This window comes from Pinus tabuliformis, chromosome 9 (genome assembly GCF_031772625.1).
Source record: "Pinus tabuliformis cultivar Carrire ecotype Pingquan chromosome 9, CPIR1, whole genome shotgun sequence".
NCBI lineage: Eukaryota > Viridiplantae > Streptophyta > Pinopsida > Pinales > Pinaceae > Pinus > Pinus tabuliformis.
In genome coordinates, this window is record NC_142307.1 from 1055441288 (window position 1) to 1055585466 (window position 144179).

Genomic DNA, 144179 nt, shown 5'->3' on the forward strand with positions numbered 1-144179 from the left:
AAAGGCTCTATGAACCAATTCGGGTCCAGATCCTTAATAATTTCAACTAAAACCTAAGAATCTTCTCAATCCTATAAATCATGAACTAATTCCTAATTCAAGATCTACAATTAATTTCCAAAGCTATCAATCCCTATGAACTCTTAACTATCCTGATTATCGCATGTTCCCCTTCATTCAAGAACATTTACAATATACCTCACAATACTTAATTAATTCCTATTCTCATTAAAATCACTCAAAATCCTAAATAATTACATTAATTTAACACTTAGGAAACCAACTTCCCTAAAATACAAGGCCGAGTATGTCTACTAAGTATAATGATAATTCTAAGCTGAATGCTCCTGCATCATGGAGCCATGGCGGAGCTCCATTTCCAGATACCAGTTCATTGGAATTGTATCCAAATTATGGCAAAATAAGTGTACCCACTCCGGCTGTGGCTTCGTTCCATAAGCTTTAGTCCATTTCGCTAAGTGATCATGCAGATCATTCTTCCCACTATATTTCTCATCGAATCTAGTTTTATGCCACCCAAACCATAACCACATCATTCTTCTATAATCCTGCCATCCATCAAAGCTATCCTTGTGGGTACCCTACCATCGTGCAAGCATAGCGCGTAGTTCCAAATCTAATGATTGGAAGTTGTGATGTTTAGGGACTTCACACTCAAATGCATCCAAAATTTATCCACGTTAGTTAAACCATGATAATAAGGTAAGTTTATTACGTTTGACGAAACATAGCATAATTATTTTGTCATCATATTGCATTGCAGTGTGGATACTTCATGCAAACGATTTTGCTAATGTTCCAACTCTTCATCTAAATTAGAGGTGTAGGAACTCTCCCGATCCCATGCAACCCGTCGATCTGTCGTCGGGTTGATCTAGTCCTAATATCGTGTTGTTATTTTCTAGATATGATCTAGTTCATCATCACTCTCCTCATAATTGTGGACTGGTTCAGTGGAGCGTGCCCCTTCTGTAGGGTCGAACAACACTACAACCTGAAGCGATTTCCTTTCAAATGACATTGTCCTCTTTTTCAAGTTGATGACCCCATTCATGTCAATGGATCATTCAATTCCCAAAAGCACAGGATATGGATTATTGTCATCAATGATCTCTATCACCTTCTATATCAACCGTGACTCCATATAATCATCCCATAGTGATAATATTCTGTTGGTTCGCCATTCTGAGCTAAATTGAAGACCATTGCAGCACAGGTCTCCCCATCCTTTCCCATGTTTTCTTCAGCAATCCGTTTGCATTAGATCCCAGATCCATAATGACTTGATCCATTTCATAGTCTCCTATCTGTGTGGTGAGCATCATCTCATGCCCTATTTGTGCCTTATGTTTGCCAATTTTTCTAACTACATGATGTCCATCATGGACGTTATCTTTGCTAGCACATTTGTTTATTAATTCCTGCAGGCTCTTCACATCTTTGCTATCATGCAGTAGTTTCATGTAGGTCTCCAAGAATGTGGTAAGGACAGAGGGATCCATCTTTGTAGGTGCGCTAGTTTCTTGCACTTTGTTTTGGTTTCTTCAGGTGGAGACCTCAGTGAAGCTCTTAGCTTCCATAAAAGTTTCCTTAGTGCACTCCATATCAAAACCAACTTCCTTTTCTAGGGACTTATGGACCCATTTGTCTTCTTTAAGCTATTTACCCTTATCATCACCAGTCATTATTCCACTCCTTAACAGCATATTCATGCTATGATCCTCTTCACGTGGCTCAACTCTCATCATTTGTAAGTTCTACGTAGGCAACTAAGGTTGCGCTTTCTTTTTCTGCATCTTAGCTATCAACACCTAGCATTCTTCTATAGTATGGTCAAACTGGCTAAAATATTGACATGATGGGTGTGTCTAATTCTGAAACTCCTGCATGTAGTGCCCTGGTGTGTCACAGTTGTAGCAAATAACCTATCCACGACCTCTACCAGGTCCTCCTCCTCTGCGGCCTGGTCCTCTTCCATGATAACCTCTACATGATCCTCCAGCACTCTACTTTGGAGGCTGAGTTTCTGCTTGCATCCAGTATGTAGGTGTTCTTTCCATCATCAACTCATAGCTACGATAGTGGTGCTTATAATGGCCCATAGATTTACAGAAGTCACAGAACAACTGTTGGGGTTTCTGAACAAACTTTTGAATCAAATGACAATTATCCATTTCGTGTTTTCCAACAACCTAAAAATAGTGCACCATAGCACAACCCCCATGCTTGGCCCTGCTAGGGCCTCTGGCTTTAAGGGGATTGGTCCCCCTCCTATGATATAATTCATGAATATGAGATAGTGATCTTTATCGTGCCCATGTCTCTTAGACTTTAGACACTAAACTTCTGCATGCACCTCTGGTTTAGCCTCTCTGTCTGTCTTCAAGCTTTGAAATTCTAAGAAGAGGCTCTGTAATTGAGAGTGGATCTGTTATAACCCTAAGGTCACATCCTATATGGGCGTTGCACGCAACCTCATTGTGATTTCCAGGGCTTCTGCCTAAGTTCCTATCTTCTGTTGTGACAGAGAAATCCTTAGGTGACGCAGAAGTGAGGCTATAAACCATTTGCAATGCTGACCATCTATGAGCTGCATGTTAGCTTCTTGGATCAAACATTTCAACCTTTGATTTAATTCCCAAGGCATCTCATCGACCCTCATTGTGATTTCCTTAAATCCAACTATTGACTGTGAGTCATACTTAGGCTTACTAAACTCTTTGTTTAAATCATCCTTAGTATTTGCTGGTGATGCCAGAGGATTATTAGAATAGTACTTAATATACCAAGTCAGCACTCAATCCTACAGAGCAGTAACCAATTGTGCCTTCTTTATATTATCATCAGTAATCTATTGCGCTATCCACACAACATTTGCAACAAACCAGAAATGCTCTGTATCCTCACTCCTAGTGCCTTTGAAGATTGACGGCTTCATTTTATTCGCCATGACGGATGGTGGTGGTGGAGGCGGAGGTGTGAGAAAAGGTGTATGTGGTCGTGGTGGAGTTAGAGGGGGAGTGGATGGATGATTTATTCGTGGAAAAACCTATGTTATCAGTTGAACAATGCTTCATGGTAGAGTTTGTTCCGCCCCCTCATCATCACTCAAAGGAGGTCCAATCAGAGGACTATACTCCAGTCTCGCTCTCTCTCGATCTCTAAAGAATCGTCCAATTCACGTAGATCCGAACATCAAGGTAATGGAATCACCCATTTTTCACATAATAACATTTTAATCTAGGTATTCAAAGATCTTCAATACTTACCTCACGGTCCCTTGAAAAATCAACTCTTTGCTTTGTTTTAGATGACTGAGGTATTGGCTATGAATTTTGTAAAAAATCCTCCTATAATTCAATCGAGCCAATGATCGAAATCTTGTGCGATTTTGTCTACAGAGGATTCTAATTGTCGTACTAGGTTTGAAGTCCACACTATTAGACTATCAAGCTTCCACCTTCCTTGGTTGGCTATTAACTTTTCTAACCACTTGTACAGTTCAATGGGAAAAGTGCAGAAGAAGGTCTCGTGTATTTCCGTGTACATGTACCTATTCAACAATTGTTCCTTCGACAGGCACAAATTCCTGTTTTCTTGCATTGCGAACTTGTGAATCTTCTGATCCAACCACTTTTCAATTTCTTTCTTCATCAGATTCCAGTGATGCGACATCACACATCTCTTTCAAGAAGATCCCAGTCTCGATAAAGGAACTATTTGTTGGCTTAGGGGGTCTTGACTCAGGTTCAAAGTTAGTTGCACCAACCAACAATACCCTACACTACTAGCCCTTTCGGCAACAACCTGTGTAGTGCAGGCTACAGTATCATCCGAAGCAATATGGGTGGATGTTGGAACCAAGTTTCCGAATCTAGAGATCAGTGTGATTTCTTTTAGCTCCCTGGATTTGCCTCCATGCAGATCTATAAGCCCCTAGGGCTCGGTACTGCAACTCTGCTTAAATAGCCTTTAGACCTTCACGAAGTTCTACGATTGGTCTTTGCAAACTCTTATCAGTCATAGTATCTACTTATGTACATTAGAAAACAGTCCTAGATTAGTGGTCACGCGGATCTACTTAAGTTATTTAGAAAACATAACAGAATTCAGCACACTCTTCGCAAAAGTACTTAACATGCATTGTGTTCATCTATAAGACTTATTCAAGTGAATCTCACATCATTAGATCAATATTTCATAAGAACATTATTCATCACAACATATGTCGTAAATAGAAGTAAAAATAAATAACAAATATACACAGGAATTCTTCAATAATCTTCTTTATTGATCTTCAGTTCAGGTTTATAGACTCAAAAATACCTTGTGCACTCAGTTGTAGGGGTCTGCACACTCAGCTGCAGACTCTACCTAGTCCTCTGCGCACTCAGCTACAGAGCCTTTCTCTCCTATCTAAACCACTTTTATGCTAACTCTTATGTTCTATTGACCCATTACATCTGTCATTTCTTAGATATCTCCCTTATACTCTCTAAGACACACCTATTTATACCCTTTTTCATACAATCCCATGGTCCGCGACCCATGAGTGGGTCTCAAAGCCGACTCAAACTTTACATAAACAAGGAGATAAAACCCCTTTGACTCCTAATCATATATGCACTCCACATCCACAAATCGTAGAGACTTTACATCATTTACAAAAAAATACATCAAAACTTGGGTTATTTTAACCCAAAAACTGACCTAGAGGACCTCGTCCCAACAATAATAGTTAGATGCATGCTTTAATATGATACCATTTTCTAAATTGAACTCATAAAGTTTCAACGACGAAAAATAAGTTTCATTATCAAAGACAAGAGATGTTGGAATTCCAAACTTGGTTATAATGTTCTGCTTTAGGAATTTGATGAGTTCTTGGTCATTGACTTATCTTCAAGAAATTTCTTCTGTCCATTGAGTAAAATAATATGTATCGGTGTTTCTTTGATTAGTGCGAAGAGATTTCTAGAATAACATCTAGTCCCCACTATTGGAAGTGTTTCTGAACTACCACTGGTAGTAGTGGGGCAACTGACTTTTAGTCTTGACCAACACATCTTTGACAAGATGGGCACTTACGAGCATAACCATGAGATTCCTTGAATAAGGTGGGCCAATAATAACCAACCCTCATTACCTTATGTGCAATTGTATCGCCCGCATAATGTCCATCTACTGACTTGCCGTGCAATTATCTTAATACCTTCTCTGTGTCTTGAGGCTCTAGACATCTTATAAATACACCATTATGGAAATTTCTGAAAATAAATCCATGAATGAGCTGATAATATAGAACTTTAAGGCGAATTTCCATCTTTGTTTTATTCAATAAATGTGTGTACACGATGTCGTGCTCTAATAATTTACGTATACCTGAATACCATGGCACTGTCGATTTTATTTTGGGAACTTGTTCAAAATTATACATTTCTGTTACTGCTCCCATCTCGAAAGATCTTGCTTTGCTACATATCTCACTTTGGTTGCAATTTGATAGAGGCCATGACCCTTAATAGTATGAAATGGCTTAAACTCCATGTTGTTGGGAAAAGTATCCAATTCGGAATGCCCCTATCCCACTCTAAGAGGTGATAGTGCCTTAGCAACAAACAAGGAAAACTATCTGAGTATTCTTCTTTATGAGATGCAAATAGAGAAAGAAGGATGTAACTAACCGGTGTCTTCCGCTAGTTTGTCAATCCAACCACTCTCTCTTTTGTTCGCTTCCCGCTGCCTGCTCTTTCACTGGTCCAGCTTCACCCAGTTCCTGCAAGATCACAAGAGAGGAAAACTACACAAAAGATGTAGATTCACATTCATAACTAGTTTAGGATCAGATATAAACTAAATATGCAAATATAACAAAACATCATTGAAATACAAGCATATAGGAGAAACTCAAGTAGCTTTATTGATATGATAACAAGGTTCAAGAGGAGATACAACCAAATGAGTCCCGATCCAGCATCTACCTCCCAGCAAAAGAATCCCTTCCTCTCCTCCAACAAAGCATAAATCACCCAATGTACTAATCTCAATCTCAAACCAACAACAATTCTCTGCAAAGTACAAAATTCCAGCCTCCTGAACCTCTGGGTGAGAGATCCATATATAGATGTAAGCAAAGAGGATGAGTCAGCTTATGTTTTGACTTGTGGCTTCTCTCTTTCAGTTCTTGCTTCCACTTGGAGGTTGAGAACCTCTTACTCATCACTAGTCGAATTCATTGAGGCAAGTGTCATTGAGGAAGATTCTGGAAGCTTCCAGGGTCTTTCCACCTCGTTGAATGAACTTGCCATTTGTCATTTCCCGCTCAGCGCACCCTGGTAGTGCTTCCACCTGCGTTGCAGTGCACCTAGCCAGTGTAATCTCTGCATTTCAGTGTAGACAACTAGTGGAGCCTCTGAATTGATCCTGAATTGACTGTTTCTGAGTTGTTTTTGGTGGAGAACTTCTGGGAGAAGTTGTCATTGGTTGACCTTGTTCCTTTAGGGGTAGGAACAACTCATTTAGGGACTTTGGATCCCTTGGATTATGGACATTTCATGCTCAATGCTGTAAGGCACAAAAATGTCTATAACAGTTGGCCCCCTAAAGTATGAGGCCGTTTATCGGGTGAAATGCTTTATTAGGAGGATCCGAAGTTCTTCCAATGTTGGGAGGAGACCTATAATAAGATACAATACAATACATTATTTTTCATACTGCTTTCATGATCTGGCTGAGGTGGGCATTCCCATGCTCAGCTTTATAAATTCATTTTTCTGTACATAGAATAGACAATCATCTGATGATTTTGATGAAATCATCATCCTTTTGGTAGGATGATTATCTGCTGCAATGTTGTACATGTCAATGTCTTTATTTTTCCTGAATATATATTGCAGCCCGGATGGATGAAACTAGATCCGGGGTCTTCAATCTCGTCCAATCTTCACTCTAGGTACAAGTCGATCCATGCAAGAAATGTTCTGAAGTCGAACATGGAAAGACATCGCTTGATTACCAGTCAATGATGTAAACTATTAGCAAGCGCGAGAGGAATCATTGGTAATGATAATGACCCTCAAGGTACTGCAGTACAATTCACGTGGTGTGAATAAAGGACTTGACGTCGAACACCACGCAAAATCTTTCGGTCGAAGGTCATTGATGTATACCTGTCGCCGGAAGTGAGAAACTTGCCATTGAGGCATGCAAGCTTCAAAGTACTGAAGGGTGTTCCTAGATCAACTTGTTGGATAATGAGCTGATGTCGACAAGAAGCGATCCGTCAAAGGAGGGCCTTAATGCATCCCACATCAGTGACATGGAACGGAGCAAATGATTTTGATGGAGGTGAAAACGATCTGATGACATATGGTTCAGGGTGGCGGTCATGAAAGGATGAAGGATAATGTATGGTAGTGGATGGGACACGGTTGACTTCTCTGGATGACTTCTCTTGAACATATCGGCGACACTTGTGTGATGGATCGGTAGCATTTACCCCAACGGTGGATGGTATGGCGAGACCATGGCGATGTGACCGGTGAATGAAACAACCCAACCCGACTCAGGCACGAAGTGGAAGTGTCATGTTCAAGAGCGACTTGCTACCAATAAAAGTTCTTTGAGTTTCTTCCCAATTTTTCCCCAGTCATTTCTGACCAGTACCTCTCTATTTTTGTCAAGCTTGAGGACGATAACATATGCTTGTTCTATAAGTTTCCCTTCGGGCAAACCCATCGCTATGTTTTAACGAGCCTAGCGATAGTGAAACTCGTTCTCGTCTAAAGACAAGTTTGTCGCTATTAATGTTTTTTAACGAGTCTAACGACAAAGATAACTCGGTCCTTTTCAATTTTAGAGAGACTGAAAAGGTACATAAAGATAACTACAAAGTTCCTTTTTCGTCATCTAATCCCTTAAGTCCGAAAAAGTATAAAACAATACAGAAGGGATGAGTTTTCGATAGTTTTAACGAGCCGAACAAGACAAGCGCTCGATATTTTTGTGCAATAATCCCTCAGGTCCAAAAAGATTAAAATCTAGAGGAGGGATAGCACTTCCGGTCTCTTTAACGAGCTGGAAGGCCAAAACTCGGCAATCTTTTCATATTTTACGAGTCAGATGAAAAGAGCTTAAAGAAGACTCGTATTTTGAGGAACGAGTGATGAAACGGGTTAGCAGCTGATTCCAGGTAAGGTTTGGAATTTCCAAATCACGGCAGTGTCACAAGGATGGCTAGTGAAATCACTCTTCGCAGCTGTTCCTCAAAATGGGTAAACAATCAAATGGAGGTGAATGATCGGCCAATTGAGAAGTGGAGGTGATGGTGCAAACACGACCAAGGCTTTAATGGCTGATGAATCTATACTCGCAGTGGTTATTTACTAGGTAGTTCATTTTTTAACGAGCTTAAACGCGGATTGAAACACTTGCTCGATCTTATGTTTATTTTTTAACGAGCATGAACTACGTGTTAAAACTACTCGATCTTATGTTTATTTTTTAATGAGCATGAACTATGTGCTAAAACTGCTCGATAACATGGTCTAATTTTGATTTTTTACCATAACTAGCTTTGCCCTTTTCAAAGATAGTACTGTACCCTCAATTGCTGCATCAAACTAGTGAGAAATGAATAACATTTGTTTGAAAATGAGATTAAAACCCTAATATTTCGCTTTGAACTACGTAAAAAGCAATTAAAAAGTGTTTTTACCTCTCATTTTACCATTTCATTTGAACTTGGTTTGTTGGAGCTTTGGAGGTGCCTCTTCCCCCTTGATTTTCATCAGCTGATTCCAGGAGATTCTGTGGACGATTCGCGGCGCCGTCTAGACCAGGTATGAGCTAAACTTGAGCTCTTTCATTTCATGGTTTCCTTTCTGCATTCTGTGCTTGATTTCTTATTTTTCTAAGCCCCTGGGGTTTGATGGGGTCGCTCTCCCATCAGCGCACCTAGTGCACTCGAAACCTGCACTGAATGTCAAGCTGTATGAAGGCAATTTGACCTTCAACGCAGGTGGAACACTGGGCAGGTGCGCTGGGCGTAGAAAAAGAGTTTTCTTGCATAGTTTTTGATGAAAATTTTGCCAGTTTCTCATCAAATCCAGGATCTAACTCCTCTCATGTTTGTTTTTCAGAGATATTGGAGCAAAATGACCCTTACATGGCGAGAACGAGAACATGAAGAAGAGGACATGATTGCCCTACATGATCCTGACATGGTGAACGCGTTGCGAAACTGTGGCCTGTTGAAGTTCTTCCATATCTCTAGCATGAGACAGCAGATCTCCTTACTGCAGTATTTGCTCGATGCTTGGGATCCTATCAACCAAGTGTTCCAGATTAGGGGCAAATCTATCCCCTTGACCGCAGTAGACATTTACTTCTTGACTGGCTTGTCAAGGCGGGGTGCCCCCATTTCTTTGTCAGGTTCGGCCTGAGGGAGTGACTCTGTGAGAGATTATGTCCGCCAGTATTGCAGGGAAGGATCTCAGCCGAGTAAAGACGGCAAGATTGTTATCCGTGAGGTTGTTGACAGGTCCCTTAGGTCTATCCTGTGCACTATTGGTCGGATGGCCGGTAGTGCGTCTCTTCATGTAGCCAACAGATCCTATGTGCAGCATGCCTTGGAGTGCCTCCAACCGAAAATATTCAACTGGTGCGATGCAATACTTCTTCAGATGAAAAGTCAGTTGACCAAGGTAAAGGACGAGAAGTTGAAGAACTTTGGGTTTGGTTCTATTTTGACCGCCTTTGCTTTGGAGAAGATACCACTGATGCAGCCACAGTACATTGCACTCGACTTGCCTTCTCCTACTGAACCACGCATGCAGAGATGGGTTGATCACATGTCTAGGCATGCTGGTCAATCTCAGATTTCTTTCTCTGATACCTTTTTCAGGTGGTTCGAGCGTCAGGAGATGGTCTATTCTGAGTATCCATATGTTGGCATGGACTTCCGGGGTGATTCAGATTTGGTACTGCCTGATGGCGAGCAGTGGGGCGCTATTGGTAAAATCTTCGACCATATCACTATTTATTGTTTTTATTCATAATGTCCTTGTGCTTTATTCTATCAAGACTTTAATCAAACTCATGTGTGCATGCAGATGTCGGTCCTGTTCGTCTAGCAGTTCGCCCGAGAGCGCCAGTCGCTGCCCTAGCAGGGGAGACTACCGGGAGGGTTATTCTTCACGACCTTGATGTGGCCGAGACCCTCACAGCTGTGCAAGAGCAGGTTGAGAGCCTTACTCTCGGCATTCCAGATGTGAGGATCGACGAGTTACCTCTACAGCTGCAGCGGCATACTACTGGTGTGCCTAGACGATGGACTCATCTCTTACGCATGATCGCACAGGCCGTGACGTGCTATCATGAGCATCATTAGACTAGGGTGCCCCCTAGCATTTTTGATTTTTTGGGTCATGCGACCAATTTTGTCTTGGTTACAGAACATTATATGTAAACCATAAACAGCTTATATATATATATTTTGATTTTCGGGGTTTTATTCTGGTTGAGTTACATGATCCATATGTACAACATTGATGATGTGTTTCTTTTTATAAATGTCGCAAATGTCTATCTAACACATAGTTTGCTAATGAGTTGGTTAATGTGTTTAAGTTTCTGGAGATATGTTGGTATTGAATTAAATCAAACTGTCTTTCCAAAATCTTAACCCTTAGGAACATGCGATAAATAGCTGGGTTGCGGACGAAATATATACCATTGAGTTGTAGTATTACGAGTTGTGAGTCTAGCCTGACGATTAGTCGGTGTATACCATGGGTGATGGCATCAGAGAGTAGTTCTATCAACGCGCTATATTCAGCGATGTTATTTGTTGATTGACCAATACATACACCTATGAAACTTACTAACTCGCCGCTTGGATCAAAAATGGCCCAGGCTACGGAGGACAGATTCCGCGAACTACGACTCGCTCCGTCGGCATATCCCACACATGTCTCCAAAAGGTTCGACATCTGCAATAAATGTAAAAAGGTGGATTACTCGACCAAAACGACCACTTTAGCGAAAACAAAATACAACAAAAGCATATTGGTTACTATTTAAGCATAGTAACGCTTGAGGTACAACCCATTACGAGGTTGCGCCAGTGGGATTCCATCATAATCCATTAACTCATAGGATCCTTTTGCTAACACTCGTTTAACAATATAGGGGCCCATCCATAAAGAATTAAATTTACCTGCTCCCAATTTATCGGATTCTTGGTCGTAAAGCAAGACCAAGTCACCTTCTGAGAAGACACGGGGTTTGACATTTTTGTCGAACTGCGCCTTGACTCATTTCTTATGGGCTTCGTTAGCCAAAACGACATCACGACGGGTTTCATCCAATTAGATTAATTCCAAGAAACGGGTCTCTTCTTCTGAAGTTCCGGGGAGGAGATCGATTGCGAGTTTAAGAGATGAAATTTCGCACTGGACTGGTAAGACTGCTTCTAGGCCATATACCAGTTGGAAAGGTGTGAAACCGGTCGCATTCCTTACCGATGTTCGGTAAGCCCACAAGGCCGAGTACAGGATTAGATGCCACCTTCTTTTGTGAACTCTGATCATCCGTTGCAACATATGCTTCAGGACCTTGTTGATCGCTTCAACTTGTCCGTTGGCTTGCGGATAATACGGGGTAGAGCTGTCGTGAGGTAGCCCTAGCTTGGCAGCTAATTCAACCATCATGTGATTGCGAAAATGTGATCCATGATCTATAACTATAGCCTGTGGTACGCCGAACCTGGCGACTACATGATTGAAAAAGAAAAGGGCAGCTGTTTCACCAGTGTTATCTAATGTAGGCATCGCCTCGGCCCATTTGGTAAAATAGTCAATGGCGACTATAATATACCCATGCCCCCTGGTCGAGGTGGGGTTACATGTCATGAAATTGATGCCCCATTTGGTGAAAGGCCCAACAACAATTATTGGCTGTAAAGGTGCGGGCAGTCTTCTGGTTTTGCTATCAAAAATTTGACAAGCATGGCAACTTCTGACAGCGGTTATGCAATCTTTGAACATGGCTGGCCAGAAGTATCCTGCTCGTAAGATTTTTTGTGCTGTAGCATATCCAGATTGATTCCCCCCACACGCGCCTGAATGACACTCATTCAGGGCTTTTTCGGCCTCCTCATGGGTGAGGCACCTCCTCAGAACTATATCGATACCACGACGGTAAAGCGTATCACCGACGATCATGTAGTCTTTTGCTTGGTATCATATACGTTTTTGTTCAGAGTGAGAGGTGTTAGGCCTGAACTTTTGGGTTTGGAGATAGATTATTATATCTCCATACCACTCATTGCTTGTAGATATCAGAAACAAATTCTCGTCCACGATTGATTCTTCGGATGTTTCATCGTTGGACGACGATGGGAGATCGCATAATAATTCTGCAAAAACTAGAGCTTTCTTTGATTTGGATTTTACAAATTCCAGATCAAACTCTTGAAGGATTGCTATCCATTTTGAATATTTGCCCCCCAGCAACTGTCGCGACAATATATAAGTCATGGGGTTGCAATCTGACAGAATGGTAGTTTTCCGAAAGAGGACATAATGTTGAAACCTTTGAATCGCTTGAACAGCTGCAAGCGCTAGTTTTTCAACATAAGAATATTTGCTTTCTGTATCATTTAAGTTTCTACTTAAATAATATATAGGGTGTTCAATTCTGTCGACCTCTTGAACTAAAACCATTGCGATGGTTGTATCCGCTGCAGCCAGATACAGGTTAAAATCTCTTTGATAATCGGGGGCGTACATTAATGATGCTTTTATTAAGGAATCCTTTAAAGCATCAAAGGAAGCTTGCGCAACCTGATCCCAAACGAATGGCACCTCCTTTTTCAAAAGACGTGTATAACCTTTAGCAAGTTCTGCGTAATTTGGAATGAACCTCCTCAGAAAGTTTGCTTTCCCTTGGAGTTTCTGAATCTGAAGCAAATTCGAAGGTGGAGGAAAATTGATGATTGCCTGGACCTTGCAACGGTCGAGACGAATCCCATCCTTGGAGACTACAAAACCAAGTAAACAACCAGAACTGACGCAAAATACGCATTTGTGCAGATTGAGTCGTATCTTGTAGTGTCGGCAACGTAGAAATATCGCTCTTAAATGCTGCAGATGATCAGTCCACTTTCGCGAATGAGCCGGAAGGTCGTCGAGGTATGGTTGAACGATGTTCTTGATGTCATGGAAGGCATAATTCATTGCCCTCTGAAACGTCGCCCCTGCGTTCTTTAAACCGAAGGGTAATTTTCGATAAGCGAATGTTCCCCATGGACAAATGAATGCAGTCTTTGACTGGTCCTGTGGGCGGATATTTATTTGATTATACCCGGAAAATCCATCCATGAATGAAAAGATTTCACATCCGGCGCATTCATCAATTATCTAGTCGATGAAGGGTGTAGGGTAGTTGTCTTTTGGACAAGCTTGGTTTACATCCCTATAATCGACACACACTCTACTTGTCCCTTGTTTCTTCATAACAGGGACAATATTCGATACCCAATCGGTTAGAGGAACCGGGTAGATGAAACCAGCATGGAGAAGTTTTTCAACTTCTGCCTTAATGGCAGTGGCTTTCTTGGGGTGCACCTGCCTGAGCCGTTGTCTTACCGGTTTGACATCTGGATACATCTTAATTTCATGTTCAACTATACTCGAGTCAATGCCTGGCATCTCATCATATGACCAAGCAAAGACATCTCTGAACTCACGAAAAAGAGCGTTATATATTTCCATTTCTGAAGGAGAACAACCTTTGCCGACATAAATATTCTCTACAACATTTGTTTTAGTCGAGATATTTATGGCTATAGTCTCTTCAAAATTGGATAAGTTTCGCTCGGAATCCACCGTATTTACAGTATTTGATAGAAATTCAAAGACTAAAGGGTGATAAAGGTCATCTTGAGTATCTTCTTCATATTCCGGAAGAAGGGAACGATGGTGGCAATCATTCCATGGTGCCCCTTCAATCAACATTGATTGTAGAATTCCTTCGTCAGTTCCATGCACTCTCGACCAAGGATCTAAAGGGGTACCATATTCTCTAGACCTATCTACCCAAACTCTTGATGAGTGTTGATTTGGGTTCGCCTCCCATGTTAGAAACATTGATTGCTACAATACTTCTATTGGGCTTGGGGGCAAAACCATTGCATGATCCATATTGATATCGTCTTTTGAGATCTTCGTGGAAGATATCATATTGCAGGTACCTATCGACGCTACTTCCGCCAAATAAATTGGAGGTGGAAGAGCGAAAGTTCCCATTAGTATAGGATCTTTCAGCAGGCCTACTCCAATATTCTGAAGCGAATGGGGGCTTCCATGGATCATGGGAATGCTTCCTGTAACTTGTGAACCATTGGGGAGGAAGTTTTGTTGGTCGACGATCGTAATCCCCCCTTGAAAGGGGAATGCGATCTTTCTAAAATAGGTCGACACAACAGCTGCCATGGCATATATCCATGGTCTTCCTAGTAGGATGTTGTAATCAAGATTCCCATCGATGACTTCAACATCTATCTCTACTGTTTTTCCCCCTAGTTCAACTTTCAAGTTATTTAGGATACCGTATGGGGTATATGTCCTTCCGTCGAATGCTTTTAACGTCGTCGAAGATCGCGACAAGGTTGGAGATCCTAAAGTTTTCCAGCAACTCATCGACATAATACATGTAGATGCCCCCTCATCAATGATTGTTCGGTGAATAGTTTTGTTGAGGGCTTTCACTTGAATAAGGAAAGATAGTTGAGCTGGTAACTGAGGATCGTATCCTTTGTGGTCAAAGGATACAAGATTGGAATCCTTAGGATCAACCCCACCAATGGCCGATAACAAAGCCTGCCTTTGGGATGGACAATTTTGTAGTACTTCAAGAGTCGACATAGCGGATGGCGATTGGGCCAAATCTTCCACTACGTTATAATGCTGCGCCGCTCTAGCGCGAGGATTAAATGTCGACTTGTGTACTACTCCCTTTGGCGGTTTTATTGTTAATTCAGGAATGATGGGTGGTACAACTTCTGTCGAAGTCAAAGCATCATTTTGTTGCTTGGAAATCGACAACATTAGCACTTGCGATGGGGAAGCATTTCCACTATCAACCAGATTTGTGCCTGGATTCAGAAACGGATCAGTTAATACAGCTGAGGTTTGCGAACTCTTAAAGAATCTTTTAAGCTCAACTTTGTATGGACATTTTGAGGTCCAATGATCCTCATCACATATGCGACACCCTGCGGGGGGTTTCCTATCTCCAGGAGGGTTTGAAGAGGTTTTTTCGGGAGACGACTCACCCTGTTTCTTCTTCTTCCCTTTGCTTTGTTTCTTCTTGCTTCCTGGTTGTTTGGTTTCTTTGCATTTATCTACTGATACGACATTTACTTCCGAAGCAAGAATTTCGTCCTTTGCATTTTGATCTGAAATCTTACGCGCTTCCTTGGACGAAGCCCTTGTCGATTTTGCGTTTGTCGTGCCAATCACGGCATCGCCGGCATGAGAGTCATTGTTCGATTTAGGAGGAGGAGGAATTGAGAATTATGGTCTAGGGGCATCAGGTATTTTGTCGTAGAGCGTGCCAGACTGAGTATAGACCAAGTCTAGACATTGCGCACGAGCGATGACTTGCTCTTCCGTTACGACTCCTCCCTTCGCCACATCTACCGTTATGGCAGGAAGTAACGACTTGATAAACCATTCAGCTAATAGCTGATCGGGAACGTACGTTTTCACCATCCTACAACGACGTCGCCACTCATGTATATGATCAGATATGTGAGTGGCCGTTGTCTGTTTGAAGTTGGTTAAGATTTCCGTTCCCATTTGATACCCTATCAGTAATTGAAAATAGGTTAAGAAAGTCGTGGCTAAGGTGTTGAAATTGTCGAACGAAGCTCTAGGTAATTCAATATACCATTTTGCCGCTGGACCCGTTAACTTCCTCTTAAAAAGGCGAAGCCTTATCGAATCGTCGTTTAGGGTGTTTGATGAACACCACAGATGAAATGTCATCACGTTATTCGATGGGTCTTCACCTGGATTTCCATTAAATTTAGGAATGTCCGATGGAAGTTTGTGAGGAATCGCTGGCCACCAAGGGGCGTAAGTAATTGGATCGTTTGTTAACCGGTGTAAATCAGGTAACTCTAAAGTTGCCACGAATGGTAACTGTTGATTCAGGTTAGGTGAAGCATACCCAGGGTACGATGGAATTGCCTGAGCAGTTGGCCTTTGCATACCAGCATAATGTAATTGATGCTGGTATGACTGATACAGTTGGTGGACTTGACCACTGTAAAGTGGTTGATTTTGACCATTTTTAATGTACGGTTGTCCACTGTTCGCAAAGATCTGCTGCTCAGAACCTTGGTACACTTGTTGGAATTGTGGTTGTTGGTATTGCACCAGCCACGGTTGTGAAGCCATGATCTGTTGTGCTATACTACCCGTCGGACCAAGATGTGGGGTAATTGTATCTGTTTGGACCTGTGTCGCCCCACCAGTTGGCGATTGTGGTTGAGTCACAGGGTCAAGGGGCTGTTGCATTACAACCTGAGAAATCTGAGGTTGACATACAACAAGCATCGTTTGAACTTGTGACACTGTTACAATAGCTGGTGTTGTCGGGATGTTCGACATAGGTACACATTGTTGCATAGAATACACAACTCTTGGTTGTTGGGGTAGTATAGGTACCCAACCACTTGTCGTAACTCCAGTATAACCTGAATACTATTGAGAACTCCCGTGTGGATATCCTCTCGAAGGGGGTAATGAAAGGGCATACTGCCCCCCATACGGTGGTAATTCGGAACTCAAGGGGATTGTTTGCCCTTGGGGACTGGATGGCCCAAATTGACCTCCAAATGGATCAATTTGTCGACTCTCAACATAAGAGTTGCCGGATATTATTCCGGAAGAAAAAACAGGAATGGACCACACTGTCGAAATAGTCCCTGGATGGGCTCCTTCTAGCGGTTGTGAGCTAGTTGGGACAGATGGTACGCCGGCAAACATTGTCGGGGTGACGGCAGGGAGTTCTACCGTCGCTGTGTCATTTGACACAGTCCTAGATGTTGACGGTTGTTCAGACATTTTTAGTCTATCCAAAAGATCACCTAGCGATTCTACAGGAACTTCCACTGGTGGTAGACTAACTTCTGATTACGAAGGAAATAGAGTGACCCCGACTCCAAAATGTGTTGGAGTACTTGCTTGCAGATCTTCTACAATTTCCTCTATCACAATCAAACCAGGTGGAAGGGGAAGACCGTCAGGTCCGTAAAATATTTCTGGTGCCAAAGAAGGGGTTGAATCGATAGCGACAGATGTTTGAGGAGCAAGACTCTCTGAACCGGTTGTAGATGGAACTGGTTCAGTAACGCAAGTATTCGCTCTCAGACTAGGATCAATATTACTGCCCCTCTGTGGCTGTTGAACTTCTTCTATAGAGGCAGGGTTTCCAGAAATGTTTGGAGTAACCGAAATCTCGGATGTTGTTGGAACACTTGTTCTAACTTTGATAGGAGATTTCAAACCGGTTAAACGAGTTCGCTTTGTCCGTACTGTTTTCGATTCCGGAGACAAAGACGGTTGACTCGTAAGCCTCCGCGAACGACGGGGTTTCAATTGACTTTCTTCCACGATTGCGGATTACTCGATCAACCAAAATACAAAAGGGGAAAGTGTGTTTCCGAATTAAATGAATTTTTTAGATGCTTTAGACACAACTTGCTTTTTCAATTTTAAAGAGTCGAGAAAAAGCTAAAGATGACTCTAGTCTCCTTCGATGTTTTAACGAGCCCGAAGTGACAAATGCTCGGATGGACTTTTTCTGTTATAGAGTCTGAAAAAGGCCAAAAGGAACTGCTCTGGAGTTCTAGGTAGAGGGTGTGCCAAACTTTTCGCAAAACCGCAGAATACTTTTTAGGGTACGGGCGGTCAATCTTCCTGAATGCTGTGTTCAGTGCATTGCGATCAGTAGGGCGGCTGACACGGCTTCCTATGGATAAAGGTTATATTCCTATAGGGGTCTCCCAATATATACGTGACGGTACGTGGGAGCACAATCCGTACTGGCACTTATCGTCTCTCAGGAGGAATCACCCAACCATCAGTGAGGCGACCAGTGACCAGGTTTTACGACGCCGGAACACGTCTCTAGCCTAGACCTCTATGTTGTGCGTTATGTTACAAAGCATTGTTAAGTTCATTCAATTTATTTTAGGTTGATCTTTCTTAGAAGTTTTCCTTTTTGGATCACCACGAGATGTATGATACAATTAATAAATGCAGTCTAAAGATGATAAGCAAGCTTTTATATCTTTTCAACAATGAAAATCCTAGCTACAAGGGGAAAAGAAAGACACCTTTTTTTGTCAAAGAGCATAGAGCACACAGTAATGCACTTTTCCCTAAATCAACATACAAACTGTCAAAATGCAAATGCACATATGCATGTATTTGTTTTCTCTTTCTTAATATTGATGCCTAAAAAGAAAGCTGTTGTACAAATTTGAATTCGATTTCAAGTGAAAAACACAAACAAGTTCCTTTTTCGAAATCAAAAAGACGATTACGACACTTTATGATTTACTTGTTTCGATACTTGAAATGCATAAATTCAAACCAAAAGACAAAAGTAAAAGCTAAATCAACTGTGAAAAACAAACAAACACACTCCTAAGATCAAAATGACACTTATGACAGGTCTAGATCTAAGGGCGACAGTATGACTAGTTTACTTTTGTAATGGGAAACTGCAAATGATGTAACAAATACACAAAGAACAAATACAATTTATTTATACAACCGAGGCGGAATTGAGGCAAAGAAAATGGGTTTCAGATAGGTACACTGACTCATAACAGGCTGCAAAAAACAGAGAGAAAACTGAGCAAAAGGAAGCAGGGAACCACAGCTGCACAAGGCAAAGACTGATCAGCGCACCCCCAACACAGAGGATCTGACCTTCAGCGCAGGTAGCCTTCACGGGACCTGCGTTGAAATGCATAACCTCTTCACAGAGTCTGCGCTGAAGCAGAAACGAGAGTTGTTTCTGGGTTCTGGGTTACAGTTTGCAGTTTGATCTACAGTTTTTGGCCGGATAAAAGCTATTAATTAGGTACAATTAGGAGGATGATTTATAGGAGGACTAAGATCTATCACAAAGGGTTGTTAGAGCACTTGTGGATCAACTGTTCAGATCATAAACAGGCCCAGTGAGTGGACTAGAGTAGCTGATCTCTACTTTGCATTTTTAAATGGCAAATGTAGTTCGATTCGGCACTCTTGAGTTTATGAAATTAATAGCAATAGAAACACAAATAAACTAACAAGATACTTTCCCCAGCGGAGTCGCCATTTTGTTGTTGGGAAAAGTATCCAATTCGGAATGCCCCTATCCCACTCTAAGAGGTGATAGTTCCTTAGCAACAAACAAGGAAAACTATCTGAGTATTCTTCTTTATGAGATGCAAATAGAGAAAGAAGGATGTAACTAACCGGTGTCTTCCGCTAGTTTGTCGATCCAACCACTCTCTCTTTCGTTCGCTTCCCGTTGCCTGCTCTTTCACTGGTCCAGCTTCACCCAGTTCCTGCAAGATCACAAGAGAGGAAAACTACACAAAAGATGTAGATTCACATTCATAACTAGTTTAGGATCAGATATAAACTAAATATGCAAATATAACAAAACATCATTGAAATACAAGCATATAGGAGAAACTCAAGTAGCTTTATTGATATGATAACAAGGTTCAAGAGGAGATACAACCAAATGAGTCCTGATCCAGCATCTACCTCCCAGCAAAAGAATCCCTTCCTCTCCTCCAACAAAGCATAAATCACCCAATGTACTAATCTCAATCTCAAACCAACAACAATTCTTTGCAAAGTACAAAATTCCAGCCTCCTGAACCTCTGGGTGAGAGATCCATATATAGATGTAAGCAGAGAGGATGAGTCAGCTTATGTTTTGACTTGTGGCTTCTCTCTGTCGGTTCTTGCTTCCACTTGGAGGTTGAGAACCTCTTACTCATCACTAGTAGAATTCATTGAGGCAAGTGTCATTGAGGAAGATTCTGGAAGCTTCCAGGGTCTTTCCACCTCGTTGAATGACTTGCCATTTGTCATTTCCCGCTCAGCTCACCCTGGTAGTGCTTCCACCTGCGTTGTAGTGCACCTAGCCAGTGTAATCTCTGCATTTCAGCGCAGACAGCTAGTGGAGCCTCTGAATTGATCCTGAATTGACTGTTTCTGAGTTGTTTTTGGTGGAGAACTTCTGGGAGAAGCTGTCATTGGTTGACCTTGTTCCTTTAGGGGCAGGAACAACTCATTTAGGGACTTTGGATCCCTTGGATTATGGAAATTTCATGCTCAATGCTGTAAGGCACAAAAATGTCTATAACACTCCATATCATATTCTTGCAAACATGTCATCTATCTTTCCCTCTTCTCACCTATCTCTTGTTTCAGAAAGAGCATTCTGACTATTGGATGAGACACATATATGATCATGTGGGCCTTTAGGGGATAGGGACTGAAGTGATTGATTACCTTATATACAACATAAATAAGTTGTTCGTTTCCTTCATCATCCTTCTATATCAATACGACTGCACATATGAATACGAGGTGAAAGTATAAAGCAAGAAATCCTTGCCGTAATCAGGAATAAAAAAGGCATATGCATCAACAATAACTTGTTTAATATGAGCAAAAACATACTTTTCCCTTTCATCCCACTTATAGTCTGCATCTTTCTTTATCATATCTTGCAATGGTTTAACTATTTGAGTGTAGCCAGAGATGAACTTGCACAAGAGATTAATCTTCCCTATGAAAGGTTGCATAGCCTTCTTGTTTACAGGGAACAAGATCTAAGTTATAAATTTGGCTCTTTATGGATCAAATTTTATTCTGCTCTTGGAAATAATGTTTCTTAAGAGAGTACCCTCTAACACATCGAAGATGCTTTTCTTCGGATTGAGAGAAATCCCATATTTACAACATCACTCAAATATTTTTTTGAGATGATGCACATGGTCTGATATTATTTTAGAGAATAAAATTACATCATCCATATAAACTACAACACATTGGCCAATTAGGCCATGGAAAGAAATGTCCATTGCTCTTTGAAATGCCACACCAACATTGATAAGTTTGAATGGCATGCACTTAAAGGAGAAAGTTCCCCACTTGGTTCTAAAAGTGGTTTTGAGGTGGTCTGGTTTTGCCACTACCACTTGATTGTAGCCAAAAAAACCATTTAGTAGTGAGAATATTTTAGAACCAAATACTGTATGGAGGATCTGTTCCATGGATGGCACCAGATAATTATCGTTGTTTGATGCCTGATTGAGATTGTGAAATTCAACACATAACCTTATCTCACCAGAATTCTTTCTAAAATGGATCAAATTTGAAACCCAAGTAGAATGTCTGACCTTAAAAATGATTTGAGCATCTAGTAGCTTCTGTAATTCCTTTTGGATTAGGGGTTCTATCGTTGGATGAACTTTCCTTAGGTTTTACCGAAAATGTTTCACCACTTCTGTAATTGGAATGACATGCTAGATAATACGAGTGTCATATGTCTTCAAATCATCATAGGTCCATGAAAATACATCTTGGTATTGTTTAAAAAATGAATGAATGCTTTTCATTCTTATGGAGAACAACATGTACTGAGGTTTACATATTTTAGATCATCTCGAGTTTCTAAATTAAAATTTTCAAATGATAGCTTTGAGCTCTAAGTATTAGTATTAATTGGTCCTTTGAACTGATTTTGTAGGTCATATGATTTTTCCAGGGACACTACAACTTTCAGCATAGTATTTCCTTTCATTTCATCAACTACTTCCTTTAAATCCTTGTCATTCTCATCTTCTTTGATGACCACATTTTTGAACAAGTATGCATTAGCCATAAAATGTAGTATGTGTTGGTTGTCATTGAAGACATGAAAATTAGTTACATTATCAGGCATAAATTGTTTATACATAATTTCTATAGAAAAACCAATTTTCAAAGGTAACATTCTAGCAACTGCATTAGCTAATGTATCAAATGAAAAATTTCTAATTCTAGGAACATAAATAATATTAAAATATTTAAAATAAGTAATAAGTCACCATACCTTTTGTTGGTACTTTTTTAAACTTGGTGAAATAGTGGATAGTGTTATGTACTTAGCGAGTAACCACTTTTGAGTCACCAATTACCTTGAGGAGTTCTACCTTCAGGTTGATGGCTTTATATAACCTAATAATGAGTGCCTCGTATTAGACAAAATTATTTGTGCACTCGAAATCCAAACGACATTACAATATGTACTTCTTGTTATGTAGGTCTATGAGAATGCAACCAACTCTAGAGCCATCCTGCATTTTTGAAAAGTACAAAGTCCAAATATTGTCAGCTACTAAACTAATTCCTATATTATTATTACTATATATTGTAGGTTTTAACCCTATATAGAAATTACCTGAAAATGAATTTTTAAAAGGTATAAAATATACAATGGAAAGAATATAAAACAAATACATAGAGATTCCCCCTAGATCCCAAAACCGAGACTACCAGATTTATTTTTCATTATATTCTCTTCAATTTTACAGGATATATATATATATATATATATACATACATGTTGAAGCATTCATAAACCCCAATCCATTAACCATAGATTAGAATATAACCGTAGTTCCCTTGACTGGACCTATAAAATACCATGGGTAGAAAACCATCATGCCCAAAACCATGTGTAAAACCCATGCACAAAAACATAGGTTGGTTTTCCCACCTAATATAGGGTCCAATTTTTTTTTCCTTGGGCACTGCCTCAAACCTCATAGAGGGGGGCTATCTGCCCCCTTAAACCCCCGATAGGGGGGGCTTCCACCCCCGCTGTGCCAAGCATAACAAAGGGGGGTTTGATGATCCCTTGCTTTGCGCATGGGGTTAGTCATCGAAAGAATATAACACACACCGAAAATATACATCTATGTTACAATATTCATTAACACTAGTTAGACTACAAGGAAGGAGATCCAATCGTGTATCTGATGGGATAGTGATGACTATGATTAATAACACCCATGATCAATTTGCATGAAACAATTTCCAAAGATTATGTCTCCAAAGCCAATAGGATCATTATGACCCTCAAGTGGTGTCACAATATATTTCATGTAGGGTTCACTCTCGATTCAAATATGGTTTTTTTTTCCTTTATATGGAAGCCATAAGTGTGACCAATCTGTAGAAAAATACCCTTGTAATTTACTAGATCAGTCTCTACTCAGGAGTACGCCATAGGCTTTTGGGAGGTCCATAAATACAATTTTTATGCATTGGCGCACCTGATATTCATATGACAAGATAATAACAAAATTATTGAGTTCACTAATGTTATGGAAAATAGATCTATCTATCTTAATTATTTTTGCATCAATTCTATCCTATTGAGCATTAATTTTCTTAGCAATATATAATGACATTACGTTCACAGATGTACTTGAAGCAATCAAACAATTATGGACATTGTAATTAAAGATTTCAAATATTTGCAAAAACAGGGGAGGTTATTGTTAGAATCTAAAGTTACGACATTAACCACAGATTTGAGAGTTCCAGGATACTTACCGGACGCCTTTCGAGAAGTAGAAGCTTTGTCACCTGATGAAGGCTCTGAGAAGGCTTCGAAAAGCACCTCTCGTTGGCCTTCTATTTCTGTGAGTTCAAAGATGAAAATATTGACTCAAGCTCTTTTCAAGTCTTCGACTATATTATAGTCAATAGTTTCATTTTTAGTAGGCAACGCTATCGTGTCTGGAGTATCGCACGGAATGAGTCGATCTTGCAGACAAGATAAACCTTCCTAGAATCTAAATAAGACCTAACGACAAGCAAACCAACCAGACACTATATTTCTCTAAATATGCTTTAATAAACAATAGAAAACAAGTGTTTTTAAGGCCTACCTTTGGTCCAATGCAAGCTTGTGGATGCCCTCACTCCTTTGATCCAAATGAGTTCCTTTTCACGAATCTGCAAACACAAACAAGGCAAACAAATTAAATAGCACCTGAAAAGCCAATTGCATAAAACATATTTAACATGAAATTCAAGGAGTCCATGAAACAAATAACATAAGATACTTGTTAAGAAAAATGAGTTTGATTGTATTAATTCAAAAGAAGAAGAACTTTACAACCTTTGCCTTGATGCTATACAAGCTCCTCCCAGGGTCCGACAAGATGTCTCCTCTACTTTGACAAGTTTCACTCACTCTCCAATGGAACCAAGAGGTATGTGATCTCTCCTCTCAAGCTCAACCAAAGAGTCTTAATTTCACCAGCATTTACCCTCAAAATGTTCAGCTTCTAACCTCCCTAGTCCTCACCCCAATGCCTGTATTTATAGTGCAATGGAGGGAAGTTACTAGGTCCTCCTTCAAAGGGATAAAGCCCTCCTTCAAATGGATAGCTCCTTTAGTCAAGGGATTAGCTCCTTCTCTTTTGGGATGCATGAACCACCTCAGAGCGAACAATCCACATCAAAATTCCTTCTAGAAAACTCTAGAATTAACCCAAAGTGAGTTTTTTAAGATAAAACTTGCGCCTTTTGACTTTCACAGGGGTCCGCACCTACACCGTTAGGGACAGAGCGGGTAGGTACGCAGATTTTGTACACAGAAGGTGCAGGACCGCAGGTGACGATGAGAGAAAGTGCAGAACCAAAGTTACATTGATTTTTAATGTCTTTCTCCCACTTCCAAAGCTTGATTTGAAGAGCTGAGGTCTTATACTTGCTTAGGAGGACAGTACAAGTGATGATAGACCCATATTGACTGTAAATAATCATAGTGACGATATTTTTGTGTAACAGATTTCCCCCTAAAGTGTGAAGTCTGTAGTAGATGAGGATTTCGTTTATCCTATAGGAAGAGTGAAGTACTTTATCATTTCGAAGATCATCTTGTGGAGAGCCCGGTCGGAACCTGTAAAAACATTCAATGCAAGATATATATATGAGATCGTATCATCACTGAGGTAGGCATTCCCATACTCAGATCAAAACTAACTAGAAAACTATCTACTGCTCTGATATAGGAATGATCTTGTAAAACATCACAAGTATAGACTCATGTGAACATAGTATGGACGCAGCCATCTGTTTATGAATATTCCACAATATAATGAATACAAAATTCCTCGCAGCCTGGATGGTGGAAACTAGATCCAGGGTCTTCATTTCTACTTCCCGAAATTGTATGATTCTATCAATGCGAATAAATGTGTTGATGTCGAACATGGTAGAAACCACTTGATTACCAGTCAATGATGTAAACTGTTAACAAGTGTGAGAGAAACCACCAGTGATGTCAATGGTTCTCAAAGTACCCAGTACAATCCATGAGATGTGAATAAATGTGTTGATGTCGAACATGTCACATAATCCTTTGATCGAAAGTCAATGATGTAAACTGTCATCAAAGGCGAGAAACCTGCCATTGAGGCATGCAGATCTCAAGGTACTGACGATTCCTAGATCATCTTTCTAGATAATGAGCTGATGTCGATACAAAGCGATCCGTCGTAGGCAAGCCCACAACACGAAATCATAGATAAAGCTGAAGAAATTTAGTTGCAAGGACTGACTCAGGGATGGTCAAGATGGATGACAGATATTTTACATATGAATGGCTTATTGGCAGTGACCTCTTGAACACATAACGACACGACAGATGGCTTGGTGACAATTGACCAAAAGTTAATAACCAGAAACCGGCTGAAGACTTTCAATGTGGTTTGATCAACTGTTAGGCAAAGGATTTCCCAACCCAGGTGAATAAAAGTGTCGTTTTCAAGAGTGGTTACAAAGTATGACAAACAGATTCATTTTTCTCCCTTTCCCCCCACCATTTCTAGCAAGTACCTCTTTATTTTTGACAAGCTTGAGGAGGATAACATTTGCTTGATTATAAGCTCATCCTTCGGATGAGTCCAACTTAGTTTAAATTCGAACCCTAAGAAGGAGTGGTTCATTCCTGTTTGTAATTGAACAGATCCTTTACTGTGAAATTTTAACGAGTCCAGTATAGGAGAAACTCGACATTTTTCAATTTTAGAGAGTCTGAAAAATTTAAGAAGACTCCAGGGTTGACCTTTTTCGTAAATTTGTGTCTCCCAAGCCCAAAAAAGTATAAAATAATACTTGAGAGAACCGCTTGATCTTTTACGACCAAGGAGTACTTTTCGTTATTAGTGTCACTGATTCGAAAAAGTAAAAAAGCGATCAACGACACGTCGTTTTATAACCAATATCGAATTTGAAACGACAAAAATCTGGCAATCTTTTCGTATTTTTACGGTCGGAAAAGAGCTGTAAGTGGACCATCTTTTAATTCCGTTTTAACGAGTGTAAAAGAAACGCTCGACAATCTTTTCATGTTTTAGGAGTCAGAAAAGGTCTTAAAGATGACTCTACTTGTTTTTTCGTTGAAAATGATAGATTTCACCTAAATAATCCTTTATTCTGCACAAAAACACAAACGTTACTCATACCTGTTTGAAATGGATAAAAATGTCACAAAATACCTTTTTAAAGTGAAACATAAACAAATTTGTGATTTATTTACTCAAAAAACTTATAAAAAGGGCCTTTGTCGATTCATTTTTACCGTTCGAGTTTGGGTGAGAAAATAGTGCTTTTGCTTAGAAAACTTCCCGTGAAGATTGTGGAAAATCCAGCCATCGGAATCGAGCGCCGTCTTCTCCAGGTAATCCACATCATCCTACTCTTCATTTTCAACCGTTTATTTTTTTGATTTAGTCCTTCATTTCATTTTCTGGGAGGGTTTTTAGGCGCAAAACCCGCGTACGGGGGTCTGCAGGTTTACCATTGCGGACCCGCGGACCTCGAATTTTTCTCCATTGGGAAAAAGCTCGGGGTTTGCACCTTCCATGTAGACAAAGTGCGGACCCACGCACTGTGTCTAACTCGGAGGGTGCGTACCCCACCGCAAGGGTTTTGAATCCAAAAATTCTCAAAAATGGACCAATCAAAATGTTTTCTAGCAATTTAATTAATCTTTATACTTGATGCAGAGAGTATATCATGCTAGATTGGCATGAACGAGAGCATGAGGACGTGGATACTACCACATGGAATCATCAACCTTCACTTGATGCTTTGAGGGTGTGCGGACTGTACAAATTCTGGACCATTCCTGGCATGAGGGCTCAGGTGGATTTCTTATAGTGGCTGGTTGACAGATGGAGCATACAGGACTAGTGCTTTTTCATTGGCGGCCACCGGCTCGAAATCAAGCCAGCAAACATTTATATCTTGAATGGTTTGCCTAAGAGAGGAGAAGACTTGACTCTGTACGGGACTAGGCCAGGTGGCCAGTCTGTCGATAGCCTCCGGCTAGAGTACTGCAACAGCCAGGTTAAAGACAAAGGGATAGACATAAAGACCATATCCCGTCCTGAGCTCATGGTGATTGGGTTTACTGTCACCAGACTTTGCGGAGCTGCCGCATTACATATTGCCACCGGATCCCAGATGCGTATGGCAGTTGATTGCTTTCGAGGCACCATCTTCAACTGGTGCAATGCTGTGCTGGTCAATGTGAAAGGTCAACTGACCAGGGCCAAGAGCGGACGACTAAAGACCTTTGGTTATGGGGCTTTGGTCATGAGTTTTGGCCTAGAGAGGGTTCCTATACTGATCCCACAGCACCTTACTGTTGGAGCTGGGCTTCCTCGAGAGCCCAAACTGATGCGATGGGTCACAGTCATGGCCCGTCACCCGGACGAGAGGACAGAAGTTGCTCGGTTCAAACCTCAGTATTTCCAATGGTTGGAAAGTCAGGTATTTTCCATTCAGGACTTCCCATATGCTGGGATAGATTTCCGTGGTGACCCATACATGGCTCTTCCACCAGGAGAGCAGTGGGACGAGTCAGGTAAAATCCTTTTCAACTTTTCCTATTTTAATTTTTTTATTTTTCCATCGTCTCAAAACTGATAGTAAAAATTTCAAATGCAGATGTGGGTCCACAGCGACCAGTCGCTCTCTGGCCTTTCGAGAGGAGGCAACCAGTTGCACCCGCGCCAGCCCCACAGGACGAATCAGCAGAGGTTTTGGCCGAGTTGGAGGGTCATCTTGAGCGCTTGACAGGGGATATTCTTGAGACCACTATAGACGACATTCCTCATCGACTTCAGCGCTATGTGATTGGAGTCCTGGGACCTTTTAGGAGGTTCCTTTGCAAGGTGGCCCGGGCAGTGGTTTCTTTTAGAGATCATCACCAGCGATAGGATGATCGCCTTTTGTGGGCACATGTGACATTTTTGTTTTTTGTACTTATCATTTTTGCCGATCATAAGGTGTTTTTCAACCTATGATCGAAGACGATGTATTTTTTGACACACTCCTATATATATATATCACTATTACCAGCTTATCTTGTAAATCATGTTATGGAATGGTTTTAAATTTACATGTATGATTATTGCAAATGTCTATTTAACATTCGAGAAGCAATTTCATCTGCTAATGTATTTAAAGACCTTGGAATATGCTGATATTCAATGTAATCAAACTCACGTTCCAAGAGACGCACTCTCAAAAATAATCTTAATAACACTGGATTTCTAATGGCATACACTCTATTAAGGTATAATACAATGAGTTCAGAATCTAACCTCACTATCAAACTCCGAATCCCAAATGAAATAGATTCAGATAATAATTCAATCACTGCACTATACTCTGCAATGTTGTTTGTTGTTTGACCGAGGATTACCCCATGCATAGAAACTAACTCGTCAGAGGGCGAATAGATAACCCAAGCTGCGGAAGAGATGTTCGGTGTATTACGACAAGCACCATCAGCAAATCCAATGTATGTTTGGAGAGGCATCGACATCTGCAATATCAAGAGTAAAACCAAGATAAGCAGGAATACTGATGAAAAAACACTCTCTAAGCTAAGCACACTTTTTTTTTGAACTAAAACACACCAGCTAGAAAGAAAAACTATCCTAACTAAAAATCTCCATACCCCATTCTTTTAAGCATAATACCTCTTCAAGTAAAGGCCATTTCTGGGTTTACCCAAAGAGTCCCCATCAAAGTCTACCAATTCATAAGCCTCTTTGGCTAGCTTTCGCTTGACAACATAGGGACCATGCCACATAGGAACGAATTTTCCAGCGCCTAATTTATCATTAGCTTGATCATAAACTAAGACTAGATCCCCTTCCGAAAAATTTCGAGGGGTCACATTTCGATCATACTGAGCTTTCATTCGCTTTGCGTGAGTCTCAATCGCCAATGCAGCATCACGTCGATTCTCATCTAATTGAGCTAAGCATAATAAACGCTTTTCCTCTTCGGAAGTGGCTGGAAGTAACTCGATGGCCATTTGTAGTGATGGGATTTCGCATTCAATGGGTAACAAGACTTCCAAACCATAGACTAGTTGGAAAGGAGTGAACCCTGTTGATGTTTTTACTGAGGTTCGGTATGCCCAAAGCGCTAAAAATAGCATGTTGTGCCAATTCGACCGATGAATCCCAATGATTCATTGGATCATGATAACTAAAACTTTGTTGATGGATTCAACCAGACCATTCGCTTGTGGATAATAAGGAGTTGAACTACCGTGACGTAAACCAAGCTGGCCTGTAAGTTTGGTCATCATAACGTTTCAAAAATGACGCCCATGATCAGTGATTATCGCTTGTGGGACACCAAATCTAGCAATTATATGATTGAACATGAAAATTGCAGCTATCTTGCCGTCTGCCTCGAATGTACGCATCGCCTCGGCCCACTTAGTAAAATAATCTACCGCAAGGATGATATATGCATGCCCCCCGAACGAGTGAGGGTTACATGTAATAAAATTGATACCCCATTTGGCAAAAGGACCAACGGCAATTATAGGGTGGAGAGGAGCAGGTGGAGCGTACATCTTAGGATAAAAAATCTGGCAGTTGTGGCATTTTCGGACCGCGGTAATACAATCTTTAAACAAGGACGGCCAGAAATAGCCAGCACGCAATATCTTTTGGGCTGTGGCATACCCAGACATATGACCGCCACATGCTCCAGAGTGACAGTCATTTAGAACCCTTTTAGCCTCTTCGTGAGTTAAGCAACATCGAAAAATAGAGTCTGCCCCACGACGATAAAGAGTATCTCCGATAATTTTGAATCGCTGGGAGTGGAATCAAATTTTCCGACGTTCCGACCTTGAAATTTCTGGCTGAAAGGATTGGGTATAGAGATAGATGATGATATCCCCATACCACGGATCTAAAGTGCTGATTAGAAACAAATATTCGTCCGCAATGGGCTCCTCTGCCACAGTTTCCGTGTCACCACGCGGGAAGTCACACATTAACTCTGCAAAAACTAAAGATTTCCTAGACTTAGATTTTTCAAACTCCAAGTCGAACTCCTGCAGGATCACGATCCATTTAGAATACTTACCCCCTAGCAATTGTTTGGTCAAATGGTAGATCATAGGGTTGCAATCCGAAATTACCATAGTTTTACGTAGTAAAATGTAGTGACGAAAACGTTGGACAGCTTGAACGGTTGCCAATGCAAATTTCTCCACATGTGAGTATTTTAGCTCATTAGGATTTAACGTTCGACTAAGGTAATATATCACATGTTCCGTTCCGAATTCATCTTCTTGAACTAAGACAATTCCAATAGTGGAATGGGAGGCGACGAGATACAAGAAGTAATCCTGGTTGTAGTTGGGAGGATGCAACAACAGTGCATGGGTCAACGCGTGTTTGAGTGCATCAAAAGATTTCTGAGCTATCTCATCCCAAGAGAATTGAGTGTTCTGTTTCAACAACTATGTAAAACCCTTTGTAACCTCAGCATAGTTAGGAATGAATCGTCGTAAAAAGTTTTCTTTCCCCTGCAAACTTTGGAGTTGGCGAAGACTCGAAGGAGGAGGCAAATTGATAATAGCTTCGACCTTCGAGGGATCAACGCGAATGCCGGCTTTCGAAACTACAAATCCTAGCAATCGACCCGTTTCTATACAGAAGACACATTTGTGTGGGTTCAATCGAATATGATAATGTCTACACCTCATAAATATTGCTCGTAAATGAGCGAGGTGATCAGCTCGATGTAATGAATGGGCAAGCAAATCATCGAGATACAGTTGCACAATGTGTTTGATGTCATGAAATGCATAAGACATCGCCCTCTGAAAAGTTGCTCCGGCATTATTAAGCACAAAAGGTAACTTGCAATAAGAAAATGTCCCCCATGGACAATGAAAGTCGTTTTTGGTTGATCGACAGGTAGAATATTGATTTTATTGTATTCGAAAAAACCGTCCATAAAGGAAAATATTTCACTGCCGGCACAATCATCAATGATTTGATCGATATAGGAAGTTGGGTAGTTGTCCTTTGGACAAGCTTGATTAATGTCCCTATAATTGATGCATATTCTTATTATTCCCTGCTTTTTGTTAACCAGAACAATATTCGATACCCAATCCGTTAACGGGATCGGATAAATGAAACCTGCTTTCAACAGTTTTTCAACTTCTGCTTTAATTGCAGCAGCTTTTCACGGGTGAATCTGACGCAAACGTTGTCGGACGAGTTTAGCATCCGGGTAAGTCTTGATCTCATGAACAAAAATCGCGGGATCAATTCCTGGCATTTCCTCATAGGACCAGGCAAACACGTCGCGGAATTCTTGAAATAGGGCCTTATATAATTGAATTTCGTCATCTGTACACGAGGCACCTATATGAATGTTCTCAACAATTCCGGGCTTAACCGAAATGTCAATGGGAATAGTTCGAGAGATGTTTCCCAAATTTAACTCTGAATCTAGATGTTTCATTGGATTCTGAGGTTCCTTGACATATTCAGTCGTAAAAATTGATGAGAAATCATTTTCAAAACGATCATCCTCAGGTAAAAACGATGATCTGTGATGGAGATCTTCCCATGGTAAATCATCTACACATAGGATTTCACGAATTTGCTCATCAGAGTGAACAAGTTCAGAAAACATAGTTAAATATGAGGTTGATGTAAAAGGTGATTCCTCACGGACCACATTCATTAAGTCATTTTCGGTTGAACACGGGTCGACAAAAGACTACACGGCTTCATAGGAAATTTCATATGGACTCAAAGGCATGGAATTACCGAATGAGTCTATTTTAGATTCAGAAGGAACGATCTAAAGATCGTCATAAGAAATGGTGTCTGATGTAATCATATGAATAGTTGCAAATGAAGATGATGTGTTGATTGGAGGAAAAGGAAAATTTCCCAGTAAACCGGCATCTTTAACTAATCCTACTCCAACATCCTTATATGGGATAGTCGTTTTACCAACATGCTGAATAATCTTTGAAGAGGCTGGATCGGATGAAAAGTAAGCCAGCTGGTCTATTGTTATGATCTTTCCATTATGTGGAAACTTTATTACTCGAAAGACCGATGAAACGATCATTGTCATAGCGTAAGACCAACTTCGACCCAAGAGATGGTTGTAGTCTAGAGAGGCATCAACCACCTCCACATCTAGACTAACGGTTTTTCCTTCAACCCCTATAGGAAAATCCTGTAGAATACCAAAAGGATGAAACCCGCGGCCATCAAAGGCCTTAAGAATTGTCGGGGATTGATTTAGTGAAGGAGAACCAAGCGATCTCCAACACTGTATCGACATAATACACGTTGAGGCTCCCTCATCAATTACAGTCCGATGAATAGGCATGTTTTTGACTATCACTGGGATCTGGAAAGCCATTTGATGAGGCAAACTCGATGTACTATTTTCTAGATCAAAGATTATTAGGTTCGGGTCCTGAACGTCAACAACTCCTATAGCCGACAAAAGTAATTTACTTTGTGCTGGGCATGATTGCAGCACTTCCAAAGCCGACATTGTTGAGGGTGAAACAGCTAAATCCTCAACAATGTTATAATTCTGCGCCGCTCTCGCATGTGGATTGAAAGTTGACTTTCGAAGTATACCCTTGGCGGGCGGTTTGATTACTAAGTCTGGATTAGGTTACTCGATGTGTAGTGGATCGGAACCGGGAGCTAAGGTTGATGGATTAGAATGAGAAGATTCTGCTTCTTTACCATCAATAGGACTTTTACTACCATAATCTTGCGATCAAGTCGCAATCCTTACATGGGACATCATCAATATGGGTTCTTCATTGGCACTCGAGGAAGAACCTATCATCTTGCTGTCTTGACTTGGAAATGGATCCTTCAAAACAACAGGAGTTTGGGAACCTTTGACGATCTTTGCAACCTCTGCACGATGAGGGAAGTCTCTTGTAAAATGTTCTTCATCACAAATGAGACATGCATAATGAGGTTTGCGCTTTTCATCATTGGATTCGCCTTTTCAGATTTCTCTTTTGAACTTTTGTCCATTTTATTCTTCTTCTTTCCTTTCTTCTTCCCACCGGATTTTGATTTAGCCGTAGATGACTCTACAACGTGAATATCGGCGGAAACCTCTGCAGAAGAATCTCCTGTCGGGGAATCAGGCAAGGTTATGATAGGAGAAGAATTCTTGGAAGACTTCTTCTTACTTTTAGTGTTAACCGTACCAATCATACCGTCAGCGGCATGAGATCCCGAAGGAGCTGCAGTGATTTGATTTGACTTGGGAAGATCGGGGATCTTTTCGTGTAACGTACCTGACTGAGTATAGACCAAGTCAAGGTACTGTGCTTGAGCAATCACTTGCTCCTCAGTAACAACTCCGGCTTTAGCAACATCTTCAGTGATCCTTGGCAGCAAAGATTTTACAAACCACTCAGCCAAGATTTGATCCGGAATAAATACCTTCACTAAACGTCGTCGACGTCTCCACTCATGAATATGATCTGAAATGTACGTGGATGTTGACTATTTTAGCGAAGTTAACAATTCCGTGCCATTGTCATATCGGACTGGCAACTGGAAATGAGTTAAAAACGAGGTAGCTAACTGACTAAAATTTTAAAAAGTGCCTCGCGGTAACTCAATGTACCACTTGGCTGCGAGACCAATTAGAGTGCACTGGAAAAGTCTAAGACGGATCGAATCATCTGTGATGGAGTTAGACGCACACCAGAGGTGGTAAGTCATCACATGGTTCGACGGGTCCTCTCCAGATTTACCTTCGAACTTGGGAATGTCACTGGGCAACTTATTCAGCATTGGCGGCCAAAACGGAAGATAATTAATCGGATCGTTCGTTAGGCGTGACAAGTCTGGTAAGTCGAAAGTTGCAATAAATGGTAACTACCGATTAGGATCCCTAAAACTCTAGGTCCTGAGACCAGCCCCAGGAGGAGGATATCCGGGATAACTAGGAATAGGAATCGCATTCGGGATATTGTATCCTCCCGGAAAACCCGGATTAACCGGACCGTACTGGGGTTGTTGAGGTTGTTGATAAGTGTACCTAGGATACAGTTGATACTGATAAATTGGCTGTTGGACAGCAGGACCGAATTGGTACTATCCCTGGTACGGTTGATAGGTGAATTGTGGTTGACTTGTGACAACCGTACTTAAACCAGGTTGTCCTATAGGCATCTGAACCGTAGTTTGAATCATGGATCCAGACGGTGGTAAAGATGTCTGAGGAGTAGATACAGGAACAGTAGAAACCGAAGCTGTCGATACTCCAGAAGTAGGTGGGGTAGATTGAACAGATGTTGCGGCAGTTGCAGCAGTCGTTTGAGATGGAGTACGAGGCGCAGTAGGCCGAGACTGAGAAACTACCAAAGGTACAAAAGTTTGAATATTAGACTGGACTGGTTGCTGGGGTGTACCAGAAACTAAGGGTTGTCCAGTTTGAGATGACAACTATACACTTGGCTGCAACATCTGTTGAGTTTGCGATGGATCCCACACTATGTTCATTCCAGGGTACTGACCCATAACAGGTTGAGAATATTGAGGACCATAACCAGGTTGAGGGTAGGATTGATAATTGAAAGGTACATTTCCCGTTCCTTGAACATAAGATTGACCTTGGGGTGGTTGGAAACCTTGGTTCAAGTACTGACCTTGGGGTAGATACCCTTGAGGAACGTACTGATATTGGGGTTGACCTTAAGGTATAAATTGATACTGGGGTTGACCTTGGGGTACATATTGAGTCTGGGGTTGACCTTGAGGAACGTATTGTACCGTAGGTATGTACTGTCCTTGAGGTTGCCCCCCATATGCAAATTGTGTACCTTGAGGTTGCCCCCCAGGCGTTAATTGAGGCTGCCCCCAGGCGGTAACTGGCCACCTTGAGGTTGAGAATTGGGAATAGAACCTGACATCATAAGAATGTCTTCTACACTCAACGGCTTTGCACCATTGCTTCCAATGAATAACCCTTGTTCAATGGGTTGAGGAGATGCTAACGAAAAGGTACCAGAAAGTGACTGATACCCAGAGGGAACAGAAGGACCACCGTACAAAAAATATTCAGGCGATTGAGTAAACATGGACAATTGACCTGACATATTTACGGGAGTATAAAAACCTCTAGGATGATAAGGAGCATGAGGTGGTGAAAAACTTAACGCTGGGTTTTCCAAATAATTAGTCAAAGAAAGATACCAGGTAGTACTTCTAGGTGGATTGTAAAAAATTGATTCACGCTCCCTTAGATCAATAACAGGTTGATTTTCAGGGATAGGGATGCCTACTTCTTCTTCCGGAGCAAGTTCTTCAATAGCTATCAAACCAGAAGGAAGATTTTTGGTGATTACTCTTTCTACCCTAGGTGAATTAGGACCACTAGAAGTTGGAGAGACAAACCCCGATGTTGGAGTAATAGGTTCAGATATCTCAGGTTCTTCACCTATATCACTAGTAGATGAAAAGCTACCAGCAAGTTCGAAAACCGAAATAGATTCAGGATTATAACTTGTTACTAGAGTTTGGTAATCAGGATGTACAACCAATGAAGACTCTCCTTCTTCAGGTGACCCAACTTTACTACCACTAGGAGTTACGAGGACTTTCAAGCCTTCAAGCTGGCTTGGGACTTCTTCAGGAGGTTGGCCCCGAAGTCTACGGGACTTCCTCAGTAAATCAACCACGGTTACAACCTCAGGAGACTGGCCCCGAAGTCTACGGGACTGTCTTGGTAATTCAGTCACAGTTAAAAACTTTTAACTACTTCACACGCAAGAAAAGTAAAATCTCAATGAAAAACACCTAAAGCCTCTAAAGAACCAAACAAATTTGAATCACACGCCTAAAGAATCTAGAGATCAAACACACACAAACAGTAACTTTCCGGACCGAAAACACTAGTTGGTGATGAAATCCAACGTCGCAGAATTCAGTACAGAAATGGCGGTTGGAACAGTTACCCCGACAACCTGCTTAATGAATAGACTGGACCAAGTTCCTCCACTTAACCGTCTCAAGTGAAGTGAACCCCCCAGAAAATCCAAGTGAGTCTAGCCGACGTCTGCTCCAGGTACAGTGGGATCTTCCCACCACTGTCACCTTAGGAAGAATCCTAAAGAATATGGTCACTAAGGTTACCAACTGAGACAAATACACCTGGGGGAACAGTCTACGATCCGATACGCACGCAAGGGCAAAGTAGCAAGCTCAATCCCCTTGAAGGCTCCTTGACATAATCCAAGGTTTACCAACAAGTGACCCCAGGCTCCTCGACAATGGTTAATTCGAGGTTTATCGTTTTTGATACGTGAATATCTGGCGTCATTCCAAATGAGGAAGGATTGATTCCCACACTGGTTCGGACACGATCTCGTGCTTCTCCTTTAAGAGGAGCTTTCCCAGAGCATAAATGCAACAATTGGATTTCTTCCTACCACAAGATACAACTACTTGTTTGTTTTTACTGTTTTGGAGAGTTAATTACTCTCCTACTCCAATAAACTAGCCTAAGCTAAATTGGTGTATCAGAGCCCTAGAAATAAAATGTTACTAGGTGAATTTTACTTTAAGCGTTAATTTTAGTGGTTGTTGTTTAAGTCAAGAGGTGGCGGAGATGAAACTCGTGGTGTAAAGACTCGACTCGAAATCACTAAAAAGATGCACCTAAGATGATTTAAACAATATTTTCTCTTCGATGAACTTCTACACTAAGAAAGAGTTTGAGAATGCAAATACTTTGTAAACACAAATCTTTCTCAATTAAACAAATTTAAAGAAGAGCTTTTTCCTTTCCAAAGCACTCAAAACGAGACAACTAGTTATTTCACAAAAATTTCCTTTTTCTTTTCAAAGCACTCAACCACTACAAAAAACAAACTTTTTCCAAAAGAGATTTTTTTTTTATTTTTATTTTTATTTTGTAAATAAAACACTCAAAACTAATGAAAATGACTAACTTTGAGAGCTACAAACTATAAAAAGCTACTTGAAGTCAAAGCCTACTAAAAGTCTTTTTGAGGATGTTTTACTTAGCTAAATGTGAGCTAAGGACTAATTTATGCAGAATCACAATTAGTCAAAAAACAACCAATCTCTCGTTTAAAAAAAAAATGAAAATTCCAACTTTCAAAAACAAGTTTTTTGAAATTTTGAAATGAGAAAACACAAAGCGGATTCCTCAACAAGGGGAGATTTCATAAATGGTCAGACTCATAAGAAGACTAGTAGACACCAAGGTAATCTGAGGTCCCTATGGCTTCTAAGCTCAGAGCCACTACACAACCAAAAACGAAAAACAAACCCAACAAGAAAAATTCCTAGGAATTACACCTAAAACCCTAACACTAATGAAATAAAACCAAGGAAAGTTTTTGACAGGGAACAAGCAGGTCTGGGCAATGGCTAAAACCTATAAACAAATTCTAAACTGGTAAAAAAGAGAAAAGTTTAAAATTTTTCAAATTTTTGACAGGGTATGCAGGCAACCTGTTTACACAGGTGCGTCCACGCTCTGTGCACAAAGGAAAATTGCGTACAGGTACACACTGTGCCTAACTCAGAGGGTGCGTACCTCTCCCAAAACTATGAAAAATAAAAACTGACTCAAAATTAACTAAATTCACCCAATCCCACAATCATCAAGTCAAAAACAGAAACAAAAAATACAGTTTCTCAGGTCAAAGTATAAACAAGGAAAACAATCAAGTCCCCAGTGGAGTCGCCATTTTGTCGCATGGAATGAGTCGATCTTGTGGACAAGATAGACCTTCCTAGAATCTAAAGAAGACCTAATGACAAGCAAACCAACCAGACACTATCTTTCTCTAAATATGCTTTAATAAACAATAGCAAACAAGTGTTTTTAAGGCCTACCTTTGGTCCAACGCAAGCTTGTGGATGCCCTCGCTCCTTTGATCCAAATGAGTTCCTTTTCGCGAATCTGCAAACACAAACAAGGAAAAAAAATTAAATAGCACCTGAAAAGCCAATTGCATAAAACATATTTAACATGAAAGTCAAGGAGTCCATGAAACAAATAACATAAAATACTTGTTGAGAAAAATGAGTTTGATTGTATTAATTCAAAAGAAGAAGAACTTTACAACCTTTGCCTTGACGCTGTACAAGCTCCTCCCAGGGTCCGACAAGATGTCTCCTCTACTTTGACAAGTTTCACTCACTCTCCAATGGAACCAAGAGGTATGTGATCTCTCCTCTCAAGCTCAACCAAAGAGTCTTAATTTCACCAGCATTTACCCTCAAAATGTTCAGCTTCTAACCTCCCAGCGTCCGACAAGATGTCTCCTCTACTTTGACAAGTTTCACTCACTCTCCAATGGAACCAAGAGGTATGTGATCTCTGCTCTCAAGCTCAACCAAAGAGTCTTAGTTTCACCATCATTTACCCTCAAAATGTTCAGCTTCTAACCTCCCTAGTCCTCACCCCAATGACTGTATTTATAGTGCAATGGAGGGAAGTTACTAGGTCCTCCTTCAAAGGGATAAAGCCCTCCTTTAAAGGGATAGCTCCTTTAGTCAAGGGATTAGCTCCTTCTCTTTTGGGATGCATGAACCACCTCAGAGCGAACAATCCACGTCAAAATTCCTTCTAGAAAACTCTAGAATTAACCCAAAGTGAGTTTTTTAAGATAAAACTTGCGCCTTTTGACTTTCACATGGGTCCGCACCTACATCGTTAGGGACAGAGCGGGCAGGTACGCAGCTTTTGTATAGAAAAGGTGCGGGACCGCAAGTGACCATGAGAGAAAGTGCGGAACCAGAGTTACACTGATTTTTAATGTTTTTCTCCCACTTCCAAAGCTTGATTTGAAGAGTTGAGCTCTTAGACTTGCTTAGGAGGACAGTAAAAGTGATGATAGACCCATACTGATTGTAAATAATCATAGTGACGATATTTTTGTGTAACATGGAGATGTAGCTTTATTTGAAACTTTTGGAGTGATAAACTTGTTTTTGCTACTAGCGGAAGTGTTCTTAGAAGTGACAACACTTATAATTTTTTTTGTGTATTATGAATAGGATTGGTTAGTGATGAGATCCTTCTTAACAATTGGTCCTTTAGTTTTAGTCTCATCACTTCCTGTTCAGAAATGGGTTGTTTGCTCCTCAAGCTATAATGACCATTTTGTTTCTTGGGGGGGGAGAGGGTCACTTTGAGATGGCTCTTCAACACTTTTCTTGTTAGTATTGAGAATAAAATCAAAAATATTAACTGAATGTCCAATACTTGTACTTTCCTCAATTTCTACACGTTGGTTTGCTTCTTCTGTCCGCTTAGACTGCTCATCGTTTAGTAAATTATCAACAATATGTGATGCTAGAGCATTCATGTTGTGGTTCCACCGTGGGAAATTTTTCTCTGAATGCCATTCTTGATGGAAGGAGAAATAGTTATCCCTGCCTATATTTTCAACATTCAACATAAAGTTTGAGCTCTAGGTTGACTTAGCTAGATGATTATTGTTATTCCTTCTGAATAAGAAAGACTTAGGGGGATTCCTATTGGTAGAAATCTTGCTTGACTTTCTCTTTAATTTTTATACTTCATTAATGAGTGCATTTAAATATTTAGTCAAGCTTTCAATATCAACATAATCCTTTTCTTTAGCATTACTTGAAGAAGTTTGAGACTTCTTGACATTCTCCTTGTATCCTTTAGATTCTTCATCATCAGTAATAGCTCCAGTGCCACACAATTATTTCTTCACGATGATTTCTTCTGCAAATTTTAAGGCCAGTGACTCCTTTGCAACTCTCTTAACAAAATAAAAGAGGTTTGTCAACAAGAAAACTGTATAATAATTTATAGTGATAAAATCGTGGGGTTGTGTGTTTGGGGGGAACTTGTTCAATATATGATTGGACTTTTGATTGAAATCTTTGACTTTGTCATTTTCCCACATCTTAATATTTCTGAGCTCTTTTAATAACATGGTGGGAGTCTTATCATTGGAAAATTTCTCTAAAAACAATTTCTTAAACTCCCTCCAACCATGGATTGAATTAACAAGAAGAATATGATACTGTCTTGCTGCTCTACTTTCTAGAGTGAAAGAAAAAGTCCTACAAGAAACATCATCCTATCATACCTCTAGTATTCATATATGCATGTAGAAATTATCAATATGATCCTCTGCCTTAGTTTTCTTTTCAAGATCAAACTTAGATAACGACTTCTTCAGATGTCTAGGAATTCTATGAAGGTTATCTAGTAGAGAGAGCGGCCCTTGGGTCATCCAAACTAGGTCTTGATCAACCATGTATTCATATCCTTCTTCCTCCTCCTTTTCTAAGTCTAATGAGCCTTCTCCTTCACCGTACAAAACTTTGTTAAGATCAAAATCAGTTGTCAACTATTCTCCATCAAAAAGAAAAAGATATTCCTCATACTCTTCATGGATAGTTGGAAGAAACTCTTGTTTGAAGACTCTACTAATTCCTTAAGAGTGGCTAGGACCAAATATTCCATCGATGTAACCAATACACGAGCACACATTATTTCCTTTTTCTTGGGATGATGAGGAAGATTATGGGCAACAGGGAGTAAGATGAAATTTTTTTCAAACGGATGGGTAATAGGATGAATTGCCTGGAGTTGCTTGTAGGTAACTTTGTAGGGTAACTCTAGACCAGGTTGAAAAGATACTCTTACCTCAAGAATATGAGTTGGGGTGGTACTCGGGATATTACTTCCTTTTTCCAGAAGATGAATGATTGGGATGTGATGAGTTATCAGCCATAAAAAACTTGCTTCGATCGTTCTAGCACCAGAATCTTGATCATGTTGGAAACCACTAAGATACAATAAATCCCCCTGATATGAGGTCCCAATTAGACCTCACACCATTTGGTGTAGGAGTCCCATCCGGAAATTTGGCCCAAATGCCATTAAATTAGAGATTTTCATTGGCTTAAGAAATTAGCATGAGAGAGTAGCATGCATGTTCTTTTGAATGAGAAAGAGAGTGTGCCTTGTGAACTTTTCAATTATAAATGTATCAAGGTTATTTTATTGTAAGAAAGAAAATGTGAGCCTCTAAAAGATAAGTAATAGTATGAATATAGTAGATATGTATTCACATAAACAAGGAAGAATCATTAGACATCAAGTGAAATAGTTCACATAGATGCTACGATCATTAAAATCATCACAACACATTTCCAACAAGTTTAGCACCAAAGTCACTGAAATAATTCAATTAATTTAGTACATATGAGAGCCAACATAAACAAAAAACATTAGAAGAATATTCTCAAAACATCCATGATCCATGCATGAAAATGTGCTAGCCGAATGGATTCAAGTATTAAGAAAATTTTTCCAAGTTACATGGGTACAATGAAAATCACGAGCTCCAATAGTGGAGTGTTAGAGCCACTACTTGCTCCCAAAAAGTACCATCTCTATCTCTCCAATGCCTTGTGGCAGAATCCAAGGTGAAAATTCCTTTTCTTGGGTAACGAGGCTCCTTTTATAACTTGAGGCATGATATTTCATATCCCCATTCATCTTGAGTTTCTCATATGACTTTTCAACTTCTAATGACCTTTGGGCTTCTAAATAAATTTTTGTTTTACATATGACTTTTGGAATTACATAACTCTTGGAATTACATGTCTTTTGGACTTCCACATATGGCTCTTTTGTCTAAACATGAATCTTGGAATTCCGCTTCTGTCTTTAGAATAATTACATCGTTACATCATGATTTCCACATCATCATGCAATGAGAACCTGATAAGTCACTAACAGTAATAACTTGGACTCTTATTGACAGATGACATGGACTTTCTTGATAGGTGAAGATGTTGCCACTTGCATCTTCGATCTTGCATGAAACTTCTATGTTGTTAATGTATTAACCCTCCAAAGGGTCTTTGATCATGTGGATTCTTTTGGGATGCTTCGATCATTAGGATTTCAATATTCTTCGTTTTGTCTCATTACATGTTCTTTGTTATTAAATGCTTCCTTTGGCTATCCTCTTTTCTTGATCCCTTCATGCATCTTTTCCATGCTATTATGGAATATCTACAACTGAAATCACTCAAGGAAAGAAAACATCAGTTTGAAAAATATCCTATTCTAACATGTCTCATGAAAATTTTATATTCATGACTTAACAATGCACTTGGGAAGAACAAGGAAACTTGTAGGCGGATGGCACACCTCCAAGGAGGGAATTCTGAGTGCTTCAAGGCTTTGGGATGTGATTTTACACTCAACTGGAGAGGGGAAGCTCAAGGGGGGGTGCAGGGTGTAGGTATGAAGGACGAAGGAAGGCTAATGAGGCTTTGGAAGTGCACTATGTGCTCAAGAGAACCAAGGAGGGCGTAGAGCACACAATGGAAGGATGAAGGGATGAAGCTTCAACTTTCCCAAGTGTTCTATGTGCTCAAGGGAGCCAAGGAGGGCATAAGGCATACTGCTAAGCGATGAAGGGATTATGATGTTGCTCTGATGATGTGCCATGCACTCAACAGGGAGGAAGGCTTTATTTAAGGGTGTAGCTCATAACAGGGAATGTGAATTATGCTTGGGGGTGTTCTATGCACTCTTCAGAGGCATAGGGCACAATTCAAAACAAGGAAGGGGTCTCGACTAAGGCTTAAGAGTGTTCTTATGTGCTCTCCTAGTCGTCGTGGGATAGTTTGTGCAACCAAAATTTATTTAAGCCTGAAAGATAAAATAAGGAGAAAAAACAATGACTTAATATGTAAATCAAGTGCGACACATACCAAGTCATAAATATAACTTAGACAGGGGTTAACAATGATAAATACACATAAAAAAAAATCCAATTTACAAACACTCCCCAAGTGCAATAAATAAAGTGTGTGCGATTATGACCAAAAGTGTCGTTTTACAACGAAGAAAGGTTTTATAACCATGAAGTACACTAGAGATGTTCTAAACATTGCGACAACACTTAAGAATGATCAAGAACACTTGAAACATGTGGGATGACTTGAAATGACACTTGACAACCAAAGTGAAACTTGATATGAAAATTTGGTAGGCTCCAAAATTTGAATGTAGTACAGTTTTGGAGGGTGTTTTAGCAACAACAACAAAACCTTACCTATGAAGAGCAAGTGAAAGATGCCCTTCACTTCCGTGACCTACATGTTCAAGAGGCTAGGAAATAATTTCAGATAAGGTTGAGAATACTAAGACCTATGCTACGGTCGTGTAACACATTTCAAATATTTAAAAATCATAGTAAGGATCTGTGCATATTTATATGAGAGGACCGAGACCTATCAATGGCATAGAAGCTAAACATATTCCAGCAAAGAGGTCTCCTAGAAAATTTATATTACTCATTTCCAAGGCTAGTAAAAACTCTATCATTCAACAAATTGTCTAACATTGAAGAATAAATGCACAATTTTTTGGAAAGTATTAAAGCTATTTTTGTAATTATTGAAAGCCCTAACTTAAGGATCAAAGTTGAAGTGGAAGGCTTACCTCCATATTTTTTTCCCATGAAGATAGGTGTTTCTACCACCACCTGTGCCCTTGTTTCCTCGTGCCCATGAAGATAGGTGTCTCTACCACCACTTGTGCCCTCGTGCCCTCGACAAATCGCTTTCAAAATATTGAAATGTTTGGCGAATTCTCTCATGGATATATATATTATATAATTATATATAACATATAATATATAATATATATTATATATTATATATTATATATTATATATTATATATTATATATTATATATTATATATTATATAATTATATATAACATATGTTGTTATCACATTTTGAATTCATCAATTAAATGGCCAAGATGAATTTCTCACTATGATCTTTAGGCTTTATGAATATATCTTGGTAAAAATTGGGTAGTATCCTATCAAGATGTTCAGAAAAAATATGTATTACTTCAAGGATTGCAATTGTGTCCTTGGCCAGCCCATGGGGCTTTGGATTGACGGTGAATGGGTGCACTGTTAAGGCACTCCTTGCGATAGGTCACCGTTTCAAATCCCCCATGGGTACTTAGGTTAGTCTTAATTAGAAAAAAAAAAATGTGTCCTTGGCCAACCAAGGATGATTTAAATCTCCCATGTAATCCCCCAAATGAAATATCCTTTTCAACGTCCTGGGAATCAATCCTATATCCTTTTGATTAGATTAGTAATATCTATCATTTTGTTCCTCTCTGGAACATTATACTTTAAATGGGTGTATAGGAAATGGAGGGATCTAATTGATAGAATAGTTTATATTAAATAAAAATAGATCAACCATATATTTGACATTGCAAAGCAAGATCTATCCTCTCTATGATCTCTTAGGTACTCTTCTCCTAATCTAGTGAGTGAGGAGAGGATTGATGGGAAGCTTGCTAAGTGTCTTTTCGTATTAGCATGTAACTTGTTGAAAGATATTTTCTTCATGAGTTGGGACTTCAAAATCATATTCATTTCCTTGCAGCCTTAGATGAACATTGTGAGAGCCAAAATATTCCATAAAATGTTTCATAAGTTTATCCCTCTTTCTAGTGCTAGAAGAACTATTGAAGGGAAAGAATGCACTGCCAAGTAGTTCAAGGGACTCAACCCAAAAGAGAGGCTGTTGTGGGGAAAAGTATCCAACTCGGAATGACCCTATCCCTACTCTAAGGGTGATAGTTCCTTAGCAACAACTGAAAGTAAAGCTTTGATATTTTTCCTTTATGAAAGTACAGAGAAAGAAGAAAAGATTGACCAACTGATGTCTTTCGCTTTTGTCGATCTTGTCTTCTATCTTTGCCTCTTGTTCCCAGCTCCTTGCTCCCTTTGCCGGCCCAGCTACACAAAGATCCTGCAAAAACAAGAGAGGGAAACTACAAGAAACATGTACTCATAACTGATGCATGGATTAGGATGAATCAAATATACAGATAAAAACAATACATCATTGCAATACAAGTATATAGGAGAACATCAAAGCTTTATTGATAGAAGAAAAAGGTTCTGAGAAGGTTACAACCATAAATGGCTCCAATCCAGCAGCACCTCCCCAGCAGCAAGAAATCTCCTCTTCCCCTCTATAAAAGCAATCACCCAATAGCTCAAACTGTAAACCAACAGCACTTCCTTACTTTGCACAAAATTCCAACCTCCTTAGACCTCATAGAAGAGCTCTATATATAGGAGAGAAGAAGAGAGGATGAGTCAGCTTGAGACTGACATAAAGCTGCCTTGTGTCCTCTCCTTCTTCAGTTAAACTTCAGTTCTTGAGTCCACTTGGAGATCCTTGCTTACACATGGAGATCAAGTACCTCTTACTCATCACAGGGCGAATCCCTTGAACCAAGTGTCAGTTTGGAAGCTTCCTGGGCAGTTGACACCTTGCAGAATGACTGTGCCACTTGGCCAATCTCGCCCAGCACAGGTAACCTTCATTGGAGTTGACTTTCAGCGCAGGTACAAGGAGGAGCAATTGACATTCAGCGCAGTTGCCCAGTGGAGCAGCTGACATGATCCAAAAATAGCCTGTTTTCGAGTGTTTTCAGGTGGAGAACTGATGGGAAGTGCTGTGGTTTGCTGACCTTGTTCTTCTAGGGGTAAGAACAACTTGATTAGGGACTGAGGATCCCTGTAATTATTGACATTTCATGCTCCATGCTGCGAGGCACAAAAATGTCTATAACAGTTGCCCCCTAAAGTATGAGGCCGTTTATCGGGTGAAATGCTTTATCTAGAGGGTCCGAAGTTCATTCCAGTGCTGAGGAGGCGCCCTGTAATACAATACAATACAATACATTATTTTTCATTCTGCTTTCATGATCTAGCTGAGGCGGGCATTCCCATGCTCAGCTTTATAAATACATTTTGGTACATAGAACAGACGATCGTCTGATAGTAGACTGATAATTCTCTGCTGAAATTATCATCCTTCGAATAGGATGATCATCTGCTGTAATGATGTACATGACAAATGCTTTTATATTTCCTGAATATATATCGCAGCCCGGATGGATGAAACTAGATCCGGGGTCTTCAAACTCGTTCGATCTTCACTCTAAGTACAAGTCGATCCATGTGAGAATTGCGCTGAAGTCGAACATGGAAAGACATCGCTTGATTACCGGTCAATGATGAAAACCGTTAACAAGCGCGAGAGGAATCACCGATAATGATAATGACCATCAAGGTACTGCAGTACAATTCACGTGGCGTGAATAAAGGACTTGGCGTCGAACGCCACGCAAAATCTTCTGGTCGAAGGTCATTGATGTATACCTGTCGCCGGAAGTGAGAAACTTGCCATTGAGGCATGCAAGCTTCAAAGTACTGATGGGGTTGTTCCTAGATCAACTTCTTGGATAATGAGCTGAAGTCGACAAGAAGCGATCCGTCAAAGGAGGGCCTTAATGAATCCCACATCAATGACACGGAACGGAGCTAATGATTTTAGTGGAGGTGAAAACAAACTGTGATATATGATTCAGGGTGGCGATCATGAATGGATGAAGGATAATGTATGGCAGTGGATGGGACACGGTTGACACTTTCAGAATGACCTCTCTTGAACATATAACGACACTGATGCGATGGATCGGTAGCATTACCCCAAAATGTGGATGGTTTGGCGAAGACCATGGTGATGAGACCGGTGAATGAAACAACCCAACCCGATGTGGTACGGAAGAAAAGTGTCATGTTCAAGAGCGACTTGCTACCATTAAGCTTCGATGTTCTCCCAATTTTTCCCCAGTCATTTCTGACCAGTACCTCTTTATTTTTGTCAAGCTTGAGGAGGATAACATATGCTTGTTCTATAACCTGCCCTTCGGGCAAGCCCATCGCTATGATTTAACGAGCTTAGCGATAGGGAAACTCGTTCTCGTCTAAAGACAAGTTTGTCGCTATTTAATCATTTTAACGAGTCTAACGACAAGGAAAACTCGGTCCTTTTCATTTTTAGAGAGTCTAAAAAGGTACAGAAAGTTAACTCCATAATTCCTTTTTCGTCATCTAATCCCTTAAGTCCGAAAAAGTATAAAACAATATAGAAGGGATGGGTGTTCGGTACTTTTAACGAGCCGAACAAGACAAGCGCTCGATCTTTTTGTGTAATAATCCCTCAGGTCCGAAAAGATTAAAATTTAGAGGAGGGATAGCTCTTCCGGTCGTTTAACGAGCTGGAAGGCCAAAACTCGGCAAACTTTTCATATTTTACGAGTCAGTGAAAAGAGCTCAAAGAAGACTCGTCTTTTGAGGAACGGGTGATAAACAGGGATAGCAACTGATTCCAGGTACAAATTGGAATTTTCCAATCACGGTACTGTCACAAGGATGGCTAGGTGAAATCACTCTTCGCAGATGTTCCTCAAAATGGGTAAACACACATATGGGGGTGAACGACCGGCCAAATGACAGTGGAGGTGATGGATGAAAACACGACCAAGGCTTTTAAGGCTGATAAATTTACGATCGCAATGGTTATTTACTGGGATAGGTTCATTTTTAATGAGCTTGAACTCTGGTGGAAACTTTTGCTCACACTTTTCTATTTTTTAACGAGCATAAATTCCGTGGTAAAACTGCTCGATTCATGGTCAAATTTGATTTTTTACTTTTACTAGCTTTTCTCTTTTCAAATGTAGTACTTCACCTTCAATTGCTGCAACAAACTTTGTTAGAAATGGACAATATTTGCATGAAAAGGAGATTATAACCCTAATATTTAACTTTAAACTGTGTAAAAAGTCATAAAAAGGTGTTTTTACCTCTCATTTACCATTTCATTTGCATTTTGCTTGTTGGAGCTCTGGAGGTGCCTCTTCTTCCTTGATTTTCACCAGCTGATTCCGGGAGATTCTGTGGACGATTTTCGGCGCCGTTTGGACCAGGTAGGAGCTAAACCTTAGCCCTTCACTTTCATGGTTTCCTTTTTCAGTTTCATGCACATTTTTCAGGGTTTCTGAGCCTCAGGGGTTTCATCAAGGCGCCCTGGCATCAGCGCAGGTTCTCCTTTCGAAACCTGCGCTGTATGTCAGGTTGTCTTAAGGCAGACTGCGCCTCAGCGCAAGGGAGAGACTCTCTGCCTGCGCTGGGCCTAGAAAAACTGATCCTGTATGTGATTTTTGATGATTTTTCGCCAGTTTTTCATCAAAATTAGGAATTTACTCCTTCTCTTGTTTGCTTGCAGGGAACTTTGAACAAAATGTCCCTTACATGGCGAGAATGAGAACATGAAGCAGAGGACATGGTTGCACTCCATGACCCGGTCACGGTGAACGCGCTTCGGAACTGTGGCCTACTGAAGTTCTTCCGTATCTCTAGCATGAGAGCACAGATTTCCTTACTACAGTACATGCTTGATGCTTGGGATCCTGTTAACCAAGTATTCCAGATTAGGGGGAAAACCATCCCCTTGACCATAGAGGACATGTACTTCTTGAATGGGTTGTCAAGGCGGGGTGCCCCCCTTTCTTTGTCAGGTACGGCTCGAGGGACTAATTCCACCAGAGACTATATCCGTCAGTATTGCCGGGAAGGTTCACAGCCGAGCAAAGACGGCAAGATCAATATCCGTGACATCACTGACAGGTCTCTTAGGTCCATTCTGTTTACCATTGGTAGGATGGCCGGTAGCGCAGCTTTACATGTTGCCAACAGATCTTATATGCAGCACGCCTTGGAGTGTCTCCAACCGAAAGTGTTTAACTGGTGTGATGCAGTACTTGTTCAGATGAAAAGTCAATTGACCAAGGTAAAGGACGGGAGGCTGAAGAACTTTGGATTTGGTTCTATTCTGACTGCCTTTGCCTTGGAGAAAATCCCATTGATGCAGCCTCAGTACATCATACTTGACTTGCCTTCTCCGACCGAGCCACGCATGCAGAGGTGGGTTGACCACATGTCCCAACATGCTGGTCAACCTCAGATTACTTTTACTGAGGCCTTCTTTAGGTGGTTCGAGCATCAGGAGATGGTGTTTTCTGAGTATCCATATGTGGGTATGGACTACCGAGGTGATCCGGACTTGGTGCTACCGGATGGCGAGCAATGGGGCGCTATTGGTAAAATCTCTGACCATATCACTGTTTATTGTTTTTACTCATGATGTTACTGTGCAAAACTAATCAAACTCTTGGGTGCATGCAGATGTTGGTCCTATTCGTCCAGCAGCCCGTCCACGATCGCCAGCTGCTGCCCCAGCAGCAGAGCCTGCTAGGAGAGTTGTTATTCGCGACCTTGGTGATACTGAGACACTTACAGCTGTGCAGGAGCAGGTTGAGAGCCTTACTCGTGGTCTTCCGGATGTACAGATTGACGAGTTACCTTTACAGTTGCAGCGGCACACTATTAGCGTGCCTAGACGATGGACTCGTCTCTTGCGCATGATTGCACAGACCGTGACGTACTATCATGAGCACCACTAGGCTAGGGTGCCCCCTAGCATCTTTTTGAGTTCTAGGTCATACGACCAATTTTGTTTTGATTACAGCACATCATGTACAAACTATAAACAGCTTTATATATTTTGATTTTCGGGGTTTATTATGGTTTATTTGTGATCCACTTGCATTAGCACCGATGCATCTCTTTTTATATATGTCGTAAATGTCTATCTAATACATAGTTTGCTAATGAATCTGTTAATGTGTTCAAGTTTCTGGAAATATGTTGGTATTGAATTGAATCAAACTCTCTTTCCAAAATCTTAACCCTTAGAAACATTCAATAAATAGCTGGATTGCGGACTGAATATATACCAGTGAGTCGTAGTATCACAAGTTGTGAGTCTAGCCTAACAATTAGTCGGCGTATACCATGAGCGATGGTATCAGAGAGGAGTTCAATCAACGCGCTATACTCAGCGATGTTGTTCGTTGACTGCCCAATACACACACCTCTGAAACTCACTAACTCGCCGCTTGGATCAAAAATGGCCCAGGCTGCGGAGGACAAATTCCGCGTACTACGACTCGCTCTGTCGGCATATCCTACATAAGTCTCAGAAAAATTCGACATCTGCAACAAACGAGAAGGGTGGATTACTAAACCGAAACAAACACTTTAGCGAAAACAAAATACAACAAAAGCACTCAGGTTACTATTCAGGCATAGTAACACTTGAGGTACAACCCGTTGCGGGGTTGCGCCAGTGGTATCCCGTCATAATCCATTAACTCATAGGCTCCTTTTGCTAACACCCTTTTAACAATATAGGGACCCATCCATAAGGACTTAAATTTTCCTGCTCCTAATTTGTCGGATTCTTGGTCGTAAAGCAAAACCAAGTCACCCTCAGAGAAGATACGAGGTTTGACATTCTTGTCGAACTGTGCCTTGACTTGTTTCTTATGGGCTTCATTCGCCAAAGCGGCGTCACGACGGTTTTCATCCAACTGGATCAATTCCAAGAAACGAGCCTCTTCTTCTGAGGTTCCAGGGAGGAGGTCAATTGCGAGTTTAAGAGACGAAATTTCGCACTGGATCGGTACGACTGCCTCCAGGCCATACACCAATTGGAATGGTGTGAACCCAGTGGCGTTCTTTACCGAGGTTCGGTAAGCCCACAATGCTGAGTACAGGAGTAGGTGCCATCTTCTTTTGTGAACCCCGATCATCCTTTGCAACATACGCTTCAGGACCTTGTTGATTGCCTCAACTTGTCCGTTGGCTTGTGGATAATATGGGGTAGAGCTGTCGTGAGATAGCCCTAGTTTGGCAGCTAATTCAACCATCATGTGATTGCGAAAATGCGATCCATGATCTGTCACTATAGCCTGCGAAACGCCGAACCTGGCGACTACATGATTAAAAAAGAAAAGGGCAGCTGTTTCACCAGTGTTATCCAATGTAGGCATCGCCTCGGCCCATTTGGTAAAATAGTCAACAGCGACTATAATATACCCATGCCCCCCGGTCGAGGTGGGGTTACATTGCATGAAATCGATGCCCCACTTGGCGAAAGGCCCAACAGCAACTATAAGCTGCAAAGGTGCGGGCGGTCTCCTGGTTTTGCTATCAAAGATCTGACACGCATGGCAACTTCTGACAGCTATTATGCAATCTTTAAACATAGTTGGCCAGAAATATCCTGCTCGTAAGATTCTTTGTGCTGTTGCATATCCAGATTGATGCCCCCCGCACGCGCCTGAATGACAATCATTCAGGGCTTTCTCGGCCTCCTCATGGGTAAGGCACCTCCTCAGAACCGTATCGACACCACGACGGTAAAGTGTATCACCGACGATCATGTAGTCTTTAGATTGGTATCGTATACGCTTCTGTTCCGAGTGTGAGGTATTAGGCCTAAATTTTTGGGTTTGGAGATAAACAATGATGTCTCCATACCACTCATCGCTTACTGATATCAGAAACAAATTTTCATCCACGATTGACTCTTCTGATGTTTCATCGTTGGACGACGATGGGAGATCGCACAATAATTCCGCGAAAACTAGAGCTTTCTTCGATTTGGATTTTACAAAATCCAGATCAAACTCTTGAAGGATCGCTATCCATTTTGAATATTTGCCCCCAAGCAACTGTCGCGACAGTATATACGTCATGGGGTTGCAATCTGACAGAACGGTAGTTTTCCTAAAGAGGACATAATGTCGAAACCTTTGAATCGCTTGAACAGCAGCAAGCGCTAGTTTTTCAACATAGGAATATTTACTTTCTGTGTCATTTAAGTTTTTACTTAAATAATAAATAGGATGTTCAATTCCATCAACTTCTTGCACTAAGACCATCACAATGGTCGTATCCGCTGCAGCTAGATACAGGTTAAAATCTCTTTGATAGTCCGGGGCGTACATTAATGACGCTCTTACTAGAGAATCTTTCAGAGCGTCAAAGGAAGCTTGCGCAACCTGGTCCCAGACAAAAGGCACATCCTTTTTCAAAAGACGAGTATAACCTTTGGCAATTTCTGCGTAATTTGGAATGAACCTCCTCAGAAAGTTTGCTTTCCCTTGGAGTTTCTGAATCTGAAGCAAATTTGAAGGTGGAGGCAAATTAATGATTGCCTGAACCTTACAGGGGTCGAGACGAATCCCATCCTTAGAGACTACAAAGCCAAGTAAATGACCAGAACTGACGCAAAACACACACTTGTGCGGATTGAGTCTTATCTTGTAGTGTCGGCAACGTAGAAATATTGCTCTCAAATGTCGCGGATGATCAGTCCGCTTCCGCGAATGAGCCGGAAGATCGTCGAGGTAAGGTTGAACGATGTTCTTGATGTCATGGAAGGCATAATTCATTGCCCTCTGAAACGTCGCCCCTGCGTTCTTTAAACCAAAGGGTAATTTTCGATAAGCGAATGTGCCCCACGGACAAATAAAAGCAGTCTTAGACTGGTCCTGTGGGCGGATATTTATTTGATTATACCCGGAAAATCCATCCATAAAGGAAAAGATTTCACATCCGGAGCATTCATCAATTATCTGGTCGATGAAGGGTGTAGGGTAGTTGTCCTTTGGACAAGCTTGGTTTACATCCCTATAGTCAACGCACACTCTTATCGTCCCTTGTTTTTTCATAACAGGGACAATATTCGATACCCAATCGGTTAGAGGAACCGGGTAGATGAATCCAGCATGGAGAAGTTTTTCAACTTCTGCCTTAATGGCAGCGGCTTTCTTGGGGTGCACCTGCCGAAGCCGTTGTCTTACTGGTTTGACATCAGGATACATTTTAATCTCATGTTCAACTATGCTCAAGTCAATGCCTGGCATTTCATCATATGACCATGCAAAGACATCTCTAAATTCGCGAAAGAGAGCACCATATATTTCCAGTTCTGAAGGGGAACAACTTTTGCCGATATGAATATTCTCTACAACATCAGGTTTTGTCGAGATGTTTATGGCTACAGTGTCTTCAATATTGGATAGGTTTCACTCTGAATCCACCGTATTTACAGTATTTGTTAGGAATTCAAACACTGAAGGGTGATATAGGTCGTTTTGAGTTTCTTCTTCACACTCTGGAAGAAGGGAACGATGGTGGTGATCATTCCATGGTGCCCCCTCAATCATCATTGATTGTAAGATTCCTTCGTCAGTCCCATGAACTTTTGACCATGGATCTAATGGGGTACCATATTCTCCAGACCTATCTACCCAAACGCTTGACGAGCGTTGATTTGGGCTCGCCTCCCATGCCTGAAACATTGATTGCTATAATATTTCTATAGGGCTAGGTGGCAAAACCACTTGATAATCCATGACGACTTTGTCTCCTGCGACCTTCGAAGAAGATACCATGTTGCATGTTGCTACAAACGGGATATCCCTTACATGGAAAGGAGGTGGCAACGCGAAAGTTCCCATCATTGTGGGATCTTTTAGCAAGCCTACTCCGATATCTTGCACTGAATGGTCGCTTCCATGGATCATGGGAATGCTTCCAGTAACTTGTGAACCATTAGGGAGGAAATTCTGTTGATCGACGATCGTAATCCCTCCTTCAAACGGGAATGCGATCTTCCTAAAATATGTCGATACTACAGCTGCCATGGCATATATCCATGGTCTTCCCAGTAGGATGTTATAGTCAAGATTGCCATCAATGACTTCAACATCAATTTCCACTGTTTTTCCTCCTAGTTCAACCTTAAAGTTATTTAGGATACCGTACGGAGTGTACGTCCTACCGTCAAATGCTTTCAATGTCGTCGAAGATCGCGACAAGGTTGGAGATCCAAGAGTTTTCCAGCAACTCATCGACATGATACATGTCGATGCTCCCTCATCAATAATCGTTCTATGAACAGTTTTGTTGAGTGCTTTCACTTGAATAAGGAAAGCTAGTTGCGCTGGTAACTGAGGATCATATCCTCTGTGATCAAAGGATACAAGATTGGAATCTTTAGGATCCACTCCACCAATTGCTGATAACAATGCCTGCCTTTGGGATGGACAATTTTGCAGTACCTCAAGAGTCGACATAGCAGATGGCGATTGGGCCAAATCTTCCACTATGTTATAATGCTGCGCCGCTCTGGCGCGAGGATTAAATGTCGACTTGTGTACTACTCCCTTAGGTGGCTTTATTGTTAATTCATGCGTGAGGGGGGGTACAGCTTCTGCCGAAGTTGTTGTCGAACTACTGGGTTGATCTTTCCCTTTGTCGTTCGACACCGGCGGATTCCCATAATCTTTATTCCTGGTCGAGATCAAAGCATCATTTTGCTTAGAAATCGACAACATAAGCACTTGTGACGGGGAAGCATTTCCACTATCAACCATATTTTGACCTGGGGTGGGAAATGGATCAGTCAACACAGCTGAAGTTTGGGAACTTTTAAAGAACCTCTTTAACTCAGCTTTGAACGGACAGTTCTTTGTCGAATGGTCCTTTTCATCGCATATCTGACATGGATAAATTTGTTTCCCTTGCCCAGGAGGGTTTGAAGGAGTTTTTCGAGGGGATGACTCACCCTGTTTCTTCTTCTTCCCTTTGTTTTGTTTCTTCTTGCTTCCTGGTTGATTGGAGTTTTTGCCTTTATCCGTAGATACAGCATTTACCTCCGAAGCAAGAATCTCTTGATTTGCTTTTTGATTCGAAGTCTTACGGGCTTTCTTATTTGAATCCTTTGTCGACTTAGCGTTTGCAGTTCCAATCACGCCATCACCGGCATGAGAGTCACTATTCGATCCGGGAGGAGGAGGGATTGAAAATTCCGGTCTGGGGGTGTCAGGTATCTTATCATAGAGCGTGCCTGACTGAGTATATACTAAGTCCAAATATTGAGCACGAGCAATAACCTGCTCCTCTGTTACGACGCCTCCCTTGGCCACATCTTCTGTTATAGTGGGAAGAAGCGACTTTATAAACCACTCAGCTAATAGCTGATCTGGAACATAGGTCTTTACCATTCTGCGACGACGACGCCACTCATGTATATGATCTGATATATGTGTGGCCGTTGTCTGCTTGAAATTGGTCAAGATCTCTGTTCCAGTTTCGTACCTTATAGGTAACTGAAAGTGTGTTAAGAAAGTCGTGGCTAGGGAACTAAAATTGTTGAAAGAGGCTCTAGGTAATTCAATATACCATTTAGCCGCCGGACCAGTCAATGTCCTTTGGAAAAGGCGAAGCCTTATCGAATCATCATTCAAGGTATTCGACGAACACCACAGATGGAATGTCATCACATGATTCGACGGGTCTTCGCCAGGATTTCCATTGAATTTAGGAATGTCCGAAGGAAGTTTGTGAGGAATCGCTGGCCACCAATGGGCATAGGCGATTGGATCGTTCGTCAATCGATGTAAATCTGGTAATTCTAGAGTTGCCACGAATGGCAACTGCTGATTCAGGTTTGGCGAGGCGTACCCAGGATACGATGGAATCACCTGAGCAGTAGGCCTTTGCATACCAGCATAATGCAACTGATGTTGATATGACTGATATGGCTGGTGGGCTTGGCCACTGTAAAGTGGTTGATTTAACCCATTCTGAATATAGGGTTGCCCACTATTCGCAAAGATCTGTTGTTCAGATCCCTGGTACACCTGTTGAAACTGAGGTTGTTGATATTGCACCATCCATGGTTGCGAAGCCATGTTTTGCTGTGCGATACTAACCGACGGACCAAGATGCGGGGTTATGGTTCCCGTTTGTGTCTGTGTCGTCCCGGCAGTTGGCGATTGTGGTTGTGTTGCAGGTTCAATGGGCTGTTGCATTCCAACTTGGGGTTGACATACAATAGGCATCGATTGAACTTGCGACACGGTTACAATTGCTGGCGTCGTCGGGATACTAGACATAGGTACACACTGTTGCATGGAATATACAACTCTTGGTTGTTCGGGTAACATAGGTACCCAACTACTCGTCGTTACTTCAGTCAAACCTGAATGTTGTTGAAAACTGCCGTATGGGTATCCCCCCGGAAGGGGAAGTGAAAGGGCATATTGCCCCCCATATGGTAACAATCCGGAACTCAAGGGTATAGATTGCCTTTGAGGACTGGATGGCCCAAACTGATTTCCAAAGGGATCAATTTGTCTAGTTTCAACATAAGAATTACCGGGTATTATACCGGAAGAACAAACTGGAATAGACCAAGTTGTCGTAATAGTCCCTGGGTGGACTCCTTCTAGCTGATGAGAGCTAGTCGGGACAGCTGGTATGCCGGCAAACATCGTTGGAGTGACAGCAGGAGTTTCTGCTGTCGCTGTGTCATTTGGCACAGTTCTAGATGTCGACGGTTGCTCAGACATTTTAAGTCTATCCAATAAACTACCTAACGATTCTACAGGAACTTCCAGTGGCGATGGACAAACTTTTGATGCAGAAGGAAAAAGAGTGGCGCCTACTCCAAAATGAGTTGGAGTATTTGCTTGCTGGTCCTCTACGATTTCCTCTATTGCAATCAGACCAGGAGGAAGAGGAAGACCGTCAGGTCCGTAAAAGATTTCTGGTGCCGAAGAAGTGGTTGCTTCGACAGCGACAGTTGTTTGAGCAACAAGACTCTGTGGACCGGTTTCAGATGGAACTGGTTCAGTTATGCAAGTACTTGTCCTCAGACTAGGATCAGTACAACTGTCCCTCTGTTGTTGTTGAACTTCTTCAATAGAGGCAGGGATTCCATAAATATTAGGAGTGACCAGAATCTCAGATGTTGTCGGAACTGTTGTTCTAACTTTAATGGGAGATTTTGACCCGGTCAAGCGAGTCCGCTTCGTCCGTACTACTCTCGGTTCTGGAGACAAAGACGGTTGACTCGCGAGTCTCCTCGAACGACGGAGTTTTAATTGACTTTCCTCCACGGTTGTGGATTACTTGATCAACTAAAATACCAAAAGGGGAATTATGTTTCCGTATTGAATGAATTTTATTAGACGCTTTTAGACACAACTTTGCTTTTTCATGTTTTAAGAGTCGAGAAAAAGCTAAAGATGACTCTAGTCGCCTTCGATGTATTAACGAGCCCGAAGTGACAAATGCTCGGTTGGACTTTTTCAGTTATAGAGTTTGAAAAAGGCCAAAAGAAACTGCTCTGGAGATCTAGGCAGAGGGTGTGCCAAACCTTTCGCGAAACCACAGAATACGTTTTACGGTACGGGTGGTCGATCTTCGCGAATGCTGTGTTCACTGCATCGCGATCAGTAGGGCGGCCGACACGGCTTCCTAAGGATAAAGGATAAATGCCTATAGGGGTCTCCCAATATACGCGACGGTACGCGGGAGCACAAGTCCGTATTAGTGCTATCGTCCCTCAGGAGGAATCACCCACCTTCGTAGAGATCGACAGTCACTACGTTTAACGACGCCGGAACACGTCTCTACCTAGACCTCTATTGTGAGCGTTATGTTACAAAGCATTTTTAGATTCATTCAATATATTTTAAGTTGATCTTGTTTAGCAGTTTATCTTTCAGGATCACCACGAGATGTATTGGTACAAATTCCTAAATGCAGCTAAAATGATAAGCAAGCTTTACAATCTTTTTAGCTTTGAAAATCCTAACTACTGAGGGGAGAGAAAAACATAATCTTTCCACACAGAGCACAAAGCACAAACTAATGCACTTTCTCCTAGATCAATCACGCAAACTTATCAAAAAATGCAAATGCAAGATGCATGTATTTCTTTTCTTTTCCCTTAATGTTGATGTAAGACAAAAGGAAACTGTCGTATAATTTTCGAATTCAATTTGAAGCGTAAACAAACAAGTTTTGTCTAAAATCCAAAAGACGCCTTACAGGTACTTGTTTCGACACTAAAAATGTATGAATTCAAACCATAAAATGAAAAACAAACAAACTCAAACAGCCATGAACAGTAATAAAACTAGCTCTTAAGATCATAAAGACACTTTTACAGTTCAGGATCTAAGAGGCCACAGCTATACTGGTTCGCTTTTCACAATGGGAAACTGTAACCGAAACAAGAAATACTGAAAGAACAATCACAGTTTCATCACACAACTGAGGCGGAATAATGTCAAGGAAAGTTGGTTTACAGCAAGTACAAATGACAAGCAATCAGCAGCAAAATAACAGTGAAAACAGGGCTAAGACTCAGTAGGAAACCTCAGCAAGACATTGGCTAACTGGTCCAGCGCAGGCTCTGGTCTGTCAAACTAACTCTCAACGCAGTTCCCGAAGGGAGTACCTGCGCTGAAATGCAGACTGCCTTTGGACAGCCTGCACTGAGACACGAGAGTTGCGTTTACAAGGATTTCCGGGTCATAAAAAGCTCAAAAATTCACTGTTTTTGCTGAAATAAAAAGCTATAGGTCAAGTACAAGCTAAGGGATGATCAAGAGGATGAAAATCTATCACAAAGAGCACAAGAGTCTTTTGTAGATCAGCTCTTCAAATCATGAATCTGCTCAGAAAATGAGCAAGAGTAGCAGCCCCTCTACTTCGCTTTTGATATAGTCAAAAGCTTTTCGATTTGGTACTCTTTTCTTCAGGAAATGAATAGCCAAGATACTACAAATACAATCAAACGGATACGATCCCCAGTGGAGTCGCCAGTTTGTTGTGGGGAAAAGTATCCGACTCGGAATGACCCTATCCCTACTCTAAGGGTGATAGTTCCTTAGCAACAACTGAAAGTAAAGCTTTGATATTTTTCCTTTATGAAAGTACAGAGAAGGAAGAAAAGATTGACCAACCGATGTCTTTCGCTTTTGTCGATCTTGTCTTCTATCTTTGCCTCTTGTTCCCAGCTCCTTGCTCCCTTTGCCGGCCCCGCTACACAAAGATCCTGCAAAAACAAGAGAGGGAAACTACAAGAAACATGTACTCATAACTGATGCATGGATTAGGATGAATCAAATATACAGATAAAAACAATACATCATTGCAATACAAGTATATAGGAGAACATCAAAGCTTTATTGATAGAAGAAAAAGGTTCTGAGAAGGTTACAACCATAAATGGCTCCAATCCAGCAGCACCTCCCCAGCAGCAAGAAATTTCCTCTTCCCCTCTATAAAAGCAATCACCCAATAGCTCAAACTGTAAACCAACAACACTTCCTTACTTTGCACAAAATTCCAGCCTCCTTAGACCTCATAGAAGAGCTCTATATATAGGAGAGAAGAAGAGAGGATGAGTCAGCTTGAGACTGACATAAAGCTGCCTTGTGTCCTCTCCTTCTTCAGTTAAACTTCAGTTCTTGAGTCCACTTGGAGATCCTTGCTTACACATGGAGATCAAGTACCTCTTACTCATCACAGGGCGAATCCCTTGAACCAAGTGTCAGTTTGGAAGCTTCCTGGGCAGTTGACACCTTGCAGAATGACTGTGCCACTTGGCCAATCTCACCCAGCGCAGGTAACCTTCATTGGAGTTTACTTTCAGCGCAGGTACAAGGAGGAGCAGTTGACATTCAGCGCAGTTGCCCAGTGGAGCAGCTAACATGATCCAAAAATAGCCTGTTTTCGAGTGTTTTCAGGTGGAGAACTGATGGGAAGTGCTGTGGTTTGCTGACCTTGTTCTTCTAGGGGTAAGAACAACTTGATTAGGGACTGAGGATCCCTGTAATTATTGACATTTCATGCTCCATGCTGCGAGGCACAAAAATGTCTATAACAGAGGCCCAATTAGACTCTCCCCTACTTGGGATAGTTGAATATTCCATATTACCTGGTCTAGAAACGTATTTTTATGGGATATAATGATAAGGAATTAATAGGAACAACAAAAAATAAATAGGATTAGTCCACATTCCGTAAAGCACAATTCAACAATTGATCTAGAAAGAAACAAAGTAAGAGACTATAAAAACTGTTGTAATTCAAAAATAGGATGAGTCGAGGTATACATTATGACAACTTATAACTCTAGATTAATTGTAGAAGGGAAAATAACTAATCCATTCTAAAAAATAAATCCATACTAAACTAATAAGGAAAGTTCATCTAATCTAACATGTGAAGGAACATGTGTCTATATAGAATAGTTTATTGACAACAAATTATTATCACCTAGGTTTATTGGATTCGTATTCGAGAATAACCCTTATGTGGAATCCAAGGACTAATGTTCATTAAAAGTAAAATAATAAGAAGACATATCTATTCTCTACCATATAGAAGAAATTAGTGTTAACATAATAATCTAGGAACATGTAAATCTCTTAAGAAAATCAATTAATATAAGAAATATAAAATTAAACCAATTTAAATTATAGAAAAAACCATACTATTCCTAGAATAGTCTAGATAGAATTCCTCTACAGATATTGGTCAAGAAATTGGCTTCTTAATATTAATAATGGAGAAAACATAGTTACTATAGTATACATAAGTTCCCTTTAATGTGAAATTTACCAACCCCTAATACCTAGGATGCAACCCATCTATATAACATTACAAATATCCCCCCTTGTCAAGAATCTAGGCGATCTAATAATGACACTAAATTTGATTCCTAGGTTTTTCATGTAAATGCTAGGAACAACCTCAGTCAACTACAAGAATTTTGGTAGTTGTGCTATGCATGTTGGCCATGTGGCATCCCTAGATCTTCTAGGTAACTTACATTTTTTAGTCATGATGAATGGATACATGATGTGTCATTGATTTATATTTCATCATGCCTAAAATATTGAGCTCTAATCCTTAATCCACTTCCTTGCTAAAGTGTGTCCATCAATGAAATCTTAGGTTGATGGTATTCAAATGCTCTTTTTTATGTTGTCATTTTTTTGGTCACCATCTTCACCTACTATTTTTTTATTATTGGAATACCACTTTCAACTTCATGATGCTCAATTAATGTCACTAATTTGGTTCATTATTTGCATGTTCCTGCACCTAATCTTGCTAAAGAATAATTATCATAGTTCGAGCTTCACATGAGAATATATAGGTGTAATACTATTTAGGGGTATATAGTTTTTGTAAATAAGAGATATAGTTTATTGTTTAGGTTATGGAGGTTATAGTTAGTAACGATGGGGATAATAAGGGTACAAAGTGACAATGACAATAATTATCTATGATAGAGGATGTTGTAACCAAAATGGTTAGGGATTAAAGATGTGTTCTATAAGGGCTAGGGATTATATAAGTTACATGATTAAGATTTTAATAGTTTGACATTATATGGATTACTGATCAAATCAAATTGTTAAATATTATCAAATTTACAGTAAGAATGGTTATAATGGATATAATTTATAATGATTTGGGTTATAAGGATTAGTGGTATAAGGGTTAGGGGTGATAATAGATTAGGGTTAAGGATCATTATACATAGTCTATGGGTTTAATTAGGTTATTTGTTTTAAGGGTCATATTACATGCTATATTGTTGTGTGTTTAGGGTTAGAAGTGTTATGTTGTTGTTGACAATTTTGGATGCCGCCAACATGTAAGGGGATCTCCCCGATGTGAAGTCCCAATTAGAAGTCACAACATTTGGTGTAGGATTCCCATCTATATGTATGGTTCAACAACCAATGGAAAGGTTGAAAATATGTGCATTGGTTTCACAAAATACACAAGAGATTGCAACACCTCTTTGGGGCAACAAGTATGTAAGATTTGTGTGACACCAAATTTAATATGCGCAGGGAACTTCCATGGCTGGTAAGGAAAATGAGCCTCTTGTTAGGGAAGTAATAGTACTATCCTAAAGGGGGACCCGAGAATGAAGAGAAACGCTTGTTGATTACCTACAAATTAGTCCACATAATAAACAAAAATCATGAAAACATAACAACACCTATTCAACAAAAACCATAACTAAGCAATGAAATAGTTCATTAAAATTAGTATATAATTAAACCAACATATATTGCAAACATAACAAGAATAGTCCTAATACATCCATGATACATGTATAAAGAAGTGTCTGCTAATAACACTTATGAGTATAAATGAAAGATCACAATTACATTGTTACATAGATGAAACATTAGATCCAATAGTGGAACATGAAGCCACAACTTGCTTCTCCAAAGAATGATCTATCTCCTATGCACTACAAGAGAAGCCAAGGAAACAATCCAAGTATCCAAGCCATTAACTTGAGTTATATTTATAGCAAATAACAATGACCATTGAGCTTCCTCATGTCTCTTCAACTCCTATTAATTTTCACATTCTATACATAACTTTTTACATTCCATTTGTGGCTTTTCACATTCCACACATGTCCCTTCACTTCATTACATGAAACTTATTACAAAAATACAAATTACATATGAGATGGTGGCTATATGTGACAAAAATGATAATAAGACAAACTATTATCAAATGGAAAAGTCATTTTCTTGCTCACAAATCTCATTGGTGACGTATTTTTGCCATGTTATGAACTTCGTAGGGATAACATTGATTTGAACCAACAAGTTCCCTACATATCACATATTCAACTCCAGTTCCTCTGAAAATATGGTCTTGGAGCTTGATTGTACATTATTCCACAACCATGAGAGTTTCTTGTGAGATTTGATTAGTGCAATGGCATATTGTAGTATAATGTCTTTGGTTATATCCAAGCCTTCTTGTTCTGATGCTTGTTTGATATGTTCCTAGAAGATGATTTACCTACCTCTTATTTCTTCAAGTGATTATACTAAAGGCATCCCATGTTTATGTGCTACAGACTCGAAACCATTATGAAGATGACTATAAGAGAAAATTGTGTTAGCCAAATTTTCTTCAATACAATTGTAATTATTATTGTGGAGTCTCAGTTCTACTCAGTCCATTTCAGTGGTAATCTTGTCATTTTTGACCAAACTTGTTGGAATATTCAAATATTTAGCAACCCATTCTTGAATTTGATCAATCGCTCTACTTTTCACTTTTAGGAGCTTCAAGACTTCTTGTTCTTTATTCTAAATTCTAATGAGGGGAGCCACCACTTATTGTAGAAGTATCATCTCATCATACAACCATGCCATGGTATCCTCCATTGGCCCCAGTTTCTCCTACATGGATGACTTCCAGTCTAATGTATTGAAGTCATGTGAAGATAACTATTGAATTTATGCAACAAGGTGTTCCACCTGTTTCTTCACTCTGACTAACTCTCTCCTTAATCATGCATTCTCATTCAACAAATTTTTGAGTTTTCTTGAACTGTTGTAATAAAATAAATATTTTATTCCATTCTTTCCCTGGGATTCCTTCAAGTGTTGGAAGTTATCACCTTTTCTATAGATACTGAGATTGGGTTCTGAGGATAATTTGGGAAGTATCTTCACCTTTGTTACGCAATCCTTTTCTTGAGTTGATCAAACATGAATTGCACACATCCGTGATGATGTCTTTGGGTGGAGGTTTTATTCCCATTTCATCAAATGGGAGATGACACCCATAAGAGGAGGTTCTTCTACAGAACCTGGTTCATCTTTAGATGGTATCATCTTCCTCCAACTCTTCCTCTCTCTACCGTTCTTTATCCTGTCTCTGTGTTGCTTCTTCCTCCTAGGACTTCCTTTGCTACTCTTCTTCTTGTAGCCTTATTTCCTCTTATTATTACTATTGCTTCCTAAGAAACTCATCTTGCTTCCTCTTCTCCTCTTCTTCTAATTCTCTCCTTTCCTATTCAACTTGAATAACTCTTTCATTCAAAGGATTAACTCTCCATTTGTAGTTGCTTTCTCCTATCGAATCATGCTTGATCCTTTTCCTAGGAGATACACTCTTTTCTTTTGGGGTTATCTATATTTCCTCCTATACCTACATATCTTGAGCTGGTGGATCTTGGGGTGAACCAAATTCTATTCTTGGATATGTCTTTCTAACTACATTGTACCAGTTCTTCACCTTCTCATCTTCTATGGTAAACATTTATGAATATCCCCAATTGAAACCAATCCTTTCACAATGTTGCTTGCACACTCTCCTAGGATCATATCCATGAATGTCCTTAATTGTGAAGTGTAAGTGGTCCAACCCTTGTATTTCTACACTTTCTTCCTCGTGGCTCTTCAGTTCATAGAATTTGATCCTCAAAGGGAAGGTGGGCCAAGGGGATTTCTTCCTTCTCTAAAAAACTCCCGATGACCTTTTCACTAACTGATATGCTACTTCTTGTATGACCACCTTATTTGTCACATATCATAGAATGAGTTAAGGGGAAATAAGAAAACTAAATCATTTGATGTACGTACCCTGAGACACAAAAAATTAATCTATGATATCATGTAGTGACTCCACCTGATTGGTCATGTAAGGAGGATTGATATTATGAATCACATGGAATATGACTGCAAAGAAGTGCTCAACCAACTTGTCATATAAGCCTCTAAAACTTGATTATGACAACACTCTGTAGTGGAAGTAGACTACAAAAGTATTTTATGGGGTCCAGTTCCAGCACATTCTTGGGAAAGTGCATCGTGCAGAAATTCCATCCAACAAAAATGCAAACATGTAGAATTATGGTACCTAATTTACCCTCAAATATGCTTTTGCCTACCCTACATGACGTTACAACTCAAATGATAATATATACCAAATTGGAGATCTTACCATGGGTGATTACCATGTTGAGAATATATATCCAATTATCTTAAAACACCTCAACATTCTTTCACCCATGAAACCTCAACACATAGCGATGAGACACTGATATACATCCCTAAGAATCTTGGTTGGGTAAATTGTGCATGGGCAAGACATAACTTAGCGGGCTCTCGACAAAAATATTTAATGATGTCACTTGTATCAAGATCAACCTATCTAGTGTGAAATATGTTATTGGAATATTCTATGGGCCGAAGCATCTTATAGTAAATATGCATGTCTTCTCCATAATAGGTGGAAAACCTACCACTGCTTTCGATACGAAGCATGAGATGAAAATCATCCATGTGTGTAAGAATCCGTTCAATTACTTTTGCACAAGGGATGAATGGGAACCTACATGTAATTTAGTGTATCCTTGACCACTTGATATTGTTGTATGCTTCCATATCTTCCAAGTTTTTAACGAATTGTTTCTACATGAATGTGTGTTTTATGTCATTCCATGTGACCTCAACAAACTTATCTATGAAGCACTATGTATCTACATATATGGGAATGGAAGCGTTTGTCACTCCAACTACTTCCTCATTACTTGCCTATGAATCTTCTTTCAAGGCTAGTTTACATGTAAAAGGAGGCATGGTTCCAATAGATGATGAAAGAGAAAAAATACTTGAAACTCGATCACCCTTTTGTGGAAGCACATTCATGGAGACAATGATTAACTTTTTGAAATATCCTATCTATTACAAACAACAACTTAGCAAATCATATTCATGAATCTATCAAATGTGACTAAAAATCTAAGCCTATCAATGATGACACATAGCTAATTGCATGGGAAATAAATATGCATGCAAACAAGAAGGGAGCACATCCAAAGAATGAAGACATTTCAAAGGTCATTCGGGGTTTTGAAGTGCACTCATGCACTCAGGCAAGAAAGAGAGAAAACATCAAGGGTGTAGGGTACATTAACAAAGCAAGAAGGAGAATTAGGGTGGGCTCATGTGCTAAAGGAGTTTAAGAGGAAGAAAAGGTGCAATCCAAAGAGATGGAGTGAATCTTCGGGTCTTCAGGCCTTCAAGGTGCATTCATGCACTCAAGGGGAGGGAAGGAGCACTGATGCATGCTGAAGGGAAAATATTCAAGTCTTCAGGGTGTGCTCATGTGCTCAAGGAGGGCGCAATTCTTCATAATGAGGGAGTGCACACTTGAGGATAACTTGTCTTTTATGGGCACATTTTTTTGAGTTAGTCAGACCTTCAGGTTCCAGAAGTCTGCTTTGTGACAAAACGGCTCAAGGACAAGTCCAGTAGCAAGATTACATGATAGAAATTTGGATAGGAAATATTTACAAGTTTTTATGGGTGATGTCACAATAATGATTAGAATATGAAGAGTTAAGGAATATGCAGAGTCATAACCTACGAAAATAAATTAACACTTGTACAGGCAAGAATGAATATAAATTCTAATAAATAAATTGAAAATAAAAGAAACAATAGCAAGAAAAGAAAGATAGACAAAAAAAATCATGAAAGAAAATTAGTAGAATTGACATGAAAAACTTAGTTGGAGTGAAGATCGACGAAGAGTTTCTTGATTCAAATATGTGTGCTCAAACTAGATGAGAATGATTATGGGAATTAATTATTAACTGGGTTGGTTAAAAAAATATTACATGCAAAACCATTTCATTCATGCTCACTACTTGTTGACGAGTGAATGAGTTAGTTAAGAGGAAAGAAGTGTGGTCCTATTTTCTAAGAGATCACCCACATGCAACAAGAAATAACATGCATGGGTTCTAGAAGGGTGCATGTCTTCGTGTCAAAGGAATGCACTCAAGGAGGGTGCACCTACTAATAATGAAGGAGTGCACTCAAGGAGGGAGTAGTTCTTCAGCTCGAAGGATTATGCTCAACACAAGAGCAAGTATTCATCATCTTGAAGTGTGATTTTCCCTTAAAATTTCCTTTTCTTGCTTTTGTTTCTTTTGTGAAATTTTCATGACATGTGTTCCATGGAAAAAAAGGCTAGTTTCTAATTCAAGAAAATCTATGAGTTCACCTAATCATGGGAAAGATAACACAATCACTTCTAAAGGTTAGGTATGACACTTAGGAAACATTGACTTAGGAGGATGCAACACTTAGAGAAAACACAACAATAATGAATCAAACAATGTGACAACACAGAGTGGATTGAAGCAACAATATATGTAGGCTCCAAAATTGGGTTAGGAGAACATTTTGGAGGGTCATTGTCACAACGAAAACACTTGGTGAAACACTGGGAGAACCTAAGATTCTATGATATGGTTTCATTTATGCACAAAGTTTCAATTCTCCAAGAAGTATTGCTTCAATCAATGAGTTACCTTAGCTCCCTATTCTACCTGGGTAAATATACAGTCTTCCTACTTTCCACTACTCAGTGTAACACAACATTAAGCAAGCCATAACATTATCCTTTCGATGAAAGTAAGGTTAATAGTTAAAAAAAAATAAGATTATGAGTTTTAAATCTCTGGTGTTGCTCCATTCCTAGCATGTCTAGACAGTAACCTGATAGAGTCACTTCAGGAATAAAAACGTTGCTTCGCTGCCAGTGAGCTTAGACAGTACCCTAGGGAAGTTGCTTTCTTGACTTCCCTGTGCAGGAAGCCTTTATCTTCTTTCACCTTTTATTTTTCTTTCTTTTCATTGAAATGTGCTTAGGAACTTATTATTTTTGAGTGAGGTGGAAGAGGGATCTCGACTTATTGAGAACAAGAGTTTTTGGCTTTAGAGATAGGTAAAAGACCTCTTATGCTTTGTTCACTAAAATTTTTCCCCTTATATTACTCTACTCAAATAGATATGCAAGAAAATACTATTAATAAACAAGAAAGAGTGCAGGAATGAGAATCCTAAAATGATACAGGAATCATGGTTTTCTTACATCTTCTCGGCTAAAGGATCATATTTTCCATCTGAAAATCATCAACTCGAAAGATGTAAACCAAATCGAAGAAGAGGGTAATAGATAAGTTAAGGGTTGTATGTTACCACAGCTTTCCTTTCACAAAATATTAACCACATCATCTTGAAGCTCAAAAAAAAACTTTATTCAAGGACTAATGAAACTAACAAAAACAAATCGAGGAAAGGAAAATAAAAACATGAATGCAATGCATCTAACTAACTGGAACCTATCCTATCCTAAACTATGTTATGAAATGATCCAGGTGGATGTTGGTCGCCACCCACCTATCCCATTTGGACCCCCACAACTGTCTCTTTCAGTTGTTCAATTTCTTAAATTGTAGCACAATTTACTATTTTTATCAGTTTTTCAGGTCCTGAACTTCCGGAGCCATTTTGAGGCCATAAACGAAGTTGTTTGGGAAATTTGGGGGCAACATGGGTCCACAGACTAATGTTTCCCTTCCCAAAGTGGTATTTCTCAAATAGATATTTCTAACGAGCTATAGTACGTGTCAAAAGGAGATCATACGCCAAAGTTATGACCCGAGGAAATTGATATACCAATTTACGCAAACGAGGCCCATGATTTGGTGTTTCATCTTCTAGGGTTAGGTTTTGGGATGTGAAGGGTTTTCCATTGTTTCTCAATAATAAATAGGCCTTCGAGCCTCATTGTAACATAGTTCAGAGGCATGTAGCCACCACATCTCTTCTCAGAGATAAGCTACCATTGCCCTAGTTGGTTTATTTCCATTTCTGGTTGTAAGCATGTTTCAGTATTTTCCATTAATGAAATGAAGTATTATTTCCACTGCATATTTGTGTATATGGTTATCTCTATATTTTGTTGTGTTCCTATTTAAATCTGGATCATGAAACTAGCTCACAAAAATATATAAAAGAGAGATAAGTGCCTTAGAATTCGGCCTCTTCGAGGGGGAAACCTCCTTTACATTACATAAATGAACAATTCTTGGATGATACAAATGACAAGACTTCAGTTCTATATATAGGAGTCTAAGGGGTCATACTATAATCAGAGCCGACATAACAATAATAATGTAAGGGCACAATAATAACAATAGTGGTCTTCTATGGGGCACAATAATAACAATATGGGGACTACATGGGCACAACAATATAATAAGGGGGTTGTACTAATAACAATAAGGGGTTACACTAGTAGTATAGGGACCTAACATGCCCCTCTCCTTCAAAAAGTGTTGTCCTCAACGCTTGAGTAGTTCTTGATGCTTTTGTATAAAATTATGGTCCTCCCGTATGGAATCTTCAATGAGTAAGTTCTTCCACTTGATGAGATACTCAGAAATTGATCGATTTCATAGCTATCGAGTTCTTGTTTCTGTGACTGCTCTAGGTTCTAGTATGCTTTTTCCTTCCTCGTCAAGTTCTAGTAATATTGTTTGAACTAGGATCTTCTACAACTTTTGAATGAGTGGCCACACTTCTTTTCCCTTCTTCCATTCATCCCTTGCTTTGTTTATCCAATCTGTTTGGATAATATAAATAGCACAAAACAATGCTTCTACATCCTCATCCTTTCTTGAGAGTGCATCTACAACAACATTTTTCTTCCATTTTTTGTGGATGATTTCAAAGTCATAACCCAACATATTTGTGACCCATTTTTTATGTTCTTCTAAAGATAATATTTGTTCTAAAAAGTATTTAAGACTATCATGATCCATTTTTACCTTGAAGTGTCTTCCCATTAGGTAAGGTAACCATTTCTTAAGTGCATGTAGTATTGCCAACATAAATAGCTTTCTTGAGATGTAGCCGTAAAAATACCCAATCGCCTACATAAAAAATTCTTTCACTACGATGTTTGTTGCCTTGTATGGGCCTGACCTAGGTTTAGAGATGATTTAGCCAAACAAATCCCAGTACTACTGGCTCTTTCGGCAAAAATTTGCAGAGCGTGGACTGAGGTCTCACCCGAAGTAGTATGGGAGGGTGCTAGAACTAGGTTTCCGCACCCTAGAGATGTATGATGATTTTTCGGTGGTTCGTGGTTTGACCCTGTGTGCACGTTGCTACGTGCACCTATCAAAACCTCGTAGCCTGCAGTGCCACCTTCACACAGCTCTATTCAAGGTGTGATCTGTGTTTTTACCCAAGTTCCTTACTATTAACCCGTTATTATACAACTCTTTAACTTATCTGTATGAGCCCAATTTACTTAACCGTGTTCAGTATTCATATAAGTGCGCGCGATAAACAAAACAATATAAATGCATAGAAAGGAATGTGTATAAATCTTCTCTTATTATTCTTCTTCTTCATTTATAGACTCAACTTCGCCCTATGCACTCAGTTGCAGGGGTTCACACACTTAGCTGCGTACTCAACTAGGCCTCTACGCACTCGCCTCTTCCTACTACTATGACCCAAGACACTTCGACTTCTTCACTATTTGCTACTAGATCATCGCATCCATTACATCAATCCATAGATTCATTTTCTTACAACTTAGTGCCTTGCTCTTATTTATACAATCCCATGGTCCACGGACCATGGGTAGGCCAACATGACATTACATTACATTACAAAACCTAGGGCAAACAACTCTACAACTCAATGTACATTTCACACTCCACAATTCGCAAAGTCTTACAACACATTTGACCAAAACTTGGGGTTTAAGCCCCAAAACATGTTGTGGGGGGATTCCATGCACAATAGGCCATCAACACAAACATTGTGACTCACCCTCAAGTCAATATGTCGGCGCGGCGATCTTGGTGTGGAGTCCCTTCAACTGGTCCCGAACTGCTTGGAGGTCCGTAGTGCACTGCTCTGTGATTTGTTGGACCTGCTTCATGCGCTCTTCTGAAGCCTCTTTGTAAGGAGAAAATCCCTACCTTAGTGCATATATCCCATGCATATGTGCGAGCATGCCTTTGATATCTAGCATAATGGTGAAGGCCTCGTCAATCCATGGCTCAACATGCACTTTGATAACTGCCTCTTTCTGTCACACTGCATCCACCTGCTCCTTTAGTTCCTTATCTTGATACATCTTCCCAAGCCATTGAGTGAGGACTACTGTCTACGCAAGTCCACATACACTATCGTATTGATCCTAAAGTTCACACGCCTCCATTTGTAGGCACTGTATGTTGGGGTCCTCCTGCAAAGATGTGAGGACCACAAATGCTTGTTCCAACATACCGGTACAGTCTTGCACTGCACGTCCACTTTTTTCCAACCTTGTTTGGATAGTGCTAGCGCATTGTTCTCTGACTTCTGGGGGAGTGGAAGGTTGCGCCTTCAACCACATCTTGGTGATTTGAAGATTCAGCTCCAGCTGAACCTTTGTCGTTTCTGCTCTGGCTTTGAGGACACCAGTCACCAAATTGTGGATCCACTCTTCTACTGGTAGATCTGTTGGGATGGCCAACTCTGTGATGCATTTGCAAGTGTCGTCTACCACCTGTTCCAACCACTGAGTCTATGCTACCAATTCATCATGCTACAAGCTGAGCTGTTTGATGTTTATCTTTTGCTCACTCAGAACCTGTATCACGTGACCCTCCTTGGCATGGAGTTCTGCTATTATTCCATCCGACAGTTGGTACAGTGTTTCTCATGGAAGGGAAACCAAATTGAGGCTAAGTCCTTTGATCCTGCCAACCATAGCTTTGTCGATGTCATTTGTTGTTGCTAATGCTCCTTCTGGTAACACTATGGTATTGGCCATTGTTGTGTGTAGCATCGGTTCTGCTGCTAATGTGCATCTAACAAACCGAGGAAAGGAAAATAAAACAATAATGCAAGGAATCTAACTAACTACAACCTATCCTATCCTAAACTATGTTATGAAACCAGCTCACAAAAAGATAGAAAAGAGAGATAAATTCCTTAGAATTCAGCCTCTTCAAAGGGGCATCATCCTTTACATTACACAAATGAACAATTCTTGGATGATACAAATGACAAGACCTCCTTTCTATATATAGGAGTCTACGGGGTCATACTATAATTAGAGCCAACATAACAATAATAATGCAAGGGCACAATAATAACAATAGTGGCCTTCTATGAGGCACGATAATAACAATATGGGAACTACATGGGCACAAAAGTATAATAAGGGGGTTGTACTAATAACCATAAGGGGTTACACTAGTAGTATAGGGACCTAACATGCCCCTCTCTTTCAAAAAGTGTTGTCCTCAATGCTTGAGTAGTTCTTGATGCTTTTGTATAAAATTATTGTCCTCCCATGTGGAATCCTCAGCAGGTAAGTTCTTCCACTTTATGAGATAGTCTGAAATTGATTGATTTTGTAGCTATCGGGTTCTTCTTTCTGTGACTTCTCCTGGTTCTAGTATGATTTTTCCTTCCTCGTCAAGTTCTGGTAATATTTTTTGAACTGGGATCTTCTGCAACTTTTGAATGAGTGGTCACACTTCTTTGTCCTTCTTCCATCCATCCCTTGCTTCATTTATCCATTTCGGTTGGATAATATAAATAGCACAAAGGAATGCTTCTACATCCTCATCCTTTCTTGAGAGTGCATTTGCAACAACATTTTTCTTCCCTTTTTTGCAGATGATTTCAAAGTCATAACCTAACATATTTGTGACCTATTTTTTATGTTCTTCTAAAGATAATATTTGTTCTAAAAAGTATTTAAGACTATCATGATCTATTTTTACCTTGAAGTGTCTTCCCATTAGGTAAGGTCGCCATTTCTTAATTGCATGTAGTATTGCCAACATAAATAGCTTGCTTGAGATGAGGTCGTAAAAATACCCAATCGCGTACATCAAAACTTCTTTCACTACAATGTTTTTTGGCTTGTATGGGCCTAACCCAGGTTTAGAGATGATTTAGCCAAACAAATCTCGGTACTACTGGCTCTTTCAGCAACAATTCATGGAGCGCGAACGGAGGTCTCACCCAAAGTAGTATGGGAGGGTGCTAGAACTAGGTTTACACACCATAGATATGTCTAATGGTTTTTCAGTGCTCCGCGGTTTGACCCTATGTGCACGTTGCTACACGCACCTATCACTACCTCGCAGCCTGCAATGCTGCCTTCGTGTTGTCCTCTTTGAGGCACGATCCGTGTTATTAGCCAAGTTCCTTAATATTAACCCATTATTATTTGATTTCTTATCTTATTTGTATGATCCCAATTATAGTTAACTGTGTTCAGTATTCATATAAGTGTGCGCGATAAACAAAATAGTATAAATGCATAGAAAGTAATACAAAAGTAGATACATAGTAATTGGAATCAATATTCTCTTATTATTCTTCTTCTTGGGTTATAGACTCGACTTAGCCCTGCACACTCAGTTGCAGGGGTCTACGCACTCAGCTGCAGAATCTACTAGGCCTCTGCGCACTGAGCGGCAAAGCCTCTTCCTACTACTACGAAGCAAGACACTTAGACTTCTTCTCTATTTGCTACTAGATCATTGCATCTATTACATCAATCCATCAATTCCTTTTCTTACAACTTAGAGCCTCGCTCTTATTTATACAATCCCATGGTCTGTGGACCATGGGTAGGCTGACATGACATTACATTACATTACAAAACTTAGGGCGAACTACCCTATGACTCAATGTACATTTCGCACTCCTCACTTCATCGATTCTTACAACATATTTGACCAAAACTTGGGCTTTGAGCCCCAAAATATGTTGTGGGGGGGATTCCATGCCCAACAGGCCCTCAACACAAACATCGTGACTCGCCCTCAAGTTACTTTGTCGGTGCGGTGATCTTGGCATGGAGTCCCTCCAACTGATCCCAAACTGCTTGGAGGACCATAGCACATTTCTTTGCAATTTGTTGGACCTACTTCATGCGCTCTTCTGAAGCCTCTTTGTAAGGAGAAAATCCCTACCTTAGCGTGTACATCCCCTGCATATGTGTGAGCTTGCCTTCGATATCTGTCGTGATGGTGAAGGCCTCGTCAATCCATGGCTGGACACATGCTTTGAGAACTGCCTCTTTCTATCACGCTGCATCCACCTGCTCCTTTAGTGCCTTAGCTTGCTACATCTTTGCAAGTCGTTGAGTGAGGACTACTTTCTGCACAGTTCCTCGAACACTGTCGTACTACTCCTGAGTTCGCGCGCCTCTGTTTCCAGGCGTTGTATGTTGGGATCCACTTGAAAAGATGTGAGGACCACAAATGCTTGTTCCAACATACTGGTACAGTCTTGCACTGCACGTCCAATTTCTTCCAACCCTATTTGGATAGCGCTAGCACGTTTTTCTTTGACTTCTAGGGGAGTGGAAGGCTATGCCTTCAACCGCAACTCAGTGATTTGAAGATTTAGCTCCAGCTGAACCTTTGTCGTTTCTACTCTAGATTTGTGAACATCGGTCGCCAAACTATGGATCTTCTCTACTGCTGGTAGATCTCCTGGGATGGCCAGCTCTGGGATGCATTTTCAACTGTCATCTACCACCTTTTCCAAACTTTGAGTCTGTGCTACCAGTTCATCGTGCTACAGGCTGAGTTGTTTGATGTTTATCTTTTACTCACTCAGAACCTATATCGCACGACCCTCCCTGGCACAAATTTATGCTATTATTCCATCCTACTGTTGGTACAATGTTTCTCGCAGAAGCGAAGCCACATTGAGGCCAAGTCCTTTGATCCTGCCAATCGCAGATCTGTCGATCTCATTTGTTACTGCTAATGCTCCTTCTGGTAACACTATGGTGTTGGCCATCCTTGCATGTAGCATTTGTTCTGCTGCTGATGTGCTTGCTGCAATGTAGGTGGACAAAGTACCTTCCTATGGGGGCTGCACCTATAGTTCCTGGAGCTACACCCTTAGGGCCCCCAACACAGTCTGCTGCTCCATCATAACTTCTTGGAGCACTTCCTTGGTGACATTGTGAACCATCTCGCTAATGTTGTAGAGGTCTCCTTCAGTTAATGTGATTAGGTTGATGGCCAACTTCGAGGCCTTGACCTTTTTCCGTTGACCCAATCTCTCTATGATGTGTGCCATTTGAATTGGGTTGAAGTGGTTCCTAGGTCCATGCCCTCTTCTACAAGGTCTGTGTCCTCTTCCTCCTGTCCTACAAACACTTCCTGGCCCTCCTATACCTACACTGTTGTGGTCTCTGTTATCTACATTGTTGTTGCTACTTCAATGACCTTCTTTTGCTCTATGGCTGCATGTACTACTTCAGGAGCTACCCTGACCTCGGCTACAACTTTTTTGTTTTGCCTTTTCTCGACCAGTTGGGTGATGAGAAACTTGGCATCTTCCTTCCTTTTCTGTGCTACTATCTTCTCCAATTCTGCCAAATCTGGGGTGCACCACTCGGGAGGCCATGTCTCTAACACCGTAAAGATCACGTCATCAGTGGCTATGAATGGGAGCTTTGTCCACTGCTACGCCAGATCCTTTCGCGCCCTGATGTAAATATTGTGCAAGTCAACCTTAAAGTCTACAAAACTCTGTAGACTATTGTGCATTGTGGGGGACAAGCGCAGCCTCCTATTAATCCACATATGGATGCTCGCCTCCATTAGCACCTAGAAGATCTTTGTATCGTGAATCTGCTTCACATACTTGGTAGCCCAGAGAGAAGCATACTTTGCAGCCTTTGGTAGTCATGCTCAATGCTTGGGAACTGACTATCCTCCGGCAGTTATCCTGCTACCAACAAGATGGAAAAGAGAAACCACGCTTAGTGGAAGGTCTTACCCTACTCCTAGGCCTCCTTGTAGTTGAGAAAAAATTCTTCGCAGAGGAACTCGGCCCAGTTCAACTGGACCCCTTCCACACATTGTTCGGTCAATGCAACTACTGGCCCTAGTACTTCATTGCCGCGACAGATTATCATTACTTTACCGGCCAGGAGTTGGGTGGCTACGCGCACCCCTTTATCCTTGATACTACTGATGGTGTAACCCCTCTTTTTCTTCTCGAGATTATATTTTTTCTTCATGGCTTCCGTGAGAGCCAAATCACCACTTTTTCCTACTATCGTCGCGGGGTCCTTTCCCTTATAGGGAAGCTGAGAAATTCTATGGATGAGATCTGCCGTGATGGGAATAGGCTCCTCCAGCCATAAGTACCCATCATGCACTAGGCAAAGCAGCTGCCTGATGACAAAAATGGTGATAAGCATGCGGTGAAAGTGTGGTATCCATAGTAGATGAAGCAACTCGACCTTCTCCACACCGCACAACTATTTTCGTGGTTGTAATGTGATCACCGGCCCCTCCATATTCAGTTTCATTAGGCTCTCTGTCTCTAAGTGTGGGAACTTCTCGCTGTCCGCAAGGTCCCAATCTTCAAATTTCAAATTAGGCACATGTCCTAGGAGAGGACCCTCAAAGGTAATTCCATCGAGGAGGAGCGGGGTCTGGAGTGCACTCTTCGTTGCATCCAGATCCTTTGGTACCTTAGCTTTCCCTTTTCGTGGAGGGACATACTCGAGCAATTTTGCTGCAGAGCACATCGGTTGGATGTCTACCTCCAAGTCTTCTTCTTCTTCTACCTCAACAATCAGAGACTGTAAGTCCTCCTCCTCTTCATCTGTCCCAATGGCGACAACCTTTCCCTTTTCCTCCATTGATAGCTTACTGAACCGTGGATTCCTCGGGGACATGCAGACTGGTCCCACTACCTGCTTATCTTTCTTCGGTCTTGGCATCCAAGGTGATTTATGGATTTCTGGTGCAACCCCAGTACCTTCGGGAACATCGTGTCCCGTATGGGTCAGTGTGGCCTCACTGGCGATTCCTTCTTCAAAGCCCAAACCTCCCCTGGTATCTATCACCTTGTCTATAGTGTATGCAGTCTTTCGTGAACTTAGGGGCTCAAGTATCACTCGACGCTCAACACTATGTGTTACACAGTAATTTGTCACCATTGATCACCGTCCCTATCGCCCCGTTTCCATACATTGGAGGACGCATTCCAGGACCTGTGAGCAGTGACATAACCCAAAAACACTTGCATTATGTTCCCCTGAGTATGTACTTCATGTTCCTTGAAGACACCTTCTGCAAATTATCCCTGGAAAGTACTCTTTTTCCATTGGCGCAGGTCCACAGTATCTTACCCGCGCCAATCACTGAGATCCTCAAAAGAGGGCGCGACCATTGGCACTCTGTCACAGAACAACACCCGCACCAGCCCAATTTGGTAATGATTTTTGCAAAACGCACGCCCATCTGTTTTTTCCTTTCAGATCACGAAGTATTTTGAGGGTAAAATCCATATGATAGAGGTCGAGAGTCATCATCTATCCTTGACATCTATCCACAGTGGCTTTTCAGAGATAATGCCAATCCACAATGGGTGTCCTGGTTCATCGAATCTTTCTCCCTTCTCCATCTATAAATATCTGTCCTCATGCATTAGACAAGCTAGTTGAAGTTTTTGAGTTTTGGAGGAATGCTAGTTGTGATTATGCTTGTCGTGAGTGATAGTGAAGCATAGAAAGGTTATGCTGCCGGAGAGAAGGTACATTGCAAGACACATATAGTTGCTCACCCAGCCAGAGGAGAGGTTCAACGTCAGAACCTTGGTTGTAACTTTTCCTGTCTATTATTCATTAATGAACGACTGCTATTATAGTTCCAATCTCATTGTCTATTATAGTGATGTTTGATTTATTTCCTTTCTGATTGAAATATAGTTGTGCCTCGGTGGATTTTATGCTTGTATCTATTTCTTCCTTTGCATGTGCAGGTGTCCGTTTGCAAGGATCGCAAGGATTGTGACCTGCCGGAGCGAGGGAGCAGGAATACCAACTCTGCTTTGACTATAGCGTTGGATTCCATGTTGGTCTTCTTAATTCACCTTTAATGTACAACTAGGAACTTGTGTGGCAGCGTGAATCGATTGTGGCTAGTTTTGTTTTAAGCTAGTGGGATCGCCTCTGTCCGCAGAGGGGATTTACCTATCCAACAATTTGGTGACTCCGCTGGGGAGAAGCTATTTGGAACTTGTCTTGCATGTTAATTTTCTCTTGCTTGCTTGAGTGAATGAGCTTTCTGGGTTAGTTTTCTTTACTGTTTGATCCATCTGAACACTGTCGGCCCGACCTGGGGTCGTGTTATTTATTTTTTTAGCCGGCAAGCTTAGTTGGCGTGGTTTTTACTCTGACAGTCGCGCCAGTTGGCGCATGTTGCCCAACAGCAACCCGCGCCAATCCTTTGGTAGCGCAAGTTGCAGGCTGACAGTCGCGCCAGCCCTGTGAATTTTGCCTGTGTGTTGGTTGGAAGCTCTTTCAACTCAGATTTTTATCTTTTTATATCTCTTACAGCCTCTGGAAGTGTGTTGAACCTCTGTTTGACTGGTTTTTCCTTTATCCTTCAGTTGTTTGCTTATTTCTATTGATTTTCGTCCTAGCCCTAGAACATCTAGTGGCTTCGCGTGTCTAGCCTTTTGTGGGAAGTTTCGATCTTTTGATTTTCCAGTCAACTTGTTGGTTGTGTTCCGCACCTATCTAGTGGTTTGTTAAAGCTTGGTCTTCTATGCTTTGAATAATTCACTTCTAGCTTGTTGGATTTTACTTGACTTCATTTGAACTTAGATTACATGGTTCATTGAAAGTCTTTGTGTTTTTCCTTGCTTGCATAGTTCACTTTGGTGTTTCAGAATTGGCTCTATTTCATTGAGTGAAGTTGGATTGTGTATACTTGTGAATATCTCTTAAGATTTGTTTAAATGCATCATGCCATCTTAAAGGAAAGAAAAACAAAAGATCTTTTGCATCATATTAGCTAGCGTTTATTGTTATTTGTTGCTATTAAAAAGAAAAAGAAAAAGAAAAAATTTTCATTTCTTGTTATTAGCTGCATTAGGATCTTTGTTGTTTGCTGAGTGATCATTTCGTTTGTGTAAAGATCTCAACCCTCCTGTAGATAGAATTCATTGAATGAAATGGTATAGTTTTGGCATGTAGTTTGCATCTAAGAAGCTTTTGAGATATCACATACGGTAGGACCAAAAAACTGAAACATAATGGAAGATAAAATTTAAAATAAACTCAATGAACATAACAATGCATTGGAACATAACGCAAACATTCTAGAGGTCTAGGTTAGAGACGTGTTCCGGCGTCTTTAAACCTGGTAGCTTACCGTTGAGTGGTTGGGTGATTCCTCCACGGTGAAACGATAGGTGCCAATACGGACTGAGCTCCCACGTACCGTCGCGTATATATGGGAGACCCCACTAGGCTATCATCCTTTATCCATAGGAAGCCGAGTCTGCCGCCTTACAAGCCGTAATGCACTGAACACAGCATTCGGGAAGATTGACTGCAGTACGGGAAGTCCTTGGTTTTCATCTGATTGCCAAGGTGTATAAGCAGTTTTACGGATTGTTTGGTAAACCTTTTTGCCTAGAGTCTCCAGAGTAGTCACTTTTGATTCTTTTCGGACTCCCTAAAAGAAAAGGTGCCTGTGAGCGTCTTGTCACTTCGTGCTCATTAAACATTCGAAGGAGACTACAGTCATCTTTTGTCCTTTTCTCGACTCTTAAAACATGAAAAGGTCAAGTCGTGTCTTTGCGTTTTAAAATTTATTTGGCTACGATAACATCTACCCAATTAGATTTTGTGCGCGTTAGTTTGAGTAGGGGTTGTCTCGGTAGATTCCTTAGGTTTGTGAAGTTTCATCCTGGCGGAATTACCAATTTCGTATTCTGCCGAGATACCGGTTGTCAGTCTTCCTGTGGTTCCGAGTATACAACCACTTAGTTCTCGTGCCCCAGGTGACGAGACTTACCAGTTTCATTGGAACCCTACGTGGGAACCTTTTGAGGACAGTGTCCCTTTTTGGGACTATACTTCTCCTCGTGTGTCAGTCCCACCTGTTTCCTCTAACATGGATGATTTGTCCCCTACAACGACTGATGAGTCCGTTGCGACGAGCGGTGAAATTCCCACTGCAACGGACCCTATACATGTTAGTAGTACTCCCACTACTACAAATTTACCACCAGGCTATAAAGCTTTAAGGGATACTATGCCCTCTGGATCTCCGTTCACGGGTTCCATTTGGTCACCACACACTTTTCCTACTACGGAGCCTGTTACTCTGCAAAGTCGCAGTCCATCTGTTACCTCAGTCACAACCGCTCCAACGGTCTGTGCAGCCTCTTCGACTCCTATTTTTAGTCGTCCTTCGGCTTCCTTGTTCGGAGTTTTTGATCCCATGACAAATGTCCCCATACAGGGGCCATACGGTCCATATTTGTCATCTCAACCGGTTGTTGAGGTATCAGTTCCATTGTCAATTGATTGGACCTCCACCTCTTTCCATGGTGGTCAAGTTTCATCTGCGCAGTCTCCAAGACAACCCCCTCAAGACCAACAAGGGCAATCCTTTCATGGAAACCCTTTCGCTACTGGTGCTCCCTTTTCCTCTTCTTATATGCAACCTTCTGGTAACTCAGGTCAGTCATCTTTTCAACAAGCCCAACCTGGTATCCAGCATGGTTATCCCGCTGGACAAATTGGTCAGCAAACTATTAACCCAAACCAATCCAATGTCCAGTATGGTCCAATATCTGGACAAGTTACTCAACCACTTGGTCAGCCTACTGTCCAGTATTCACAACCCTCTGGGCAAGCTGGTCAGCCTCAAACACAGTTGGGCCAACCAACTGCCCAGCCCTCTCAGCCATCTAGTCTGTTAGGACAACCTTCAGCTGTGCAACAATAGTTCCAATCCCAACAGGTAGGCCAACCTCAGTATCAGCAGGTACAACCTTCTGGACAGGTCGGTCAACCTCAGTATCAAAAAGGTTTTCCTTCTGGCCAGATAGCCCAACTTACAGGACAGCCTACTGGCGCTGCTCAATCCGGTCCATGGCCCCACACGGGACCCCAAAACCCATCTGGTCTTCAAATGCAGGCTGGGGCTCAATCACAAACTTTTTATCCAACCCAACCTGGTGCTCAAACTCAATTTGGAGCCCCACCACCGTATGGCTACCAGCAACCTCAAGGGCAACCTTTGTTCGCCCCATACCAGAACTACCAACAACTGCAGGCGAATCCTTCGCAGACTTATCAACAGCCATATGGCGCATCTGCAGCATCGTTTGGTAATCCTTATGCTAGGGGGAAAAATACAAATCCCTATGGCCAATACACTATGGGGCCAAATCCGTCTGGACAAAACCCATGGGGGCAACCACCACCTGGTTGGAACCCTGGTGCTCCATCCTACCAGCAGCCCCAGATGTCTTTCAATCCCCAATTACCATTCTTAGCGACTTTAGAATTACCGGATGTGTCCAAATTAACCAATGATCCTATTCTTCATAATCCTTATTGGCCTCCGGTTCCAACTAAAATTCCTGGTGACTGTCCAAAATTCGATGGTAAAGCCAATGAAGACCCACAAGCCCATGTCATGACTTATCATTTGTGGTGTTCCTCTAATTCATGGCTTGATGATTCCATTTGGCTTCGCCTTTTTCAAAGGACTCTCACTGGCTCTGCCGCTAAGTGGTATATCGAACTTAATCGCGGGTCCTTTCAGGATTTCAATTCTTTGGCTATGGCATTTCTCACTCATTTCCAGTTACCCATTCGATATGAAACGGGTACACACCTCCTCACTTCCTTAAGACAAATGACGGCTACGCATATCTCTGATCATATCCATGAATGGAGACGGCATAGACGTATGATCAAACTTTGGATTCCCGACCAGCTTCTTACCGATTGGTTTACGACTTCGTTCGTTCCTCCAATAGCCCGGGATATTGCCATGGGAGCGTGTGTTACTGAAGAGAAAGCTATTGCGCGCGCTCAGTACCTCGATTTAGTTTATTCTCAATCAGGTACATTATATGATTATTTTCCTGATGCCCCAAGACCAGGAATGTCTAAAGCCCCACCAACACCCACTGTTGACGGTATCATTGGTTCGGTTAGTTCATCCTCAAAGAAAAATCCTGCAAACCCTGGGAAGCAAAAATCGATTGCTTCGAATGAACAACCTTCCCAGGCACCACCTGTTTCAAATGTTACTTCTGAGGTTAATGTCGTCCAATCCAATACGTCAAATAAGGCCTCGAAAGAGAAGAAGAAAGGGAAAGCAAAAAATAAGCCAGAACAACCCAAACAGGAAGCCCCAAAACCTCAACCCGAGGACGGCACTAAACGCAAACCCAAATATCCTTGTCTTATCTGTGATGAGGATCACTATACCAAGGACTGCCCGAGGCGGTCCGAAGTTAGTCGTTTGTTAAAAGGCGCCCCTGGGACTCCTGCGGTGCTCAAAGAGCCCTTTCCCACCCAACACACTCAAAAAACTCAAATGGTGGCTGACCCTTCTCAGCCTCCCTCTTCCTTTGGTTCTCAAGTGTTTATGGCTGGTACAGTACCCATTAATATCAGTACTCGAACGAAAGATTATCCGCCATCTGCCGGGAAGGAGCCTGAGGTTCCCTCTAGTGCTCCTCCATTCAGTTCAGGTCCACTCCACATTGAGAGACCTACCACTGAGACGCCTCTTCGACCCCCTCCAAAAGGAGTACTCCGGAAATCCTCGTACAATCCGAATGCTCGTGCTGCACAGCACTACAACATCGTTGAGGACTTAGCACAGACTCCGTCGGCTATGTCCGCTTTAGAGGTTCTCCAGAGTTTCCCTTCTCAGAGGAAGTCCATGCTATCTGCCATTGGTGGCATAGACCCGGCTGATTCGGATTTAATCACTTTTGACTTAGAACGCCATACTCAGAGACTGCCTCCCCAAATCGCCTTCCTCATACAGGTGATTATTGATTCCAAGACGATTCATCGTACAGTCATTGATGAAGGTGCCTCAACTTGCATCATGTCTGTTGCCTGTTGGAAAGCTATTGGATCTCCAATGCTGAGCCAGTCTCCTACTACCTTGGAAGCTTTTGATGGAAGAGCGTCCCATCCTTACAGTATACTCCAACGTTTACCAATCTCTTTGGAAGGGAAGACGGTCGAGATGGAAGTTGAAGTCGTTGATGCTACTCTAACCTACAACCTCCTTCTAGGACGTAGCTGGATATACGCGATGCAAGCTGTTGCTTCATCCTTCTTTCGAATCATTCTTTTCCCTCATCAAGGGAAGATCATTACCGTTGACCAGGTCTCCTTCTTTGCTTCTTCGTCCGAAGGCACCATCCCGTTTGTGGAGCATACCTCGAAATTATCTGAGAGTCTGGGAGCTGGACTTTTCAAAGATCCCGCTCTTATGGGTGTTTTTCCACTCCCTCCTCCAAATATCGCCTCTGTCAATATGATCACTACTGGTTCTGACCCGTGGATCATACCTCCCACAGACCAAGTAGATTTTTGGGGCGACCAGATGTCGTTGAGTCCTGCCGAGCTTAATTATGTTGAAATCATTACTTCCTCGGCTCCCTCTTCTACGCTTACTCCATCCTCAGGGCTTCTAGACGAGGTTTCTTCGGATTCCTTAGGAGAAACATTCCTCTCCGACGAAGCCATTATTGAGACCATGTCTCTGGAGGAACCTCCTTGGCATGATTCTCACCATCGTTCCTCATTTCTACCTGCCCCGCAGAATTTTCTGACATGCCTCGAGCGGTTTGCTCCTTGTCTCCCATCACAAATCCTTCAAATGCCTATTCAAATTGATCAGGTGTTTTCTGAAGGGAACATGGAAAATATTACGCAAACCCAACCCATCGACATCTCTGTCAAACCAAGGATTGTCGAGCATCTTCACATTGGAGTCACTTGTACTCCAGAGGAGATTCAACTTTATTCCAAACTTTTTCGCGAATTTCGTGATGTTTTCGCATGGTCCTATGAAGAAATGCCCGACATTGATCCTAGTATAGTGGTGCATGAAATAATCACGTACCCAGATGCTAAGCCTGTTCGTCAACGTTTACGCCCTGTACACCCCTGAAAGGCTGCAGCGATTAAGGCCGAGGTAGAGAAGCTTCTTAACGCCGGTTTTATTTATCCTATTCCTCTTACAGATTGGGTGTCTAATATTGTACCTGTAACCAAAAAATAGGGTACAATCCGGGTTTGTGTCGATTATCGTGATATAAACAAAGCCTGTCCTAAAGATAATTTTCCCACACCATTCATTGATCAAATCATTGACGAGTGTGCCAGAAGTGAAATGTATTCTTTTATGGACGGTTTCTCTGGTTATAACCAGATCAATATTGCTCCCGCTGATCAACACAAAACTGCCTTTATTTGCCCATGGGGGACTTTTGCCTATAAGAAGCTCCCTTTCGGTCTCAAAAATGCTGGTGCTACCTTCCAGCATGCAATGTCTTATGCATTTCATGACATTTGACATATTGTACAACCTTATCTGGATGATATCCCTGCTCATTCAGCCAAATGTCAGGACCACCCTAAACAGCTTCGCGAAATCTTTCTTCGCTGTCGATACTACCGAATCAGGCTAAATCCTCACAAATGTGTCTTCTGCGTTGAATCTGGCAGACTTCTTGGGTTTATCGTTTCCCGAGAGGGCATCCGTTTGGATCCCCTTAAAGTCGAGGCTATCGTGAATCTCGTTGACCTCAACCTTTTTGCCTAGAGTCTCCAGAGTAGTCACTTTTGATCCTTTTCGGACTCCCTAAAAGAAAAGGTGCATGTGAGCGTCTTGTCACTTCGTGCTCATTAAACATTCGAAGGAGACTAGAGTCATCTTTTGTCCTTTTCTCGACTCTTAAAATATGAAAAGGTCAAGTTCAGTGTCTTAAAATTTATTGGCCACGATAACATTTCCCAATTAGATTTTGTTTGCGTTAGCTTGAGTAGGATTCTTTCTCGCTCAATGGCATCCTTCCCTGAGTCCACCGGCCAAGGTGTTCCCCCTGATGGAAACCCTAGTCCATTTCCTTCTGCTAGAAATGTCGGTGTTCAGTATATCGCAACTTTGTCTTTGCCTGGGTTAACCATCGGTTTTCCCGTATGGTTGTTTTCAAACTCGGTGGTCTCAAATGTGATAACTCATGTTCCACCACCACCTCCTCCACCCGAACAACATCATGTTGCTTCCAAGGTGGACCCCTCCCCTTCTTCGCCTATTGCTGCATCCTTATCTTCTACTTCGCCTGGTGAAACTCTGGATTTAAGTAACCAGGTGACTAAGAAGATGAAGAAGAAGACCAAAAATAAGAAGTCTCCCAAGGGGAAGGTCGCATCTACCCCAAGTATACCTGAAGTAGAGCCACCTTCTGCTCCTCCGCGGAAGGCTAAGTTTCCTTGTCAATTATGCAAGGGGGACCATTTTCTTACTGATTTTCCTGGTATTCCCAGGGTCCTAGATATATGGTCCCGTGACTCGACTCGCCCCTCGTCGTCGCAGATTGACGATACCTTATCAGCTGGTAAGGGAAAAGGGAAGGTTCATTTCCCTTGTCGACTTTGTGAAGGTAATCATCTCCTTTGCCTTTGTCCACTTATGGATGAAGCCTTCTGTCTTTTGGAAAGTCTGTCAGCTCCCTTACCCCAACTACCCACTGGCTATCAGCATCTTTTTGCAACTGCAGATCATCTCTCTGCTAACCAAGAGATCAAGCATGATTCCTCTTTGGTCCAGCCTTCTCTTCCCGAACCTGGCTGTGCTCAGCCTGTTTCAGACCAGTCCCTGGTCGGAAAGAGTGTGGATTTACGTTCATCGTCTATGCACCACTTTGTTCCGGGAGTGTTTATCATCAAGGATAAACCATCTGAATCCAAACCAGACGAAAGTCCAAAGGTCCAGATGACAGTTGACCCGGTCTTTCAAAAGGTCCAGATGACAGTTGACCCGGTTTTGCCTTCAGAAGTTCCATCCTCAGATGATATTATCACTGTAAAGAATGAAGACCACACCGTCCAAATTCTATTCATAAACACAGACTCTAATGATCAAATGAGCATCCCTCTCATTCCTTCGCAGCAGGAAGGAATTTCATCAGAGTCATATCCGGTCGTTTATCCGGTCCCACCTCCAAGCAACCTAGTTGTTTCCTTCAATTGGGATCAACTAGGCAATCCCCGGTTACCAGCTTCCATACCATTTCGAATTATAGTCCAAGTCTACCGAATGGTTATGGCCGGTACCATTATTGATGAGGGATCTCCTGTGAGCATCCTTTCTTCAACAGCTTGGGAAGCACTTGGTTCGCCACTGCTTCTGCCTGAGATGAGAAACCTTATAGGTTTTCATCGAGAAACCACTTGACCTTTAGGAATTCTTCCCAATGTCCCTATCACATTAGAAGGGAAGACCGTTCAAATGGGCGTCATGGTAGTCCAAGGTCCGTTAGATTACAATTTACTCCTTGGATGAGACTATATTTATCGCATACGTGCAATTGTGCCCTCACTCTTCAGAGTGATGTGTTTTCCGCATGAAGGAAGGACGATCAGGATTGTAGACCAACTTTCGTTCCCCGGTTCACACTTCACATATAGTCATCTACCATTCCTAAATGGTCTTATTTCCACAGGAAATGCCTCAACATCTAGTCTGTCATCCTATTGACGGCAGCTGACCCGGGCGCGTGACTGGAGCCCGGGGGGCATGCATCCTCCTTTTCAAAATCGAGTCTTTCCAAGTGAACCTTCATTCCATCCACTCCGTGAATGCCATGAAGCTTGGGGGGCATGTACCTCGATTTGGATTATCATGCTGGGGGCATGCAAATTTATAGCAAGCATAGTTTTTCATTTCAAGCTTGTGTAAACATGAAACCGAATCCAAGCAAAGTTCTCCATGGTTCAAGCTTGTGTAAAAATGAACCTATACCTGATTCACATCCCGTGATTTCCTTTTATCTGCTAAATTCTGCTAGATGAGCCTTGGTTGTTTCATTCCATCACCATCATCTCTTTGGCCAATCATATGCTTTCACTTGGTTGTTTTCGTTTTCCTGAGGATCCACAGTGATGACTGGTTTTATTAGCCAGCCTCTTGACCATTACATGTTTTGAGCAGTTCCACCATTACCGGAACCAGTTGCTACCCTTTATACCACTCGTTCCTTCAGGACGAGTCGCCTTTACGCTCTTTTCTGACTCGTAAATTATGAAAAGATTTCCGAGTATTTTTCCTTTTTGACTCGTTAAAGAGAATAAAAATGGAGGTCCGCTTTCAGCTCTTTTCTAACCATTTAAAGAGGAAAAGATTGCCGAGTCGCTCCTCTTGACTCGTTAAACATTAATAAGGGGCAGTCGTTTTAAGTTCTTTTTGTCGACCGTTAAAACATAAAAAGATTAGCGGGTTGTCAGACTCGTTAAAACCTGATGACATCGGATTTTGTCGAAATGACACACCACAAGCACATGCTATCCCCATCAAACTTGTTAAAAATAACTGGGGTACTCGCTAGAAAAGGTGGGGGAAAAGAAAATTTTGGAACCATAATTATTATCGTGTAGGCAGTATGTCGCTCTTGAACATGGCACTTTTCTGCTTTTGTGTCCAGGGTGGGGATATCTCATCTCATATTTTTCACTTGCTTCCATAGACTTGGGTACCCTATTTGACCTCTCATCTACTCATTGCCTCGTCATCATGACCTTTGATACATTGATGTCAAATACTGCCAATTCCATTAATGTGCTGCCGATATGTTCAAGAGAAGTTGACCTCTGCAAAGAAACAACCTCCCTCTAATAGCTCGTACATAATCTTGATTCACAACATTATCTCTCTACCTCGTGTCGATGATGTGGGAAACATTATGGCCCACCTTCGATCAAGGTCACTTCCTGTCGACTTCAGCTCATTATCCAGGAAGCTGATCTAGAGACTCCCTGCCGGTGCCTTGGAGCCTGCATGCCTTAATGGTAGGTTCTTCGTGTTCAACGTGAGGTTTTCATCATTGGCCTCCGATCGAATGATTCTACGGGTGTTCGACTTCAAATCACTAATTCACACGCCGTAGATTGTACCTATAATACCTTGAGGGCCATTGTCATTATTGGTGGTACCTCTCGCGTCTATTAACAGTTTCCAATATTGACTGGTAATCAGACGATGTTCATGCATGTTCGACTTCAGCTTACATGTTCACATGCTTGAACTTGTACTTCTGTTCGGGTCAAGATGGAGCGCAAGACCCTGGATTGTGTCTGTTGTAATCCAGGCGTGTCGTGGCGGAAAAAGTCGTTTGTGCGGACACAACTGACCTCCCTAGGAGTCTAAACTCTCTAGCGACAAACAAGACAAAATGGAGTGATCTTTCTCTAAATATACCTTTTAAAACATGAAAACTACAAGTGTTTAGGCTTACCTTATTCCAAAACGCGGTTGTTGTAGTCCGTCCTTGCCGATCCGGATGAGCTCCTCCTTCAAGTCAATTCCTGCAACCACAAACAATCAAACAATTACCAAGCACTTGCATTTCATATAATAAAACATATATTCAACATGCAGACCAAGGAACACATGAAATAACTCATTAACACAAGCTATTGAGAAAAATAAACCAGTTTGTATTAATAACGAAACAAAGAAACTCTTACAACCTGGCCTTGGTGTTGTGCAAGTTCCTCCCAGGGTCCATCAAGGGTTTTCCTCTACTTTGACAAAGCTCACCCACTTCCAAGTAGAATCAAGCAAAGACAATCTCTCCTCACAAGGTTCTAAATGGGAGTCCTAATTCCTGCAGCATTTACCCAAAGAAAATGTATAGCTCCAACCTCCCCTCCCTCTGGCTCAATGTCTTTATTTATAGTGCTGTAAAGAGGTTATTCAGGTCCACCATCAATGGGATAATCCCCCTCTTTGGGTGGGATAGCTCCCTTATTGATGGGATAAGTTCCCCCTTAATAGAGATACATGAACCAACTGGAGGCGCATCCAAATCATCAAACCGACCTCTAGAAAGTTCTAGAAGTAACCACAAGTAACTTTTTTAAGATGAAACTCGCGCATTTTGCCTTTTACAGAAGGACGCACCTGTCCCTTAACATACAGAGCGTCCAAGGACGCATCTTTTGTGAACATGGTCAGCGTCCCCGCAGGTGAGGCTAGAGAGAACCTGCGACCCCTGAGATAAACATATTTTTTACAAGACTTTCTCTCTTCTTTGAGTTTGAGATGGATAACAGAGGCATAAGACTTGCCTAAGAGGGTAGCATGACTGTTGATTTGAGCCATACTAACTGTAAGTGGTCATGGTGACATTTTTTAGTGTAACAAGGCGTGATTCTTGATATATGACTCATTCACTGGATGGCTGCGACCATACCTGAGTCAATTCATTGATCCTAACTAGATGGCTGCTTCCATACTATGGATCTAGATTATTTATGTACTCTCTTATGGATGGCTGCGACCATACCACGTACATCATGTAATTGAACTATCAGTCATGTCTCTCAATGCAGATCCTCGGCGGCAGCTATATGTGTTCTTGTGTGTTCTTGTAAAGCATTTCACCCCTCTCTCTCCCTCTCGGACTTCATGCTTTAGGGGGCATCTGTTACACAGTAATTTGTCACCATTGGTCACCGTCCCTATCGCCCCGTTTCCATACATTGGAGGACGCATTCCGGGACCTGTGAGCAGTGACATAACCCAAAAACACTTGCATTATGTTCCCCTGAGTATGTACTTCATGTTCCCTGAAGACACCTTCTGCAAATTATCCCTGGAAAGTACTCTTTTTCCATTGGCGCAGGTCCACAGTATCTTACCCGCGCCAATCACTGAGATCCTCAAAAGAGGGCACGACCATTGGCGCTCTGTCACAGAACAACACCTGCACCAGCCCAATTTGGTAATGATTTTTGCGAAACGCACGCCCATCAGTTTTTTCCTTTCAGATCACGAAGTCTTTTGAGGGTAAAATCCATCTGATAGAGGTCGAGAGTCATCATCTATCCTTGACATCTATCCACAGTGGCTTTTCAGAGATAATGCCAATCCACAATGGGTGTCCTGGTTCATCGAATCTTTCTCCCTTCTCCATCTATAAATATCTGTCCTCATGCATTAGACAAGCTAGTTGAAGTTTTTGAGTTTTGGAGGAATGCTAGTTGTGATTATGCTTGTCGTGAGTGATAGTGCAACATAGAAAGGTTATGCTGCCGGAGAGAAGGTACATTGCAAGACACATATAGTTGCTCACCCAGCCAGAGGAGAGGTTCAACGTCAGAACCTTGGTTGTAACTTTTCCTGTCTATTATTCATTAATGAACGACTGCTATTATAGTTCCAATCTCATTGTCTATTATAGTGATGTTTGATTTATTTCCTTTCTGACTGAAATATAGTTGTGCCTTGGTGGATTTTATGCTTGTATCTGTTTCTTCCTTTGCATGTGCAGGTGTTCGTTTGCAAGGATCACAAGGATTGTGACCTGCCGGAGCGAGGGAGCGGGAATACCAACTCTGCTTCGACTATAGCGTTGGATTCCAGGTTGGTCTTCTTAATTCAGCTTTAATGTACAACTAGGAACTTGCATGGCAGCGTGAATCGATTGTGGCTAGTTTTGTTTTAAGCTAGTGGGATCTCCTCTGTCTGCAGAGGGGATTTACCTATCCAACACTATGTGCTCTATTCAACCGCTCAAGTCTCAAGCGAGCAAGTGTTGTCTCGTGGTTAGCCCCTAGAGTTTTATAGTGCTTTTTGAATTCAAATTCAACCGTTCCCCCAAAATTTGGGCCATCAATGCTTTCTTGGCAGAAGATTTTCCAAAATCTTACCCATAACTGTTGTCTTAAATGTCTGCCACCCACTCCATTTGGCCTCAAACCAAACATCCCGTCATGAATAATGATGTGAACGGTCACTTCCTAGCCTACCCATGTGGCAGTGCGACCCCCCTATGTAGGTACGAACCTTGTGACCGGTTGTTCACGCATGCAATTGTCAAAGCACACAGCTGCCAGGCATAATCATTTATAGTCCCTCACTCTCTTTCAGCTGCCTAGAGTGCTAAGAATGTTCTTCCTATGGCTAGTCAGGTGGTCACCCCTCCTGCGCGAGGCTCCATCACGCCTTCCAGTATAGTCCATGGAAAATCCTCAATTTCCCTCCTGACAGTTAGCGCCGCGTGCTCTACTATATGCAGTCGTTGCCCTTGTTACTGAATTTGGTAATATGTGCTCCTATCCATAGAAGTATACTAATCAATTCTCAGTGATAGTCTTATAATTCGTTGGTATGATCCTTTGCATCGTGCCTTGCCATCCTTGGTTTATCGATGAGACATGCTTTCTTGAACTCGTTTTTAGCCTCTTGACCTATGCGTCCATCAAAATTCTTTTCTTCCTTAGTTGTACCTGGTCCTTTTCAAGTTCATGAATTCTAAGGTTCCCTTGCCAAATGGCTTCCTGAAGCCTTATGTGCTCTACCTCACGTAGTTGTGTGATTTCTTCATCCTGGGCTTCATGCACTATTGTACCTATGGGTGCTATTATGTGTGGATTCATCATTGCATGCCCCTCAGAAATTAGGGTCCCTACCTTATTCCTCACCCTTAAAATTGTTTTCGTGGTCAAGGTTTTGCACATGGTCCTATAGGCACATCGAACCATTGGTACACGCAGGTCCCAGTTAGTGCATTTCACCTAGTGAACTCTATTCAGCACTTCACACACCCTATCAAATGCTTCTCCATGGATAGTCCTTAGCACACTTTTCCTTTCTTTCTGCTGCATTTTGTTCTGATTCTCTATTCTGGGAGTGGTGTGCGCTTGTGCGGGTTGCATGTCATATGTCTATACCCATCGGGAAAGGTGGGCGCAGAAATTGTTCTTCCCCTGGTAACTGGCTCTCATCCTTAGCTGGGGTTTTCCAAATCGTAGGTGCATTATCCTCTTGCATCCGTACCAGTCCTCAAAACTCCTCTCATGTGTACCCCACCATCTTGCGGGTGTCGCATGCAGTGCCCATTTCAGAGCATCGAACCATTGTTGTTTTGGTACTACACTTTCAAATTTGTTCAGGAATTCATCCACCGTTGTCAACCCATCATATGTAGGTAGATCCCTTACCTCTGTTGTCATGCAGCACAATGATCTAACCATCGTGTTGCAATTAAGCGTTGTTACTTCATGCAACTGATTCTTCCATTGCTCTATTTCTTCGTCTGATTCCGAAGTGCAAGAGATTTCACACTCCCACAGAATCCTACCATCTGCAGTCAGGTTTCCCCAATCCTATTCTGGCACAGTTATATTGTAGATGCAATCAAGATCGTCATCACTATCATCGTCATGCACCGGTTCAGTGTATCGTGCTCCTTCAGCTGGATCTAGCAATACTACTACACGTAGTGACTTTTTCTCAAAGATCATTTTGCACTTCTTCAGATTTATGACTCCATTCATTTTGGTTACCCAATCTATTCCTAGTACCGCGGGACAGGGATTGTTTTCATTGACAATCTCTATTACTTCAAAATGTTCCTGTGCGCTCGCACCTTCAATATCCACCGTTACCCCTTGCAATCTTCCCATGGGCAAGATCTTCTATTGGTTTGCCATTCGCAAATAAATAGGAGACCATTGTAGCACAGGTCTGCCCATGCATTCCCATGTTTGTTTCGGTAGTACATTCATGCATGAGTTGAGATCCAAGATTACCTGATCCATTTCATACTCATTGATTTCTACAGTCAACCTCATTTCCCTTCCTGTGTGCAATGCATGCTTTCAAAGTTTGCGGACCACACGCGGTTCTCTTGACCCTGCACACCTAGTGATAAGTTCTTGTAGTCCTTTCACTGCCTTGCTATTACGTAGCAGTTTCATGCATGTCTCTAGAAATGTAGTGAGCATTGAAGGATCCTCCCCTAGTTCTAGTTGATCCTTACTACCTAAAGTGGAGGCCTCCATGAAGCTCTTCTTAGCTTCCATGAATGTCTCCTTCATGCATTATAAATCAAATTCAGGTTCCTTTATAGGAGCCTTGTGAACCCATGCAATTTCTTCTAACTACTTACCTTTATCATCGCGAGTGGTCATACCGCTCCTAAGCACTATGTTTACATTTGGGTCTTCTTCACACGGATCTGACCTCATCATCTACAAATTCTGAGTTGGAGGAGGCTGGAGTACCCCTTTTTCATGCAGCTTCGATAAATGTACAATACAAGCATGATGTCCTTGTTGGGTTTGTACAATCGTGGGCATAGTGCCATGGCCCTCTACAATTGTAACAAATTAGTTATCTGCAACCTCTTCCTGGTCCCATTCCACCTTGACTCGTCTGTGCCCCTAAAATCCAGCACGTGCCATCCTTGTATTTGGGTCGAGGGCTCATGTTTCGATTTTCACCCTATAGGCAAGAATCTGATCCATCATTAGTTCGTAGCTTCTGAAGGTGCGTTCATCATGGCCTACTGATCTGCAGAAATTACAAAAAAATTTATGGGACATCCACATATACTTCTGCAATAGATGACAATTATCCATGGTGTGTTTTCCTCCTATCTGACAGATCAAACACCATAGTGTAGGTGTCATGCTTGGTCCTGCTTGTGCCTCAGGTCTCAACGGCATCGGCCCTCCTCTCACCAAGTAATTCGTGAACACTAGACAATGGTCCTTGTCATGCCCCTAGCCTTTGCATTTTATGCAACATACCTCCTTGCGCACCTCTGGCCAATATGTCCTATCCTGTTTCAAAATTTTCATCTCCATACATAGATTTTATAGTTGTGCATGGATTTGTTGGACTCCCAGACCAGGGTCTTGTAAAGGTCTCTCATGCAATCTCATTGCCATCTCCAAAGCTTTGGCCTGGGTGGAAAGATTTTGTTGTGACAACACCATCCTTAAATGTGGTGTTAGTGATGCTACAAACCATGCGTGGTGTTGTCCATCTGTCAAAGTTATGTTGGCCTCGTGAATCATACTCTTTAGTCTTTGGTCCAGATCCTAGGGTGTCTCTCCCGAGAGCATCATGATCTCCTTAAACGTGATAATTGCTTGTGTCTTCGACCTTGGCTTGCTAAGGTCCTTGTTCAATGTGGTCTGGATTTCTTCGGTTCCTGTGTTTGGATGGTCATTAGAATGCTTAATGTACCATGTTAACGCATGATCCTACAATGCACTTACTAGAATATCCTTCTTGATATTGTCATCCATGATGCCTTATGCTTCCCATACCGCCCTTACCACGAACCATAACTGGTCAGATCTTCATTCCCTACTCCTCTGAATACCAGTAGTTTGATCGCACTCGCCATACTGAACTGTGGTGGTGGTGGAGGTGGGGTGGGTGGAGATGGAGGTGAGGAGGGTGAGACGAGTGGCAGTGTAGGTGGAGGTGGTAAGCGTGGAATTCGCTGCCTTATCAGACTGACCATGCTTCTCAGAGAAACTCTCGCGAGCTCTTCCTCGCTTCCCCGCGAGGGTGAAATTAAGGGACTAGTTTCTAATTCTTCACTACCTTTGCTTCTGTAGGTATTCCCACTTCGCGTAGTCCCAAACATTAATTTATTCATATAACCCACTTTTTACAAAATAGCATATTATCCATTTCTTCAAAGATTTAATATACTTACCTCGCATTCCTTTGAGGAAGTGTCATTTCGCCTCACTATAGCTGACGTTGTATCGACCGTGAAATCAGTTATAAATCCTCCTATAATTCAATTGAGCCAATGGTCCACAGCTTGCGTGATCTCATCTCCTGACGCTTCTAGTTTGCACACTAATTCCGAAGTCCACACGATTGGTTTGTCGAGCCTACAACTTCCCTGACTGTCTTCTAGCTTCACGATTCACTCATAAAACTCAGAAGGAAAGGATGCAAATAAAATTTCATGGATTTTTGTATATAAGTAGTGCTCCAACCACTGTTCCTTAGATTCTCGTGGATTCCTGTTTTCCTGTTCCGCGAACTTGTGAATATTCTTGTCCAACCACACTTCAATCTCTTTCTTTGTTGGATTCCAGTGACACGACATCAGATGTCCCTTATGTAGATCCCGGTCCCAACAATGGAACCATTTTTTGGCTTGTATGGGCCTGACCCAGGTTCAGAGATGATTTAGCCAAACAAATTTTGGTACTACTGGCTCTTTCGGGAACAGTCCGCGAAGCGCAGACTTAGGTGTCACCCGAAGTAGTATGGGAGGGTGCTAGAACCAGGTTTCCGCACCTTGGAGATGTTTGATGATTTTTCGGTGGTCCGCGGTTTGACCCTGCACGCAAATTGCTATGTGCACCTATCAGTACCTCGCAGCCTACAATGTTTCCATTGCACAGCCCTGTTCGAGGCGCGATCCATGTTATTACCCATGTTCCTTACTATTAACTCATTATTATCTGATTCCTTAACTTATCTATATGAGCCCAATTATACTTAACCGTGTTTAATATTCATATAAGTGCGCGTGATAAATAGAACAATATAAACGCATAGAAAGTAATACAAAAGCAGACACATAGTAATTGGAATCAATATTCTCTTTATTATTCTTCTTCTTGGGTTACAGACTTGACTTCGCCCTACACACTCAGCTATAGGGGTCCACACACTCAGCTTTAGACTCTATAGGCCTTTGTGCACTCAGCTACAGAGCCTCTTCCTACTACTACAACTTAGACTTCTTCTCTATTTGATACAAGATCATTGCATCCATTACATCAATCCATCGATTCCTTTTCTTACAACTTAGAGCCTCGTTCTTATTTATACAATCCCATGGTCTGTGGACCATGGGTACGCTGACATGGCATTACATTACATTACAAAACTTAGGGTGAACAACCCTATGACTCAATGTACATTTCGCACTCCACAATTCGCAAATTCTTACAACCTATTTGACCAAAACTTGGGATTTGAGCCCCAAAACATGCTGTGGGGGGATTCCATGCCCAACAATGTTGATCTGCCTTTTGTTTCATTTGATTATGCACCAAAATGGTGTTATCCTTTAAAATTTGGAGAACTTGTTGTTGATGTGATCTTTCACTACTTGAATCCTTTTCTTCTTGATATGTCCTTCTATCTTCAGAGTTTAAGGAGTCATAATTTCTTCCAATGCATTACAAGATATGGTTGGATTCATTTCTTGATGCTCGATGTGATCTTTCACTTCTTGAACATTTTCATTCTTGATATGTCCTTCTATATTGATAGTTTGAGGAGTGGTAATTCTGGCCAATGCATTACAAGATATGGTCGGATTCATTTCTTCTTTCTTGATGTGATCTTTCACTTCTTGAACCTTTTTCTTCTTGATATGTCCTTCTATCTTGTGAGTTTGAGGAGTGGTAATTCTTTCCAATTATTTACAAGATATGGTCATATTCATTTCTTCTTTCTCTAGGGTTGGTTCTTGGTGTATATCCTCTTCCTTTTATGTTTCTTGATCCTTTTCTTTTTCCTCTTCCTAATCTATGTAAAATAATTTCTCATCAGCACACTTATGACCTTTAGTGTATTTGCTATCACAATTCTAACAAATTCATTTTTTTATTTTTTCTTCCAATTGTTGTTGTGTAAACCTTGTAGGTTGTGGAAGGCTAGGATACAAAACACTTCCATAATTATATTCATGAGTGGTGGGATTCCTTGTTTCCATAATTTCACTTTCAATTTTTCTTGCCAACCTGAATGCCTTCTCCAATGAATCAGGTTCCCAAAGACGAACCTCATGTTGAATGTTATCCTTTAAATTCCCTATGAAGACATCAATCCTTTGCTTCTCTGGGATATCATTTACCCTTATATTCAATTTTTGAATGTCCTCAATGTGCTCTACCATTGAACCCTTTTGTTCGAGATTTATCAATTGGCTACAGAAGGTGTTACTCTTTGTATCCTCATAATGTGCTATCATTTCTTCCATGAAAATTGACCAAGTGATAAGTGTTTTATGAGAACAAAGCCCTTTATACCATAAAAATTTATTTGGTTCTAAATATAAAGATGCAATATGTACCTTTTGTAACAGTTGAATCTCATGTAGATCAAAATATTTCTCCATCTATAGTATCCAATTTACCAGATCCTTGCCATCAAACTTTGTCATATCGTCTTTTCTTGATTTTAGGAGCTTGATCTTGAAACAATTGTAACTCACTAATCGCAGATCTCCAAGTTCTGAAATTGCATCCTGCAGTATCCTTGTGAGTCCTCTTTCTAACCTAGCAAGTCTGACCAGAATTTGATTCTCCAAGAAAGAGTTATGCCCATTTCCTAAGATGACCTGATTATATAATGTTTCAGTAGAGAAAACTTGTATGACATGCCACATGTCACTATTTCGATCTTAGGATCTGAAAAATCTACACAGAAAACTAAAGTCTATCCTCTTTCTATAATTTCTTATGAAATTTAAATTTGTTGCTAAGAGAGAAAGTTATGACGATTTTCCCAAGGTCGTATGTTTAGAATGTAATTCGGAAGTCTTCACAAACACTAACTTCCTCAGATTATATCTCTGAAATATAGCGAGAAAATATTTGATATTCGGACGCGAGATTCACAAAGGTTTCAGATCAAATGGGTTGTAATTGCAGAGTCTGAACCTTTGTAAAAGAAATATTATAGAAAAATTCCACAATGACCTGTTTGAGATGAAGTTATGGAGCTTGCCAAAACCCTAACTTCCTCAGATGATATCTCTGAAAATATAGCAAGACAAGATCTAAAATTTAGACCCGAGGTTCAAACTTATCTCTTCTCAAATGTTTTTTTTTAGGTTCTGAGACTTCGTAGCGAAACAATTATAGCGAAAATTCCACGATGACCAGTTTGGAGCAGAAAAACCCTAGAATCCAACGCTTTGATACCAAATGTTATGAAACCAACTCACAAAAAGATAGAAAAGGGAGATAAATTCCTTAGAATTCAGCCTCTTCGAGGGGGAAACCTCCTTTACATTACACAAATGAAAAATTATTGGACGATACAAATGACAAGACCTCCTTTCTATATATAGGAGTCTAAGGGGTCATACTATAATTAGAGAAATAATAATGTAAGGGCACAATAATAAAAATAGTGGCCTTCTATGGGGTACAATAATAACAATATGGGGACTACATGGGCACAACAATATAATAAGGGGGTTGTACTAATAACAATAAGGGGTTACACTAGTAGTATAGGGACCTAACTAACTAAATAGTATGAAGTCATGTTATGTGAAATGGAACTGGAAATGCAGCCATAGAAGCTACTCCCGAATTTTAGGTCGAAATATTTGAGCGTGTAAAACCAAATAAGGTACAATGCAATGAAAAAGATAAACAACACAAACATTCACACTAACAAATAGAAACATAAAGTCCAATAACAATGGTGTAACACACTTAACTACTTTACCGCACGTAAAAGTCCACAACCACAACAACTACCAAGTTCATGACCATAAAAGAATCAAATAACTACATGCAGGTACATGCCATGAGATATAGGTCCCGAGTGATAAGACTCTTCAAGGGAATCTGCAATAGGATCATGGAAACAACCTTTAGGAAAAATTTGACAAGAAATATTAATCAAAGACAAATCCAAATCATAAGTGACATTAACTGGTTGGCCACAACCTATGTTGTCATGCGAGTTGAAATTTCATATGGATGATGAAAATAATATGTTAGATTGGAAAATTTGAGAATCATTAAAACCATTCTCTATTTCCACATCGCATATCAAATATTTTCTTGAGGTGGGATGTTGCGATTAAAGTTCAATAGTCAAATTAAACATTTTACCTTGAGGGTTAGAAATTTTAATGTGTAGAAAATGAGAATCCCTCAAGAGAGAGCTGACATCCCACTAGATGATATTTACAACAAGATTTTACAATATTAAACTGACCAAAATCACAAATACTATCTAGATGATAGGAACCTGACACAACCATTATCGTCAGATGAAGTGTCCTACTCACCCAACTTAACTTTGAACTCTAAAAAGATTGATAATTAAACTAATAAAACATCATCAACTAATTATTTAAATAAGAGTCATCATTCAATGCATGAGATTCATAAGGGAATTGAGGCTCATCAGATGGATCTTCAATATTACGACAAAATTTCTCAATTACAATCACGTCATATTCTTAATCAAAAGGGGTTATACCTGAGAGGAAATATTCAATAATCACATTAGACTCGATTTACAAATTCTGCAAATTTGAATCTTCTTATGGGAACAAAGTTTCATCCATGAGACTTGAACAATCATCATCGTACAATTGAGAGAAAAGGAAATGATCAGGGTCATGGTTGTCCAAGGATTCAACTTGATTAACAAGTTGAGGGTCGACAAGAGGAATATCAAGATTCAAATATGATTGATTGATAGGATTAGACAAATCATAAATCGAAAAATTGATCTTCTGACTTACTCATCAGTTCAAGTTCAAAGCATGAAACATCAAAAGGAGGAGGACAAGGAACAAAAGGATCAACATCGGATTTATTTTTAGGATGTTGAATTTTATTTTGAATAGGAGGACATGATGAATTTGATTCAAAATATTTTCTTGACATCCTAACTAAGAAATGAAACTTCTCATCAAAGAATTTCCATTCCACATCCTCATCCAAAAAATCATAATGAAGATGAAGGAATTGATTAGAAAAATGTTCAAGATATTCTTTTGATTCCATTTTAAGCTGATCAATTTCATTAAGAACGTCTTGATATTCATATTTGTTAAAAACAATACAAATCTAATTAACCAGTTTCTTAAATATGAAATAGAAGTAGTGCGTAAAGAGTAGCACTATTGCTTGGCATGAGCATCCAAAGGGTGAACAACCTTGCAATTATTTCTTTAGAATAAATTCCACTTGAAAAATAAAATTGAACAAACTCAATCACATTACCAAGGATGATTGTTGTACCCTTGCCATCAAATTTCAAATGTGACAAGTTTTGTGGAAATTCCGTGGGGATCAAAAGATCTAAAGCTTCAGAAAAAAACCTAGGGATTATGATTTGGGATGAATCCATTAAAGGTAAAATATTCAAACAACCTTCACAAGCTCTACTTTTCATTTGAACCTCCTTCTACCACCAAAATTTTGACAGTTCTGGATTTTGCCTATGTAAGAGGATCTCCCTGATGTGAAGTCCCAAATAGACCTCACACCATTTGGTGTAGGAGTCCCATCAGATATATGGTCTAACCACCATTGGAAAGGTTTTAAAGATGTGCCTTGGTTGCAAAAAACACATAAGATATCAGAACACCTCTTTAGAGAAGCAAGTATGTAAGCTTTGTATGACACCAAATGTAATATGCATAGGGAAATTCCATGATTGGTAAGGAAAACGAGCCTCAAATTAGGGAAGTAATAGTGTTATCCTAAAATGGGACTCAAGAACGAAGAGAAAGCCTTGTTAATTACCTGTATATTAGTCCACACAATAAATAATAATCATGAAAACATAAGAACATTAAGTCAACAAAAACCTATCTAAGCAATGAAATAGTTCATTAAACTTAATATGTAATTAAAAGAACATATACCACAAACATAATAACAATATTCCTACTACATCCTTGATACATGTATGAAGAACTGCCACCTCATAGAGCTTTTGATTATAAATGAAAGATCTTAAGTACCATGTTACATAGATGAAACACTAGATCCAATAGTGGAACATGAATCCGCATCTTGCTCTTTAAAAGAATAATATATCACCTATGGACTACAAGAGAAGCCAAGTAAAGACTCCAAGGATCCAAGCCCTTAGCTTGAGTTATGAGGAGCTATTTATAACAAATAACAATGACCTTTGAGCTTCCTCATGACTCTTCAAATCCTATGAATTTTCACATTCTATACATGAGTTTTTACATTCCACATGTGGCTTTCCAAATTCCACATGTGTTTGTTGGACTTCATTACATACAATTATTATAAAAGACAAGTTACATATGAGGCAGTGGCTATATGAGATAAAAAAAACTATTATCAAATGGACAAGTTATTTTCTTCCTCACGGAGCTCATTGGTAATGTATGTGTGCCATGATCTGAACTCCATAGAGATGACTTTGATCTGAACCAGTAAGTCTACTACATATCACATCTTCACCTCCAGTGCCTCTGATAATATGGTCTTGGAGCCTAATTGTACATGCTTCCAAAACAATAAGAGTTTCTAGTGAGCTTTGACTGGTGCGATAACATATTGTAAAATAATGTCTTTGGCGATCTCCGAACCTTCCTGTTCTAATGTTTGCTTGATTTTTTCTATGTACTTCCTGTTATCCTAGAATATGATTTCCCTACCTCATATTTCTTCAAGTGATCCTACTGAAGGCATCCCATGTTTCTATGCTATAGACTCAAAACTATTGTGCAGATGGTTATAAGCGACAATAATGTTAGTCACCTATTCTCCAAGATGGTTGTAATTCTAATGGTGGAGTCTCAGCTATACTTTGTCCATTTTAGTGGCAATCTTGTCCTTTCTGACCAAATCTGGTGGAACATTCGGATACTTGGAAGTCGATTCCTTAAGTTGATCAACTAATCTGCTTGCCACTTTCAGGATATTTAATACTTATTATGCTTTATTTTGAATGCAAACAAGGGGAGCCACCACTTGTTGTAGAAGAATCATCTAATCATAAAACTATGCCATGGTATCCTCCATTGGCCCTAGCTCCTCCTACATGGCTGACTACCATTATGTTGTATTGAAGGCATGTGAATATAACCATTGATTTTTTGTAGACAGGTTCTCCACCTCTTTTCGCACTCTACCTAAATATCTCCTTAATCATGATTTCTCATTCAACAAATATTCAAAGTTGTCATGCACTGTTGTAGCGAAAGAAACATTTTCCACCATGATTTCCCTAGGATTCCTTCTAGTGTTGGAAATTATCACCTTTTCTATAGATTCTTAGACTGGGTTATGAGGATCATTTGGGAAGTATCTCTTCTTGAGTTAATCAAATGTGACATTACACACATCCACGAATTTGTCTTGAGGTGGAGGCATGATTATCATTTCATCAAATGGGAGATAATCACCCGTAAGAGGAGTATCTTATAGAAAACCTGGTTCATCATCTATGACTTGGATGGTATCATCTTCCTCCAACTCTTCCTCTATCTCATGATTCAACTCTTCTTCCTCCAGTCTCGATGTTGCTTCTTCCTCCTGGGAATGCCCTTGCAACTCTTCTTCTTGTCTCCTCCTTTCCTCTTATTCTTTATGTTTCTTCCAGAGCAACTAATATTGCTTCCTCTTCTCCATTTATTCTAATTATCTCCTTTCCCATAAAGCTTGAATAAAAACTTTATTTAAATGATCAACTATCCATTTCCTATTGCTTTCTCCTATCAAATCATGCTTGATCCTTTTCCTAGGAGCCACACTCTTTTCTTGAGGGGTTATCTGTGTTTCCTCTTGTACCTGCATATCTTGAGCTGGTGGATCTTGGGGTGAATCGACTTCCACTCCTGGATGTGTCTTTCTATCTTCATTGTACTAGTTCTTAACCTTCTCATCTTCTCTAGTAGACATTTATGAATATCCCCAATTGAAACCAACCCTTTCGCAATTCTTCTTGAATACTCTACTTGGATAATATCCATGAAAGTCCTTAACTGCAAAGTGCATGTGATCCAACTCTTGTATTTCTACACTTGCCATCTTATGGCTCTTTAGTTCATACAATCCAATCCGAAAAGGGAAGGTTGGTCAAGAAAATTTCTTCTTTCTATGAATAAGTCCTAAAAACTTGTTATTGTTGCTACAACACCCTCCAAAATTTTGGCCTACGCCAAATTTCATAGCCTACTTTAATCTTGTATACTATCATTGTAAACATTAAGAATTATCACATGTGTTTTCTCTAAGTGTTTTTCTCCCATTTGCAAGTAAATCAAAGTGTCATCTTTTAACATGTTAAGTGTCGCATGATGTACATCAGCTGATTTTGTTGGTTTCAAGGGCGTTATATTTGTGTAAATGATTTGATATTACCATGTAAACATCTGTCACACTTATTTCCAAAGTTCTAGGAACTGTTGCAAAAGTGTCGTCATGGTCGTCAAAAAGTGTATCTTTGGTGTCACACTTGTAGTAAGTTATCACAAAGTTGTCACATTGAGGGAATTATGTTGTTAATGTGTTCTAGATGATATATGTTGTGTTGTTACGTGTTCTAAGTGTGTGGTCAAAATCAAGTCTTATCACTCTTCAGATCAGCTTCATCAATCCAAAACTTTGCCAAATTTGGAAAAATCCTCGACTAAGAAATTAGCCTGATCTAGCCCTCCTGAACTATACATTATGTAGTCTCGGCCCTCAAGTAGAAACCCTAACTCTTGACATTTCATAATGCGTAGTTCTTTCCTCCCAGGATTGCACACTTCACAGTCTCAGTTCTCAAGCCCGAAACTTGAGCTCCAAAACTGTGCAATCTCGCCCTCCAACCAAGCCTAAATTGTGCATTTCATAGTATTAGTCCTCAAGCCCATCCATTGAGCTCCTAAACTATGCAATTTCGAAGTCAACTGGCCTCCTTAGCACCCTAACACTGCACAATGGGAAACTTCAGTCATTAAGCCCTCAACTTAGCACCTTGAGCTCCCTAACTGTGTAATCATCATCCCCAGTCTATCCTAAATTGTGCATTGCATGGTCTCAAGGCTTAAGACTCACCTCTAGCTGCTTGAGCTACACAATTTCATAATCACTGAACCTCTCCCTCAACCTGCCACCCGATTTCAGCTCAGTTAGTGGATCATCATGCAACATCTTAGACTAGCGGTTTATCAGTTTGATGTTTTCTTGTTATGAGTGAATTTTAGATTCAGGTACTCTATCACACCATTATACGATGATGAAGAAGGAGATGGAGAAAGGTAACATACTAGAATACACCTTTGTAGCTAAATATGCAAGTTGATCAATCAGAAGGAGGCAAAGGGACACTAGTTTGTGACCACAACTCAAGACCTGATATCACTTAAGACTCCTCATCTATAAGCCATATGGAGGTGGAAAAAATATCATTCTCAAGAATAAGCATAACAAGAAGTATAAATAATGAATTGACATTTCCATGTCATCATGCAACCCATGTCATCAATTTCATATCATGATTCATTTCCACATCATTCTTGTGGATTATGTAAATTCTTATTCGAAAATGTATTGTAAAGTGGAAGTTCGAAGGAAATGTACATAATATAAAAAATCATGAGGGTAGTCAAAGAGTCACAAGGAAGGTAAAGAATCACCCCATCAGTTATACATACACCCTCAATGTATGAGAAAAGGACTTTTTAGCTTGTCTCTCCCGCAAGGCATCAAAGGGACAAGCTAGTTCTTTTGAGGAGAAAGTAGTGGCTCCAATGCTCCATTATTGGAGCTAGTGGTGTTCATTGTATACACGTGTCCAAGGAATTTTACTTAATATATGTAGCCTAATGGCCATTACATTCTTCATGCATGGATTATGAATATTTGTAAGATTGTTCTATGAATGTTTTTAATTCATGTTTGTTTCACCTGTACTAAAGTAGTTGAACTATTTTAGTTATTTTAGTGCTTATCATATTGAGAATGAGTTGTAATGGTTGCCATGACCATCACATCACTGTGGAATATTCTGTTGGATGTGAGACAAATCTTTTCTATTCATATGTGTCTCTACTAGGGTAGTACTATTACCTCTCTTAGAGGCTCACTTTATCTTCCCTCTACAGTAGAAGAACCTTGACACACTTATAACTGAACACTCACCATGAACACTCACTGGCTTTTCGAAGGAACACATGCATTCCTCTCTCTTGCTGATAGTTAGAGCCAAGGAAAATATTTAAGAAAATGGTAACCAGGCGATGTTCTGGGTGGGGCTCCTATCCCAAATGGTGTGAGTTCTAATTCGGACCACATATTAGGGAGAACCTTTGAATGTTGGTAGGTCCACCACTATCAACATTTCTAGTGCTAGGAGGGTAGCCAGATTTTTATTGCTGATAACCTCATGCACCCTCATCATACTTCTTTTTGTTAAGGTAGTAATATTCCCAACAAATCCCCTTCTCATATTCCTGAAGTTGGCGGATATTCTCAACTCAGTATTGGAAAAAATTACAAAATCTCTTACGAGAAGATCTGGGCCATCCAACCTATAACCCATATGTTTGCAAAGGCTATTGGATTTATCCTTGGAGTACACAATCTTCCTTATTTTCCAAAGAAGAATGTAACCACGCCTATTGGGATAGTGGTTTCTATAGTTGAAGATTTGGTTCTCGCCACCCTTGAAGAGTTGGTAGAGACTATGGAAAACATATAGAAATCAGAGTAACCTCCATATTTTAATGGTGGTGATGAAGACAACATTGTACTCTTGGATGAAACTTTCCACAAGTTAGGTGGTTACGAAGACGAGGAAGAAGAGCAATCAAATTCGGATGAAGAAGAGGAGCATAGAGATGAACATATGACAAACCAAGGTCTAGATTGGATGTCTCAATGCCCACTTTCTCTACCAACTATTTTAAATAAGATGTTGAGGCACCCAGAGAAAATGTTAACAAATTACAACCCTAAAAAAGTAGTGAAAGTGGAGGACCATTTGGATAACTTCTACCTACATCTACAAAGGCTTGAGGTACATTACAATGATGTTGCATGTAGACTTTTCCCTTGTACTTTAGATGATAGAGTAGCTATATGGTAACATAGTATTCCTCCAAACTCAATCTAGAATTGGAAGAACAAGTTGTTCCCTGAAAATTTTGTCGACGACAAAACCCCTTCCATGTTATTGAAAGAGGTGAGCAATTTGAAGATGGAGTAGATAGAGAAAGTTAAAGATTGTAACCAAATGTTTAATAACATATTGAACAAATTTCCTATAAATACGAAACCTCGTGACTCCGTCACCATTGTTTAATACACTTATGCCTTACCAAAAAACATCACGCAATTCGTGAAGAGAGTTGCAATAGAAACTCTGGCATAAAATTATGAAGAATCTATTACAGTTGAAAAGGAATTATGTGCAATCTGAGTCATTGTTGACGATGAAGCATCAAAAGACTCAAAATATTGGAGCAAGAGGTATCAAGCCTCCTGAAGTAAGGCCAAGGATAAATAAGCTACTAATCTTGAAATTTTGACCCAGACCATTAAGTATCTGTCCAATGATATGGAAGAGTTAAAACAGAGGTCAAGTGAGATCACCATAAGCACCAAGCCCCATAAATTAAACTTCCTAAGAAGGGCTTCCAATTCCGACAACAACAACAATCAACCAACCAAGTATGCACAAAGCTCAAACATTGTGATGAATGTTGAAAGAATGTACATGGAACAATACTTTCCATCTAATAAAGAGTATCATTTAGAAAAGACATGCCCGCAATGGAATCACAACATGAACACTCTAGATGCACACATCATTGATGCAATACTTTCAGATGAGTAGACTAATCTTGTGGAAGAGAAGGAAGAAAATAATGTAGCTGAACAAATTATGAGTATTGGAAACACAATGAATACGTTCATTTATGTATATGCAGCTGAAAAGAAAAATGCAAAAGAATTTCCACTAAGTGGGGACCCTACTCAAAAGAATAACAATCGATATAAGTTGAGAAGCCAAGGGAGGGTCTCTAAATAAGAGTTAATAAGGCATAAATTGAAAGAAACATTATTAGGGAAGATCACACTACCTGTCAACACCCAAAGAAAGATTGAAAACACTACTACAGTGAAAAGTACTTCTGCCAATAGCAAAATCAAGCCTTCCATTCCAAAAGTATCATATAAGGTTACTACTCTAGAAACTTTGGTAATGCCCGTCGTGCTTTATTATAAAATAGTCAAATAAATAAAGAAATCTCGCGCTAATATTTCACTCTTTGAACTTACAAGAGTCACAAACTAGCAAGAACTGCTTGTTCGTGCTATTGAACAACCTTCCTTAGGTAATAATGTCATGCAGGAGCATCCAGACTTAGCCAGCAATGTGATTGTTTGTTCACATGTTATGGCTAAATGAGTTGAATTTCATTGACCTGAGTAGTCAAAAGTCAGTTTTAGTAGATAGGGTTGGATCTCTCGAAAATGATCTTTACTTCATTATTGTAATAATTAGAAAATTGTGTTATTTTTAGACTAAGGGATAATTTGTTAGCATAGGTGTGTAACAGAGCTTAATAACATAGATTTAATTATTAGATTGATTAAAATAGAGATCAAGTTGTTAATGCAGTTAGAATAGGATTTGAATCATAAAAGATAAAAGAATGCAATGGAGAAGAATTAGCTAAGATGATAGGGATTTGAGTGAGTAAGCGAGAGGTTGAGTGATAGATAGGGTTTGTGGTTGTGATGGAGGTAAAATAAAACTGTCGTAATTGAGCCAAAAGGGCCAAGACCCTATAATTCCTATTTTATTAAGTAAATTGATTAAGTCCATAGTTGTGTTAATTCTGGTGCAAAAGTTTATTTATGTCTGCGTATCAGTGTTTTGGACCCTAAACGGGTATTTCCTTTGTTTTAACGTTTTAATTATAAATCTTGATGTTTATGTGTTTTATTATTAATCACAGTCATTTAGCATTAAAGGTTAATATTGGGATTAAATGCTAAACCTTCCTTAAGTGCTTTATTAAAGTTTTGATTTAAAGCACGTGAGATGTATTTGATGAGTGGGAAGTGGTACATCACATGCACAAAAGGTAGTAAGTGGTAATATTCCAAGTCCATGCGATTAGCCTCAACACTTGACACATAACAGACAGAGGAGAGAGAAGACAACTTTTCTCGCGTGCATGATGACCATTGGATCGTACAGAGAAAATTGATGGTGGAAAATCAATGGGCCAGTTGGCGATCAGGGAAAGTGATAGCCGTTAGATCTAGAGAGAGAAGATCAGTGGTGCAAAGTCAAGTGCTTGTTAAAAGGTAAAGCGAAAGTCGGTCTGATGGTGTTTAGTGAGAAAAGTGGGACCCTCAAGGGAAAAAGGTCACGTACAGAATCCAATCAAACATAGCTGATTGGTTATAAACTTAACCATTAGTCTATTTTTTGAATAACACCTTATTTTGTCAAACTCCTGCATCATTTTGGTATCAGAGCATAGAGATTGAGTTTAGTTGCATTAAACATTCCACTGAGAAGAGGAGCTGGCATAAGTTGAGGAAGACCTGAAGCAAATGCAGTTCTGCTAGAGGAGATCCAGAGTCTGCATACAAGGATGGACACAATGGAGACTGCTCAGAGGAGAGCACTTGATGGAGGATTTTCCAATGTTGCAGAAGAATTTGCTGAGCAAGAAGAAGAGGAGGAAAATGAAACTACAAAAGTTATCAAGATATTGGCTAAAGTAGGTGGAAAACCAAAGGTGGAAATTCCTGTGTATGAAGGGAGTCTCAATGCAGAAGCGCTGATGGATTGGATTAGTTCATTCAACAAATATTTTGACTATGAGGAGGTTGATGGTAAAAGGAAGGTGAAATTTGCAGTTACCAGATTGAAGGGTCATGCAGCTATTTGGTGGGATGAACTACAAACATCCAGAACAAGAAAAAGAAAGTCCAAGATCAAGCAATGGGATAAAATGGTGAGTAAAATGAAAGCTAACTTTATGCCAAAAGATTATTAGTTGAATCTTTTCAAGTAGTTACAACATTTAAGGCGAAAAGGAATGTATGTTAAACAATATACAAAAGAGTTTTATATGCTGAGTATTAGAGTAGGACATGTAGAGGATGACATGGAGAAGGTAGCCAAATACATTAATGGCTTGAGATATGACATACAGGATGAGATCATCTTGTTGAGCATAAAGAAAATTGAAGATGCCTATCAAGCAGGTTTGAAGGTAGAAGAGAAGATGTCGAGGAAACAAAATTAGAGGAACAGAGGGAAAGGTTCAGTAAGAGGTAGAGGAAATACTAGACCAAGTTTTCAGCAACATCAGACTAAAGTAGAAAGTTCAAGTAATATACCACCAAAGAGAGGAGACTTTAATAGAGGGAGATTTGCACCTAGAGGAAGAGGCTGAGGAAGCGATATTCAATGTTATGCATGTGGAGAATGGGGACATGGATCATGGGACTATCCTCATAATAAAGCAACAAGTCAGAGGAATGTGAATGTGGCTGAGGCAAAGGAAGAAAAACCTCAAATTGCAGACAAGGAAGAATCCCCTGAAGTAGGAGAATCCTTGTTGTTGAAAAGGGTATTGCTTAAGGTAGAGAAAGGGACTGGAGAACCAGCTTAGAGAAAGAGTTTATTCAGAGCTACATTCAAATCCAAAGGAAAATGTTTTAAAGTGATAATTGACAGTGGAAGCAATGATAACCTTGTTTCTACAGAAATGGTGGACAAGCTAGGATTAGTGAAGACAATACACCCTAATCCCTACAAAGTGTCATGGTTGCAAAAAGGACATCAGATTATTGTGATAGAACAATGCAAGGTAGAGATATAGATTGGTACTTGTAAAGATGTGATATTGTGTGATTTAATGCTAATGGATGTATGCCATGTATTGCTGGGAAGACCTTAGAAGTTTGATACGAAAGATATTCATGATGGGAGGAGAAATACTTATACTCTGGAGAAGGATATAAATAAACATACACTATTGCCATTAAAGGATGAAGTTGACAAAGGAACAACTGGAAACAGTGTTACGCTGATGAGTGGAAAGGAGCTGTTGCAAGAGGTTGGAAAAGGTGAAGAAATGCATTTTGTTGTCATAGGGAGACCTAACGTAATTTTGACTTGCACAAACCTAGATGATTTACCTGAAGAAATAAAAACTCTGTTGAATGATTTTACTGATATTATTGTGGATGAGTTTCCAAATGCATTGCCACCGATCAGAAGTATTAGTCATCATATTGACCTAATACCAGGAGAAAGTTTGCCAAACAAAGCAGCATACAGATTAACTCCTCAAGAGAATGCAGAAGTTGGAAGACAATTGCAAGAATTGATGGATGAGGGACTAATCAGAGAAAGTCTTAGTCCGTGTGCTATACCAACAATACTCAGTCCAAAGAAAGGAGGTGAATGGCATATGTGTACTGATTCCAGAGCCATAAACAAGATCACTATAAGGTATATATTTCCTTTACCACGCATGGATGATTTGATGGATTGTTTGAGTGGGTCAAAGTATTTTACTAAAATAGATCTGAAGAGTGGATATCATCAAATAAGAAATAGAGAAGGAAATGAATGGAAGACTACATTTAAAACAATCAGTGGTTTGTATGAGTGGTTAGTGATGCCTTTTGGACTCACTAATGCACCTAGCACATTCATGAGATTGATGAATGAAGTCTTGAAGGAATATGTAGTAATTTTGTTATTGTTTATCTTGATGATATTCTAGTTTTTAGTAGAAACAAAGAAGAACATCTAGAGCATCTTAAGTTGGTTTTAAGAACTCTACAGAAAGATAAAATATTGATAAATCTGAAGAAATGTAGTTTCATGAAAGAAGAATTAATTTACATGGGATTTATAGTTTCTAAATAAGGTTTGAAAATGTATCTAGAGAAAGTCCAAGCGATTTGGAACTGGCCTATTCCAGGGAACATATTTTAGGTAAGAAGCTTTCATGGTCTGACAAGTTTTTATAGGAAATTTATCAAAGGTTTTAGTTAGATTTGTGCACCAATTCTTGAAAAAATCAAGAAGACCAATCAGCCATTCAAGTGGACAGAAGTAGCAGATAGAAATTTAAAGTTGTTGAAGAAGAAAATCACAGATAAACCAGTTTTAGCTTTACCTGATTTTGAAAAAGTATTTCAAGTTGAAACAGATGCTAGTGGAGTTGCAATTGGAGCAGTTTTGAGTCAGGAACAAAGACCAATAGCATACTTTAGTGAGAAACTAAATGAAGCTAAGAAGAAGTATTCTTCTTATGATAAATGATTTTGTGCTATTTTGCAAGCTTTAAAAAAATGGAGACGTTATTTTATACCAAAGGAGTTTATATTGTATTCTGACAATCATGCATTACAATACATAAACAACCAGCCAAAATTGAACCAGAAACATGCCAAGTGGGTAGAGTTTCTACAGAGCTCTACTTTTGTGATCAAACATACCAGTGGTAAGTTGGACAAGGTTGTTGATGCTCTAAGCAGGGTAGATTTCATTGTGCAAGAATTAAGAGTTGGTACTGTAGGATTTGAAGAAATGGTTGATATGTATAAAGATGATGCAGATTGCAAAGATATTTATGCAGCTATACAAAATCCAGTAGTTCATAACATGATTCAGTGGTTAGATTATCTTATCCAATTAGGTTTATTGTTTAAAGGTAACAAATTGTGTATTCCAAAATGTTCTATGAGGGAAAACATAATTAAGAGAAACACAGTAGAGGACTATCTGGTAACTTTGGATAACACAAAACCTTTGCTCAGGAAATGATTTTTACTATTGGCCAAAGATGCAAACTGATGTTAAAATATTTGTTGAGAGGTGTAGGATATGTCAGCATGCTAAAGGGAGAAGCCAAAATACAAGATTGTACCAACCATTGCCAATACTAGACCGACCATGGGATGCAGTTAGTATGGATTTTGTTTTGGGGTTACCTAGAACTCAAAGGGGGGATGATTCCATTTATGTTGTGGTAGATAGATTTTCCAAGATGGGAATTTTGTTGCATGTAAGAAGACTAGTGATGCAACACATATTACTAATTTGGTTTTTTTAGAATTTGTAAGGTTACATGGATTTCCTGTAAGTATTGTGTCTAATAGGGATACAAAGTTTTTGGGCATTTCTGGATAACTCTTTGGAAGAAACTAGGTGCCAACCTTAGTTTCAGTTCAGCATACCATCCTCAAATAGATGGACAGACCGAAGTGGTAAAAAAAATCTTGTGGAACATATTGAGAAGTTAAGGGCATCAAAATCCTAAGCAGTGGGATTTAGTACTTGCTCAGGCAGAGTTTGCTTATAATGACACTCCAAACTGAAGTACTGGAATGAGTACATTTCATATTTTTTTGGAATGAATCCAAGAGGTGTGTATGAGCTCAGAAATTTAGGTAAATTTTGGGCTGTTAATATGTAATTATTATTATCACTTTTTAACACCTATTTCATCCATTTCTACTCTTCTTTATCATGTCATTTATCATGATTTATCATATAATCCTATTTTATAACTATTTATGCTCTTGTGGATAAATATTATTTCTTCTCCTTTATTTTTAATAAATTGATTATTATGCATGTTTTTACCAATGATGGTTTATTAATAAATTTTTTCACCATTTTAGCCTCCAAGATATTTTCCAAATTGAATATTTGATCATTAAATGTGCCAACTCAGAAATTCACTGGAATAAGAAGCGATAGTTTTGTATTGAGCAGTTCAGGCAAATGGAAAAGAATTTGGAAAATCCAAAACATGGGTTTTGTTTAGAATAGACTAAAATAGTTTTAAAATGAGCAGTTTTCTCAAATTCGGTCCATACGAAGATAAACGGAAGGTTCTATGAAGATGTTTTTCTCAGATTCACTGTTGTGGCCATTTTCCAAATTATCATAGTTGCAATACCAAATTCGACCTATTCCTGTTGAATGATTAATGGAAAAATATTTCATATATGATCTTGTTTATCAGTTTGTTGAGAACAATCCAATTTTGTAATATAAATCATATTGTAATCATATCTGCTGTAAATTCTCTCTGCTCTCTGTGTATTTAAATGAGAATAGAGATCAGAGAAGGGAATTCACGATGATTCATGATTCATGATGGATGATTAGAAAGATAAGATAGGATAGGAGGAATGGGAGAATTACTATTGAGAAATTGTAACTGTTATTGTTGACTCTCATTGTTGAAGCAGAGAAAAAAACTATTGTAATGTTTATGCAGTGATTAATATATAAAAATAGTTGCAGTTCCTTCGCATCTCCTGAAGTAATCTAGCGGTGCTTCACTAGTGGCTAAGGGCCCGGCCCTGGTGGATCCACTTGCTTCTTGTATCATTATTTTATAGTTTCGTGTGATGATTTGATTTCCTTTCCTTTAATTTGTTTTATTCAATAATCTTATGTTTCTGAACATTTCGCTGAATCTCCTTGTTATATCGGAATCATGGTTAGATTGAATTGATAGAAATTATTATTTATAACTTAAAATGTCATGTTGTTAATTTTGGTATAATACTTCACAGTCCATTTCAGATTCTATTGTTCATTTATAACTACAATCATTGTTCATTTATAACTACGATTGTTGTTCATTTATAACTGTGATTGCTATTCATTCTGCTAGATTAAGATTGTTGATTCAGTTACATTTACAATTGCTATGTATTTCTATTTAATTATCTCTGTTGTTCAGTTATATTTAAGATTGTTGTTCAATTCTAATAATTTAGCATTACTGTTCCTTTCCATTAATATTTCATTTCTGTAAGATGAGCTTTGTTGTTCAATTCATTTCCGCTAAAGTTAAGCTTTGTTGTTCAGTTTTTCAATAGACTTAGTCACTGTTATTTCCTGCAAGGATTTGATTTCATCTTTTAATTGATATTGCAACAAGTGTGTTTTAGTAAGCATTTCCAATTGAATTGCCATTTCCAGTTATTTTCTTTAGTGTGGATTGAAAGATCAACAAATGTAAAGAAGATTGACTGCCACTGTCTAAGTTCTTAGAATGGAGATCTTGCCTATGATTGATTTGCATTTGCATTAGTTTGCAGTGGAGAGAGTTATCATTACTAAGTCTTTGACTAATGATTGTTTGAGTGAATGATTTAGTTTAGAAAATTTTAGTTTCTTGCTGTTCCAATTAGATTTTGTTTCCAGTATTCATTTATCTTTGCATTTTAAAGCACTATACTAAAACATAACTCTTGAGCAAGTGACCACCTCAGACTGAGTACACTCTTGAGATAAAAAATCATCCCTGGGTTGACAATTAATGTGAAGATAATTAGGAGTTAAAAAGACACCTTTTATCGCCCAACATTTTGGCGTTGTTGCCAGGGAGAGTGTAGCTATTTCTAAGGAGTAGTGTGCATCTGATGAGTGCCTGTTAGGAGAGACTTGGGTATTAAAAACAGAAGGTAAGAACCTGCGTACAGCGCATGTAAAATCCCTGCCCCCCTGCCTGCTTTCCAACAGGATTGTTAAAGAACTTAGGGTGGAAATATATGTTTGAATTTATGTGTGAATGACTAAATAATAATAATAATAATAATAATAGAAATTTTGAAAAAAAATCTCATGATTTCACTTAAGTGGTGATGTAAGCACCACCCATTTCACTAACCAATTGATAGTAAAATTTGAGGAGGAGCCTCAAAGAAACACATGAAAAACATCTTCTATTATGGTAAGAAATGGCTGAAATTTTTGCTTTGAATTCCCTATCAAGGATCTAGGAGGAGTGACACAAATGCACATAATTCCCCCATCTTCTCTACCAATTTTTCATGGTTTGAAAAATGAAGACCCGGATACATTTTTATTTGAGTTTGAAATACTTTGTAGAAGATATAATTATTGTACTAATGATCAAAGGTTAAAAGTGTTTCGTCTTACTCTAAAAGGAGCAGCTCTCCGATGGTTCATGAGCCTAGGTGGGAACTGCTTCCGAACATGGGAGGACATGAAGAACATATTCTTGAAGAAGTACCAAGACTACTGCAAATCCAATGAAGATTTTTCTGTATGATACAACGGGAAGATGAAAGCTTGGAGGACTATGTAGATTGATTTCAATACAACCTTATAAAATCAAAGCATAAGTATTTGGAAAAAGAGATCTTAAAAACAATCCTACTCAAAGGAATCAAAGATGAATTTTTAGAACTCTTAAATCTGATAGGAAAAGGTGATGTTTTTCAATTATCATATGATGATGTTTGTGAATTTTGCATAAGGCATTCAAGAGGAATCTCCAAGGCTGGTAAGAATTCTAGAGACGTTTGTTCTTTCTTTTCCAAATCTTCTACGAGAATAGGACACATAAGAGCTGAAATCAATGTTTTATTTGAAAATTTTAAAGTTGATTTTATGATCTCTCTAAATTCAAAATTGGATGTTTTGCACATTCAGAAAAGTCAAAAAATTGAAGAAGTGTTTTTCCCTCATTACCAAAAGGAGCATCCCATAAATATTTATTCTTCCTTATCTAGGATGGAAGTATCATTTCAAAGAGATGAGGAAGCTCCAACAAGGTCAAAACCATGGAAATCATGGCCTACAGGTATGGTCCAAAACACTTCTCCATTCTCTTACTTGCATAATCCATTATGGAATACTAATGTGTTAGGGCAGCCATGTCAATATCAATATAACCACCACCAATATTGTATACAAGTTTGGCATGGTTCACCTTATGATTGCATGACTACTCTCCCTCATCTTGTAGCACAAACACATTCTCCATATTCTTCACCAGGTCTCCCACAACATCTTGCTTGCCTATCAAAATCATCCACTCAACGCAATCATCATCAAAATTCTCCATTTCGTACACAATTTCCTGCTCAACTCATTCCACACCCTCACCATAATAAACCAGTACAACATGCTTACAGTGTTGAACTGCAAAGTTTAGCCACCCTTCTGTTGTGCCCTACAACAACCCCCCATTTCATTATCATTTATATTCACAAAATTACTGTGTGAAATGGGTCCCTTTAGAAGTTAATTGGTATCAATAGCGCATTATTTGTAAAAGGTCCGCAAATTAAATGAAGACATTATATAAAAACCTTTTGAAAAACCCATTTTTGATCAAATAAAACAATCTTTTATCATTGCGATAAAGCGATCACAAGATCGCATATCGCAATGGCAAAGAAAACACAAATAAGTGGCACATTGGTCTCCACCGATGCGATTTCGCTATCGGCTATCGGCAATACTCTATGCACATTTTAAAACGCCCCCATGCCATTAGCCCCGATGCGATGCACAATCGGCGATCGGCTATCGGCGATACTTTATATGCAGTCTAAGCACCTTAAGTCATTCACCCCGACGCGATGCGATATCGCAATCGGCAATCGGCAATATCCTATGCACAATAATAAGGCGCCCAGGTCATACCCCCGATGCGATGCGATATCGGCAATCGGCGGTCAGCGACACACTATCTATGCACATTGCTATGCCCATTCACGCCGATGCGATGCGATTTCGCTATCGGCGGTCGGGGGTATGCTATCCATATGTTCTTATAACACCAATTCTCCCGATGCGATGCGATTTCGCTATCGGCGATCGGGGTTTCAAAATTGTCAACTTGAAAGGATTTAAGTGTTCCCGACGCCCGATTATGATATAGCGCGGATTTCAAAAAAGCCGTTAAATGGAGGGATTTTACGATCCATTCATATTTAAAGCCTGATCCCTTAAATAATCGATCACCTGCACTCAACCGCCAAAATATCCATAGCACGCTTAAGCGGGCCATTCGGCCGAATAATGGTGTAATGAGCATTTAAGGGGTGGCAGGTCTTAAACGACCATTTAATGTAATAGTAAGATCTTCCCATGGATTGTATCTGCAGCCATTTTTAAGAGTTAATCTCTCAGCACACTTTGAGCAATATATCTTTCCCATATTGGATTTTCATTAGCATATCTCTGTGTTACGTTTATTTTCGCCGCTGTGCAGAATTTATCCATAGAAGAAAGCTCAAGCAAGATGGGGAAGAAATCCAAGAAGACCACAGGCGCTTCCGCTACACCAGCTGCAGGACAAGCTGTCGTGGACAAAAAGAAGGGCTTGATATCTGATACTACATGTACGGGTCTTACCAGAGTTACTTGGCAAGGCACTTACAACCTGATTGAAGCCGAAGAACCAGTAAAGACAATAGTAGAAGCTAGTGTGGATTTACTTCGGAAGTCTGAGAGTACTCTCAAGGATTTAGCCGACTCTTTCCTTCACAGGATAGCGGCCAGGGAGCAAATTCTCCCATACACAGACGTCGTGCGATGGGCGATTGAAGAAATCCCAATCTTGGATAGAACTTTCAGCACCAGAGACGGGAGAATTTTCGGATCATTCAGGGCGGATGATCTAAGGCAAATGTATCATTTGCCCGAGCCAGAGAAGATATATAATAAGGCGTTCCTGGAGAAGTTTGCAAACGAAAACGAAGTTGAATCCGAACCCATCCGGGATTGGAGACAAAATCCAGCCAAACACAAACACGAATCTTCCGGTAAGTACTCGGTTGATTCTCTGGCTTCTCCTTATTGCTATGCGGGAATAATGATGTGTAGATTATGGGGATTGCATGACTCTGCTAATTTTACCATAGAAATGGTTCCTCTAATGGAAGCAGCAGTGAACAGTATAATTATGGATTGGGCCACTATCCTTTCTGACAAATTAGCACAAGCTGTGCTTGAGTTTAGAAACAAGACCCGTATTTCTGAAAGAGTAATTCCCCCATTTTACTACAGTGCCTATATTCTAGATACCCTCTGTTTTAACTCTGAATTCCCCATACTCGGCTGGAGGTGGACTGCACAAGACCCCTCGCCTATTCATATATATCATCAGAAATTGTGGAAATATTCTTATAAACATCATCTATACCAAGTCTGTAATGGCTTTATGTTGCCTATTCATTATTCCATTTTCGATAGACCTGCTCCCAAGATTTCCTATCAAGCCGGAATTGATTTAACCGGAATAGGTAGATGGTTTGGAGAGGAGAGGTTTACCTACATAAGAGTTTTCGGCAGCCAAGCCAGACCCCATGTCCTCCCTTTGTACATACCAGATAAACTGCTAGCGAGGGAAATTTCTTACCAAATCATTGCAGAGAGTGTTACACAAACGCTCAAGAAGAATAAGAAGCAAGGCTGGCCCTCTTTTCCTTTGAGGTGTGGTGTATATACCCTGCATGACCTCAAACATGCAGAAAAGGAAGCCACAAAAATTCAATCCTTGACTCTAGCGACTCTCCCAAATAGGCATTTCGATCCAAATAAAGTTGCCTATAATGCATTAGAACAGGCCAAACTGACAAGATTTGATCATAAGGAAGATATCTTTGATGACCTGTTCTCCTCAGCTGAGTCAATAAGTCAGGTTAGACAATTCGCCATAGCAAAGTATAATGATGAAGGGTTGACTGAATTTAATAAACTTAGAGAACAGAGGTTGCAAACTCTGCCTCTAGATTTACTAGCAACAACCCCAGCGACATCATCAAGCGAGCCTGGTCGGCAACAGTCAAAGGAACCTCCGGTTATAACAAAGGATCATAAGAAGGAACAGGAGGAAAGGCAGATGAAAGAACAGGAAGAAAAGCAGAAGAGAGCACAGGAGGAAAGACAGAGGAAAGAGAGAGAGGAACAGCAAATGAAAGAGCAAGAGGAAAGACAAAGGAAAGAACAAGAGGAACAACAGAAGAAAGAGCAGGAAGAAGTGCGGAAAGAGTCTCAAGCTGAAAAGCAGAAACAAACCACCATTGATGTCAATATAGATACTCGTATTGACCCTAAATTTCTCCAGGAATGGAAGCAATTTGACTCTATCATCAGTGGGTTGGAATGTTCCAAGGATACAGACACTTCCAAGACAAACGATACATAAGACATCACTTCACCTCAGGTTCTAAGTGGAACCAGCGGCCCACCCATTTCTAAGGATGTTGAAGTAATACCAAAAGACCCCTCCGACCAAGTCATTCTCCAGGTAGAAGATATTCCTCCCCTGGATGTTTTCTATAGCCCGAGGCATAGAGCAGTGGTAAAATGACAAAGGAAAAGAAGGAAGATTGATCAACCTTCCCTTTTCCCAGAGCAAAATGTTACGGGCAGTGTGGTTTGGAAGGAGGAATTCGACCCCTCCGATGACTTGACAAAATTGTCACAATATGCGGGAGCCTATTCGGCAGCGACAATCGATAAGGCATCGAGGTAAGTCTTCTACTAAAAACCAAGGACCAAGAAATTTTCGCATTACAGGCAGAGTTGGCTAAGACGAAGCAGAAGGCAGAGCAGCAATTGTTGACACAACAGCAATTGAACGGTCAATTAACTCAGCAATTGCAGGCAGAAAAGCAAAGGATCGACCAAAGCGCGATCCAGAAATAGAAAGAATTATCAGAGGCATTGGAACAATTAAGGGCGGAAAACGAGCAAATGATGAAAACAAAAGATGAGCAAATCGCTCAACTGTCATCGCAGCTCGAAAGAATAAAGGGCGCTCCATAAGTGGATGAATTCAGAGCAGAAGAATTACAAATAAACACTGCATTAATATCCAAAATTAGGCTCCTGTGTCAAAAAATCGCTCAGGCAGAGCCACTGTGTGAGTTAACGACATCCATAAATCAACAGGTAGAGAAGGCCAGAAATGAGTTAGACCAAGCCGAAGAGATCATAACTGCATATCTTGACTGGCAAGATTCTGATCAAGGGAGAGCAGCAAATTTGCCTAGGATCTTAGAAACACATAAAGATATACTCTTCACAGAATGGCAGACTCAGGTGATGAAAGCAGAGAGGGCGGCTTCAAGATGTAAATCAACTTCTAGCAATCTAGTTGAACTAGTTAACAACACTCTCTACTTAGCAAATATGATTTCCCAATGTACACCAGGAAAGATGACAACAACAAACATATTGGAGCAATCATGTTATCCTGATTTAGAGGAAAAGGGGAGATTAATCGCCGGGATTAACAGTTTAACCTTCGAAGCATATTGGCTCTTCCTGATTAAGCTGCACACACAGAGAGCCACCCTTAAGTGCCTAACAGATGCAATCGGGTATATAATTCCCGATATTCAGGATGCCACCTATGCCGCCCAGCTCAGTTTGCGCCTCAACAAACCTCCTGAAGTAGAGCCAATGCTTGCGATAAGTTAGCTCAGATTTAAAGGCAAGCAACCTACTTGATGAATCATGCTGCCGATTGCCAGATCGCTGAGGGAAATAGGATCAAGATTTATTGATACCAATTTAGTAGGATTTCAGTTTAATAGATATTTAGATTATTTTAGTATTTATAGACCCTTTCATTGTTTTGGAAAGGGTCGTAAAGTTTTGTATCAGACTTAAAAGACTGAAGTTTGCACTATTGTGCTTCAGCCAATATTCTTTTATGAAACTGGACCAGTTGTTCTTAATTCGACAAGGAAGCTTTTTATGCAATTGTGCACTATTGTCTTTGTTGAGAATGTTTTTGCGTTGAAGGAAGAACTACAAGTAGCGATTGATATTGGGAGTGTCAAGCAGCTCATATGGTATTTTTATCTATGTCTGAATTCATTCCTTTCATATGAATTGCTATGTGATTATTCTTGCTATTATTGATTATATGCATGCGCTGTAACAGCAGATCTATATTCATTCCACTATTGGATGTTTTATGATGTGCCTTTCTTTTTAATCATGTATATGTCAATGATATAAATGATAAGTGTGGTAATATCGCTTTAATCGCTTTGCTTAACTATTTAAGCATAGTAATCATGAATGAAATAATGTCCATGTCTGTTAAATAAAGTCATCTATATGCCTGTTCATAGACACAGATCATCAAGCGCTGCACTTTAAAGCTCAAATAAGTTCCCAGGATAGATTATAGTTTATGTATTCTTGTTAATAGTTTTAGTTATCCGCTCACCGTTAGCTTAGTTTATAAATCATCCATTCATCCCGTTTATCCACTTTTAGGAAACTGGTCCCATTATCCCCAGTCGGAGCCACTATTCCAAACGGAAAAGGAGTTGTACTAAGGTCCAGACTGGGTGGTTATCCCCAATGTTGTTGCAGCGATTTTCGAGGCATCAACATTTTTGGCGCTAGAAGGAGGGCCTGACTATGAATGGCAAACAAACCCAAATCTGCAAGCCATTCTAAGAGTAATTCTCCCTCCGAATCCCCTCGAACTTCTCATTCGCATGCTGGTCCTCCAGTGTCCAAACAAGAAGAAGAGGAATCAACTACCACTGCTCAAACCCATCATACTCCAGAACAATTAAGTCTTGAATCACCTGAAGTCCAGTCTCTTATCCACAAACTTCAGAGCTTCTCGATTTCACCACAGAAATCTGAGGTATCACAAAGCAGTGCGACTTCGCAGTTCAATTTACCTCACCCTCTCACCAGACTTCAAGCGAAAAGCTCGGTATTGAACCCACTGAGTTCCCTTTACCCAAAAGCAAAAAGGTGAAGAAAAATACTGAAGGATCTGACAGTGAAGAGCTTTCATCCACATCCTCCATTTCAACTTCTCATCTGCAAAGTCAACCATCCACTCCCCCACTACATATTGTTGTTCACCAGGGATTAGAAGCTTCAACATCCCAACCTGCTCATTCCTAAACATTATTTCCTTCCTGTTGATGCCTCGAAAATCGCTGCAACAACATTGGGGATAACCACTCGGTCCGGACCTTAGTACAACTCCTTTTCCGTTTGGAATAGTGGCTCCGACTGGGGATAATGGGACCAGTTTCCCAAAAATATATAAACGGGATGAATGAATGACTTATAGACTATGCTAGCGGTAAGTGAATAACTAAAATTATCACCAAGAATATTATAACTATGATTTATCCCAGGGACTTATTGAGCTTTAAAGCGTAGCGTTTGATGGTCTATGTCTAAAGACAGGCATATAGATGACTCCACCTTTAAGACATAGATATTAATTCATTCAGGACTGTTGTGCATAAATAGTTAAGCAAAGCGATTAAAGCGAAATTGCCACACTTTATCATTTATATCATTGTCATATACATGATTAAATGAAAAGGCACATCATAAAGCATCCAATAGTGGAATGAATAAAGATTTGCGGTTATAGCGCATGCATATAATCAACAATAGCAAGAATAATCTCATAACAATTCATATAAAAGGAATGAATTCAGACATAGATAGAAATACCATATGAGCTGCTTGACACTCCCAAATATCAATCACTATGTTGCAGTTCTTCCTTCAACGCAAAAAAATTCCCAACAAAGACAATAGTGCACAATTGCATAAAGAAGCTTCCTCGTCAAATTAAGAACGATTGGTCAAGCTTCATAAAAGAATATTGGCTGAAGCACAGTAGTGCAAACTTCAGTCTTTTAAGTCTGTTACAAAACTTTACGACCCCTTCTAAAAACATGAAAGGGTCTATAACTACTAAATTAATCTAAATATCTATGAAACTGAAATGCTATTAAGTTGGTATCAATAAATATTGATCCTATTTCCCTCAGCGATCTAGCAATCGGCAGCATGATTCATCAGGTAGGCTCTTTGCCTTTATACCTGAGCTGACTTATCGCAAGCATTGGTTCTACTTCAGGCGGTTTGTTGAGGCGCGAACTGAGTTGGGCGGCATATGTGGCATCTTGAATATCGGGAATTATACACCCGAGTGCATCTGTTAAACACTTAAGGGCAGACCTTTGTGTGTGTGGCTTGATCAGAAAGAGCCAATATGCATCGAAAGTCAAAGTGTTAACCCCAACGATTAACCTCCCCTTTTCCTCTAAGTCAGGATAACTTGTTTGCTCAATCATATTTGCTGTTGTTATGCTTCCTGGTGTACATTGGGAGATCATGTTCGCTAAGTAGAGGGAGTTGTTGACCAGATCAACTAGATTGCTGGCAGTTGATTTACATCTCGAAGCCGCCCTCTCTGCTTTCATCACTTGAATTTTCCATTCTGTGAAGAGTATGTCCTTGTATGTTTCTTGGATTCTGGGCAAATTCGCTGCTTTTCCTACATCAGAATCTTTCCAATCAAGATATGCGGTTATGGTTTCTTCAGCTTGGTCTAACTCATTCCTGGCCTTCTCTACCTGCTGACATACGGATGTAGTTAGCTCACACAATGGTTCTGCCTCAGTGAGTTGATGACATAGGAGCCTAATCTGCGATATTAATGCATTGTTTATTTGTGATGCTTCTGCTCTGAACTCCTCCACTTTTTGAGTGCCCTTTAGGATTTCGAGCTGTGATGACAATTGAGCTATTTGCTCGTCCTTCGTTTTCATCATTTGCTCATTCGCTGTCCTCAGTTGTGCCAATGCCTCCGATAAGTCCTTCTATTTCTGGATCGCGCTTTGGTCGATCCTTTGCTTTTCTGTTTGCAATTGCTGGGTTGATTGATTGTTCATTTGTTGTTGTGCCAACAACTGCTCCTCTGCTTGCGCTGCCTTCTACTTTGTCTCGGCCAATTCTGCATGGAGTGCAAAAATTTCTTGGTCCTTAGTCTTCATTAAAAGACTTACCTCCGATGCCTTGTCGATTGTCGCCGCAGAATAGGCTCCTACATACTGTGACAGCTTTGTTAGGTCATCGGAGGGGTCCAATTCCTCCTTCCATACTACATTACCCGTGACTGTTTGCTCTGGAAAGATAGAAGGTTGATCAGTCCTTCGTCTTTTCCTTGATCACTTTACAACTGCTCTATGCCTCGAGCTGTAGAAAACATCCAGGGGAGGAATATCTTCCACCTGGAGAATGATTTGATCGGAAGGGTCTTTTGGAATTACCTCAACATCCTTAGAAATGGGTGGGCCGCTGGTTCCACTAAGAACCTGAGGTGAAGTAATGTCTTGTGTATCATTTGTTTTGGAGGTGTCTGTATCTTTAGAACATTCCATTCCACTGATAATAGAGTCAAATTGCTTCCACTGCTAGAGAAATTCGGGGTCAATGGTGGTTTGTTTCTGCTTTTCGGTTTGGGACTCCCTCCGCTCTTTTTCCTGCTCTTTCTTTTGCTGCTCCTCTTATTCTCTCCTCTGTTTTTCCTCTTGTTCTTTTCTCTGCCTTTCCGCTTGTTCTTTCCTTTGCCTTTCCTCCTGTTCTTTTTTCTGATCTTTTGTGATAATAGGAGGTTGGCTTGACTATTGCCGACCAGGCTCGCTTGATGATGTCGCTGGGGTTGTTGCCAGTAAATCTAGAGGCAGAGTTTGCAACCTCTGCTCTCTAAGCTTATTGAACTCAGTTAACCCTTCATCATTATATTTCATTCTAGCAAGTTCTCTAGCCTGACCTATTGATTCGGAGGCAATGAACAAGTCGTCAAACATATCTTCTTGATGCTCAAATTTTGTCAATTTGGCCTGTTCTAATGCAGTATAGGCTACTTTCTTTGGATCAAATAGCCTATTTGGGATAGTGGCCAGAGTTAAGGATTGAATCTTTGTGGCTTCCTTTTCTTCATGTTTGAGATCATGCAGAGTATAGACACCACATCTCAAGGGAAAAGAGGGCCAGCCCCTCTTCTTTTCTTTCTTGAGAGTCTGTGTAGTACTCTCAGCTATAATCTGATAGGCGATCTCTCTTGCTAGCAGTTTATCTAGAATATACAAAGGGATAACATGCGGATTGGCTTGGCCGCCGAAAACTCTAATGTAGGTAAATCTCTCTTCTCCAAACCAACTTGCTACCGCCGGTAAATCAAACGAAGCCTGATAGGAAATCTTGGGAATAGGCTTATCAAAAATTGAATAATAAATGGGCACCATAAAGCCATTGCAGATTTGGTACAGATGGTGCTTGTAAGAAGACTTTCACAATTTCTGGTGGTATATATGAATGGGTGAGGGGTCTTGCGCAGCCCACCTCCAACCGAGGATGGGAAATTCAGAATTGAAACATAATGTATCTAAAATATATGCACTGTAATAGAATGGGGGAATTTTCCTTTCAGTGACAACAGACTTAGCTCTAAAATCACGAACAACTACGGCTAGTTTATCCGAGAGAATAGTGGCCCAATCCATAATTATACTGTTCACTGCTGCCTCCATTAGAGGAACCATCTCTATGGTAAAATTAGCAGAGTCATGCAATCCCCATAGTCTACACATCATTATCCCCGCATAGCAATAAGGAGAAGCCAGAGAATCGACCGAGTACTTACCGGAAGACTCGTGCTTGTGTTTGGCTAGATTCTTCCTCCAATCCCGGATAGGTTCGGATTCCTTTTCATTATCGCTTGCAAACTTCTCCAGGAACGCCTTGTTATACACCTTCTCTGGCTCGGGCAAATGATACATTTGCCTTAGATCATTTGCCTTAAATGATCCGAAAATCCTCCCATCTCTGGTGCTAAAAGTTCTGTCCAGGATTGGAATTTCTTCAATGGCCCATCGCACAACGTCTGTGTAGGGGAGAATCTGATCTCTGGACGCTATCCTGTGAAGGAAAGAGTCGGCCAAATCTTTGAGAGTGCTATCAGACTTCCGGAGTAAATCCACACTAGCTTCTGTCCCTGTCTTCACTGGTTGTTCGGCTTCAAGCAGATCGTATGTGCATCGCCAAGAAACTCTGGTGAGACCAGTACACGTAGTATCAGAAATTAAGCCCTTCTTTTTATCCACAGCAGTTTGTCCTGCAACTGGTGTAGCGAAAGAATCTGCGGTCTTCTTTGATTTCTTTCCCATCCTTCTCAAGCTTCTCTTCTGAGGATGAATTCTGCACAAGGCAAGAAAAATCGTAACATAGAAATATGATAATGAAAATCCAATGCGGGAAAGATATATCAATCGAAGCGTGCTGAGAGATTAACTCTCAAAAATGGCTGCGGATCCAATCGATGGGAAGATCTTTCAGATACATTAAATGGTCGTTTAAGGCCTGCGACCCCTTAAATGCTCATTACACTATTATCCGGCCGAATGACTCCCTTAAGCGTGCTATGGATATTTTTGTGGTTGAGTGCAGGTGATCGTTAATTCAAGAGGCAAAACTTTAAATACGAATGAATCACCTTATCCCTTCATTTAACGGCTTTTTTGAAATCTGCGCTTTATTGCAACGCGTCGGGGGAATAAGGATTATATAGTGCACATATCGTGTATCACCGATCGCCGATAGCGATATTGGATTGCATCGGGGGTATGACCTGTGCGCCTTAATGATGTGCATTGGATATTACCGATTGCCGACTGCCGATTGCAATCGGATCAGGGGAAAAAATTTGAGTGCATTAGGACTTAAGTAAAGATTACCGCCGATATCCGATCGCTGATTTCGCATCGCATCGGGGCTATGAGGCGCTTTAAGATGTGTATGGAGTATTGCTGATACCCGATAGCGAAATCGCATCGGCGGAGACCAATGTGCCACTTATATGTGTTTTCCATGTCATTGCGATATGCGATCTTGCGATCGCTTTATCGCAATAATAAAAATTGTTTTATTTGTAAGTATTGATACCAATTAAACTTTAAAGGGACCCATTTCATATGTTATTATTTATAAAAATGATATGAAATGGGGGGTTGTTGTAGAGCACAACAATTTGCGATTCGCTGGAAGAACTAGTTATCTCTGGAAATGATAAAAATACTTAAGCTTTTTCAAAAACAGAGTTTCAATCAAAAAGGGGAAAATTCTAATATAACTAGATATATATGCATTCTGAATAAAATGAAACTATTTCGTTAATCTCCTCCCCTTTCTAAGAAAATAAATACATTCTAAGTTTCCAAATAAGCCTTTATTGGTTTATAATGATAAAACAAAAACTTTCCCAAATCAGCTTTTAGAATGAACTTCTCTGTCATAGGTAGAGCCTCTGCTGCCAACAAACGTTTATAGTTTCGACAGGGATACCTTTTAACCATGTAATTGTCCATTGTTCCATTCAATTAAGAGTGTGACTAACAGAATGAATTCAAAACATGTTTTCATATTTTGTATTTCATTTCCTTTTTTCGTTATTGATAAGATAAAAAGCCATTGTCCTGGTTTGGTGGCCATCTGTTGACAATGCCATTCACTGGTAGTAATCTAACTGAACAAGCTGGCTCGTGATGAGACCCCTTGTCTTGTAATTTCAAGCCATTACCCTATTTTGATATGCAGTATTGGTAATGTCAGTCAAACTATTTCCCTATGAACATGGTAAGCAGGCTTGCAATAAGACCTCTTATCTTTAATATCTTATATTTTAGAATTACACTCTGAGTAATCATAAACTTTAGTGAATGGGATGAACAATCTTCTCTTTAAGAGCGAATGGATGACAGGTTAAGAGTTGAAGGTGCTGAAATTGGATTAGCTTCTATCTTAATATGGATAACCTTTTGAGACCGACTTGAAAACAAAAAATGATTTACAATACTTTTAAACTTTGAGAGGAGTTTACAAAACTTGGACTGTGGTTTCAGAATACAAAGATACCTAATTACCTAGAAATTATCCCTTTTGGTTAAGAGTTCTATTATTTAAAAGCAAATATTCATGCTACTTCTGTGAGACAACTTTTCAAATACAACAAAAGGTCAATGGAAGATATCTTACAACATTATTTTCTGCAAATCCTACAAACTACGAAAATCTACCAAACTAAAAGGAGAAGGGGTTACCTCCTCAATTAAAGAATTTCTTCAAGATCAGGCCATTAATAGGGAGAGAATCTCTCAACCCTGATAAGTCTTGCAGTATAAAGGTCGAATGACCCACCTTTTCACAGATCTGAAATGGTCCAAGCCACATCTTCTGGAACTTTGTGTGCTTTCCCTTATCTTCATGGGCTTTGTCCCATTTCAGAACTAAGTCACCGACTTGAAATTGTTTTGAACCGGATGAGACTGAGTCGAAAGCTACTTTAATGATTTGTTGATGCTTGGCATGAGTAACTCTAGCTCTTTCTCTTTCCTCTTCTAATTTTAGGATTTGGTCATGTCTAAGCTGAATAGAAGAAGAAGGAGTTTCCTCAATGTACTGTACTAGGGCTAAAGAGGGAAGAACAAGATTTGTGGGCAATACTGCTTCTTTTCCATATACCAGATTAAATGGGGAGGATCCTATGGAAGCCTTTTGCGTTATTCTATCAGCCCATAATGCAAACATCAAAGATTTGTGCCAGTTTCTATGATTCTGTTCGATAGTTCGCTTAATGATTTTGATCAGATTCTTATTAGTAGATTCGGCTAAGCCATTACCCTGCGGATAGTAATTAGCAGAATACTTCAGTTTAAACCCTCTTTTAATGGCAAAATCAAACATAGCATTGCCTGAGAAATAAGAAGCATTATCAAAAACAAGAGCATTTGGGACACCAAACCTGGTAATGATGTATTGATATCTGAATTCGATGATTGCCTCGGAATTTGTTGTCTTCAGAGGAATAGCCTCCACCCACTTAGTAAAATAATCAGTAGCAGTGAGGATATACTTATGCTGTTTGGAAGATGAGGAGTAATCTCCCCAATGATATCCAATCCCCATTGCTCAAACGGCTGCTCAATGTTGACTGGTTGCAGAGGGAAGTCTGATTTACGTTGTCTTCCACTAGAAGTCTGGCAGTTGAAGCATTTCCTTACATATTCGTGGGCATCTCTAAACAGAGTAGGCCAATAATACCCAACATGAATAACTTTGTGAGCTGTTGTGTCTGCCCCAAAATGTCCTCCTGCTGATCCATCGTGTAACTCCTGCAAAACCTTTTGAGCTTCAGGTTTCTCAAGGCATCTTAACAGGATAGAATCATAATTCTGCTTAAAAATCACATCATCAATAAGCGTGAAATTCTTTGCTTTTAACCTAATGGCCCTTTTGTTTTTGTAAGACAAGTGTGGAGGGGCATAACCATTCTTTAAGAAAAAGATTAAATCTGCATATTGCGATTGAGAATCAGTGGCACTTATCTGATTGATTTCTTCTGTTTGACTTGTATCACTTGATTCTGGAATGTTGGATGCTCCTGCCAATATCCTGCAAAAACCTTGACCCCTAACAATCTTTGCTGGTTTAATTTCTAAATCATATTCTTGAAGCGCTGTGACCCAATTTTCTCTTTTCTCACCCAGTTCTTTTTGGATTAATAGTTGCCTAACTGCTGGGAAAGGAACTATAACTTTTGTGTGGGTTTTCAAAAGGAAGGGTCTGTAATGCTTGATTGCTTTAAATACAGCAAAGGCTTGTTTTTCTACATCAGAGTAATTCAATTCAGCACCCTGAAGATTTGAGCTGAAGAATGAGATGGGTGCTTCCAAGTTGTCATCATTTAATTGTGTGAGTATTGCAGCATAAGATAAGTCGGATGCAATGTTATACAATGTAAAATGATTGGAAAAATTTGGAATATTTAAGGTTGGGGCATTGATTATTGATTGCTTGATTAAATCAAAAGCTTCCATTTCTACTGATCCCACTTAAAGACTGAATTCTTTTTAATCATTGTTTGAAGTGGCAAAATAATTTGAGAAAAGTCTGGAACAAATCTTTTAACAAAATTGATCTGGCCTAAAAATGACTGCATCGATTTTTTATTGTGAGGGAATGGGATTTCAGAAATTTCTTTGATCTGATCAGGATCAATATAAATGCCATCTTTGGACACAATAAAACCCAAGAGCTTCCCTTGTTCAAAAGCAAAGAATGACTTTTTAGGGTTCAAAGAAATCCCATATCTTTTGCAGCGTTGAAAAATTTGGCTTAAGACATGCAAATGATTAGACCTCTCTTTAGAGAATACAATTATATCATCCAGATAGACGACTATTGTTTTATTAATCAACCCTCTAAAAGCTGTATCCATAGCTCTTTGGAATGTTGCTTCTGCATTTATAAGTCCAAACGGCATTTTTTGATATGCATATGTTCCCCATTTTGTTCTAAATGTAGTTTTAAGTTGGTCATCAGGATGAACCAGGACTTGGTTGTATCCTGAGAAACCATCTAGAAAGGACATCAATTCAGAGCCTGCCACTGATTGAAGTATTTGCTCCATAGTAGGTAATGGGAAATTGTCTTTCAAGCTTGCTTTGTTCAAGTTTCTGAAATCAATACAAATTCGAATGTCGCCATTTTTCTTTCTGACTGGCACCATATTAGAGACCCAGTTTGAGTGTCGGACTGGAAAAATAATCTTGGCTTTCAGGAGTTTGTTAAGTTCTGACTTTATCTGGCTCTCTAAATTTGGGTGTATTTTTCTCAACTTCTGCTGGATCGGTTTTTGATCGGGAAGCATAGGAATGGTATGTTGGATAATAGATGTATCATAAGTTTTCAAATCATCGTATTTCCAAGCAAAAACTTGTTTGTTTTTCTTTAACAATCTAATGAATGCCTCCTTTTCATTTGAAGAAAGTCCTAATCCTAAATTGATATTTTGAGGAGCTTGCTCAGTACCTAAATTTATCAATTCAAACCTTAGGGTAGAGCTTTGGAGCTTTGTATTAATTACAGGTCTAAACCTGTCTTTAATATCATAAAGATCTTCTAGCTTTACCACAGGCTTAGGAATTGCATTTTCTTGAGGTGATTCTTTCATTTGGGAGTCATGCTCATTTTCTTCAATGATTTGATTATCATAGGATTTTTCAGAAGTTAAGAATTGTAAAATATCCTCATCATGGTTAAATACTCTCCAATTAGTGACATTATCAGGAATCGAAGGTCTAAAAGTCAATTCTACAGAAAATCTATCAGGACTGTAGTCTTCAGAAGGTAGAAGCTTGGAAGCTACGTTGGCTAGTAGGTCAGCTGCCGAGTTTTGTGACCTAGGAATTGAGGAAATGTTGAATGCCGAGAAATGTGAGGTAAGATCTTGCACTAGCGATTGATAATCCTTGAGGTGATTTGAGAGACAATGAATTGCATTTCTCACCTGTTTAACAATTATTTCAGAATCGCCAAATACTTTTAGGTATTGTACTTTAAGGTCGATTGCTTTATATAATCCCTGGACTAAGGCTTCATATTCGGCCGTATTGTTAGTGCATTCAAATTCTAATCTACAAGACAACATTGTTTTTTCCCCATGTGGACTAACCAAAACACATCCTGCTCCTGAGCCTTCGCTTGACTTGGAGCCATCAAAATATAACGACCAAAATAAAGGAGTATTAACTACCATATTTACAGTTTTCTCATCATCATTGAAACATCTAGATTTATCTGTTTGTGAAAAATTATCAATCTGAGATGAAAAATGATTAACTGAGAAAGGTGAGGGTTGGGCAACAAAGTTGCCAAAGAATGACTCTGATGAATAATTCCCCAAAATGTTGTTGTTGAACGCCACGGGCTGGTTTTCTTGTTCAAATTCAGTAACTGTGTGGGTCATATGTTTTTCTCGATCGATCCTTATTTGATTTGGCTTACCCTTATAGGGAAGCCACATGTGTGACCAATCAGTGGAAATATACCCATGCAATTTTTCGGACCAATCCCTACTCAAAATTAAACCATAGAACTTAGGTATATCAGCTATTAAGATATCAATTCTTTGAACTATCTTGGGATCAGCAGACAACCTGATAGTTACAGAATTAATTTCTCGTACAACCTGTACTTTGGTTCTGTCCAACTGTACAATATGGATAGCAGACTTCTGGGGTTCAATGTTCAGTTTAGAACAAACTGAAGCTGGCATTATGTTAGATGATGCCCTTGAGTCAATTAAACAGTTGTGCAGGTTTCGATTATAGATCTCATAGGTCAGAAGGAATGGTGGAGTATGAGAATTTGATCGATCTCCAATCAGAACTGAATCGGTAGCTTCAACCATACTTGGAGGAGGTTGGCCTGAATCATTAGCAGCTTTTGCACTGGGAAGTGGTGTAGAAGGAATAGCATTCAATTCTTTAAGAAGTAATTTTTGCTGATGCTTTAATTTACTAAGTTCAAACATGGTTATGTTTGCTTTAGTTTTCTTCATGTCATCAACAATGTTGTATTCCATTGAATCGGATACCACCAATGTTTTAGATGTTGAAGGAGAATTGGAAGTTGAAGGCTAGTTTTGGGGACCTACTACAGGTGATTTCTTTGGAGGTACTTTTTCCTTTGTTGTGGCAGCACCTGCACTCCTTTTCTTTGAAGTTGCCTGGACAGGTTCAGAAGTACTTTTACTTCTAGTAGTGACCAGGAAGGCTTCTTCTTCTTTATCGGTATCAGAGTTAGGGAGTATAAAATCCCACATTCCATGGCATTCAGCTACTTCTTCTTCATCATCAATTTGTGAGGTTGTTTCCTCCTCCTCTTCTTATTTCTCTGAATCTACGTTAGATATGACATTCGGTGGCTTTGATTCAGTTCTCTTATAGGTCCTAAATGGTCTTTTGTTTGAGGTTTCAGCGACCTGTTTCTTTATGTCAACCATTTCGTTAGACAAAGTTTTAAGGACCTTTTGCAAACCCTCCATGTCATATGGGTCTTTTGGGGTTTTCTTCTTAGAATCCTCTTTGAAAGAGACTTTTTTGGCTTTTCTATCTTCCAGAGCAGCTTTCTTCTCTAGAGCATTAATGCGCTTTTCCACAGCAAGTGCTTCTTTCATGTTTTCGGCTAAGGTAGGTTTCCCAGCCCTGTCTACAAAAATGGCTATATTAGCAGGCAAAGCTGTTATATACCACTCGCTCCGAATTTGTTCACTTGGTTTGGAGGCTGTAGGGATTTTGTTTAGGAGCTTATTGAATCTAGCATTAAATTCCTTTATTGGTTCCCTATGCTCTATTCTCAGATTGGAGAGATTGCTTATTAAAGTAGCCAAAGACCTATCATCTCCATATCTGGTAAGAAACTGCTCTTGGCAGGTGTTCCAACTGGTAATGGAACCAGAGGGTAGAGAAAAATACCAGGATCCTGCTGATCCTTGCAAGGTATAAGGGAAAAGCCTAACAACAACATCTTCTTCTGTTACTCCTTTCAAGTTTACTGCCAACATGAAATTATTAATATGTTCCTCAGCTTGGGTCCCATTATCTGGATTAAACTTGGGCAGCCATTTTTCAGGAAGATCTGGTAATGGATGCAATGGTGCAGGCATATTGACTGCACCAGGTTTGGTCCATGGATCTGCCATTATAATAGCAGTAGTAGATGATATTACTGCGGGAATTCTAGATGCCTGGGGAGGAAACAATACTGGGGAGTGAGAAGGTTGGCATGTTAGAGCACCTAATCCCTGGTGAACATCGATATGTAATGGAGGAGTGGATGGCTGACTTTGCAGATGAGAAGTTGAAATGGAGGATATGGATGAAAGCTCTTCACTATCAGATCCTTCAGTATTTTTGCTTTGGCTTTTTTCCTTTTTGGTAAAGGGAACTCAGTGGGTTCAATACCGAGCTTTTCGCTCTGAAGTCTGGTGAGAGGGTGAGGTAAATTGAACTGCGAAGTCGCACTGTTGTGTGATACCTCAGATTTCTGTGGCGAAATCGAGAAGCTTTGAAGTTTATGGATAAGAGACTGAACTTCAGGTGATTCAAGACTTAATTGTTCTGGAGTATGATGGGTTTGAGCAGTGGTAGTTGATTCCTCTTCTTCTTGTTCGGATACTGGCGAACCAGCATGCGCATGAGAAGTTTGAGGGGATTTGGAGGGAGAATTACTCTTAGAATGGCTTGCAGATTTAGGTTTGTTTGCCATTCACAGTCAGGCCCTCCTTCTAGCGCCAAAAATGTTGGTGCCTCGAAAATCGCTGCAACAACATTGGGGATAACCACCCGGTCCGGACCTTAGTACAGCTCCTTTTCCGTTTGGAATAGTGGCTCCGACTGGGGATAATGGGACCAGTTTCCCAAAAATATATAAACGGGATGAATGAATGACTTATAGAATATGCTAGCGGTAAGTGAATAACTAAGATTATCAGCAAGAATATTATAACTATGATTTATCCCGGGGACTTATTGAGCTTTAAAGCGTAGCGTTTGATGGTCTGTGTCTAAAGACGGGCATATAGATGACTCCACCTTTAAGACATAGATATTAATCCATTCAGGACTGCTGTGCATAAATAGTTAAGCAAAGCGAATAAAGCGAAATTTCCACACTTTATCATTTATATCATTGTCATATACATGATTAAATGAAAAGGCACATCATAAAGCATCCAATAGTGGAATGAATAAAGATTTGCGGTTATAGTGCATGCATATAATCAACAATAGCAAGAATAATCTCATAATAATTAATATAAAAGGAATGAATTCAGACATAGATAGAAATACCATATGAGCTGCTTGACACTCCCAAATATCAATCACTATGTTGCAGTTCTTCCTTCAACGCAAAAACATTCCCAACAAAGACAATAGTGCACAATTGCATAAAGAAGCTTCCTCGTCAAATTAAGAATGATTGGTTGAGTTTCATAAAAGAATATTGGCTGAAGCACAGTAGTGCAAACTTCAGTCTTTTAAGTCTGTTACAAAAATTTACGACCCCTTCTAAAAACATGAAAGGGTCTATAAATACTAAATTAATCTAAATATCTATGAAACTGAAATGCTATTAAGTTGGTATCAATAAATATTGATCCTATTTCCCTCAGCGATCTGGCAATCAGCGGCATGATTCATCAGGTAGGCTCTTTGCCTTTATACCTGAGTTGACTTATCGCAAGCATTGGTTCTACTTCAAGTGGTTTGTTGAGGCGCGAACTGAGTTGGGCGGCATATGTGGCATCTTGAATATCGGGAATTATACACCCGAGTGCATCTGTTAAACACTTGAGGGCAGACCTTTGTGTGTGTGGCTTGATCAGAAAGAGCCAATATGCATCGAAAGTCAAAGTGTTAACCCCAGCAATTAACCTCTCATTTTCCTCTAAGTTAGGATAACTTGTTTGCTCAATCATATTTGTTGTTTTTATGCTTCCTGGTGTACACTGGGAGATCATGTTCGCTAAGTAGAGGGTGTTGTTGACTAGATCAACTAGATTGCTGGCAGTTGATTTACATCTTGAAGCCGCCCTCTCTGCTTTCATCACTTGAATTTTCCATTCTGTGAAGAGTATGTCCTTGTATGTTTCTTGGATTCTGGGCAAATTCACTGCTTTTCCTACATCAGAATCTTGCCAATCAAGATATGCGGTTATGGTTTCTTCAACTTGGTCTAACTCATTCCTGGCCTTCTCTACCTGCTGACATACGGATGTAGTTAGCTCACACAATGGTTCTTGCCTCAGTGAGTTGATGACATAGGAGCCTAATCTGCGATATTAATGCATTATTTATTTGCGATGCTTCTGCTCTGAACTCCTCCACTTTTTGAGTGCCCTTTAGGATTTCGAGCTGTGATGACAATTGAGCTATTTGCTCGTCCTTCGTTTTCATCATTTGCTCATTCGCTGTCCTCAGTTGTGCCAATGCCTCCGATAAGTCCTTCTGTTTCTGGATCACGCTTTGGTCGATCCTTTGCTTTTTTGTTTGCAATTGCTGGGTTAATTGATTGTTCATTTGCTGTTGTGCCAGCAACTGCTCCTCTGCTTGCACTGCCTTCTGCTTTGTCTCGGCCAATTCTGCCTGGAGTGCAAAAATTTCTTGGTCCTTAGTCTTCATTAAAAGACTTACCTCCGATGCCTTGTCGATTTTCGTAGTGGAATAGGCTCCTGCATACTGTGACAGCTTTGTTAGGTCATCGGAGGGGTCCAATTCCTCCTTCCATACTACATTACCCGTGACTATTTGCTCTGGAAAGATAGAAGGTTGATCAGTCCTTCGTCTATTCCTTGATCGCTTTACAACTGCTCTATGCCTTAGGCTATAGAAAACATCCAGGGGAGGAATATCTTCCACCTGGAGAATGATTTGATCGGAAGGGTCTTTTGGAATTACCTCAACATCCTTAGAAATGGGTGGGCCGCTGGTTCCACTAAGAACCTGAGGTGAAGTAATGTCCTGTGTATCATTTGTTTTGGAGGTGTCTGTATCTTTAGAACATTCCATTCCACTGATAATAGAGTCAAATTGCTTCCACTGTTGGAGCAATTCGGGGTCAATGGTGGTTTGTTTCTGCTTTTCGGTTTGGGACTCCCTCCGCTCTTTTTCCTGCTCTTTCTTTTGCTGCTCCTCTTGTTCTCTCCTCTGTTTTTCCTCTTGTTCTTTTCTCTGCCTTTCCGCTTGTTCTTTCCTTTGCCTTTCCTCCTGTTCTTTTTTCTGATCTTTTGTGATAACAGGAGGTTGGCTTGAGTGTTGCCGACCAGGCTCGCTTGATGATGTCGCTGGGGTTGTTGCCAGTAAATCTAAAGGCAGAGTTTGCAACCTCTTCTCTCTAAGCTTATTGAACTCAGTTAACCCTTCATCATTATATTTCATTCTAGCGAGTTCTCTAGCCTGACCTATTGATTCGGAGGCAATGAACAAGTCGTCAAACATATCTTCTTGATGCTCAAATTTTGTCAATTTGGCCTGTTCTAATGTAGTATAGGCAACTTTCTTTAGATCAAATAGCCTATTTGGGATAGTGGCCAAAATTAAGGATTGAATCTTTGTGGCTTCCTTTTCTGCATGTTTGAGATCATGCAGAGTATAGACACCACATCTCAAGGGAAAAGAGGGCTAGCCCCTCTTCTTTTCTTTCTTGAGAGTCTGTGTAGTACTCTCAGCTATAATCTGATAGGGGATCTCTCTTGCTAGCAGTTTATCTGGAATATACAAAGGGAGAACATGCGGATTGGCTTGGCTTCCCAAAACTATAATGTAGGTAAATCTCTCTCCTCCAAACCAACTTGCTACCGCCGGTAAATCAAACGAAGCCTGATAGGAAATCTTGGGAATAGGCTTATCAAAAATTGAATAATAAATGGGCACCATAAAGCCATTGCAGATTTGGTACAGATGGTGCTTGTAAGAAGACTTCCACAATTTCTGGTGGTATATATGAATGGGTGAAGGGTCTTGCGCAGCCCACCTCCAACCGAGGACAGGAAATTCAGAATTGAAACATAATGTATCTAAAATATATGCACTGTAATAGAATGGGGGAATTTTCCTTTCAGTGACAACAGACTTAGCTCTAAAATCACGAACAGCTACAACTAGTTTATCCGAGAGAATAGTGGCCCAATCCATAATTATACTGTTCACTGCTGCCTCCATTAGAGTAACCATCTCTATGGTAAAATTAGCAGAGTCATGCAATCCCCATAGTCTACACATCATTATCCCCGCATAGCAATAAGGAGAAGCCAGAGAATCGACCGAGTACTTACCGGAAGACTCTTGCTTGTGTTTGGCTGGATTCTACCTCCAATCCTGGATAGGTTCGGATTCCTTTTCATTATCGCTTGCAAACTTCTCCAGGAACGCCTTGTTATACACCTTCTCTAGCTCCGGCAAATGATACATTTGCCTTAGATCATCTGCCTTAAATGATCCGAAAATCCTCCCATATCTGGTGCTAAAAGTTCTGTCCAGGATTGGAATTTCTTCAATGGCCCATCGCACGACGTCTGTGTAGGGGAGAATCTGATCTCTGGCCGCTATCCTGTGAAGGAAAGAGTCGGCCAAATCTTTGAGAGTGCTATCAGACTTCCAGAGTAAATCCACACTAGCTTTTATCCCTGTCTTCACTGGTTGTTTGGCTTCAAGCAGATCATATGTGCCTCGCCAAGAAACTCTGGTGAGACCAGTACACGTAGTATCAGAAATTAAGCCCTTCTTTTTATCCACAGCAGTTTGTCCTGCAACTGGTGTAGCGGAAGAACCTGCGGTCTTCTTTGATTTCTTTCCCATCTTGCTCAAGCTTCTCTTCTGAGGATGAATTCTGCACAAGGCAAGAAAAACCGTAACATAGAAATATGATAATGAAAATCCAATGCGGGAAAGATATATCAATCGAAGCGTGCTGAGAGATTAACTCACAAAAATGGCTGCGGATCCAATCGATGGGAAGATCTTTCAGATACATTAAATGGCCGTTTAAGGCCTGCGACCCCTTAAATGCTCATTACACTATTATCCAGCCGAATGACTCCATTAAGCGTGCTATGGATATTTTGGCGGTTGAGTGCAGGTGATCGTTAATTCAAGAGGCAAAACTTTAAATATGAATGAATCACCTTATCCCTTCATTTAACGACTTTTTCGAAATCCGCGCTTTATCGCAACGCGTCGGGGGAATAAGGATTATATAGTGCACATATCGTGTATCGCCGATCGCCGATAGCGATATTGGATCGCATCGGGGGTATGACCTGTGCGCCTTAATGATGTGCATTGGATATTGCCGATTGCCGACTGTCGATTGCAATCGGATCAGGGGAAAAACTTTGAGCGCATTAGGACTTAAGTAAAGATTACCGCCGATATTCGATCGCTGATTTCGCATCGCATCGGGGCTATGAGGCGCTTTAAGATGTGTATGGAGTATTGCCGATACCTGATAGCAAAATCGCATTGGCGGAGACCAATGTGCCACTTATATGTGTTTTCCATGTCATTGCGATATGCGATCTTGCGATCGCTTTATCGCAATAATATTTTTTTTTTTATTTGTAAGTATTGATACCAATTAAACTTTAAAGGGGCCCATTTCATATGTTAATATTTATAAAAATGATATGAAATGGGGGGTTGTTGTAGAGCACAACACTTCCCAGACATCTAGAGTTCCAGTGGTAGTATCAACCACTACTGCTATTATAATGGCAGATCCATGGACCAGGCCTGGTGTAGTCAATATGCCTCCACCATTGCATCCATTACCAGATCTTCCTGAAAAATGGCTACCCAAGTTTAATCCAGAGAATGGGACCCAGGCTGAGGAACACATCAATAATTTCATGTTGGCAGTCAACTTGAAAGGAGTAATAGAAGAAGATGTTGTTGTTAGGCTTTTCCCTTATACCTTGCAAGGATCAGCAGGATCCTGGTATTTTTACCTACCATCTGGTTCCATTACCAGTTGGAACACTTGCCAAGCGCAGTTTCTTACCAAATATGGAGATGATAGGTCTCTGGCTACCCTGATAAATGACCTCTCCAATTTGAGAATAGAGCATAGGGAACCAATTAAGGAATTTAATGCCCGCTTCAATAAACTCCTAAATAAAATCCCTACAGCCTCCAAACCAAGTGAACAAATTCGGAGCGAATGGTATATAACAACTCTGCCTGCCAATATAGCCATCTTTGTAGATAGAGCCGGGAAACCTACCTTAGCCGAAAACATGAAAGAAGCGCTTGCTGTGGAGAAACGCATCAATGCCCTTGAAAAGAAAGCTACCCTGGAAGACAGAAAAGCCAAAAAGGTCTCTTTTAAAGATGAATCAAGAAAGAAAACCTCAAAAGACCCCTATGACATGGAAGGTTTGCAAAAAGTCCTAAAAACTTTATCAAATGAAATGGTTGAAATAAAGAAACAAGTAGCTGAGACATCAATCAAAAGGCCCTTTAGAACTTTTAAGAAAAATGAATCAAAGCCACCAAATGTCATATCTAATGCTGATTCAGAACAAGAAGAAGAGGAAGAGGAATCGATTTCACAAACTAGCGATGAAGAAGAAGTAGTAGAATGTCATGGAATGTGGGATTTTATACTCCCCACCTCTGATACCGACAACGAAGAAGAAGCATTCCCGCTCACTACTAGAAGCAAAAGTACTTCCGAGCCCGTTCAGGTAACATCAAAGAAAAGGAGTGCTGGTGCTGCTACAACCAAAGAAAAAACGCCTGCTAAGAAATCACCTGCAGCTGTTCCCCAAAACCAGCCTTCAACTTCTAATACTCCTTCAACATCTAAAACATTAGTGGTATCAGATTCAATGGAATATAATATTGTTGATGACATGAAGAAAACTAAAGCAAACATTACTATGTTTGAACTTAGTAAATTAAAGCATCAACAGAAATTACTTCTTAAAGAATTGAATGCTGTTCCTTCTACACCTCTTCCCAATGCTAAAGCTGCTAATGATTTAGGCCAACCTCCTCCAGGAATGGTTGAAGCTACCGATTCAGTTCTGATTGGAGACAGATCAAATTCTCATACTCCACCCTTCCTTTTAACCTATGAGATTTACAATAGAAACTTGCACAACTGTTTAATTGACTCAGGGGCATCATCTAACATAATGCCAGCTTCAGTTTGTTCTAAACTGAACATTGAACCTCAAAAGTCTGCTATTCATATTGTACAGTTGGACAGGACCAAAGTACAGGTTTTAGGAGAAATTAATTCTGTAACCATTAGGTTATCTGCTGATCCAAGAATAGTGCAGAGGATTGATATCCTAATAGCTGATATACCTGAATTTTACGGTTTAATTTTGAGTAGGGATTGGTCTGAGAAATTGCATGGGTATATTTCCACTGATTGGTCACATATGTGGCTTCCCTACAAGGGCAAGCCAAATCAAATAAGGATCGATCGAGAGAAACATATGACCCATACGGTTACTGAATTCAAACAAGAAAACTAGCCAGTAGCATTCAACAACAACATTTTGGGGAATTATTCATCAGAGTCATTCTTCGGCAACTTCGTTGCCCAACCATCCCCTTTCTCTGTTAATCATTTTACATCTCAGATTGAGAATTTTTCACAAACAGATAGGTCTAGATGTTTCAATGATGCTGAGAAAACTGTAAATACATTTGTTAATACCTCTTTATTTTGGTCTTTATATTTCGATGGGTCCAAGTCTAGCGAGGGCTCAGGAGCAGGATGTATTTTGGTTAGCCCACAAGGAGAAAAGACAATGCTGTCCTGTAGGCTAGAATTTGAATGCACTAACAATACAGCCGAATATGAAGCTTTAGTCCAGGGATTATATAAAGCAATCGGCCTTAAAGTGCAATATCTAAAAGTATTTGGCGATTCTGAAATTATTGTTAAACAGGTGAGGAATGCAATTCATTGTCTTTCGAATCACCTCAAGCATTATCAATCGCTAGTACAAGAACTTACCTCGCACTGTTCTGCATTCAACATTTCCTCCATTCCCAAGTCTCAAAACTCGGCAGTCGATCTCCTATCTAATGTAGCTTCCAAGCTCTTACCTTCTGAAGACTACAACCTAGATAGATTTTCTGTAGAATTGCTTTTTAGGCCTTCAGTGCCTGACAATGTCACTAATTGGAGAGTATTCAACCATGATGACGATATTTTACAATTCTTAACTTCTGAAACGTCCTATGATAATCAAATCATTGAGGAAGATGAGCATGACTCCCAAATGAGAGAAATATCTCAGGAAAATGCAATTCCTAAGCCTGTGGTAAAGTTGGAGGATCTCTATGATATTCAAGACAGGTTTAAACCTGTGACTAATGCAAAACTCCAAAGTTCTACCCTTAGGTTTGAATTGATAAATCTTGGCACCGAGCAAGCTCCTCAAAATATTAACTTAGGACTAGGACTTTCCTTGGAAGAAAAGGAGGCATTCATTAGACTGTTAAGGAAAAACAAAGAGGTCTTTGCTTGGAAGTATGATGATTTGAAGACATATGATTCGTCTATTATCCAGCACACCATTCCAATGCTGCCCGACCAGAAACCGATTCAGCAGAAGTTAAGAAAAATACATCCAAACTTAGAGAGCCAAATAAAATCAGAACTTAACAAACTCTTGAAAGCCAAGATTATTTTTCCTGTTCGACACTCAAACTGGGTCTCTAATATGGTGCCAGTCAGAAAGAAAAATGGCGACATTCGAATTTGTATTGATTTCAGAAATTTGAACAAAGCGAGCTTGAAAGAAAATTTCCCATTACCTACTATGGAGCAAATACTTCAATCGGTAGCTGGCTCCGAATTAATGTCCTTTTTAGATGGTTTCTCAGGATATAACCAAGTACTGGTTCATCCTAATGACCAGCTTAAAACTACATTCAGAACAAAATGGGGAACACATGCATATCAGAAAATGCCTTTCGGACTTATAAATGCAGGAGCGACATTCCAAAGAGCTATGGATATAGCTTTTAGAGGGTTGATTAATAGAACAGCAGTCATCTATTTAGATGATATTACTATATTCTCTAAGGACAGATATAATCATTTGCATGATCTAAATCAAATTTTCCAGCGTTGCAAAAGATATGGTATTTCTCTTAACCCTAAAAAGTCTTTCTTTGCTCTTGATCAAGGAAAGATCTTAGGACTTATTGTGTCCAAAGATGGAATTTATATTGATCCTGATCGGATCAAAGAAATCTTTGAAATCCCTCTCCCACACAATAAAAAATCGATGCAGTCATTTTTAGGCCAGATCAATTTTGTTAAAAGATTTGTTCCAGATTTTTCTCAAATTATTTTGCCACTTCAAACAATGATTAAGAAAAATTCAGTCTTTAAGTGGGGATCAGCAGAAAAAGAAGCTTTTGATCTAATCAAACAATCAATAATTAATGCCCCAGCCTTAAATACTCCAAATTTTTCTAATCATTTTACATTGTATACCATCGCATCCAACTTGTCTTATGCTGCAGTACTCACACAATTAAATGATCACAATTTGGAAGCACCCATTTCATTTTTTAGTTCAAATCTTCAGGGTGTTGAATTGAATTACTCCGATGTAGAAAAACAAGCCTTTGCTGTATTTAAAACAGTCAAGCATTATAGACCCTTCCTTTTGAAAACCCACACAAAAGTTATAGTTCCTTTCCCCGCAGTTAGGCAACTATTAATCCAAAAAGAACTGGGTGAAAAAAGGGCAAATTGGGTCACAACGCTTCAAGAATATGACTTAGAAATTAAACCAGCAAAGATTGTTAGGGGTCAAGGTTTTTGCAGGATATTGGCAGGAGCATCCAACATTTCAGAATCAGGTGATACAAATCAAACTGAAGAAATCAACCAGATAAGTGTCACTGATTCTCAATCTCAATATGCAGATTTAATCTTTTATTTAAAGAATGGTTATGCCCCTCCAAACCTGTCTTATAAAAACAAAAGGGCGATTAGGTTAAAAGCAAAGAATTTCACAATCATTGATGACGTGCTTTTTAAGCAGAATTATGATTCTATTTTGTTAAGATGCCTTGAGAAACCTGAAGCCCAAAAGGTTTTGCAGGAGTTACATGATGGACCAGCAGGAGGACATTTTGGAGCTGACACAACAGCTCACAAAATTATTCATGCTGGATACTATTGGCCTACTCTATTTAGAGATGCCCATGAATATGTAAGGAAATGCCTCAATTGCCAGACTTCTAGTGGAAGACAACGTAAATCAGCTCTCCCTCTGCAACCAGTCAAAATTGAACAACCATTTGAGCAATGGGGATTGGACATCATTGGGGAGATTACTCCACCATCTTCCAAACAACATAAGTATATCCTTACTACTACCGATTATTTTACTAAGTGGGTGGAGGCCATTCCGTTGAAGACAACCAATTCTGAAGCAATCATTGAGTTCATAGATCAATTCATCATTACCAGATTTGGTGTCCCGAACACTCTTGTTTTTGATAATGCATCTTACTTCTCAGGCAATGCTATGTTTGATTTCGCTATTAAAAGAGGGTTTAAATTGAAGTATTATGCTAATTACTATCCCTAGGGTAATGGCTTAGCAGAATCTACTAATAAGAATATGATCAAAATCATTAAGCGAACTATAGAACAAAATCATAAAAACTGGCACAAATCCTTAATGTTTGCATTATGGGCTGATAGGATAACACAGAAAGCTTCTATAGGTTCTTCCCCATTTAATCTTGTGTATGGAAAAGAAGCAGTATTGCCCACAAATCTTGTTCTTCCTTCTTTAGCTCTTGTACAGTACATTGAGGAAACTCCTTCTTCTTCTATTCAGCTTAGACATGATCAAATTTTTAAATTAGAAGAAGAAAGAGAAAAAGCCAAGGTTATTCATGCCAAACATCAGCAAATCATCAAAGCAACTTTTGATTCAGTCTCATCCGGTTCAAAAAAATTTCAAGTCGGTGACTTAGTTCTGAAATGGGACAAAGCCCATGAGGATAAAGGAAAACACACCAAGTTCCAGAAGATGTGGCTTGGACCATTTCAGATCTGTGAAAAGGTACGCCATTCGACCTTTATATTGCAAGACTTATCAGGGTTGAGGGATTCTCTCCCCATCAATGGCCTTATCTTGAAGAAATTATTTAATTGAGGAGGTAACCCCTTCTCCTTTTTAGTTTGATAGATTTTTGTAGTTTGTAGGATTTGCAGAAAATAATGTTGTAAGGTATCTACTATTGACCTTTGCTGTGTTTGAAAATTTCATCTACAGGAGTACTGTGATATTGACTTTTAAAATAATAGAACTCTTAACCAAAAGGGATAATTTCTAGGAAATTAGGTATCATTGTATTCTGAAACCACATTTCAAGTTTTGTGAACTCCTCTCAGAAGTTTAAAAGTATTGTAAATCATTTTCTGTTTTCAAATCGGTCTCAAAAGGTTATCAATATTAAGATAGAAGCTAATCCAATTTCTGCATCTTCAACTCTTACCCTGTCATCCATTTACTCTTAAGGAGAAGATTGTTCATCCCATTCACTAAAGTTTATGATTACTCAGAGTGTAATTCTAAAATATATGATACTAAAGATAAGAGGTCTTATTACAAGCTTGCTTACCATGTTCATAGGGAAATAGTTTAACCAACATTACCAATACTGCATACCAAAACAAGGTAATGGCTTGAAATTACAA